Source organism: Callithrix jacchus, chromosome 3 (assembly GCF_049354715.1).
Source record: "Callithrix jacchus isolate 240 chromosome 3, calJac240_pri, whole genome shotgun sequence".
NCBI lineage: Eukaryota > Metazoa > Chordata > Mammalia > Primates > Cebidae > Callithrix > Callithrix jacchus.
In genome coordinates this window covers 142,619,026-142,763,204 of record NC_133504.1, presented here as the reverse complement: position 1 = coordinate 142,763,204, position 144,179 = coordinate 142,619,026, and the positions used below count along the sequence as shown (strand labels likewise).

The following is a 144,179-nucleotide window of genomic DNA, read 5'->3' as shown; positions in this document are numbered from 1 at the left end:
CTTGAAAAATGATGATGATGGAGATCTTATCATCCAAACGCCAAATCAGAGTAATTTATAAAATACGTTTCCTATCTGTTTTCATTGGATGAATTTGATTTTCTAGAATTTGTTTCTATTATCAAAACAAGTCATAAATGTCATTTAAATTTTTAAATAAAACAAAACTATAAAGGTAAATCTACCCCTAGCTGCACATCATTTCTTTGGCATCTACTTCACAAGAAGTATATCCATGGTTAACAACGCGTGGTTGTCCTTCTAGGTGTTTCTCTGTGTGCTTGTGTGTGAGTGTGTGTGTGTGGTGATGTTGTTTTAACAAAAATGGCATTCCACATTACATACTGCTGTGTTATTTGGGTGGTTCCCCCCACACACAAACTGGGTGCATTAGAAACATCTTTCTAGGAAGAACTTCTTTTTCAATCTATAAATATTACTTGAAAAATCTTCAAAAGTTACATTTTATTCTATATATTTAAAAGATCATGAGTTTTTTTCTTGTTTTTGTTTTCATTCTTGGCCTTATTAAACAGAATAAAATGATAAGAAACATGAAATTGTCTAGGGCAGTGCTGTCCATTCAGGCTTTGTGCGATGCTGAAGATGCTCTGCACCTGCACTGCCCAATACAGTAGCTGGTAGCCACTTGTGGCTGCTGGATACTTGAAATGTGATCAGTGTGACTGAGCAACTGACTGTTCAGTTTGCTTAATTTTAATTGTTAGATGCGACTTTCAATAGCTGCATGTGATTAGTGACTACTGTATTGGACAGTGTATTTTTCGGACGAATTGATCATCCACTCCCAAAGGAGTTATAAAAGACACTTTGAAGCCAGATTTCCTGTATTTGAACCCTAATTCCTTCTACCTAATTCTATCCAGCTGTGTGACATTGGATAACAATAGAAACACTATTGGGTTGTTAAAAGAATTCAGTGAGTTAATACTTGCAAAGCAATTGAACCAGTGCTTGAACATGCCGTTAGAGCTCAATACGTATTAGGTGTAGAATTCTTTCCTGAGACTAGGAATAGAGGGGAAAGAAAACTTTGGGTCGGGAAGGGGAGGAGGATAGAGAAAGGAAGTAATGAGTGAATAAAAGGGTGCTTTATTCCCACAGTAAAGGTGAGACAGAGTGCTACCAAACCACAGTAATCTCTCAATGTTGCATAGATCTTACCTTGATCACAGTCTTACAAAGATGGGGGAGGCAAAATTATTGCCTGGAAAGTGAATTTCTTCAGCCTTTTATTAATTTCCTCTTTTCAGCTCTTTATTAAATTATGATAGGGTTGTGAGCAGCTCTGCAGGGCGCCTCCCCTGCAGACCTGCTTGAACCCTGCCTGGGGCCAGGCCAGACAAAGCCCTGCTCAGGACAGCCGCTGTCTTCAGCCTCTAAGCCCAGGTGGCTGCACAGGCCTCCCAGAGCCTGTGGCAAACAGCAGGCACAGTGTCTCCAGCCCCTGGGGCAGTCCCTGTCCTGCAGCTGTTTTGAAGGCTAATCCCACCAAAGGGTGAGAAAGAAGAATCTAACTTTGTCACAGAAGCAGGACCCTCCTTCCCAAGGAAAAGTGGAGTCTGTGTAGTTTGACTAAGTTGATGAATTGAAGCAAGTATTTTCCTCTTGGGCTGCTTAAGAGGGTTTAGTGATTCAGACTGCAAGCCCCTCCCGCTACACACACACACCACCCCCATGCCTAGGCTGTCTGGAATGTGTTTCTCCAGTTATTGCCACCTCCTGAGACACTACTTTGAGCAGCAAAATCAATTGACCTATTTGTCGCTCTAACCCCTGCTCACCGAGTGATTCATGAATGATTTTTGAATGAGTCCTTGAAAATCCATTTCTATCATGTACGTTCTCTGAACACTAAGCATCTTTAACATTAGGAACAGGATTTAAAGCAGGGGGGAATCCCTTGTGTTATCAGTCTTGGGTCAGCACGGATTATAAAACGCTCCCTTTTCTTAGGGAAGGGCATCAGTACTAGATTGGCCATTGGGATGCCTGGGTTCAAGCCAAGATTGACCTCCAGGGTGAGCCTCAACTTCCTTTTTTGGTAAATGTAGCAGAGACACAGGTGACCGTCAACATCCCTGAAATTATTTTTTAAGTTTATTTATTATATCTTAAGTTCTGGGGTACATGTGTAGAACGTGCAGGTTTGTTGCATAGGTATACACACGCCATGGTGGTTTGCTGCATCCATCACCCCGTCATCTACACATCCCTGAAAGTTGCACGCATTGTACACTGTCCCGAGCTCTCTGGGTTGAGAAGATCCTCCCCACCTGGCGCCATTTTCCCAGCCTGGAGGCCCTTTTCCAAGACTCGCCGGATATTGTTGCTCTTACTGCAGCTTCTGAAGAAAGGGCCAGTTATTCCAGTGGCACAACGGAAAGGTCCACAACAGTTGTCTTCTGTGGGAGCCAAACCCATCCCTCCAGGCCCTAGCTACAGTTCCGATCACCTCAGTTGCTTTTGAGGGGGGATTTTCATTGACAAACCCCATTCAGAGGCTTTTTGGAAGCCTTCTGTCCTGGTGCAATGAAGCAGGCTGCCTTTTTTTCCACTAAATGTCCCAAAGGGAAATGACATTCACCAAGAATTTGGACAAACTTGTTGAGAAGAAACAGTGTGAAAATTGCACAGATCCTTGTTACTTAAAGCATTTGAGAAGAAAACTGCAGGAAGTGGTAGATTCGGGACATAAAGGACATCATTTGCCTGCCTTATTATCTCATTTTTCAGTGGAGCTGACAGGACAGCTGCCTGTTATTACAGGGCACACCAGGAAATGTTTAGCTGCCAAACAGAAAAGAACGAGTGAGGGATTAGCAGCCCTGTTCATGCCACACAAATAGAATTCTTGCACCTGGTAGTCACGCAGTTAGATTTATCATTTCATAGGGTATGTGACTTAAATCCCATTTACAAAGAAACAAAAACAACCCCAAAAGGCACCTTAATGATATTGTAATTATGAGAAGTATTAGTAACCATTTTGCAGTTTTTAGTCTAGATTAAATTAATTGGTGGTAGTTTTCATTTAATCACACTAATCTTTTATTTGGTTTCTATAATGTCGCAAATTTACTATTCTATGTTGCAAATCTAAAGTGTTCTTAAAAATGACAGATCGATAACTGTTTAATCCTCCACAAGGCTGCTATCATTAATGATGTTGTGTAACAATAGAGATCTCTTTGCAAGGTGGCAGATCACCTACAGAAGTGATATATCGAAAAAGGAAATAATTTCCATCTCAGCTTCATTTCTAATAGTAGGGGGTAGAGGGGAGAGTCTCGGGGAGCGGACTCTTTGAGCTGCTATCAGCGATCAGAGAGGCTGCAGGGAGGATGACAGGGCTCCTAAATGGCTTTCTTGTTCCCACCCAGAGTGAATTCACTTCCCCCATGCCAAGCTCCAGTAAGGAACCTAACATGAGAAAAAGTAAGTGTAAGATCCTGTGAAAAACCACCCCTTACTATCACTGATCATGTATTTTATCAAATGAGTCTTTGAATTAATTTTTTAAAAAATTTAAAAAAACCTCTTCATGGAGCCTTGTTGCTTAAAGCATTAGGGTAGAAACTTGAGATTGTTAACTCTTCATTTTTCCTGTAGCATCTGTTATGGACTGATTGCGTGTGGCCCCTAAGATCGTAGGTTGGAACCTTAACTCCCAATGCTATGGTATTAGGAGATGGGGTAGGGTCTTTGGGAGGTGATTAGGTTATGAAAGTAGAGCCCTCATGAATGGGATTAGTGCTCTTATAAGAAGAAACACAGAGGCTTCTCTCTCTCTCTTTTCCTTTCTCTCTCACTCTCTTCTCTCCACCAGGTGAGGACACAAAGAGAAACTGCCATCTGCAAACCATGAAGCAGGCCCTCATCAGACACTGGATCTGTCTGTCCCTTGATCTTGGACCTCTGGAGGCTGGGAAGGATCTGGATTCAGATCCTTCCAAGCCTCCAAAACTGTAGAGTGAGAAACAAGTGTTTGCTGTTTCGGCCAGCCAGTCTATGGTAATTTGTCACAGCAGCTCCAACTAAGACCACATCTACTAAGGCCTCTCTGTACCAACCCTAGATATTAAAGAATGAGTCCCAGTCTGACCCGGTAGGGGCTCCTCACAGTTTGACATCACCAGCTCTTCTGGGAGGTGTCAGGAATGTCTTGTTTTTCGAGGGGAGTATTAGTTCTTCAGATGAGCGGAAGTCAAGGATACTCCAGCCAGAAAGAACCACAAAAAAGGGCATGCAAAAGGCTTGAGAGAGGAATTGTAAGTAGTCAGGTGTGACTAGAACTTGGATGGCTATGGATGAATGAAGGGAGGGGATGCTGAGCCAGCACCCAGGGCCAGAAATGCCCTTTTAAGGGATGTGGTCTTTGCCCCGCCATGTGATGGAGCGTCATGAGCAGCAGAGTAACATAGCTTGGTGATGATTGTGAAATTTACTCTAACAGCACAGTGCAGGGGAAGATGAATTTGAAAGAAAAGATGCTGAAGATGGGCTGATATAGGAGACTCTTAGGATAGTCCAAGTAAGAGATGTTCAGGTGGGATAGCAGTCAGAGTGGAGAAGAAAAAAATAGCTCCCAGAGAGCTTTGAGACATAGCTTCAACGAGACACCAATGGGACATAGGAAAGAGGGACTGGATTTTCTCCTTGGACAAATGGGTTCAGAACAGTGCCGCTAATACAGATGGGGAACTCAGTAGAAATCTAGATTCCAGAATGAGGGTAAAATGGATCTGCTGCATTTGAGCATGCCAAGTATGAGGAACTCTGGCCTATGTAGGTGGAGATGTCTGGTAGCTGAGGAGAAAGTATGAGCATTCAGGCATCAGAGACCTGGTACCTAAAGGGAGTTCAGGAAGCACGGGTTTGATAGTCCTTGTTAGAGCTCTCTTGTACTTATCTGAATAGAGACAGTGGTTGAGTCCATCAGATTCAGCAAATTCACTCGAGGACTGAGTGTGCACTGAGACTAAACACAGGCTGACTACGAGGGTTAGAGACACCACTCTAAACTTGTGCATGAAAAGAGTCAGCAAAGGGCCACTCACAGTGGCTCATGCCTGTAATCCCAGCACTTTGGGAGGCCGAGCTGGATGGATCACGGGGTTAGGAGTTCGAGACCAGCCTGGCCAATATGGTGAAACCCCGTCTCTTCTAAAAAATACGAAAACTAGTTGGGTGTGGTGGCACGCACCTATAATCCCACCTACTTGGGAGGCTGAGGAAGGAGAATCGCTCAAACATGGGAGGCGGAGGTTGCAGTGAGCTATTATGCCACTGCACTCCAGCCTGGGTGACAGAGAAATTCTCTCAAAAAAATAGAATATAAAAAGAGGAGCGAAGGACAGCAAGTGAGAGACCAGAAGCCCGAGATAATCAAGTTTTCATGAAAAAGAATGTGAGCAGCCACGTCACCTGCCAATCAGGCCATGTCCATGGGATTTGGCAATGAGGAGGTTATCGATCATCCTGGCGAGTCGTTCTCTCTCTTGAGAGTCATGAGGTGGGAGGTGGGGTGCTTGGTAGGGTAGAGTGAGGGCACTGAGTACAAGAGCAGAATTGCATTGGGATGAGGAGAGAATAGAGGGTAAGAGCATGGAGGCCGCAAACAGAGACTTGCTTTTGAAGACTGTGATAGAAAGAAACGAATATCCACAAGGAGATACAAGATTATGGGAGGATTTTTTTTAAGATGGAGAAAACCTGGACATGTGTATGAGCTACTGGGAGAGAACCAAGAGAGAGAGAGAGGTCAGGGATGGAGGAAAAGACAAATCAGAGTGCAGGTGTGGCTGCTGGCCTGTATTCCTGCCGTAAACCCTCTGTGTGGGGAAGAAGTGGCCGGGCTGGGAAGAGAGTGGCCAAAGCTCTGCGTGACTACTTCAGGCTGGCTGTACACTTTGCACATGTGGATGCTCTTCTCCCCATCACAAGGGCTCCCCTTCGTTCTCCCACCCCTATTGCCTCCAAACCTGATTCTGCACCCTCCAAGGCCCCTTAAGTGCCCTTTTCTCTGAAGACCTTCTAATTCCTCAGCTGTGAGTGATATGTCCCTTATCAGAACCTGGGCACTTCCTCTGTTTTTTCCCTCATAGGCCAAAATGCTCTATCTCGTATTATTATGTGAAATCAGGGCATAACCCCATTATTAGATGTTTAGCTCTTTGAGGAAAGGAACATGGTCCTAAATAATTTCATGCCTCCCATATCCACCCACATAACCCAGAACAGTGTGTTACACATGCTAAATATTCAATAACGTTCTCTAAAAGGACAAATGCATGACCTGAAGCTAATTTTAATTTCCTGCTGGCTGCAATCACTTCTGGAACACTTCTTGCCATCATCAATTTCTATTTTCTAAAAATATAAATGATTTTCATTTTAGCTTGGATGAAATGTGTTGGAAAGATAAATCTACTGTAATCAGTCAGCTATAAAAATATTTAAATTATTTCTGCCACCCAAGGTAAGTTATATAATATCATGGAGTACGTTTTCTTGATCAGTAAAGTAGAACTAATAATACTACCTACTGTATGAGGTTGTTTCCATCATTAAATGAAATAATATATATACAGTGCTTAGCACAGGCCTGGCGTATAGTAAATGCTTAATGAATAACAGACATTAATAATAATAGTTACTAGTCAGCTAGATAATCTCTGAGACCTATTCCAATTAAGTTCATAATTTTCTCTCCATTAGTGCAGACAATTAAGAATAGACTTTAGTCTCTCCTTCTGCCGCCCAAGAGGCTGAAAGAAAACAAGGCCAAGGGGAAGAAGGTGGCTCTGGCCCCTGCTGTTATGAAGAAGCAGGAGGCCAAGAAAGTGGTGAATCCCCTCCCTGTTTGAGAAAAGCCCTAAGAATTTTGGCATTGGACAGGACATCCAGCCCAAAAGAAACCTCACCCGCTTTGCGAAATGGCCCTGCTATGTCAGGTTGCAGCGGCAGAGAGCCATTGTCTATTAGCGGCTAAAAGTGCCTCCTGTAATTGACCATTTCACCCAGGCCCTGGACTGCCAAACAGCTACTCAGCTACTTAAGCTGGCCCACAAGTACAGACCAGAGACAAAGCAAGAGAAAAGTCAGAGGCTGTTGGCCCGGGCCAGGAAGAAAGCTGCTGACAAAGGGGACCTCCCCACTAAGAGACCACCTGTCCTTCGAGCAGGAGTTAACACCGTCACCACCTTGGTGGAGAACAAGAAAGCTGAGCTGGTGGTGATTGCACACAACTTGGATCTCATCAAGCTGGGTGTCTTCCTGCCTGCCCTGTGTCATAAAAGGGTAGTCCGTTACTGTATTATCAAGGGGAGGGCAAGACTGGGACATCTAGTCCACAGGAAGACCTGCACCACTGTCGCCTTCACACAGGTTAACTCGGAAGACAAAGGCACTTTGGCTAAGCTGGTGGAAGCTATCAGGACCAATCACAATGACAGATACGATGAGATCTGCCATCAATGGGGAGGCAATGTCCTGGGTCCCAAGTCTGTGGCTCACATTGCCTAGCTCAAAAAGGCAAAGGGTAAAGAACTTGCCACAAAACTGGGTTAAATGTACACTGTTGAGTTTTCTGTACATAAAAATAACTTAAACAATACAAATTTTCCTTCAAAAAAAAAATAGACTTTATATATAAAATATACACATATTGGCTAGGCATGGTGGCTCACATCTGTAATCCCAGCACTTTGGGAGACCAAGGCGGGCAGATCACCTGAGTTTGGGAGTTCAAGACCAGCGTGACAAGCATGGAGAAACCCCATCTCTACTAAAAATACAAAATTAGCCAGTAATGCTGGCACATGCTTCTTGGGAGGCTGAAGCAGGAGAATCGCTTAAACCCAGGAGGCAGAAGTTGCGGTGAACCGAGATAATGCCATTGCACTTCAGCCTGTGCAACAAGAGCGAAACTCCATCTCAAAAAAAAATATGTGTGTGTGTGTGTGTGTGTGCACGCGTGCACATATTTAATAGTACACCATAGTCATGACAGTAGGCTTAATTCTACATTTAAATTTTTTGTTTTTTTGAGATAGGGTCTTGCTTTGTCACCCAGAGCTGGAGTGCAACAATCACAGCTCACTGCATCCTGGAACTCCTGGGCTCAAATAATTCTTCCACCTCAGCCTCTCAGGTAGCTCGGACCACAGACACATGCCACCATGCCCGGTTAATTCTTGCATTTTTTGTAGAGATGGGTTTTCTTCATGTTGCCCAAGCTGGTCTCTAACTCCCGGGCTCAGGTAATCCTCCCACCTTAGCCTCCCAAAGTGCTGGGACAACAGGCAGGAGCCACTGCATCCAGTCCCTACATTTAAAATTTAAAGTAGGAGAAAAAAAAAAAAACCTCAGAACTTGAAACAAACTGAGAACATAGCACTTCATGTTCCTCTCTGTAAACATTTCTAATGTGATCAGTGGCTATGACAGCTCATTCATTTCTTCATTCCACAAATATGTTTTGAGCACTTAGGACGTGCAGGTTTCTCTGGAAGAAGCCACAGGGGAATACAAGGATGAATACAACCCAGGCTTTGCTCTGAGGCAGTCTGAGGTGGGAGGAAGATAAATCAGTACACACAAAACCCAGCATTACGAGATATGACAAGGTACTGAAGAAGACAAGCTGCAGGAAGGAAAGCCTTCAGGAAGAAGGGGAGGGGCTAAGAACATTACCTTGCACCAAACACATCAATTTAGAAACAAAAGCCTTAAGACCTGGCCTTTTGGAAGAAACGTGCTCTTTGTATGAGCCTCCTTCTCTCCTTATCTCAAATTCTTCACAAAGGCGAGGAAAGGGGCCGACTTGTCAACATTAAGCACCCAGTGGGGCATCAGTAGACCAGTTGCACAGGGATTTCTATTATTAAATCAGCTGGATTATACTGCCCTTGGGGGCAAAGCAAATTCTATAGGAAAGGTTGGTGAATCTTTTTTTTTTCTCTCTTTTTAAGACCTCAGAAGAGCTAACAGAATCAAAATCCTCTGTCTGAAGAGAGGTCATTTTTGGCAGTCTATGGAAGCCCAAGTCTTCCTTCAATTCAGGTGTCTGGCTGGCTCCCCATCATCGGAAAAGCAGCCTCATGCTGCACAGAAAATATACGCCTCGAAAACTGAGCATTGTTTTAAAAATAGAATTTCCAAGCCATTTGCAATTTGTAAAATAGACTTGAGCTCTTTTGGGGAGGGGAAAGTGAGCAAATTGTTGAGACTCTAATTGATACATGGATCGGCAGACGTCAGCCTGTTGGTTTATCAGGTGGCTTGTCGCTTCTGCTTGTGACAGGTTTCTGGGAGGGAAGCAGGTGGTGGCAGTGACTGGGGGGCCACTTGTGGAGTCTATTGGCCGGTTATTTACAGATCATACGTGGGAGTATTTCATGAATAACCTGAAGATTATTTCTTTGAAAGTTTTAATGCAAGAGGTTGTCCCACACTTTAAAAAATGTTCTTTGTTTTAAAATGTCTCTAAACTTACTAGATACTGATAACAATTTTAATTGTTTATTTCAATATCAATATTTGGTGTCCTTAATGGAAACTTTAGAGCATAATGAAGACTATTTGCAGATATATTTGGTTTTTAATTAATATAAAATTAAAGAAACAAATTTTAATTCTAAAATCTAGTTTTCTTAAACCTTAAAGTTCAACATAGAAATCTTATTACTCCATTTATAAATTGAGTAAAGTTTATAAGCATCAATTTCAAGGAAATTAAAGCTCTGTCAACTAAAGCTGGAGGAACTAACTTTCCCAACCACTGTCATTTACATATTGAGTTAATTAAATTCCGTTAAAAATTTCAAACTGCATTTACATACTTCATATACTGGATTCTTTCAGCACTTCAAATGCTTCTACCAAGCAAAATGTTCTCAAATACATGACTCTAGCAAAATGAAACCATAGTAATGGTTTAGAGCTTTAACCAAAAGGTGTTTAAAGGCGTCCTTATGCCTTTCAACTAAAAACTACAAATTAGACTCCTTAAATTGGGATGATAATTCCCTAAAAGGTCAAATCCTCCTTACAAATATTTGAAATACCAAACAAACATACATTATCCTCAAGATCATAAAAATCTCCTCCTGACTTTACATAAATGCTAACCCTATAGGTCTGATTTCCTTTCTACCGCTCTACTTTAAACCTTAACAAAATTAAAAGACTGATTAAGAAAATAGCTACACCACCCCAACAAAAGGAGGTCACTGCTTTAGTGAAACAAGCATCCATATTGCCCAGAGGTTTAGCTGAGGTATAAGATTTTATATTCTCCATGGAGATGGCCTGCAACATAGTGAGCTCTTTTTATAGTTGCCACAGCAACAATGACTCCAAGTCCATGCCCTTTAGACATCACTGGTTTTTCCTGGTTTCAAGATACAACCTCACCTGGTCTATCTACAACCCACACCCTGCACCAGTTTGCTTACCACTTTATTCACAAGAATAAAGAATTTAAATGCTTGATTTCATTCTGAATGTTTTTCTTTTTATTCCATTCTGACTCATAAATATGTAAATGAGATCCTATACAATTCTGCATATCTCTCATTATTGCTCAAAATGATGGCCTCAAACCGAGCTGGTCCCCTTCACGTGACCCACCCTGTCTCACAACATGAGAGAAGGTTGACACATGTTCTCTTCCTTTTCCCATGAGGTCCAGCTCGTGTGTAAGTCTCTTAGGTTGTTCCAAAAGGGACTGACCCAAGTTCCGACACAGTAGTTCCGGTGAGGTGTGGAGAGGAGCTCTCCTTATGAGACTGCCTCTCAAACTCTAAGGTACATTTGTACCACTGAGATTTCATTCAAGCACAGGTTCTGATGCAGTAGGCCTGGCCTGGGGCCCAAGACTCTTCCTCCCTGTGGTGACCCCAATCTGTTGGTCTTCAGACCACACACTGAATAGCAAGACTGCATAGTTGATGGTATGTGAGCTGCAGGATCAACCTGGCGCCTCGTTTCTATAAATCATGCACAGCGGCCATCTTGTTTCCCTTTACTAAAGTCCTTCCGTATCTTTTGTCAATCATTGGTCCTCAGCTCACATTTTTAATAAAAAAAATATACATTGGTATAAAATACACATAACATGAAATTAACCATTTTATTTATTTATCTTATAATTTCAACTTTTAGATACAGGGGGTGTAAGTCCAGGTTTGTTAAATGGGTATATTGCATGATGCTGTGTCTGGGGTACAGATCCCATCACCCTGGTACTAAGCATAGTACCTAAGAGGTACCTGATAGGTACACTCCCCTCCTTCTCTTCCCTCCAGTGGTCCACAGGGTCTATTGTTCCCAGCTTTATGTCCATGAGTATCCAATGTTTAGCTCCCACATATAAGTGAGAACAGGAGGTATTTGGTTTTCTGTTCCTGCATTAATTTATCTGAGATTATGGCCTCCAGCTGCATCCATGTTCCTGCAGAGGACATGATTTTTTCTTTCTAATGGCTGCATAGTATTCTGTGGTGTATATGTACCACATTTTCTTTATCTAGTCCACTGCTGATGGGCACTTAGGTTGATTCCGTGTCTTTACTACTGTGAATAGAGCTGTAATGGACATACAAGTACATGTGTCTTTTTGGTAGAATGATTTGTTTTCTTTGGAGCACATTTCCAGCAATGGGATTGCTGGGTTGAATGGTAGCTCTGTTTTAAGTTCTTTGTGAAATCTTCAAACTGCTTTCCACAGTGGCTGAATTAATTAACATTCTTACCAACAATATGTAAGTGTTCCCTTTTCTTCACAGCCTCACCAGCATCTGTTACTATTTGACTTTTTAATAATAGCTATTCTCTGTAGTGAGCCCAGATTGTGACATGCACTCCAGCCTGTATGAGAAAGACCCTGAGTCAGAAATAATAATAATAATAATAATGGCCATTCTGACTGCTGTGAGATAGTATCTTATTGTGATTTTTATTTCTCAGCTCATTTTTTCACATGCATTCTCTCTCTCTCTCTCTCTCTCTCTCTCACACACACACACACACACACACACAACAGGTCCTTTTCCTAACCCTTTCAAACCTGCTAGTGAGACTCTAATGGTTTAGTCACTTGAAAAGTACTCTCTATGCAGATTTGAATAGAAGGCTATAGAGAAAGAACATTGGAATAATGATATGGGGGTTTGGCTGTGTCCCCACCCAAATCTCATCTTAAATGGTAGTTCCCATAATCCCCACATATCGTGGAAAGGACCCAGTGTGAGGTAATTAAATTATGGGGGCAGTTATCTCCAGGCTGCTCTCATGATAGTGAGTTCTCATGAGATCTGATGGCTTTATAAGGGGATTTTCCCCACCTTCCCTCAGCACTTCTCCTTCCTGCGGTCATGTGAAGAAGGATGGGTTTGCTTCCCCTTCCATCAAAATTGTAAGCTTCCTAAGGCCTCTCCACCCCTGCGGAATTGTGAGTCAATTAAATTTATTTTCCTTATAAATTATCAGTCTCTGGTATGTCTTTACCAGCAATGTGAGAACAGACTAATACATACACTAAACACAAACTTCAGCTATGTATTAATAATAATGACCACTTATTATGTGCTGATTACAGGTTTGTCACAAGAAATATTTATCTCATATAATCCGATGAAAATGGTATCATTGTCACATTTTAAAGGAAGAGGAAATTGAGGTTCAAACCGGTTAAGTAAAGTAAGTTGTTTCAGGTCAAAGCATTAGTACATGACAGAGTGTGGCAGATATCCACACTTCTTTGAAGCTTATCCCACCAGGCTGGCCTTGTGAGTAGCTTTAACTGATAGAATGTAGCAGAAATTATTTCCAAATTGACCTCAGAAAGTCTTGCAGCTTCTACTCTTGCCTTTTGAACCCTTCTATCTCATGAACAAAATGAGGCTCACCTCCTTGAGGATGAGAGACTTCACAGAGAGAGAGAGGCCCAGTTATCCCACTGTTCCAGCCAAACCAGACATATGAGGCCAGTGAAGCTATGTGGGGCCAACCATCCTTCAGCCTATTTCAAGAGAACTGTGGACATATGAGGGAGCCCAGATGAGCATCCGAGGGCAAGCCCTGCCTAAATTGCCTATGCATCATGGCAAATAAATATTGTTTTGACCCACTACGTTATGGGATGGTTTATTATAGAACAATAGACAACTGAGCTAAGATCTGAGTTCTAAGAAAGCCTGGCTCTAAAACTCTTCTGAGCCCAAAGCCATGATCCATCATACCCTAACCTGTGGCCCATAACTGACTTACGTCCTGCTTGCTCCTCTCTGAGTTTTAGCTCTAGATCTGGTATGATCCGTATGTTACTTCTGATTTTTCTGTGCCTCCAACCCCATCACCACTCTTGGGTTGACTGTCTTACCTTTATTATCTTTGGGCTCCAGTCCTTCTTCAAGATTGCCCTATCTGTCCTTTTTTGAGCTGTCTGCCTGGTAATCTGTTTGTGAGGGATCATGTTCTGGTCCTGTTTGGGCTCTCTAGAAGACTGTTTATTAAATTTTACTGTGTTTACACATCTAAGGATTTTGTTAAAATGCACATTCTGGTTTAGGTGGTCTGGGGTAGGACCTGAGATTCTTCATTTCAAATAGGCTCCTAGGTGATACTGACATTACTTACCAAAGGACCACACTTTGAGTAGCAAGTCTTTAGGCTACTCCGCAAAGCAACGACGACTTCACTGCTCCTTCATTCACATAAGTAACAGTCATAGCTGATGGGGGTCGTGACTGGACTCTTCAGTCGGAGAGGTAATCTCAGCTGTGCATTTATCAGTGACCTTCACTCTTGCATACTTGCCAGTTTAACTCAGGGAACAATGTAAAATGGAGGAAAATATAAAAGATAAAGATTCCATTTTCAAAGCATTCATTCGATAATACAACAAATATTTACCAAACATCAATGTCAAACCACTATGTGGTGGTATTTGGGTAGGAAACCTCAGGACACCCTCTTCTGAGGGCCTGGATCTTTTAAGAAAATACCATTTTATAATGAAACGTCCTTTCTCTAGTCACCTCACAGTCCACCGAACTAATTAGCTGAACTCTATGAGCTTTAAATATAATGTTGACTGAAGCAATTTGTTTGTAATGCAGCAGTTTGAGTTTGGGAACCAGTGTGACATTTGAAATGTAACAGTATGTTTAGTGTTTAGCTATCTGTACATAGGTGAATGATCTATCTTGAAAAGTATATGCCTGGGCAGTCTAAGCCTGTTCTTAAGAATCAGGGATACACATAGGTAGCCCTGTAAATAGGCTAAATAGGTGACTTACTTAATTTGAATCTCTACGTTCTTTGCTTAGAGAATCCACCCCTGAAAGAGAAAGTCCTGGAGCTCTCTAGATAAATACCACCATATACTGTTTGGCATAGGTATCTTGTGAATATTTGTTGTATTATCAAATGAATGCCTCAGAATCTTTATCTTTTATCTTTTTTCTCCTTTTACCTGCTAAGTCCTTCTAAGACAAGTGCTGTCTCAGCCCTGATTAGATGAACGACTCAGTTTCCCTAGGGACCAATCAGATACAAGAACCACTCCACCTTCTTCTACATCAACACACATGCCTGTACCTGGAATGGTGAGAAACTGCCATTCTTAACTTCTCTCTCCTGCCAGTAATCTCCCTTTTTTCTTTTCTTCTAGACCTCATATGGAGAGGGATGAGAGCTTGCTTTGTTTTACCCAGTCCTGGGTTTGCAGTGCAAAGACCTACCTCTGGACTGATACACTTCATCTTTAATTAGTCTAACCCAGATAGGCTCCAGAGAAGCAATGTGGTATGAGACAGACAGGGTCCCTCCCCTCGGGATGGTCCTGTGAGAGACGGAGACAAGCTGTCAGGCACTACAGGCATGGCTACTACAATGGGGGAACAACAGTGTTACTCTGAACATTTAGGAAGGCCCCCACTCTTGTTTTGGGAATGGGATTGGGGTGTGGACAGGAAAGGCTTCCCTAAGAAGTTATCACTTAAGGTGGATATTAAAGAATAAATAACAGTTAGCTGGGCAAAAAGGAAAGAAAGGGTGGTAAGAGATCATCCTGAAAGAGAAAGCCATTGTGTAAAATAATTTGAAGAACAAGTCATTCATCCAAGTGGCAATGGTAATTTGAGGTGTGCAAAACATCCTATTTTTTAGTATTTTGGGTTTTGCTCCACACTTGACAATTGTGCCTACTTATAGAAAGTTAATTCCATAGTGGAAAGCTTCCCTGAGGCGTATGTAATAATTGGACAAAGCTTGGCTGACATTTACCTTTGCTGCATCTACAAAGAAAGAATTTGCTGAGATAACTAATAGAGCAACCAAAAGCAGATGCACCTAATCTACTTCAAGGACATTATTTTCCCCCCAGCATTTTGTAAGCACACTATATGCAAATGATATTGTGCATACAATTAAAAATCAACCTCATCTAGTCATCAAAACAAGTTGCGGCTTAACATCTACCAGGAAACAGCCACTATAAAAATACATTTGAATTTAATTACACAAAGCAGCTTTTTAAAAGTACTTTCCTTGTAACTTTGTATTAAGTTATATTAAGTTAACCTGACCTTCTTCTAATTTATCTGACCTTTAAGGTTTCACCAAATTTGATAGATGCTGAATTGCCTGTGACTGACTTATGTCTTTTGTTAGCTTTGAATATGAAAAAGTTTCTAAATTCTTCTGGGGGTCCAAAGTGGCTCCGGCCGGATGTCGTGGCGCTTGCGAAGGTGAGGTCATGAGTTCAAGGCTAACCTGAGCAACCTTACAAGCTCACAATGATTGGCAAAATAATAATAATAATAATACTCTCGTTTCTCTTCAAATCGTATAAATCTTTCGCCTTTTATCAAATTCCTCTGTTAGTATTGAGTTAAACAGGACTACAATAATCAATCAAAATAAGCTCATTTATTAATACAAGTTGAGTATCCCTTTTCCCAAATACATAGGATAAGAAGAGTTTTTTGGATATGGGATTTTTAGAGATTTTGGAATCTTTGCATATACACAAGGAGATATGGGACCCAAGACTAAACACAAAATGCACTTATGCTTTGTATATACCTCATTCCCGCAGCCTGGAGGTCATTTAATACACTATTTGAGTAATTTTGCACATGAAACAAAGTTGCGTACACTGAATCTTCAGAAGGCAAAGGTGTCATTATCGCAGCCACTCGTGGACAATCTGTGGTTGATTGACATCATCCTCATTCCTGATTCTGAATTTATGTGCTACAAATTAACAATCATTTTCACTAATTCACACATTAAGCACTTAAGTAAAAAATATAACATCCCATGAATACAATTACAAGATAATATGTTCAGGGTAACTCAGCAGCACGGTAGCATCACTAGAACACCTCCATCAGCTGCTAAACAACAGTAGCAACAAACAACAGCAGGCTTTCAGCCTCCAGCTGTGATGCTGTGTTTGGATGAAAAGGTTACTATCCACTGTATTTTTTACTTTAGGTGAGAAGAAACATCAGAAGCAGTTGAAGGACCAGGAACTGGGTCTTCTAGGGACTAGGAGGCATTCTGCTGGATGGCTTTTTAAAAGTGTTTCCTCTAGACTCTTCTGCCTCATTAACAATGGTGGTTGTCTCAGAAGTCTCTTTGATTTCATAAACTGTCATGATTTCTCATTCTTTTATGAATTCACCCTGCTCTAGTCCTTCAATAAGCCCATCACACATTTTTGCTGCACGGTCTATAGGCACTTTTTCTGTAGTGTTAACAACATCAAATTTATGACTATTATGACAATTACCTTGATTCAGAACCATTTTGGTTATTCCACCATCAGGCGGTGAATGAACAACTGGAGGCTCATTATTGACGTTAAAAACTTCTTCAGGCTGGGCATGGTGGTTCACACCTGTCTTCCCAGCACTTTGGGAGGCCGAGGAGGGTGGATAGCTTGAGCCTAGGACTTCGAGACCAGCCTAGGCAATATGGAGAAACTCCATCGCTACCAAAAATACAAAAATTACCTGAGTGTAGGGGTGTGCATCTGTAGTCCCGGATACTTGGGAGGCTCAGGTGGGAGAATCGCTTGAGCCCAGGAGTTTGCTGCTGCAGTGAGCCATGATCATGCCACTGTACTCCAGCCTGGGCAACATAATGAGACCATCTCAAAAACAAAACAAAAACAAAACAGAACTTCTTCAATAGGCCAGATGTGGTGGCTCACACCTGTAATCCCAGCACTTTGGGAAGCCGAGGCGAGAGGATCACTTGAGGTCAGGAGTTTGAGATCAGCCTGGCCAACATGGTGAAACCCCATCTCTACTGAATATACCAAAAAAAATTAGCTGGGCCTAGTGGTACGCACCTATAGTCCTAGCTACTTGGGAGGCTGAGGCATGAGAATGGCTTGAGCTGCGGATGCGTAGGTTGCAGTGAGCCAAAATCAGCAGGGGAAACTCAGCAAGACTCTGTCTCAAAACCCCCCAAAAAAGGCTGGGCGTGGTGGCTCATGCCTGTAATCCCAGCACTTTGGGAGGCAGAGCCAGGCAGATCACAAGGTCAGGAGTTCGAGACCAGCCTGGCCAATATGGTGAAATCTATCTCTACTAAAAATACAAAAATTAGCCAGGTGTGGTGGCAGGTACCTGTAGTCCCAGCTACTCAGGAGACTGAGGCAGGAGAATCACTTGAACCTGGGAGGAGGAGGAGGTTGTAGTGATCTGAGATCACGCCACTGCACTCCAGCCTGGGTGACAGAGTGAGACTCCATCTCAAAAATCAAAAACAAAAGCAAAAAAAAAACTCTAAAAAACAAAAAACTTCTTTAATGTAAGAAGAAAGTAAAAAACTTCCAGTTTACTGATGGACTACAAAGGTATATTTTTTGCATATGTAAGAAAGCCAGACATCATTTTTTTCTCACTCGACATACAGAGTTGTTCAAACTTGCCACCTTGCTCATGATCATCACTGAACACAGGTGCAGGCCAGAAGTTGTGCCAGACATGCCCAACTTCATATTTAGTTATTGTGTTCCAAGCACTGGCAATAGCATATATAGTATCCTTAAGGCTAAACTCCTTTTGAAAACTCTCCATACCCACACCTCTGTTCACTGTTGCTAGCGTGCTGTTCAAAAAGTGTATTGATCTAAGGATAGCATGGTCATATGGCTAACTTAATAAAGTTATCTTTGTGAGAAAGTATATAATATAAACATTATTTTTGCTGAGGATCTCAGGTGAAGGATGAGCAGCACAGTTGTCAAGGAATAACATGATCTTTCAGTGGATATCCAGTTCAGCTTTTCTGCAGTGCGCATGAACCACTGGTACTAAATATTTGAGAAACTGCCAGAAAAAATATCCCTGGTGATCCATGCCTTTCTGTTATCCTAATAATGGACTAGCAAGAAATTCACTGCTTGTAAACAGCAAGTATGCATGTTTTGCCTATCATAGCAAGTTTACACTCTGCGGTGCTGCTGCATTAGCATATCCCAGCACAGTTATTCTGTCCTTGGTATCCTGAATTCCTATAGGAGCTGTCTCATCAGCTGTAGTCATAGTCTTTTTGGGGTAACAATGCAAAAACAGAAATGTTTCATCAGCATTATAGACTTGTTCTGGGATAAGACTCATCAGCAATGACCTTGTCAAACTGATATACTTTTATTTATTTTATTTTATTTTTCAAGAGTCAGGCTCTCACTCTATCACTTAGGCAGGCGTGCAGTGCAGTGGCGTGATCATAACTCACTGTAGCCTCAAATTCCTGGGCTCAAGTGGTCCTCCAGCCTTAGCTTCTGGAGTATATAGGACTACAGGCATGAACCACCACCCAGCTAATTTTAAAACTTTTTTTGTAGCAATAGGGTCTTCCTATTTTGCCCAGGCTGGTCTTAAACTCTTGGGCTCAAGCAATCTTCCCGCCTCAGCATTCCAAAAAGCTGGGATTACAGGCATGTGCCACTGCACCCAGCTGATTCTGACAAATTCATCAATGAATTGCTCAGTTGCTTTATGATCAGTAAAAGCTTTATCACCACAAATCTTTAAAAATGTTATGCTGTGTCTATTCCTAAATTTCTGCAACCAGCCGATTGACTAATCATAGTTCTCTTCCACTTTCAATTCACTGTGACCGGTCTTTGCTTGTTTCATGATCTGCATACTGTGAAGGGGAATGTGTTTGTTCACTGCAACACTGACAAGCCCACTCTTTCAATACATGATGGAAGTCTTCATTTTAGCTTTATGCAGTGTTTTTCTATCTTTAATTACTATTCATCACTTTCAGCATAGAACCTCAACAGTCCTGTTTCTTCATATCATATAGGGTGGTCATGCCTTACCATACTGCAGTAAGATGTTTCACACTTATACCACTGTCCAGTTTGTCCAATAGCTTGACTCTCTGTGCTACAGATAAATATAAATGCTTCCTCTTTTTCTTATCAGTGTTACCCAATAGGTATATCTGTAGGTCTTTTTGATATTTTCAACAATATATTTATAGAGAATAAGCAAAAAATATAGTAAATCTTGACCCTGCGTGGGGCATCATGGGGAACCTACTGTTGGCATGTCTGGCATGCATACATGCCATGTTATCACCTTTTGTGGATGTGCTTGCATGAAAAAATTTGGGCATGCTTAGAAAAGATACATCACAGTTAAAAGGGCCTGGGAGCGTGTGTCTTTGCTCAGGGACACTGAATGGTGGGCTATGCACCTGTATTTTGACTTCGACTCATCACATGAGGTCAGATGTGAAGTTTCCCACTTGTGGTGTCATGTCAGCACTCAGAAAAGCTTCAGATTTTCGAGCATTTTGGATTTGGGGTTTTCATATTAAGGATGCTCAACTATATAAAATATAGGCTCAGCCTCTTTATTTTATTTTCTTATGGAGAATTGAGTCCAGTGAAGGGTATCAAGGAATCATAAAATGTTGAGCAGGAAAGTAGTTCAGAAATTTCCAAACTCAAATTCCTCTAGAGAGATGAAATATTTCCCCTAGGTTCATGATACTTATGAAAATGTTTCATAAGGTGAAAACACCTTCTCTTGTTTGCGTTCTGAAATCTCAAAGTCAAAATCTTAAAATCCAAAGTTTTGTTTTTTAAAAACTTAGTGCCTAAACTTATACAGCAAAACATGTCCTACACAGACATGAGGCTATATATCCTACTTAACATGAATATTCACACATTTTCCTGAAGACATGCTGATGTGCTTGATTATGGAAAACCTTACAAGATCTCCGTGGAGGTGTATATACACCATGAAGCCTTTCTACAGTCTGAAGAATTCTGGATTAAAAAACAAATCTGGTCTCAAGGGTTCTGGATAAAAAGTTTTATGAATCCCAACAATAGTCATTAATTATTGAGCATTTGCTTTGCACCACATACGGTCCTAAAATGTTAGATGCATTTTCCTGACTTTGATTTGACACATTCCACTCTCACCTCACCTGCTGTCTTTCCAGCTCACGAATTCTGTTACCTCAGTTCCAACCATGGGTCTCTCCACCACTGGTCCTTCTCTCACTTTTCACTTGAGGTCCTATCTTCTCTCTGCATTTACCTGACTTAAACTCTTTGGTCAATTATTATGTTGTAAATACTCAAATCCTTTGCCCTTCTCTGGCTTTGTCTTATTTGCTTAGCAAAACCACAACCCTGGTGAAACCCACCTCTTTCCCTGTACTGGAATGGTTGAACTCTGGTGAAATCTTAACCGTGCTGACTGATCTCCTTTTGAGTTCATAATCATTAACCCTTAACTGGCCCTTAATGCTGTCTGGCATTCACAGCAGATTCCCTTCACCCATTTGCTCTCCTGTTCTCCTGGAGAACAAGTTCACACTTCCTTCTTCCCCTCAAGAATACTCCTTTCCCCACTTACTCTTAGGTGATTACTATGCTACCTACTTCTCTAAGAAATGTGAGAGAAACAGAAGAAAATTTCCAAAGACTCCCACACCACATACCCTCCTACCAGCCACTGCAGCCACACCCTCCACCTTCCTGCCTTGTCCATATGGAAACTCCCCATGAGTCCCAGCAGCCAACCCCTCTCACCTACTCAAGCTCATCCATCTACGCAACTTTTTCTCTTCTTTCCTGCTTCCTTAATTTTTACCCAATCATTCACAGAGTTGGATCATCAGCACACAAACCTGCCTTTATTTCTCTCATAGCCACCCACCCACACCAGCAAATTGCTAAAGGATTAGTCAGGTGGGCTCCCCCGTTTCACACCAAGCTCTGACAATAGCCTCAAGGTCCAATACAACCTGATCTGCAGTTATTTCACTTTTGCCTCTCCAACCACTCTGGCTCCTTTGATCTTGGCTGTCAAACATGCCTGGCATATACTCCTGTCCTCTGGCCTTTGTTCTGGCTGTTCCCTTTGCCTTGAGCCTGCTGTCTCTTGATACCCACATGGCTTACTCCCTCATCAGCTTCACATCTTTGCTCATGTTATCTTCTCAACGGAGGCTACCTTGTTTCCTCTACATAAAATTTCAACCCACTTCCAACCTCCCATATCCCCCAGCCCTGCCTTTGGAACTCTTACCCTATACTGCTATTTTCTTAGCACACAGAACTTCTAACATATTAATAATTTTCTTATGATTATAGTGTTTTGTTTGCTTCCCATCCCCCTCCCCTCATTAGACTGTACACGTCACAAAGACAAGCATCTGTATTCTGTTCACTGACATATCCCAAACACCTAGAACAATCCCTGACACATAGTAGGCGTTCAGTCCATGCTGAATGAATGGCAGTTTAAATTTCACAAAAATCTCATGTGTTAGGTTTTATATTATCTTTATTTTACATATGAAGAAACTGGCTAAGTTTTAAAAATAGGCCCATGGTCAAGTCACAAGAAAGGGAGACAGCCAGGAGCCCAGTCTTCCTGATCCCACAGTGTACTTGCTAAATGGTCAGGCCATGTGGTCTCCCTACACTGTGCCTGCCTCAAGTTTTGGAATAAACATGTTGAACTGCATCTCCCATCAATAAGCCATCATCAAATGCCACAGCATTTTATTGTACCCTTTTGGGGTAGCAGCTTGGTAGTTTTGATCTAACATCAAATGCTACTTAATTTACTTCCTTACCCAAGAAGACAACAGGCCCAAAAGCTCATCTATTCCCAGCCAAAGAGGTTGATTTCAGTCAAGCATCCATTTTGTTTTTGAGACAGAGTCTCACTCTGTCACCCAGGCTGGACTGCAGTGGCACAATCTCAGCTCATTGCAATCTCTGCCTCAGCCTCCCGAGTAGCTGGGATTACAGAAGTGTGCCATTATGCCTGGCTAATTTTTGTATTTTTAGTAGAGACAGGTTTTCACAATGTTGGCCAGGCTTGTCTCAAACTCTTGACCTCAAGTGATCCGCCTGCCTCACCTCCCAAAGTGCTGGCCAGGCTGGTCTCGAACTCCTGACCTCAAGTGATCTGCCTTGAGGTCACCTGGCTTCCCAAAGTACACACAGGAGCCACTGCGCATGGCTGTTTATCATTCATTTATTGAGCACCAAAATGCTCAGGGTATCCTATAAACAGTTAATTTGGATGCAGTCAGTAAGCCAAATTTCTCCGCTTGAAACCACCATGAAGGAAAAAATGCCCACGTCATTTTTGGAACTAAATCCACAGATGAAAAATTATCTTTTCTTGAGCTGCATCAGTACTAATGCCACTCTCCCTGGCTCAGGAAGAGCCTCTGGTCCCAGCCCCCTGTGCTAGGGCCTCATTCCAGTGGAAGTAAATGAGAGTTACATGGCTGATAGCTTGCTAGTTCTGAATAGCTTTGCACTGGAATTTGGAAGGAATGTGGATAGTGCTCAATGTGAAGCTCAGTTTGGCTTCAGGGACCATTTTAATTAAATTAACTATCTCTAAAAGAAACACTTAGAGCTGTTTAAGCCTAAACAATAGGTGCTTGTTCTCATTTCTAATAGGAGTCACATTGTTCAGAGTTCTCTTGGTAAGCTGAGGACAATGCACCACTAGCTATTTAAGGAAGGCCTTCCCCTTCTTGCCCCATGCCTTCTCGCTCACACACAGAAGAGAGGCTTTCAGAGAAGCAGGATGGAGGGTCTGGCATACGCATGTACCAAACCTACAAATGCACTCTACTGCTTCCTTAACTTTCATTTTTTTTCCTCTTTTTGTTGTTGTTTTGTTTTACAGTCAGAGGTCTTTTATTTTAGTTTTTAATACCTGTAGTGCCATGAATTCACAGGGAAGAGGTTCCGGCAGCTCAGGCACCTTCCCATTGGCTCACAAAGTGGGCTTCTCTGGGTGGAGCAGGCTGGTGCTTCAGTGGAACCCAGGTACCTTTCTCTCTGGCTTCTTTCTTTTTCTGATCATTTTCCTTCATGTGTTTTAGGAAGCCATCTCGGTTCTTAGAGTGCTTACTGTGCTCAATGTGCGCATGAATTCTCTCGGCAAGAATCTTGTCCTCAACTTGTTTACAGCAATGCCAACAGCATACTGGGGAACACTGCAGACTCTTCCAGCTTTGCCATGGTAACACTTGTGGGGCATTCCGTTTTGAACAATATCCATTCCGTTGACGTCTGCAGTATCAGCTTTCTTACAGAATCGCATATACATGGCCAAAGGAACAACTCCACGTCTTCTAAAAGGCCTGGAGAACATGTATGGGGAGCCTCTCCCTTGGCCTTTGTGTTCGTCATTTTGGCAAATTACTGGAAGACGGCGGTTCCAGCCGAAAGGAAGGACTGCTTCCTTAACTCTTCGAACTCATCTGTGTCTTGCATTTCTGTTGTGGATTCTTAGTCACATGGCCTTGCTCTGTATGGTCTGCCTTTCCAGGAAAAGGGTCGCATCCTAAGTCGCTCTTGTTCCCATGAAGAAATAGGCAGTGTCGCTTTTACTTTGCATTCTCCTTTCCTCCACCATTACCTCCTAGTGTGTCATTGTTTTCAGAAACTCTAGACTGATTTTTAAAAATAATATTGTATATTCCACCTCACTGAAAGAAGATACAATCTGGCTTCTTCATTCTTTTTTTTTTGAGACAGAGTTTCGTTCTTTCGCCGAGGCTGGAGTGACGTGGTGTGATCTCAGCTCAATGCAACCTCCGCCTTGCAGGTTTAAGTGATTCTCCTGCCTCAGCCTCCTGAGTAGCTGGGATTATAGGCACCTGCCACCATGCCTGGCTAATTTTTGTATTTTCAGTTGAGATGGGGTTTTGCCACATTGGCCAGGCTGGTCTCAAACTCTTGACTTCAGGTGATCCACCCACCTCAGCCTCCCGAAGTGCTAGGATTACAGGCATGAGCCATCGCACCTGGCCTTTTTACTCTTCATTCCATTCTATCTGTTCTTTTTACCACTGCAGTGCAAAGAAATAAAATGATATCTCCTGTTCATCTTCTGCTTCTCACAATTGGCCATGTCCCCACTACCTTGTCATAACTAAGAAAAGGAGTGCAGGAGGATTCTCTTCACCCGTAACATTCACTTTTCAGAGCTGTGTGTTATTTTTAAGGGTGTATCATGGCTTTGTGGGAAAGCCTGTGTGTGTGTGTGTGTGTGTGTGTGTGTGTGTGTGTGTGAGATTCCAGTCAAAGGTAAGAGTGTTTAAAGCTTTTCTGTGCTGTGCTAAGCCCTTCTCCCTGAGTCTTCTCCCTTAAATAGAATGTGATTCATCTAACTCCAGACACTCCTTAGCAGAGCTGTAAATGGCCACGGCCAAGGACACGGTGTTGGTCTCTGTTCTTTGGTGTCTCTCTCAGTGAGTGAGCAGTGGACAAGGCACACAGCAGAGAGCTCTAAAGGCAGTCAATACTGCAGATTGACTGACAATGGTAGTATTAAGTGCCTTAGTGGTTGGGTTTACTGAAATGAGTGCAAAATAAGGACCAGAGCTGGTCGAATTAGCTTTACATAATAATACTATGCAATTGGTATTAGAAGAGATGGCTAAAGCCCAGGCCACAGGCTAAGCAGGTCCCTTCCAGCCTTGACTATAGTTTTGTTTTGTTTTGTTTTGAGACACGTTCACTGTCACCCAGGCTGGAGTGCAGTGGTGTGATCCTCGCTCACTGCAGCCTTGACTTCCTAGGGTCAAGCAATCCTCCCACCTTAGCATCCCAAATAGCTGGGACTACAAGCATGCTACCATGGCTAATTTTTGTATTTTCTGTAGAGACAGGGTTTTGCCATGTTTTTCAGGCTGGTCTTGAACCCCCGAGCTCAAGTGATTTGCCTGCCTCAGCCTTCCAAAGTGCTGGGATTATAGGCGTGAGCCACCGTGCCGGACTTCACCTTTGACTATGTATAATTATTTAGCAAGTAGGACTTGGTCTGCAGCATAGTGGTAATTCCACTATTCTTCAACTGAAGTGAGGGGTAACAATGACACTCAGAATTATTTTTGATTTACTTTTGGTATATTCTAATTCATTACAATGAGCAAATAACTGAAAAAAGAAGAAAAACATGTTAATCTTCCATCATTATTTAAAAGAAACAGTTTTGTTGTAACTAAATTTCATGACTTACTAATTTATTCTGAGACAAGGTCTCACTTTGTCACTGAGGCTGGAGGACAGTGGTGTAATCACAGCTCAATGCAACCTCAAACTCTAGGGCTCAAGCAATCCTCTCACTTAAGCCGAAGTAACTAGAACCACAGGTATAAACCACCATGCCAGGATAATTTTTAAATTATATTTTGTAGAGACAGGGTCTCCCTATATTGCTCAGGCTGGCCTCAAACTCCTGGCCTCAACTGATTCTCCCACCTCAGCCTCCCAAAGTGCTGGAATTATACCTAACCTCGTGACTAATTGTTAATGCCTGTTTTGTTTTTTTTTCTTTCTTTAGAATGATCCAACCCATTTGACAAAAACATTGTTTTGAATGCATAGTCAAATTCCAAATCATATCAACATCATTTGTTTACAGATAACAATCAAGTGGGTAGGCCAAATGGAAATGACAAATTTTTAAAGTTTTTCTAATATGACCTGGTACCATGTATTTTGTATCCTAACAATATTGACCTCTACAGGTACGGAAGCACAGACCTAGTATAAATTAATGGCAAAAGTCAGTGCGTTAACAGATTAGGTTGCGGCAACCCTTATCATGAACTGCTGAACTTTAGCCCAGGAGCTACCTGTTTCCTAAGATCATCTCAGTGTACAGAAGTGTTTCCATATTTGAAAACAAATTTTGCAAACGGGAAAAAAGTGAGGTAAATGAGGGTGTTAATCATAGCCTTCTTTCCACGTTCCAATGCTTAGTAAATTTATTTGGCACACACACATTCTTACATTAGGAAATACATTTGAGTTAAGTGAGTCTAAGTTTCATTGTTTCACTCACTCAAAAAAAAAAATCTATATACAATTTGGAGAAAGAAAAAGATGATTCTGTAGTTGGAAAAAAAGGCAAGTATTATACTCTTAGGGCTACCTCTTAACTCCGCTTTGGACAAACACAATAAAGAATAGAAATGTTTATGCTTTTCTTCCCTATGCTTTCCTCATAGGACAGTCTGTGTGTGGTCTAAAATCATGACCTATCAGAGATTTACATATTTTTAAAGTAGACTGGAGCCACAGTCTCATCTCTCTTCATTATGATACTGCTTTACTTAAATAAATAAATACTTGTTTATTTAAATCAAGGGTCAAACCAAATGCTCAAGTACGTGAGAGGAGTTTTTTTTTTTAATAACACGATAATGTCTCTGTCTTTTGTTTTGGCCTGTATTGATAATTTAATGGTGAACTTCCTCCCTGATGTTTATTTAAAGACATTATTATCCTTCTTTTCAGTCTAAGGGATTTAGGGGCTATTATTTTTTAGCTGTGGCTGGTATATGTGCAAGGAGTGACAAAGCTGCTCAAAGCAAGGAATAAGGCAGTGAAACCATGGACACACAGAGCCATGGGAGAAACAAGGCCCACGTTCCTCAGGTCAAAGTTGTGGGGTTAAAACCATTTTATATTAAAACAAGTATGATTTAAAATGTACTTATTGAACAAACGTTTATGGTGCACTTATCATGTGTTAGGCAATATTCCTGATTCTGGAAATACAGTGGTGAAAGCTAAGGTGGCCAGACAGGGCCCCCAATTTCATGGAGCTGATATTCTAATAGAAGACACACCAAATGACAAAAATATGAGTAAGAAATTCAGATAGTGAAAAGTATAATGAAGAAAATACATGAAGTGACAGTGACAGGGTAGAGGAGCTCATTCTAATTCAGATTGGCAGTTTGGGAAAAGTTTCACTGAAGGAACATTTGCACTGAGACCTGAAGTCCTAAGAGGAGAGGGTCATTCTAGGCAGAGACAGCAATGCCTAAACAGCCCCACAGGAAAACTAACTTTGCCTTTTTGAGTAACCAAAAAAGACAGTGCAGTCAGGCTGGAGTGGGTGGGACACTGATGCTAAGCAATGATGTCAGGCCGGGCGCGGTGGCTCACGCCTGTAATCCCAGCACTTTGGGAGGCAGAGGCGGGTGGATCAACATGGTGAAACCCCGTCTCTACTAAAAATACAAAAATTAGCTGGGCGTGGTGGCACATGCCTGTAATCCCAGCTACTCAGGAGGCTGAGGCAGGAGAATTGCTTGCACCCAGGAGGCAGAGGTTGCAGTGAGCCGAAACTACACCACTGCACTCCAGCCTGGCACCTGGCGACAGAGCAAGACTCTGTCTCAAAAAAAAAAAAAAAAAAAAATGATGTCAAAGGTAGGCAATGGCCAGACTGCGTAGAATACTGGGAGAACAGCTAAAGAGGCCACTGGAATTCAGGTAAGAACTGATAGAACACAATGGAAACCTAGACAAAGTAAAAGCAATGGATATGAAGGAAAAATTAATGTACTTGCAGGTGTATTTTCGAGGCAGATTATGGGCTTATGGGAAATGGAAGAGAAATGACAATTCCTGGGTTTTTGTCTGAATGAACTATCTAAGTGAAAGGAGAAGGGTCATATACTGAGATGAGGAAAAAAAAGAACCGTTTTCACAGGGAGAAAGTCAAGAGTATTGTTTTAGCCATTTTATGTGTGAAACACCTATTTCTTATTCAAGTCGAGAAGGGTCAAGTGGGCGTTTAGGTATCTTAATTTATAGCTCAGTGGAAAGGTCAGAAGTGGCCACATAAATTTGCACATAAGATGGTATCTAAACCACGCAATTAGATGACATCAGTAGAAAAAAAGTTTTAGGCCGGAGCCTGGAGCAACCAACACTTGAGGCTTAAGAGGAAGACCTAGAGCCAATGGATAGAGCAAGAAGCAAGAAACTGGGAGAGCATGCTGTCAGAGAAGCCAAGAAAAAAGCAGTGCATGAAGAAGACTTAACAGCCAGCTGCATAAATGGGACAGGAGCTGAGAGATGACTGATTTGGCAAAGTGGAGATGTTTGTAGTCTTGACAAGAGCAGTTTCAGGGAATGGTGGGATGCAAAACCTAGTTAGAGTCTGTAGAGGTAAGCTGGAAATGTGAAGAAGTTTTTGAGCAGATTTCTGTGAAGGTGTGAGAAAAGTGGCAGAAGATGTGAGGTCAAGGGAGGGCGTCGTTTTGTTTACAGATGGGAGGCAGAAGAGACTGTTTGTATGCTGACAGCATGGTCCAGTCAGAGGTTGGTGTTGGAAAGTTGAAGATGGAAGTTATGACACCGTAATTTTGGAGAGTAAGAGAACAAACATGTTTGTGAAGCACAGTAAGATCTTCGGGTAGTACCTATTTGAAATTTGTGGTAATGGATTTAAAATGAAATTAGTCAGCATTGGTTTTAGATTTTTCTCCAACCCCATTCAGCTGTTAGGTGCAAACGCAGAGTAAAGAGATGGAGCAGCGCTTAAAACAAGTTAGGACTCGCAGGTAGGAGACTATGATAGAGAGTAGATGAAGGAGTTGATATGATTACAAAAAAGCAATTGCTAACAATAGGCTATGATAAATTAAGTTCCCAAGACATGTGTTTATTAAATGTTTGATGAATGACACAGACCTGGAATCAAACCTTACCACTTCCTAGAAGGGCAAGTTGCTGAACTTCACTGAAGTCAATGCTTCCTTGATAGATTTTCTGAAAGGATTTAATTATAACTTTTGTATAGTGCCTAAAATAGGACCTGGCATTGAACAGTCACTCAATACATGTTAGTTTTCAACTCCACCTCCCAAATATAATTTCTCTTTCTCATTCAGTTACTCAACAATCATTTCTTCAAAACAGTCTGTGTCAAGCACATACTAGGTGCTAAGATAAAATAGCAAGGTTGATAACCTGATTTCATAGCATAGTAGGGGAAACAGACGTTTTACAAATAACTAAACTTAATAAATATTTATGTTCAGTTCAGTTGTGATAAACACTATGAAGATAGACCCGCATATTTATATAAAAAGGAGATGTTGAATAGATTTTTAAAACTTTTAAACTTTTGTGAAAATGTTCAAAAACAACCTATTGTTAGAAGTTTAACATTCTGATTTATCTATTTTGAATAGGAAAATACAAACTCAAAGTAAACATCTAAAACATAAGGTAAATCTATCCATATAGAAAAGGAATAAAAGGTATTGGCCAATAAAGTTGAAACGGTACTGTCCTATTAATCTCAAAAATGGACCAAACTGGCCATTATGTTAGGGTCAGAATGCATGCGAGAGTAGGGCTCAATTCCTATAGAATTGTTCCCTAGGACATATTGCTTAAGCTTTTACTTTATGCCAGGCATTGAGCTAAGTGATAGAAAGAGAAAAGCAGCCCCCGGCATCTAGGAGTTGGCTTGTTATTATCAGCTAGGCCTTGGTGTTCTCCTGTTGAACATAAACAATCTCACAGAAGACCATCAGTCAAGGTTACTCTGTGACCGTAATGAAATAGAAAAGACCTCTTCATATCTTGTGTAAGTAAGTATAGACAAAAACGAAGTCGTAGTGCAAGGCACAAAATACTGAACATCCCCTTCTAGAATCTGAGGGACTGCTGCTTCTTTACAAATTACAGCTTTAACTTAGCTTCATGTCTCCCACCTCCTAAATGAGATCTCTTCAGACCAATCACAAAATTATCCCACTTCCTGAGAGAATCCAAACGCAGTAAAAACTCTAGCTTGAATCCTTCCCAAATCACTCAACACAAGCCCAAATCCTAAAAGAAGGCCTTTCCAGCACTCAGGATTCCCTACAATGTATTCTCTAGTTTCAACAAACAAGAAATCCAACTTTGTTCAACTCCTTGTGTGTTTCTAGTGATCTCTGGGTTGGGTGGCATTGCCAGTGGAATATGTGCATTACATTGTGTAATCCTCACAACTATTCATTGAAACAGGTACTATTAACAAATTCATTTTACAAATAAGGAAATGGAGGCACTGAGCTGTTAAGCAACATTTCCAAAGTCACACAACTGGAGAGTGGCGGATCCAGAATTAGATTCCCAGTCTGACTCCAATGAGATTCCCTGATAATGTCCCAGAGAATTACTTAGAATTGTTAGTAGGCTAGTCGTTCAATTTAACAAAGGGCAAAACAGTCTTTCTTCATCTCTATTCCTTCCATTTTACCTAATCTTTGTTCTCACTACTAAACAATGAGTTCTTTAATTAAGAAATTTTGACTTGCTAGCTTTACATCGGAACTCACTAATTTTGGCTTATTTCAGGATCAGAATACACTTCATCAATGACAGATTTGATCAGGTCCACTCACCTTCTCAAAATCTTTCAATAACCTCAGGCTAGAGTCAAAAAAAAATTCAGCATGATACACTTGTCCCTTCTCCCTTTTCTGACCTTATCTCCTAATGCTTCTGCACAATTCATTAAACAGGTATTTTGTACCAGACTATCTCTCGTATTTTTCAATCAAACAGAAACCCCCAGTACTTTTTTAACATAGCTTTTGCATGTGTTAATCTTCAACCGATGCAACAGATGACTTTTCCACCCCAAATTTATTGCTCCTTTGCAGCTCCATCCTATCACTTACTTTCCTTGATTATTAGCACTTATCATACCATGTTACATGCTTATTCCTCCAGCCTCAACTCTTCAGAAACCAAAAGGCACTATTCCCTTTGCTATCCTTTGCACTTGGCATTGTGCCTGAGAATGGGCCAAGCTTAGACCTTAAACTATTTCTTCACCAAATTCAAATGTCTACAATTCCATTACTAATTGGTATGGTTTGGGTCTGTTTCCCCCGAAAATCTCATGTTGAACTGTAATCCGCAATGTTACAAGAGGGGCCTTGTGGGAGGTAATTGGATCATGGGGGCAGATTTTTCCCTTGCTATTCTCTTAATAGTAAGTTCTCACAAGATCTGGTTGTTTATAAAAATGTGTAGTACCTCCCCCTTCATTCTCTCTTCCTTCTGCTTTAGCCATGTAGGAAGTGCCTGCTTCCCCTTCACCTTCTGCCATGATTATAAGTTTTCCTGAGGCCTCCCCAAAAGCCAAGCAGAAGCCATCACGGTTCCTGTACAGCCTGTGGAACTGTGAATCAATTAAACGTCTTTTCTTTACAAATTACCCAGTCTCAGGTACTTCTGTATAGCAGTGCAAGATCACAGTAACACATAACACATTTCTAGCTCTGTTACCACACTAAAAAAAAAATTAAGTTTAATAAACTGTGCATCAGTCCTAATAGTGGGCAACTGGTTTTCAGATTATTTTCCAAAAATCAATTGTGGATCAGAAGATAACCTAACTGAATTGTTTTTTGTGTGTATGCTTCTCAACCAGAAATGTAAGTTCAATAGGTCTTTAGGTTACAGCAGTGTCAACTCTTGAAGTAAACTATGATATATATTTTTTTGAGAGTCTTCATCTGCTTTACCAGGCCAGTGGTTACACATCATTAGGTGACACAGTGTAATAATGAATCTCCTTGATAACTAGTAATAACAAATGCTAATACCAAAATGCCAATACCAAAAATAAAACACCTCACAGTAGAATGATTACTATGGAGAGATCAGAAACTAGCTACTATTCTCTTTTGTATATTCTCAACTTGAAATCCAGGCAAAAACAATAAAAATGTTCTTTAAAGCTAAAAATGTAGTTGCTGGGGGTAACAGAAATAAAGTCATACAGCTAGTGTGAAATAATTGAGACAATTTATCTATTTAAATATAATGGGCTATCCTATGAAGAAAAATATATCAAAAGAGTGGCTTTTAAGCATAGATTTAAAAAACTGGTTCGGATTCTTTTCAGTTTCAGGAAAAAGGGTTAGCTAATCATGTATTTTAAAACGTTTAAAACTGGGGACAAACAAATCACACTTAAAGTGGCATTAAAATGTAAGTTTTTGAAAAAGATTGTCTTTGAAAGGCAACTTATGTGAGTAAATAAATTTGCTGTAATAATATATTCTATCTTGTTTATATTTGGCATTCTCTTATTTCTACAGAATTTTAAAAAATTAACAACTACATCAAATAGTTTCAAGAAATTCAACACCTTAAACCACTTGAAGAAAGCAGAACCATTTTGTCTAACAAACAAAAAGAAAACCCAAATTCTGAAATCTAAATGTTATTCCAAGACAAGACTATTATTGATTTCCTCTATCTCACCAACACTTTTTAACTATTTAAAAACAAAAATTGTTTTTGTTGTATTCCGTTGTAAGCTGTTATGATTTTATCCATCACCCTGAAACACTCCAAATAAAAAAAAATTTTGGTGGGGGGGAGTGGGTCTGTCACCCAGGCTGTACAGTGGCATGATCACAGGTGTGCACCATCATTTCCAGCTTATTAAAATTTTATTTTTATTTGTAGAAATGGGGTCTCCCTATGTTGCCCAGGCTGTTCTCATAATCCTGGGCCCAAGGGATCCTCTCACCTCAGTCTCCCAAGTAGCTGGGACTATAGACACACACCACCACTCCTGGCTAAGTTTTAAAAGTTTTTTTAGAGATTAGGTCTCACTGTGTTGCCTACGCTGGTCTTGTGGGCGCAAACCTTCTGTCTTAGCCTCTTAAAGTGCAGAGATTACAGGTATGAATCACTGCACCCACTTCTTTAAACAAATTTTAACATATTATTAAATTATCGGTAAATAGGTCTTACGATGTCAGCTCCTTTACTTCATCTTCCTGTTCAATTAATTAAAACCATTCTCTAATTGATTTTGAATGATTTAATAAATGTCATTTTGATCCTGATACAAATTCATTCCCAAAATGCAATTTTGATGAGTATACTAAAATTTTAACATAAACTTACTAAAAAAGTAGTTCAATAGGGGAAACAAAGGAAAGAACCAAAGCATTGTTCATGTCTACCCATTCATGTTTGAAAACGGAGCATTCAAAAATGACGGCATATTTGAAGCATAATTATAGGGACACCACAGTGGTAGAAGAAGACAGTGTAAGAAAGACAACTGCCAGAGTTCAGTACTCCTGGAACATCAAAAGGCTATATTCGTCACTGATGGATGTTTCTTTGAGAACTCCCAAACTATGTAAGTTTCTGAAACTGCTCCAGGCATTCAATAAAACAAAAAGTATACTTCTAAAAGTCTTTAAAACTTTGCCATTTTTAAAGTATAGGTTTTATCAAAAATACATTTAAAGTTAAGTTTTTTTAAGTTGCTAAACTTTTTAACTGCACAAGGCATTCAGTCAGCAAAAACAATTTTAGATACTGTAATTTTCTGCCATCTAATAGTTAACATGCTTCAAATTTATATAATACACAGTTTTGCTCACAGAAAATATGTTCCTCAATCATGGTCTAAAGCCATGTTATTTTTACTGATGACAATAACTAAAAGTAGGGCCTTTCCTGTCATTTCTCATGCAACTGCTTGTTATTTACCCTTAACTGACAGCCTGCTGGACAGCCAGGTCCCTCGGCATAGAGTGCTTGATTCCAACATTTCAATTCATTACACTAGTCAGCTACTATTTTCCTCATCACACTGTCAAACTTTTTGTAATTTCGCAGGACTTCCCAAAATATAACTTGTTTCAAAGAATGGCAAACTAAAGTTGAATAATTCTGTCTTAATTTCTATTAATGTTAATCATCAAATATTACATTTTTATATTGCCAACTCATTTTCAAGTAGGTTAATTTCTATCCGTGTAGCTGCAGAACTAGAAAGGCACATCTCTGGAAAGCTGGTTTACTACACAGCTGAGCAATGATGCTTGAAGTACCTTTTACTATCCCAAAGCATTTATTACATAAGAAAACATTATGTAGAGTTTATGTCCATAGGTCTATAGAGAATGTAAAGTAGGTTTTACTAAAATTAATGTCACTACACATCACAGCCTACATTTTAAAATAAAAAGAGAAATTAATAATACAAAAACCAACAAAGGGTACACTTAGCACCACATTATTCACTTGTTTGCTTAGAAAACGCAATGAGAAACACACACACACACACACACACACACACACACACCCCATATTTGGAGACCTGCCTTTGTAATTTAAAATGTTAATGAAATGTAAATTTTTCAGTACAAAATTCATGAATGTTCATCCCTAGGCTACATTGTGTTCAACCTTGTAGGAGTCCTTTTTTAAATTTTATTAGTCCCAGAAGTCCCTCATTGTCCCTTTCCCTTCCATCTCACCCGTACCAAAGAAAATACATTTGACAACCACAATTGGAACGGTGGCAGTAAAACATAAAATAATTTTAATTTAGAAAACAACCCACCCCTTGCACTTTTTGTAATGAAATTAAGTTTTTAGGTTCCAAGCTATTCATCTTGAAGAGAATGTGTTTAATCTGATGTGAAGTTGGCTACCCAGCAGTCTAGTCAGGCTGTAGAATGTTTAACTTGGGGTCTGGTAGGCTGCCAGCCATTCTAAATGTTTTCACACGGACAAGCAATAAATAATTAAATGTCTAAGTCACAGTTCTCAGATTGGGCAGTAGATAGAACTAAAACTTAACCACTTACAGAGACAGATGAATGATTTTTGAGTGGCTGGAATCCAACAATTTACCTTTCAGTGCTCCAGGCACAGGCGATGCTCTTTCAGTTACAGAGAACCAGTTGTAATCATGCTTTCTTACGAGGATTCTAAATGATCACTTTTAGGATTTTTAAAAATCACTAACAATCTGCAATCTAAGATAAGTGATACATTTTCTAAGCCTTATTGCCATTATAAAATTAGGTTAGAGAGGAAAGGGAAGGTATCTTTTTTTTTTTTTTTTCTTAATTTTTAAAATAAGAATACAGACAGGTTCTTGCTATGTTGCCCAGGCTGGTCTTGAACTCCTGGGCTCAAGCAATCCTCCCACCTCAGTCTCCCAAAGTGCTAGGATTATAGGGTGTAAGTCACCATGCCCAGCTGGAATATGTCTTATAATTGAGAAAAATATTCAAAATGTACATGGTTTCTTTCCATTCCTCCCAATTCTAATGTGAAGAGGGTAGAGCCAAGTGTACTTTAAAAATCAAACTACTGGGCTGGGCACAATGACTCATGTCTGTAATTCCAGCAGTTTGGGAGGCCGAGGCGGGTGGATCACCTGAGGTCAGGAGTTCGAGCCCAGCCTTGCCAACATGGTGAAACTTCATCTCTACCAAAAATATAAAAATTAGCCAGGCATGGTGGTGGGCACCTGTAATCCCAGCTGCTCGGGAAGCTGAGGCAGAATTGCTTGAACCTGGGAGGTTGAGGTTGCAGTGAGCTAAGATCACACCACTGCACTCCAGTCTGGGTGACAGAGTGAGACTCCGTCTCAAAAAAAAAAGCCAAACTACTTTTTAGTTTAAGTCCATGTTAAAATTCTAATTTACTCATCAAAATTACAGCTTTGGAATAAATTTGTATCAAGATCAAAATGACATTCATTAAATCATTCAAAATCAACTGGAGAATGGTTTTAATTGCAGCGGAAGATGAAGTAAAGTTGACCCTGCTAAAACCCAATGCTAACAGAATTTGGGGAGGGGGGAATGCCCCTCCCTTCCCCCTTCCCCCACTCTTTCTTCAGAGCTTTCTTGAAACATCCTGTCAACAGTTTTGATAGATTTAAATCATGTAGTGCATTTGTTTATAGATGAACTAGTTCATCTTTGCTCTAAAATGTATATAGAAGAAACACTGGTCAGATGATCATGGCAGAAATTACCACCCAGGAGATATGTCACAAACAGAAGACTATATAAAGCTGGCTTTGCAGAGCTAATAAATCTAGAATACCTCTGGTAAAATTTATATATCTCCAGGGAATAATTTAGTGAGAGTTTTTGCAACATTTTTGATGAGCAAAGTAATAACATACTGCTAACATTTTATGTACACAAACGAGTTTACCTACCTGTCAGGCTTTCTCAGCTTAAGAGTTTTAAAGTTTAAAGTCAGTTTTCAATATATTAATTCCAACTTGAAAAAATACAAAGCTCTCAATATTTAGTATAGAAATGTGTCTTTTTTTCTGTCTTTTACTTATAACTAATTCATAGCTGTTCTTCTCATTCTTAGAATTCTTAACTTCAGGATTATACAGTGGAACAATAGTATCATTAATATAGAAACCATTGACAAATACAGTCAAAATTACCAGGCTGGAAACAGAAATTCATCCTTATTTTTTCAAACTTTTGTTTTTAAGCTGAAGTTAATTTTAAAAGCTTTAAAAATATTACGGGGAGAAAAAAAACCCTCATAAATACAAGTAAATCAAGATATAGGACCAAAAAAGGTTACGATGTTTGGCCTGGAAATTGAGATTTTATTCATTAAAACAAAGTAATTGACAAGTACTTTTTGAGGAAAAAAATCTATTGAAGAAGAAATTATAAATACAAGAATTAAAAATTTCCTTTTCAGAGTTTTTTTCCTGTTCCATAGAAAGAGCAGGGCTAACCCCTAGGCAGAGTGGCCCATTCTCACCCTTTTTCAGATGTTTTTGTAGATTTCATATTTTCCAGTGATTGTGGAAAGTCTCTGCAATTTATTATTTGCAGAGACTATCAGATCATACAACATTAGACTCATAGACATCTATTTTGCTGAAATAACAAATTATGTCAATAGAAAGTCATTTTTCATCTCCAAATAATGCAATAAAAACCTGAGATTCTTTCCTAATGATTTTTAATTTCCTAACCTCTATAGAAATTTTTCTTCATGATTTTTATATTTTTAGCATTTCTAATTTAAAATATCTAAAACTCCTGAAGTTATATGCATGAAGCATTTGTGCTTTGATAAATAAAAAAAAAGTTAACATCATGATGAACAATGTGTGCCACTAAAGCGTATGACTGTGCTACCACAGTATTCTTTAGCACCTTTGCTCAGAAGTGGTTCTGAGCAAACCACTTCACTGATTAGACACATCTAGTTGGTCTCTTTCCACTTACAGAAGGAACACCTGAGTTCTGTTTTTTTTTTTTTTTTTTTTTTTTTTTTTTTTTTAGTAGGGAGATAATTTTTGGAGTCTAAAAGATGATACAAAGTAAGAAGCATATAATTAAAACCAATTTAATCTAGTTAATATCTTCCTTACCTAGGGATACATTCCAACATTTGAAATACACTAGTCCTCAGAACCAAAAGAACTGTTCCATCCATAGGCAGGTCATAAGGCATGGGAGGTGTGGCCTCAGTCATGCTCTAGGAAGGACTCAAAAAAGAGATATAGAAGTGATTTTGCCTCCTCACAAAATTTTCACTTTTTAAACAGCCCTATATTAATCAATGAGGTAATCGTTGGTGTGCCAACCCAGGCTCCAAAAGTGGGTGGTCTCTGCACAGGGAGGTGCTCACTCACTCTACCTCTGGCCACAGCCAGTTCCTGCAGCTGGACCAAGGGCAGCCCACAGACTGCACTCGGCACATTTCTTCATTTCTCACTTGAGTGCCCTTCTTTAGTTCCCTTTCAACTGCCCACTTTATATCGGCTTCATTACACCACCGCTCCATTTGTAATGTAAATTGGGAAACTCGGGGAAGTTTTTCTTTTGGCCTTGTCTACGGAAGAATACCGAGAGGTATTCAAAACGTATTAACACAAATCAATGGCAGCAATAAAAGCAAAATCTCCTTAGCAACATAATCTTGATTGCAAAAGGAGAACTGAGAGCATTTAGCAGAACAGTGGCCCACATGGAATACGCATTTGTCTGGAAGAATCCAGCACAAAGCCTAAAAGAGAGATTTTGAAAAAATCCAAAATTAACTCACAGGGAACAGTTACTCTTTTTTTCAAAAGTACACAATTGGCTACATTAAATCTATCGTGCGCTTTTGGCTCAGCAACATTGTATCACACCGCTTTGCAAACTGAAATTACAACACCCTGCATGCTTCACATGAGTTACAGGGTGTTTTTTGTTTGTTTTGTTTTTTGGATTTTTTTTCCCTTGGTTGATTTCTTTAGTAGAGCAAACAAAAAAGTCTCAAGAAATATTCATCTCATACACAATGCAAAGAAAATTGAATGGCTATCTAACAATATCTAAGACTGTAGGTACAAAAGGTTGGGCTATCTTTAGGCTTTCTGTGATGGATTCTAAGATAGTAACTAGTGCAAGCAGTAATGGCATTTTTGCATAGATCTCCATTTGCAAAAAAAGAAACAATTCACTTCTGAGAATGCTTACATTTTTCTGGTCAGGATGAATAAAGTGAATAAAAGAATAAAAATTCAGAAAATGTTATCAATTTTTAAAAAACCATAATATGATGATTCCAGGAAACAAAAACAATTCACAAACAAAATTTCCCTTTAGTTTTTAAATGTTTCATGTAGAATCAACTGTCATTTTATATTTTAACTAAAACAATCCAGGTGATGGAGTTATCTTTACTGTCTATTGCAAAGATATGTCTTAGTGTACTGAGTCACCGTTACTTCATCTTTGATTCTGTGTGTATGTCTGTGTGTGTATTTCCATATGTGGAACTATATTAGTAAAGGTTTATACTGGAATCTGGGTCAATTGAGTAAAATAAAAAATTTGTGTTACAAAGAATCACTTGATACAATGCCACAGATAAGCTATCTTAAATAGTGCTAAACGGGTATTTACAGAAGTGGCAATTGGAATTATTTCCACCTCCTACTGAAGCTTAAAAACTGAAACAGGATAACTGAGAATCTATTTACAAGCTGCATTAATTTTAAACTTAAGGGATAACTAAAAGACCATTGTCAGGAAAAAAGGTAATATTATATAAGCTGCATTTTCCTCCTATTCTTTTTTGCAACTATGATGTAAGTTCATAAACATATAAAACTTTCTTTAAATTTATTGTACACAGTTTCTAAACTCATATTCATAATGACGTCAATTAAATTAATTTTCCCCCACATTGTACAGGTCATATCTACAGAAAGAGAAGCAGAAGCAGGTGTGTGAGTGTAATCATTTACTCATATGGTCATTTTAATAGACATTGTAAGTTTGGCCAATTTCCTTTAAAGTGAGTTGATCTAAGTTCCAGATTCCCTTTTCCAATTCCACCTACGCTGGCTTAAGATCTTATTTAATATATTAAATTCTTTAAAGACAAAATGCTGTGAATTAGCCCATATTTTAGTTTTGAATATGGAATTATATGTTGAAATGACATGCTGTGGCAGAGTCGCTTAAAAGCAACACAACTTAACTAGCTAAAGCAAGCCAAAAGTTAAAAAAAAAAAAAAATTCCTAGCTCAAATTAGTCTCCATTTGTTTACTAGAAAAGAATAAGCAACACAATCAACGAAGACTTAATTTTACAAGACTAAATATACTACAACCAACACAGGACCAAAAATTAAACCACCTTAAATATAACCCATTATATATTTCTTCAAAATTATGAAAGCCAACAAATTTTTATCTAACAAAATAATCTCATTTTAAGAAAACCAGGTTGGGTATGGTGGCTCACACCTGTAATCCCAGCACTTTGGGAGGTTGAGGCAGGTGTGTCACCTGATGTAAAGAGTTCGAGACCAGCCTGGCCAACATGACAAAACGCCATTATTAAAATACAAAATTATACAACATGAAAAAATGTCTCTATTAAAAATACAAAAATTAGCTGGGTGTGGTGGCTCATGCCTAATCGCAGACACTTGGGAGGCCAGGGCAAGAGAATCACTTGAACCCAGGAGGCAGAGGCTACAGTGAACCGAAATCATGCCACTGAACTCCAGCCTGGGCAACACAGTGAAACTCTGTCTCAAAAAAAAAAAAAAAAAAAAAAAAAACAAGAAAGAAATGAAAAGGAAAAGAAACACAGACCATGTTGTATATTTAGCAGTGGCATTAATATCTTAATAATGAAAGCAAAAACATAATACATATCTTTGACATTCAACTTTATATTTTACCAGTTAGTTTCATTTTCTAATGTTACTAGACTTACCTGAATGCTGTATAATTATCTAAAAGCATATTTTTAGGGACCCTGCTCTTAGTTCTGCATAACTGCTCACCCATCAGAAATTTCTGATTACCTTATATGAAAACTATTTCACGTTCATTTAAGGATACAGGAACAAATTCCTGGAATCCTTTACTGAGGTTTTTTTTTTTTTAATGTTCACATTTACATTATAAAAAGACAAATCTAAGTGTATTTGTTTCAAGGTAGCCTCCCATTATCAAAGGACATGATGATAAAGAAAAATTCTATCTAGAATATTTTTTCTTTAAAAATAATTTCCATTGTAATATATAAAAAAGTATAAAGCTGTGTGCAATTCCCGACCACCTCATAACCTTCAGCCTTGTAAACCAAAGAGTAGGATAATAATGCAGTTACTTCTCTCAGCCAGTAGATTTCAGCATCTTGCCTTCCAGTCATGTTTACCTTGCTTCTCTGCTACAACTGCTGTTTCACAAGACTTAACTCTTCTGAGAGGGCATAACAGCAACAAATATAAAAAGAAAGAAAGAATTTAAAAGGGCTTTGATACTTGGGTTAAAACAAGCTCCTGTTTATAAAAACTTGGTGGCAATGTAATGAGACTGCTGTAACTACCTAATTAAATAAGCTGCTCCTAAAGGAAGAGCAGTTCTTTAATTTGGAGCAAAAGGTTTCTTGAAGGAATACTCTTTCCTTCTAGAACATTTAAAATCTATATGGAATTTAAATATATATAGAAAAAGAACTGGAACCAGTTATACTAAATTAAGAACCAGTAAAAGCCATAATGGGATAGAAACTGTGCAGTCTGAGGGTACATTATGTCTCAATAAAGTAGAGTAGACAAAACAGTGAACCATCACTTAGGTCTCTTGAAGGCTGCTTGACACTGTTTCTTTAAATTAAAAACAACGCAATATATAGCGTACTTGCCAAAATTAAGAATGTCTGGTATGATCAGTTCATCAAAATACTTTCTAAGATAAAGAGCTAGGAAAGCAATATACTGGTTTTCATAAAGAGAAAAAAGCAATCAACTCAATATCAAAGCACCATGTTTATGAAATAGAAGGATTATTTAAAAAAGCATGATTTTGTTTAAGTATCTCAAACATAACTATATTTTTAAATATCTTATTAGAAAGAAACTTTTTTTCAAGTACTTTTAAATATCTTATTAGAAAGAAACTTTTTTCAAGTATTTAATGTTTCCCTGATTTTTAAATACGCAAAGTATTATAAGTACATATATGGAATACCCAATCTCTTTCATTTTAAGTGCAAAACCTCACAATAATTCAAGTTTGTGCTGACTTTGTAAATAAGTCAAAAAACCTATTCAATCATTACTAAACATCTATTTACTTTTATACAGGACTTAATAACAGGAACATCAACTATTAAAAAACATTGTTTCACAAGATAACACCATGAGGTAGTCACAGTATCTTCCTGCTCCGGAAATGAAAATGAAAGCAAAAAGGCCAAGTAGTTGGATGATCTTATAGCATATCAGAAATGAATTCAAAATCAGGATCAGCATCCTGAATTTCTGTTTTCAGTATTACCTATTAAGATTATAAATTACCTCTGTTGGTTCAATCTGCCATTGGGGTGGGGAAGATAATGCTCCATATTACAGAAGCAAATAGAATTATGATTAATATCAACAATACTTAGGCTTCTCTTAATTATTATCTAAAGATCTCTGTAAAAGTGCAGAATAAGATAACTCAAGATTTAAAGACATTCTTCAAATCTCAACTTAATAAATGTTTTTAAAAACAACATAAAGTTGGCTATGATATCAAGGAAAAATTAAGAGTTATTTTATTTAAGGAAGGGTTAAATATTTAAACACGAACAGCTGTGGGATAATTTATAGTTTGGTTTAGAATTAGCCTATTCTTTCCTCCTAAAACTAATTATTAATCACCTTCTTTCAAACAAAGAGGTTTGAGAAGCAATCCTATGTCCAACCATCCTATTGCTTCCTCCCTAGAAAGAGTAGACCATTAGGGTCTTTTCAGAAAGAAACATCAATTGCACCACTGCATCAATTAAGAAATCTCTTTTTTTTTTGAGACGGAGTTTCCCTCTTGTTACCCAGGCTGGAGTGCAATGGCATGATTTTGGCTCACCGCAACCTCCGCCTCCTGGGTTCAGGCAATTCTCCTGCCTCAGCCTCCTGAGTAGCTGGGATTACAGGCATGCGCCACCATGCCCAGCTAATTTTTTGCATCTTTAGTAGAGACGGGGTTTCACCATGTTGACCAGGATGGTCTCGATATCCTGACCTTGTTATCCACCCGCCTCGGGCTCCCAAAGTGCTGGGATTACAGGCTTGAACCACCGCACCCAGCCAGAAATCTCTTTTTAAAATGCAAGTACCACCTTAGCAGAACTGAGGGTGTCAGCCATTCATCACTTAATACAACTTACTTTAATTGGTCTTCTAAACACCTACCTAAGAATGCAAAAGAATTACTGTTCTTTGGGACGCCGAGGCAGAGAGATTGCCTGAGCTCAGGAGTTCAAGACCAGCCTGGGCAACACAGTAAAACCCTGTCTCCACTAAAACACAAAAAAATAGCCAGGCATGGTGGCAGGCACCTGTAACCTCAGCTACTCAGGAGGCTGAGGCAGGAGAATGGCTTAAACCCAGGAGGTGGAAGTTACACTGAGCCCAGATGGCACCACTGCACTCCAGTCTGGACGACACAGCAAGACTCTCTTGAAACAACAAAAAAAGAATTACTATTCTTACTGGGAGCTCTGAGGAAGAAAGACAGAAATGCAATTCTGAACTACGTTCAGGCCTAGGTGAAGACTCTGGACATCAAGAGGACAGCAAAAAGATCCATGGTGTGTGCAGGACTAGATGCTAGAGTTCAGTCCAAGGCAGTTTTAACACACTGTACTTTTGATTTAGTACGATTGATCAACAGCAAGTCAAAGCAAATATATACAGTGAAACATCAAGCATGCAGTTAAAGGTTATAATTGTGAAGCTAAATACCACAAAAGTTGAAATAGTCTATGTACACAGTGTTACACAAAACTAGTAGTCTGAACTCATACAACTGTATGTATTACTATTTAATGTTTTTTTACATCTAAAGATAGAGACAGAATATTGTCAAAGATTTTTACGGTTGGCCTGCATCTATTAATCTAAAAAAACAACCAGAAGCTCTCTAACACTGAAAAAATAACACTGAAGACACAACGTTGGGGAAAGCTGGATTCTTCCTGACTTAAACTTATTCAATTACAAAACTAGTTTTACTAATAAGAAGAAAATCATTGTTTACTAGTATTCAAGGCTTTGTTGAATTTATTTTGTTAATTTTAGGGCAAAATTACATGTTTATATTTTAAATAAATGAAACCTAGTCATTAAAGAGTCTTAATAAAGCATCTGATGATCATTTTAGATAGGTAAGGTGATCTTAATGTAACTGAGGGCCAGTATCTACCTTAGAAGCTAAGTGTGTCACATCAGTGTTACTATAGTCATTAGGCTTTGGAGTATCATTTTTAACCCAGATGGCCAGAGTTAAATATTAAAATATAACAGGGTTGGCAACATACATTTTTTGAGAAAAGAATGTTTCTATACAGAAATGGTGACTGATTGTAAAATACCAGTAATGTATTTTTAAAAGACCATAAGTTATTTACTTAGACTATGTAAAATCCATATACTAAATTTTCTGCCAATAATATTTTTTCCTAGCCAGTTTAGCTCTATGGTTTTTGTCCCACAAACTTTAAGTCAGAAGCAGGAGCTGAAGAACAATCATCACTTTAAATATTTCCTTAGATAGATGTTTACTTAACATGGGCATCTCTAATACCAAGTAACATGGGCACTTAAATTCATGATTCAAGAAAGGATAGAGTTATACTATAAGCTACTAATTAAAATCCAACCATGAAAATCTATCTGCCCAAAGTATAACTGGCTTATGATAACACCACATATTAAGTATTCACAGTTCTTTTCTATACATTGTAAGTGCAAGTTTCTAGGGAATCTTTAAGCAAATGGCATGTCTCTGAATAAAATCAGAAAAGCTTTTAAAAATTCTATACTTAATATCATCAATTATGAAAATTATCTTACAGTTAAAATATTCCTAAGGGAATATAGAAATTTTAAAATTATAATTCACAGTAGACTAGTAATAGGAGAATAAATTAGGTAAATAGGCAAGTTCGTCTTACAAAGCTGGTCAATATGGTGCTCTATGGATTTACATAACTTTATACAGGGAACACTGTGTTGCATAGTGTACACAGTCATTACTTTTTTGTGCTCTTTCTGAATCCTGAGGCAGATTTAGCATTGTATGAAGATACAATATTTTCACACTAAAACCACAGAGGATTATTGGAGTTTCTAGATGGCATTATTTTTAATTGCACTACTTTAAGGTGGTAGAACACACCCTAGACACAAGTTAAATAAAATAAGAAGTATTTGAATTCTTTGCACTTTGAGCTCTTCACAGGAGAACTGTTCTACAAATTCAAGTTTCTGTTATTTGGGTGGCAAGGAAAACAAATAATTCTCAAACAAAAAAATAATATTAAATCCTAGTTTTTAAGATAGCTCCTAATATCCAATACAGGATATAGGACATGAGATACTGCCATTTAACTATCCAAATTTATATAGGATTACAGTACTTTGAAGAAGTACAAAGAAATACTTTTAAAAATACAGATATATAAATTAATGAAACTGTTATTGAAAATATTTAATACAAGGGAAAAAAGTATTATATAGTGGTACCAATTCTCAATACAAATTATTAAACATAGTTTATATAATTCCAAAAGTTATTGACATTATTGCTCGATACCACAGTTGTATGGAACAAGTTCTTGACACACATTAAAACTTGTATAATTTCAGGTTTATCAAAAAAAATTTATACATAGGTCATTCACAAATCTAGAAGGTTAAAAATGCAAGATATGCACAATGAAAAGGAGAAAAAAATATATGTGTGTATATGTATATTTAAAAGAAACAAGCTAATCTGATTTAACTTCTATGTCAAACTCTCAATCAAAACAAGTATACATAACTGTACTGAAAGTGAACTGGTGGATAAAAACAGTATTAAATGTAACCTCCATTTCTTATTAACAATCTGTTCTAAATATCAATGGGAAATTAAACACCAGCTTATTTTTAGTTCTAGAACTGCTTTCTTTCAAAAACTTTTCAGAAACATATATCCATTCTATAATTGTGATAGGTTAGAAGAAATATTTTCCTTAGAAATTTTGTAAAGGAATACTTCCACTCTTTTGTATATAAGATTTGACAAACAATAAAAATAACCCAAGTAAGGCCATTATCATCTTGATCAAAAATATACACAGATTGTGATGCTACTATATTTTGTGATCCTGAGTTTTGATAACCACTAGATACATGCATACCATTCACTGATTTGTCTAGTCTAGCAAAAATTTAATCCTGTCTTACTACCTTTGAAGACAGAAATACTTTTAAAACTTTTTAATAGGTCTTCATAATGTTACAGATTATCTGCCATAAACAGAGCATTAGGAATTGTATGAGAAAGGGTATGTTAGGTTCCAAAAGAGTAGTAAAGAAAACTTACTATTTTTAAATAATGACTTATCAAATTTTAAAAGAGAGAAAAAATAATACAAAAAGTATGCTTGCTAGAATAGATGAGTTGAGCCTTAAAAAGGTGTTTTTCTCTGTTAAGGAATTTATAAATAAAGGACTATGTGTACCTTGGTGATAAAATAAAAAAGGCTGGCCACTTTTTATGCTAAGTTCAAATGTATTTTTTTTGATAATACAAAAAAGTAATCCTTGAAAATCAGAATACATAACAGAAAAGAGCACAATAACTTAAGTATTAAACATCTGTATGAAATAACTGTTGCAAAGATTGACAAAAATGCACACTTAGAACATGCGGTTATTTAAAAAAAAAAAAAAAACACCACACGATTCTGTAGAACCAATGTTATGTCACCACCAGGAGAGCACCAAGCAAGGCACCATTGGAAAGACAACATACTTGGAAAGTCTCTATAAATAAAGTAAATGCTAATCTGGTCGAAAAATCGGTGTCTTTGGTAAAAATTCTATGAGGATGACCTGTAAAAGGAGAAAAAAAAGTTTTTAAAAGATTTAAACAAATTTTTTTCATTAAATTTTGGTCATATTCTATCACTTACAATTTTTTTCCAAATCCATTCACATTTTAAAACTGCAACTTTGGATTACTAAAACAGATCTTTATCTGATAATACAGAGTTCCATCACTGATAATTTTTATTTCTGACTTTTACCAATTACACAAAATACCTTGGCTCTATGAAAAGGAAGACAAATAAGCAAGTAAAATCACCAAAGTCTGAGAAGGGTGATATAAATAGTGGCCCTGGCACACTGGAGAAGCGAACATGCATACATGCATGCTCCCTTGCACTCATGAGAAAAGGGGCTAGCATTTATTTAGAACTAACTGTATACCAGGTGTTCCATACTATATTGGGTCTCTTTAAACCCAACAACTTTTCTATGAGGCAAGTATTATCATCCCCATTTTACAGATGAGGAAAACTGATGATCCAGACAAGCTGTAACATGACTGTGGAGTCAGTGTTTGTATGAAAGCCTTACTCTTTCTACTGCCCTATGTGATTGCAGCTGACCCAACATTTTTCTTCAGGCTTCCTCCTTTTTAATCAACCCAATTACATGAGTCTTCTCTAAGTTCTAGAGTTGCTCTCATTTTACGCTACCAGAATATGCAGTATCTTTAAATAAAATGTCCTTTATCTCTTAATTTTTTTAAAGTCCATTTCTTCTTAGGTTAGCAAAATTAAAGACTAAAATCTGTTCCAAAAGACCTTTTAATAAGAAACTAAAGGAAAACCAATAAAAACAAAACATGGTAACACAGGATTACACAAGGTGACCAGAGCTAATTTTTCCAAATTTGAATTGTCTTAAATTACAATCAATTCATTCTTTGCCCCAATTTTGTATGGAATAGATGGTGATTTAAAAATTACTTGATTTTAAAAGTTTCTAAGTCTAGTAAACTCATCATTCTTTTTCAGAAACTGTGTCTTGATATGACCTCTAGATTTCATTACTTCTACAAATTAGCTGTCTGGGTCAGAAATCTTTTTTCACTCTTCAGTTCTCCTGGCTTTTGATCTGCCTCAATAAAGAAGGTACACTTCTTTACCTACGTCAAAAATATTGCTGTCCTATTCTAGCTATCCTGCACTAAGCCTTAGCTGTCACATTTGCCACTCTGCTGACCTGTGATTTGCCTACAAAATATTCACTAGGCAAATACTTTCTCCCAATTAGCTTCTTCATTTGAGCTAGATTTCCCTGTTTCTCAGATTTCTTATCTATAAAATAAAGGCATCGGACTAGATGACAAGATTATTTGCAGCTCTAAAATTTGACAATGTTAAAACTACTTAAGAGTCAAAATTAAGTAAATTCTTTTGTATTTCAAATATGTCCTCAATCAAGTGGTCTTTATAATTTTAGTCCCCAGACATGGGCATCCCCACACTTTACAGTATACACTATTAATATATAACATAAAATAAAGGCTATCTTTGCCTACATTTGAATTATTATTAGTTTTAAAATAATATATCCTACAAATATTTCCTTCAGAAGCCACACAGAGACTGGCCACTTGTTTCATTTCTCCTAAATCATCCGTCTTCACCATACGTGAACAAAGAAAAGTTAGCACCAAGGTGGTGGTTTTCTTTTTTTTTTTTTTGGTATCTCCAATGTTCAAATTATAATCAAGGATAATTATTTTCTTTTAACAAAATGAAATTTCTGTAGGTTACAGAAAAGTTGAGGGAAAAGAGGAACACATGGTTAAAAAGGCCCAAATTCATTAAAGTAAAATGATTTCATTTGCTAGTTTAACTTTTAAAATTCATTTTTATGAATTTTTTAAGCTATGTTATTCTTACTTTCAACTATCACAAATATATATACTCTGAGAAAATCTAGTGAAACACACATTTTTTCCCCAGGATGTTTTTTTTTAAATGGGGATATTGCTATGTTACTCAGATTGTCTTTGTACTCCTGAGCACAAGTGATCCTGCTGCCTCAGCCTCCCCAGTAGCTGGGACTACTGGCATGCCCACTACACCCAGCTTTTTCCTAGCAATTTAAATATTTATTTTATCTTTACTACTCTTCTGGATATCTCCTAAGATGATGTGAAAGTAATATAATGGCTTTAGTAGAAGTGATTAATTATCTAAAAATTCAAGGAAACTATTTTACAAAGTATATAGTTCAGAATATTTTGGAAGGTTACTAATTTTATGACTAAATTATAGTCACATGGCTCGATCTGGAAATCATAGCATTGGGATAACTTTTATGTTTTCCTTTCCAAAGTAAATCTAGAAAGGCATGAAAAAATTAATACCTCAGTTTTAAGCTTAGTGTTTGTGTTTATATATGCAGTAAATATTTTTTTCACTAAATCCTTTAAATTTCTGAACTATCCATTTCTCTTCCCAGAATATATACATAAACCCTCTATTTAAGGTGAAAAATACAAGACTAGTATTCTCAACTCAAAATGAGTTACTCAAATGTGTTATGATTATAAAGAAGTATCAAGTATCTTTCTCATCATCATAAATTAACATGTTTGATATAGTAAAGACAAATCTACATTATTTGGTTCATTGAATAAAGCTAGTCTAAGACATTTTATAAATATTATTTATGTTCAAGGCTAGAAATGGGATTTGACTGTGTGATAATGAAAGAACAGGAAAATGCTAACAGAGAAAAATGATTTTATCATAATTTACAACTATTTAAACACAGTTTTAATCAATATTTTACACACACACACACACACATATAATGGCTATACTGTTTTAAAGAATAGACAAATTTCTCAGAAATGTTGTAACAGGTACTTCACAAAGGCTCTGAGTTTTATTTTCAACAATTAACTTTTCCTTAGATCTTTTTCTTTTAAAGTAACAACCTGGCCATATTTAAAATAAAACACCCAGGCTCAAAAGAGAATTAAAATTCTTAATTTTCTAAAGTATTCTGAAAATTTCAAAAGGAGAAAAACTGTTGAAGTAAATCATGGAGTCAGTAAATTAAATCCCATGCTGAATAACTTCTAAAATTCATTGTATGCCTAATTAGATATTTTTTAACAAGTAAACACAAGATGATCAACATCTCATCTCCTGCTTATTTTTAAGATAATTTTTACAAAGCAATATTCTAATAACACTTCTTTAAAGGCCACTGAGGTACGGGCAGTTAAAATCTATAAAGGCTAAAGGTTTCTTAAGCTCCAATGGCTTGGCTGAAAGGTTTTCTTCCATACTGGGAAACTTGATTAGCATTATATAAAAAAGCCATATCTGACTTGCTGCGTAACCAAAGTTGTGGTTATTCTTCATACAGCATCTAAAATTTCACACTCCATCAACACATGTTCAGGCTATTTTATCTTGGCAATTAATTTATTATTTTTCAGAACACAGTGAAGCCTTGTTTTCAAGTCATTCATAACTTTATAAATCAGTCTTGCACATGAAACCATGCATCTGTGAACCGTAGAAAATCCTTGCACTCAAGAGATTAAGCTCCTGACACCTTTGCTGATTAATAATCATGGAAAGAATAAGATCAGAAGCAAAATAAATGATCATTTAATAGAGAAACTCACAAAACAGCCCTTTAACTTACATATTCCATCATGTTATTCGTTTCACATTTCCTTTTGCTCAGTCTCCAATGCAAGCACAGCTAGACAAGTAGGAGAGTAAAAGAAGAAAAATGAGCTCTATTTTATTGCAGCACACAGACTAACCCATTTGTCCACCTTTCATATTTTTAGTTCAACAAAAGCATCTGTTTCCATACTGTGCAATTCAGACCCCAACAGTACGAAGCTGCTCCCTGTGGTACTCACCTTGTGGTATAACCTATTGTTTTCCCATTCTAATAACTTCTCAATCGATCTTCGTGTCTGGAAGACAAATGAGAAAAAAGTTTACTCTTGACTGGTTTTAGAAAACTGTTTTGCAGCTGCTTTTTTTTCTGGGAAAAGGGAAGAGGTATAAGACGGTGACTGAGTATAGTGTGGTGTGCATCACTGTCAATGTTCTAAGCACTAAATGGTAACCTAAACATGAAGAGTATTCTTTCTTAAAAAAGGTATGGCTTTATTTTTATCATATGAATCTTCTTCACTAGCCTCTGATTTAAAACTATCAAGGTTTAAAAAGCTAATATCATCTGCCAAATCAATTTGAATCCTCACTTGTTTAAAAAATATGTTTCTAATACTTAAATGTATTAGAAATGTAGAACAAAAGTTCCTTAATACATATTTTAAAACAAAAGTAAATATTAGTTAACAAAATGCAAAGGGCCTTTCAGTAAGTTCCAAAACAAAAAAATTGGAGTTTAATATTTAAAAATCAATGAGTAAAAAAATCAAACTAACTTTCACATCATACTTAAAATAATGTCCATATTTAAAAGCTGGCTTACTGATTATTTTACAGATAGAAGGACCAAAATTTTCTTTAAACCAACATAAAAGTGTCATCTGATAGTAAAATCAAACTCTTAATTTAATATTCCTGTTTCAGGAATCAACTGAGAATTTACTTCACTTGACTGCTGCAAGATATGCTATCCTGCAAGAAATGTTTCTGGCTTGGGAGTATGAATAAAAGAGGGTAATTCATGGTGCCAGGTGTTAGGATGAGACTGACACAGCTGCACGTGCAAAAATGACAGTGTAGCCACCAGGATCAAATGCAACTTGGTTCAGCTGCACCTTTCTTGCAAGGGAAAGAAAAAAACATCTTACCACTATTAATGTAGTATAATTATAAGTAAGTACTAGTGATCAAATATGAAAATTTACGTGTTAAGCAAGGACTAGCTAGGTGAAAAACTGTTAGGATGAAGCTGGGTTTGAACAGTTTAATGTTACAAAATAAAATTTTACTATTTATTTAAAGTATCCACTGTAATCTACTTACGTTACCTTTTAGCATATTAAACATGCTAAAGACACACCAAAGTCACATAAGGTGCCAATTATAATTCATAACTACCAATGAATTACTGCTACTGCCTTACATTTTCCAAGCTTATGTCATAAAAATCAGAAAATCAACTACTTCTCTAGGTAATAATATGCCAATGACTAATTTATTACATTACTTTCTTTGAAGAGTCTTTTTGGCAAGAATTTTAAAGGAAAAAAAATGTGCCCTTGTTAACAATGATCAGCAGACCTCACTTGTTTCTTTGTAAAGATAGCCTTTTAGAGGCAGCTCTCCTTTTAAATGAAAATAGGGCAGCAGTTATGGTCACACTTTTTGTTAATTTAGTTGCCAGTCAGCCCCAAATCAAAAGAAAATAAGGCTGCAGAGTGTAATTAACATTCAGTTCGGTCGTTTTGTCCCTTGTCTAGCCCCCAAGCTTTGTTAAAATTGCCATCTGAATGCTGAAGGCTGTAGGGAAATCGATTTGATTCTAATCGCACCATGAAAAGAACATGATCTAACTGCTTTCAGCCCTCCGTAAATCTGTACTAGGTCTTTAGCACAATGCAACTTCCAATTTAAAAAGCACTGAATGTCTCGTCAATGACTTTGTGAAGAAAAAAGAACAAGGAGCAGACATAAAAATTCCAATAGTTGTTTAAGCATTAAAGTTCATTTGCATCACAGCAAACCTGAAAAGGGCTGACCTCTCAAACCGCCTCTCAGGTCTATGAAGTTGTAGCCTTGACAAGCTCACATTGACAGAGCTCATTGACTCTGAAAGGCTACTCTATCAATGGTGAAAAATGGCAATAGGTTCTACTCTGAGCAGGCATCTGCCTGCCCACCCGCTGCTAAACCAATGGCAAAACCGATTCAAAACCTGAATCTACCTTGTAATCTTTCTTTCTAGGGCCTTTTAATAATAGATTAAGATTACTATACAATTTGAGGTTTTACTTTTACTGATGATTTTGGGGGTGGGTGGATGATGAAAGAACTAGAGTGGAACAAGATTTCCAAGTCCATTGTTTTATATTAATGTATAAAATAGTACTCAAAAGCTTAACACTACATTCTGCAAATATTTATTACTTAAAGAAGAAAATGTAGTTACCATCAGCATTTCATCAGAAATTTAAACCCATACTATAAGAATAAATCTCATTATGATATATAGACACACACATATGCATACAATTTTAAAACTTAAAAATATTTACTTTAACTTAAATGAACTAAAAGCTTTTGAATAAAAGATAATTACAAAGTATAAATCTTAACTTACAAAATATTTATGTAGGAATTCTGAATTTCTTCTTTGCCTATAATTAGGAGTTTAATGATAGGGTTTGGTATAATAATTGTATCTTACAATATTTAAGAATTCTAAAACAAACAAGCTCTGGTATGCCACATTCTGAATAAGCATATAAATATAAAATATTTCTACACATTTCACAGTCTGAAGTAAAAGCTGTGAATTAGCACCATCTAATCTTGCTATAAGACTTCTTTCCTGCTTGACAGGTGAAAAAAAAAAGCACTTGCACGTGCAGCTTAATTAATCATTGCACTTGACATCTCAATGATTTACAGTGAGGAGCAGGTGAGAACATACAAAACCAGAAAGGAACCCTTGATTTGAGTGGAACATTTCTAGCACACTAAGGTGACAAGTATATAGATTCTAGCAGTCATTAAAAAAAAAAAAAGAAAAGAAACTGTGCCACAAATTATTTGTTAGTAACAACAAAAGCTCAAATTAAATGGAAAAAAAAAAAAAGATTTAACTACTGGGAATGTTTAATACTCTGCAATTATTTTTAGTTAAGAAAATCAAAATATATTTTCAAGATTAAATACAATACCAATTTGGCAGATACTAAAAAAAAAAAAAAATGACACTTCAGCATTTCAAAAAGCTACTTAAAAGCTTTAAACCTGAAAAGAAAGCACAGTATAACTGTAGTCATCTAAAGAAAAGTTTATGTCCACAAGGCTGTCAAGTAGCTATTTCTAATGAAATGTAAGATTCAAGACTGCCAAACTTTATAGTTGCTAACTGGACAAGCAAACCTAATCATATAACAACCTGTCCTTGGTTTTTAAATGTTTTATTTCAATTCCAAATTCAAAACAAGCTGAAGCAAATTAATATACATCAGAAAAAAATAATATGTATGGGATCTGTCAGCATGAAACATAGTACCAAAAAACACCATCTTTCAGTATTTCAGGCTATTTTCTAAAAAAAAAAAAACTCATCTTTAATTTTCTTAAGAGAATTTAGTGCTTGTGAAAAGCACCAGATTGATAGTCATGGGAACTAAAAATCTATTTAGCTGAAAGAACAGGGGAAAGGGCAGTGCAGGCTTTAGTGCAAGCTTCCCTACAGTGGGCCTTAATCCTTTTCACTGCTCACACCCTGGGGGTGAGGGGACAGGTTAGCGGTTCTTTACCAATGGAATCCTCAGTCCTTCTGCAAAAGATGATCAACATAAAACTAATTTTATATTTTATCATGTATTCTTATCAATAATTAAATGGACCAAGACCACCAACTCATACCACGGAAGCAAAACAACTTTTTTGTGCAAGTGGTATCATATTACTGACCTGGTCTTGAAGTAGACAGCTCCAAACCTCTGAATCCTACCCATCTCCCTCCATTCACTTTAAATGACCCTTTTTCTTAAAAAAAACAAAAACAAAAACAAAAACAAAAAAAACCTACACATTTCTTCATTTTCATACCTTAGTGGTTATATTTTTCTCATCAAAGTAAAAAATTAACAAGAGATTCAAAAAATATCATTTCGATTACTAAATAGATATTAAACAGATTTAAGTTGAGCAACCAGTAGTAGTAACAGAGTAGAAATTTTGGCTTTTATTTACATTGCCTTTGGTCCTTTTTAGATTGTGAAAATAAGAAAAAACATGAAAACTGAAACAGAACTAAAAGGGCCTCAGTAATTCACAAAATGGCTAATGAGGTAATGATTAATCAACAATATTAGATAAGACATACTCATACAAGACATATCTTCCAAAGACGCATCTAAAGAAAGCTTACAGTAGCAAAACACATATACACCTAGACAAACTCAATTACTGCAATAGAAAGCTAAGATTTCCTGAAAATTCAAGTTTGAATTATTAGGTACTTTTCTAATTTTTCCTAAATACTGTAACTTTCTTAGGAATAAATTATTAATATTATTCCCTGTAAACAAATTAAGTGCCATTAGACATAAATAAGTCTTTCAGGACAGCAAAGAACCATTTAGAAAATCTTTAAGGTATTAATCTCCTACTTTGCCACCATTATTACTTAAGAGTTGCCTAATTCCCAATGACTCATTTATTGACAATCAATTGTTTGAAAATGTAGTTTTACAAAGAAGTGGTTTTCTAGACATTACTAATAAAACCAATGGAAATCTCACGAATTTTAGAGTATTATTTTAGAGTATTAAGAGCCAAAGAAAAAACTGTTTAGTGTAGAAACTGTAATAAAGTTTCTTACTATTTCCCAATGAAATAGTGTTGTCAGTTTTTAGAACAAAAAGACACTATGATATGCTAAGAAAATGTATAACTAGAATATCTCACTAATAACTATTTATAAAAGTTCATCTATTTAAACCTACAATTAAAATGTATTTGAACTGGATTTATTCATACCATCACAAAATGGGAAAGCAAAATTTCAAATGTTCAATTTCCTATTTAAAACAAATTTTAACTTTAAACTCTTTAATCTATAATACATTAACTAACCTCTGACTAGAATAATGCTTTGAATGTATTCATAATCTTGTTTTTATAAGTATTTTTCAAATAAGAATGCTATTTATCTTTAGACATCTGTGTAAACTGAATTTAAATAAAACAATGTTTTTGGTTATGTTTTTAGGAAGAAACCATATGTAATTTAAAATGAATTATTTTAACATAAGAAAACTTAAGAGGAAATTATATTATTCACTTCTGTTCATCTGGATTAATATGAAATTTTATATTCCAGTGATGTGCAGAATATTAAATAACCATCTCACAGTATTATGAAAAATCTAGATTCACCAAAAAGATAAAGTAGAATATGATTTCTCAAAAGGATTTTTAAACAAATTCCCTTCCTCCACATTAAAGCTCCTTTTAAAATTTTTACATAAACATTAACTTTTAAATAATCTACACATATTAAAACACCCACTAAAGTATCATGAACTATTTGTTAAAAGTAATATTTTTAGATGGAAATATGCTAAAAAGATACTAACATTTTTATGAATCAAAACTATCCTCTTAGTACTGGGCAGTGACTTAATCTTAAATAGAATTTCATTAAGTTTATGATCTAGGCTAGTGAGAGATTATGAATTTGTTTAGGTTACACTGGCTATCAATTATGAAAGATGGGGATTCTCTCTCTCTCCAGAAAAAAAGAAACATGTAAAAAACATGCACAATATAAAGCGTGCTATCTAATAACTTTGAATAACATTTTAGAAAATACTGGTAACATTTTTAAAAACTAAAATTGAGTTTTGAGGTCCCCTGTCTGACCCACCTTCTGCATGACCCATTTCCACTGGGCAGTCTTTCTACTGGGTCTCAAAGGGTATTTCTGGTTTCAATAATCTAGTAAAATGAAAACGTGCTTGGGTTGGGGCAGGAAGGGTCTCCTTGAACTTGGGCAGCAAATATGTCACCACTATTGCTAAAAAAGAAAATTATTCAAAAAATATAAAAATAATTAAATAGAGTGTCAACTGACCACAGAATATTAGAAAAACCGTTCATAAGACAAAGGAATTTCATTAAGCTAATAAAATAAAAAGTACGGCTATCAGGAATTTTAAGAAATATATGTAATTACAAAAGAAGAATCAGTGCTTAGGACTAACAGGTAGCAAAAGGGTAAAGGCCAGGTGTAGTAGCTCAGGCCTGTGATCCCAGCACTTTGGGATGCCAAGAAGGGCAGATCACTTGAGCCTAGGAGTTCAAGACCATCCTGGGCAACATGGCGAAAACCCATCTCTACAAAAAATACAAAAATCAGCCAGGCATGATGGTGCGCACCTGTGGTCCTAGCTACTTGGGAAGCTGAGGAGGGAGGATCACTTGAGCCTGGGAGGTCAAGGTTGCAGTGAGCATGTCACTGCATTCCACCCTGGGCAACAGAGTAAGACCCTGTCTCAAAAAAAAAAAAAAAAAAAAATTGTTTTAAAAAGAAAAGAAAGGGGTAAAAGAAAATCATCTGCTGACAGATGATAACAAACAACTGGAGAAACAATTACGTCTAATTTTTTTTTTTACATATGAAAACTAAAGCTTACAGAGGTGAAGAAACACAAATCTATACTAGGAAATGGTGGAGGTAGGATTTGAAACCAGGATTAAACGGCCTTCAACTTCCTGTTATTTTCATCATGCTACAGAACTATTATAATATTATCACAAAAAAAGAATTGTTATAGGCCAGGGACCTTGGCTCACATCTGTAATCCCAGCACTTTGGGAAGTCAAAGTGGGCTGATCACTTGAGGTCAGGAGTTTGAGAACAGACTGGCCAATATGGTGAAACTCTGCTAAAAATACAAAAATTAGCCAGGCGTGGTGGTATGTGCCTGTAGCCCCAGGTACTTGGGAGAGTGAGGTGGGAAAATTACTTGAACCCAGGAGGCAGAGGTTGCAGTGAGCTGAGATTGTGTCAATGCACTCCAGCCTAGGTGACAGAGTGAGAAGACTCTGTCTCAAAAAAAAAAAAAAAAAGAAAAGATAGGAAAATGATTTTTCTCAAGAACTTTTTTAGAGATATGTTATGGATATTTCACAAATAATATCCTGAGACAAATAAGGGAATGGCCCTAATATACATCTAAACAAAACTGGAAAATAGAGATAATAATTCTTTATACACCTCCTCCTCTGCCTTTCACCTTTTTTTTGGTGTACATTTCCTAGTACACCAAATTCTGACAGTTTTTGTCTTTCAAGTATCATTTTAATCTGTTTCCTTCTCTTTCTTGGGTACTTTTAAGCCTTTCTCTTCTTGACTAATATAGTCACTTCACTGAATCTACCCGTCTCCCCTTCACTTTAAAATCTTAATGGTTTCATTTCAATTATATTTTACATATATTTGTCCTTAATTTCAAGACCATTTGTGTCTTTGTAAAAATAAACTTTTGTAAATCAGAATTTTTTTTACAGATACTATCCTGAGACAAACAACCTATCTAAGATATGCAAGTTACGTAAGCCACTAACGAGGCTATCGGCTTTGAATAATGAACTTACTCTAAAACTATGATTAATGTGCTCAAGAAAAGAAAATAGAAAGGTGGATGAAAAAATAAAGAATTTCAAAAGAGAAGTGGAATCTATAAAAACAGCAAATGGACACCCTAGAATTGAAAAAATACAGTAGCTGACATTAAAAACTCATGTCACAGAAGAGAGGTGCAAACCTTTCTATAAACCACTACACCAATACTATGTTCTAAATAGAGACAAATGAATGTCAGCCAGCTGTTGACAAAACACATTTTAAGGATGCTAGCACATCTTTCAAGTCCCAGTGCTACCTCTGCATTTTTAAGGCTCAAAATTTACACTTTTATGAGTATCTTCTTTTATGACAAAAACTTAGTAACACGGTTTAATTTCAATTAAAAACAAATTGCCACTGGTGTTCATAATAATGGCAATAATTTATATAAGAACCCGTTTTTTAAGTTTCAAGGCCAAAGCATTCTTTAAAATGGAACAATAGTAAATGTATTCCTCCAGTTATGAGAAATCTTTTATGTAAGATCCCTTTTGTAAAGGGACTGAAATAAGATTTCAGAAAGGTCAAACCTATTTTATTATTCTGTATCTTATAATAGGGAAGGAGAGTGAGGTAGGGGCAAGAAACCCCAGATTAAATGCCTAGGGCTAGATACAGAAAACCCAATTCTTTCATTCAGAGTTCCCATCCTACCTTTGCTGCATTAACTCATTACATGTCATTCTCAATCTCTCTAAAAGTAAACGCACAAGTTTCAAGAAAAGATATAATACTAGAGGAAAAATAACTTAAGCAGAAGTCATAAAAACTTATTTGCTAGGGAGTGGGAACCTAATAAATAACTTTTCAAAGACAGGATGTTGATTTTCATATGTTTTTATAAAAGCTAAACAGAAACAAAAGCAATATATCAACTCTTGGTTGTCCAACTGTAACTCTGTATAAAATCTGCTTAAAAAGTATACTTTTCTCCTATACCCACTTTACTTGCTTTACAGCTTTTTTCCTTTACTCTTTGTGTCTTCAAGGAATACAAATTTATTTAAATATTAGGAAAAAATACTTGTAAATATAAATCTGCCGAAAAACTAAAGTACTGCAAAAGTTGATATAACAATGCATGGATATTGTTACCATTTATCAATCAAGTACACAAATTAGGTAAATCATAACCTAATTCAGCCCAGAGGCCTGAATTTCCTAACTCATGAAATCTTTTAAATTTTTTCCAAAGCTCTAAAAATCGATCTCCCTGCTGCTAGATATAATGTCAAATTTCAATAATAAGAAATTGCTTGATTTTTGTATCTCTTTAGAATAGTGGGAAAAGCATGAGATTTTGAGCTGTAAGATTTGAATTCCAGTTTGGCTTAACTTTACAAACTGGGAGACCTCAAACAGGTTACTTGACTTCTGAGCCTCAGTTTTCTCATCCTTAAAATAATCTGAATATCTGCTTTTGTAATTTTGTAAGAATACAGTAGAAGTCAATTGATTAACTCAATCCCTGGCAAATAGTAAGTAAGCACTCAATAACTTTCTGATGTTACCATGATATTTTCCACATAAGGTGTTATAAAGATTAAATTAAAAGAGAATGTATGTAATATGACTTACTAATTGCTGGTATACAATAATTATCTTTCTCTTTATTTGTTCCTTGCAGTCCATTACTTTGCTGCATATCAACACGTATTTTACATTTTATAGCAAAATCTTTCAAGTTAAACAACAGGAATTTAGCACATAGAGTAACTGGCATCATAAACTAAGTGTTTCTATCTTAAATTACATTTAAGTAGATGTAAAAGTCTAACATCCAATATGATGTAAAAGTTTTTATTGAATGTAAGAATAAGATGTTTATGATTTAAATACAAACCATAACTCATTTGCTTCTCTAAATTTACTTGACAAAAATTTCTCCAAGTTGTACTTTATATTGCTAAGTCTATCACTCCACATTAGAACAGTATAAACATCCCCTACACAAGATAATGTTCCTGAAAAACCTCTGTAATAAAAGCATATCAGAGTCAAGAAAAAGAGGGTAATGAAGATTAAGACCATTACTGACCATACGAATATTTGTTCTATTTACCAAAATGAAGCAAACTGGATAGCATTCTAGAAAAAAATAGCATTGGTTTTCTATATCTTCAATCAATAATAATAGCAGTTACAAGACTACATTTCATTCATCTTTCCTTATTCACTAGAAATTCTTTGGGATTCCCACTTCACTGGAATTTCAATACAGTTTCAAATTTGTTCTGCCTTGTTTTAATATCTGTAATATGTTGTACGTTATAGGTTTTTTTTATCTGATTCTTCATCTAAATGTTCAGTTCCTTTCTCATTTTATGACTCAGAGTTACTAATTATAAATGGTCAATCCCAAACAGAGAGTAAATCAGTTCTGAAAGTTTTGGATAACTTTTAATACCATCAGTCTAACTGAATAAGGATATTTTATATTCCTCCCATATACTAATATTCTTATTTTTCTACTTATGATCCCCCAGGTTCACTTTCCATTGAATTTCTTTAAGTCTTACAAGGTTGCACTCTAACTTAAAAAGAAAAGTTTACTATTCACCTCTCCCATTTAGATTCTCAACCCTACTATATCCCCTAACCAGAGTAAGTCAGGCTTTTTAGATAACTAGAAGTTGAGAGTAAAGAAATTCAGAAGAAATGTAAGTAAACTAGAACTTCAACTAAAAGAAATATAGTGAGCTGGATTACCATTTATTTGTATGCATACAAAATACTTTAAATGAGAGAAATAGAGGCATCTGAGCCAGTTTCAAAAACTAAATAGCAATTATCTTTAAAAAAAAATTCAGAGAAGAAAAAAACTAAGAAACCTATATTAATATTACAATGATGGCCAGATGTAGTGTTTCATGCTTGTAATCCCAGCACTTTGGGAGGCCAAGGCGGGTGGATCACGAGGTCAAGAGATGGAGACCATCCTGGTCAACATGGTGAAATCCCGTCTCTACTAAAAATACAAAAAATTAGCTGGGCATGGTGGCGCATGCCTGTAATTCCAGCTACTCAGGAGGCTGAGGCAGGAGAATTGCTTGAACCTGGGAGGCGGAGGTTGCGGTGAGCCGAGATCGTGCCATTGCACTCCAGCCTGGGTAACAAGAACGAAACTCCGTCTCAAAAAAAAAAAGACTATGTTGGGCTGTTCTTGCATTGCTATAACGAAATATCTGAGAATGGGTAATTTATAATGAAGAGGTTTAATCGTCTCAGGGTTCTGCAGGCTATACAAGAAGTATGGCTCTGGCATCTACTCAACTTCTGGGATGGGCTCAGGGAGCTTATAATCATGGTGGAAGATGACAGGGAGCAGGCATCTCATATGGCACGGCAGGAGCAAGGGGGTTGGGGGAGGTGTCATACACTTTTAAACAACCAGATCTTGAGAGAACTCAGCACCAAGCCATGGAGGATCTGCCCCCATGATCCAGTCACCTTCCACCAGGCCCGCCCTCTAACACTGGGGATTACATTTCAGCATGAGATTTAGAGGCAACACACACCCAAACTCTATAAAACACTAAACTAAATGTTGACAAGAATGTAGCAAAAGAGAATCTATCCTACAGTACTGTGAGATCATAAAATAATAGTGCCTCCATTTTTGGCAGTTTCTCAGTTCCTTAAATGCATTTCCATGGATTATCCCACCACCACAAAAAAAAAAAAGAAAAAAGAAAAAAAGAAAGCTAAACATATACATGACGTATGACCAAGGCATTCCACCCAGGAATTTTTACTCATGAGAAAAAAAAGTGCATGTCCATAAAAACAATTGAACAAGAATATTCACAGCAGCCTTATGTATATAAAGATATTGTTGGAGAATGAAAAGACAGGTACTGACTGCAAAATGTCCCATCAACAGGTAAAGAGATAAACAAATGTGGCATTGCCACACAAATAACATTATTCAGCAATAAAAGGGAATGAACTATGGATTCATCAGCATGGTCGAATCTCAAAATCATATTAAAAGAAGACAAAAAAGGGGTAGCCGGGCATGGAGGCTCACACCTGTAATCCCAGCACTTTGGGAGGCTGAGGTGGGTGGCCTGCTTGAGCTCAGGAGTTTGAGAGACGAATCCCTGTCCCCATCAAAAATGCAAATATTAGCCAGGCATGGTGATGCACACCTGTGGCCCCAACTACTTGGGAGGCTGATATGGGAGGTTGAGTGGAGACTACAAAGTCTGGGAAGGCTGTAGTGAGCCATGATCATGCCATGGTTACAGAATAAGACCCCATCTCAAAAATAAATAAAAAATATAACAAGAAGACAAAAAGGAATGCATATTGTATAATTCCATTTAGATAAAACTCTAGAAAATGCAAACTAATCTTAGAAATCAGATTAGCACTTGCACAGGGAAGTTTTTGGGAATGATGAACACGTTCACTATCTTGATGCATGCATGTGTATACATGTGACAAAACTCATTAAGTAATACACTTTAAATATGTGCAGTTTACTGTATGTCACTTACACTTCAATAACGCTAGTAAAATATAAAATACTGTATTCAAGGCTGTAAAATAAAACAACACATTTAAAAGAACTGAAATCACACAAAGTATGTGCTTTAAGAGTGCTAGAACTAGAAATCAGTAATAGAAAAGTTTCCTGATAATCTATGAGTCGGAGAGAAAATTACAAACACTTTGAACCAAATGAAAATAAAAATAGTATATAAAAATGTGTAGGATATGGTCAAAACAGTGCTTTAGAGGGAAAGAGTGTTAAATGCTTATATAAGAAAAAAGAAAAGCGAAATCAATGACTTCTACCTTAAGAAACTAAAAAACAAGAGTAAATTATATCCAAAGTAAGGAGAAGAAATAATAAAAACAAAAAAATCAATGGAAGTGAAAAACAGAAAAACAACTGAGAAAATCAAGAATAAAGCAAGGAGTTCGCTCTTATCACTCCTCTTCAACATTTTATTAGAAGTCCTACACAGTGAAAAAAGAGAAGGAAAAGAAAAAATATAAAGATTGGAAATAAAACTGTCATTATTTTCTGGCTACATAGTTATCTCTATAGAAAATCCCCAGGAATCTACAAAAAAGTTCCTGGAATTTAATAAGTGAGTTTGGCAAAGTTGTAGGACACAATGTTAATATACAGAAATCAATTGTATTGTATGTACTAACAATGAATTTAAGCACTAAACCCAAAGAAATACTTATGTATAAAGCTAACAAAACATGAGCATAATTTATATGCTACACAAAAAGCTACAAAGCTCTAACAAGAAAAAAGTCAAAGAACTAAATACAGGCAGAGTTACATCATGTTCATGGTTTGGAAGACTTAATATTGTTAAGATGTCAATTCTCCCCAAATTCTTCTGTAAATTGAATGTAATTCCAATCAAATAGCAGTGTTTCCTGTAGACATCTTACAAGCTAATTCTAAAATTTATACAGAAAGGTAAAGAAATTAGAATAGCCAAAACAATCTTGAAAAATAAAAAAAAAATTTGAAAGGCTCACTCTACCTGATTTCAAGACTTAATATAAAGCTACAGTAGGCTGGGCGCAGTGGCTCACATCTGTAATTTCCAGCACTCTGGGAGGCCGAGATGGGAGAACTGCTTGAGCCCAGGTGTTCGAGACCTACCTGGGCAATATAGCAAGCCCATGTATCCTTTTTAATTAAAAAAGAAAAAAAAAGCTACAATAAACTAGACATTGTGATATTTAATCAAGAGAGGCATACAGATCAATAGAACAGAATAGAGTGTGGAAAGAACCTACACAGATATTGTTGACTGATTTTTGACCATGTACCACAGCAATTCAAGGGAAAAGGATATGGTCTTTTCAAAAAATGGTACTGGAAAAGCCTAGAAAGTCATACGCAAAAAAAAAAAATGTTTGACCCATACCTCACACCCACATAAAAACCTGAGTCAAAATGAGCCATACACCTAAAAGTAAAATAAAGAGATCATAGGAGAAAATTTTCATGACCTTAGTTTAAGCAAATTCTTAGATACTGCACTAAAAGCACAATCTATTTTTTTTTAAAGTAATGAATTTGTCAAAAGCAAACCTTCTGTTCTGCCCAAGACACTGCTAGAGAACAAAAAGACTGAAAATACATATTTGTACATATCTGGCAAGGGACTTATATTCAGAATTATACGAAGAACTCTCAGAACTCAACAAGAAATAACCGTTTTTAAATGGGCAAAATATTTCAATGAACACTAACAAAGATGTACAAATGGCAAATAAGCACATGAAAAGGTGCTCAATATCATTACTCATGAGGGTAATACAAGTTAAAACCACAATGAGATGCTACTATGTATCTATTAGAATGACTATAATTTCTAAAACTAACCATACCAAGTCCTGCAAGGATGCTAAGCAATTGGACCTCTCATGCATTGCTGGCTGGAATGCAAAATGGTTCACCAACTTTGGAAAACAGTTTGGAAATCTTTTATAAAATTAAACATACACTTACAATATAACCCAGCAATCCCCTTCCTAAAAAATAAAAACTTGTATTCACACAAAAACATGCATGTGAATGTTTACGGCAAGCTTTATTCAAAAACTGGAAACAACTCAATGTCTTCAACTGATGAATGTATAAACAAACTGTGATATGTCCATACAAAGGAATACTACTCAACAATAAAAAAGAATAAACTATTAATAAATAAAACAAAATAGATGAATCTCAAATGCACTAAGCTACATGAAAGAAGCCAGACACAAAAAGTTATATATACTATTTGATTCCATTTATATAATATTCTAGAAAAGACAAAATTGTAGGGATAGACAACAGGTTGTCTAGGTTTAAGAGCTGATAAAGGTCCAATTACAGAGGGACAGCACAAGTTTTTTACAGAAAACTGTAATGAATCTTGATTGTGGTGGTGGAGTTACATAGCTCTACACATTTATCAAAAATCACAGAACTGTACACAAAAATTTTACTATATATTAAAAAATAATTTTTAAAAATAGGCAAAGGTAGTTAAAAAGAAAAAAAAGGCAATTTAGAAGGTCTACAAAACAATGAAAAAAAATAGAACAGGATGGGCACAGTGGCTCACGCCTGTAATCCCAGCACTTTGGGAGGCTGAGGCGGTCAGATCACTGGAGGTCAGGAGCTCAAGATCAGCTTGGCCTAACATGGTGAAACCCCATCTCTACAAAAAATATAAAAATTAGCTGGGTGCAGTGGCTCACACCTGTAATCCCAGCAATTTGGGAGGCTAAGGTGGGAGGATCACTTGAGGTCAGGAGTTCAAGACCAGTATGGCCAACATGGTGAAACCCCACCTCTACTAAAAATACAAAAATTTGCCAGGAGTAGCAGGCACCTGAAATCCCAGCTACTTGGAAGGCTGAGGCAGGAGAACTGCTTGAACCCAGGAGGCAGAGGTTGGGGTGAGCCAAGACCACACCATTGCATTCCAGTCTGGGAGACAAGAGTGATATTTCATCTCAAAAAAAAAAAAAAAATTAGCCTGGTGTGGTGGGAATTGCTTGAACCTGGGAGGAAGAAGTTGCAGTGAGTGGAGATGGCACCATTGCACTCCAGCCCGGACAACAAGAATAAAACTCCATCTCAATAATAATAATAATAGGACAAAATAAAAACAAGGTCTTGGGAATAATATCAGGTCATAAAAAGAAGGCACGAGGTTGGACATGGATTTTTTTTTTTGAGAAGGAGTCTTGCTCTGTCGCCAGGCTAGAGTGCAGTGGCACAATCTCAGCTCACTGCAATCTCTGACCCCTTGGTCAAGCAATTCTTCTACCTCAGCCTCCCGAGTAGCTGGGATTACAGGCAAGTACCACCACACCCAGCTAATTTTTGTATTTTTAGTAGAGATGGGGTTTCACCATGTTGGCCAGAATGGTCTCGATCTCCTGACCTCATGAGGAGATGGATCTTAAAGGCAAGACAAAACAGCACTAACTGAAATGTATTACATTTCCTTAGGTTATGAATGTATGCAATTAACTGTAATAGACTAAACAGGACCTGTACCTTCATCGCTTATAGAAATCACAGATTCTTCCTATCATATCATTATTACCATGGATCTGCTTCTATCTTATTTTGTAGGCATTAATAAACATATTTATAAATCATATTGATGTTTTCTAGTATTTTGATAACTATTTTACATAACTGGTTTCTTTTGTAATCCCATGTATTTTACTTTATATATTTAGAATATATTAAATATTTTTAAATACATATAAAGCAGCTAAGACAGTATTCATAGGCTTCCCTAAACCATCAAAAGGATCTATGGCAAATAAAAAGTTAAAAATCCCTGCTCTAAATTATTTTGCCCCCATCTTACAAAGCACCTCTTTCTCCAGGACCTGTAATATACTTCATACATGCATGAAGTGTCACTCTTACCATGGTTATATAATAGTTTATACCCAAGACACAGATACATACAGCTTTTTTAAAAAGCAAGTCATGTTTGTTTATGCTTCCTGGATAGTAGTCCATATAAAATTAAATATAGCAAATAAATATTCCACCTAGTCATATAAAATACAAAGAAGAGACCTTAGACTGAACACTAAAATGCTAAATGAAATGTACTTTCTGAAACCACAGATGAAACTAGCTTAAAAAAGTCAACCTTACATCTCACATAAGAAGGAATTTAATGAAGGCATTTCAAAAAGGATCTCAAGTTGATAAGAATGTAAAGTTTAACTCATTTAAAAGTTTTTTAAAAAGGATATCAAAACAAAACCAAGCACAAACAAAAAAGCCAGATCTCAAAGGTATATACAATATTAAAACTCTTATGATTCTTTGGGTTAAATGATAGCAATTACCAACCAAGTGACATATAGCAGGCACTGAAACAATGGAAATGCCCACACAGTGGAAGGGAACAAAGGGATCCAAACTATAACAGTAACAAAATCAACAGTGGACTCAGAGACCACCAGAAGTGAAAAAATGTTCTGTGGTGTAAAGGTAATCTGGTGAAAACTATGAAAAAAAAAAAAAAAAAAGAACCATTTTTAGAAAAAAGCAAATATTAGAAATATTAAAGTAAATATTACAAAAGTCATTGTACTACAAAGGCATTAATTCCTTCCTATCAATAGAATGTACCAGTTTTAAAAATTTTAGTAGGAATATATCTTTTATTTTATAACAGAAATCAAGAGACAAAGAGAATTTGCTCATCCTTCCTACCATTATTGGTTGTCAAAATCCAGCCACATAAAACCATTCATTTATTTTCAACTTAACAAACTATCATTTCTGGCTGAGTGCAGTGGCTCACGCCTATAATCCTAGCACTGAGAGGCCAAGGAGGGCAGATTGAGCCCAGAAGTTTGAGACCAGCCTGGGCAAGAGAGTGAAACCCTGTCACTGTTTATTTAAAAATATATATATATTTTTAATTTAAAAATATCATTTTTATAAATATAAACATAATTTTTAAAAATTTTAACAAAAATATGCATTCAATCTATAATAATCTGTCATATCTCTACCAATATCTTCAACATTTTTTTGTTTATCTGTTTTTGAGACAGAGTTTTACTCTTGTTGCCCAGGCTGGAGTGCAATGGTGCAATCTCAGATCACTGCAACCTCCACCTTCCAGGTTCAAGTGATTGTCCTACCTCAGCCTCTTGAGTAACGGATTACAGGTGCCGGCCACCACGTCAGGCTAATTTTTTTTATATTTTAGTAGAGACGAGGTTTTACCATGTTGGCCAGGCTGGTCTCGAACTCCTGACCTCAAGTGATCCGCCTGCCATGGCCTCCCAAAGTGCTGCGATTGCAGGCATGAGCCACTGTGCCCGGCCAGAATTTGTTATTATAAGCAGTCACAATGATGAGTCTTTAAAGTTATTTTTTTCTGATTACAGAATCACTTTGTGCTCATTACAGAAAACTTGTAAAATGTTAAAAGAAGAAAAGAATGTCCCATAATCTTACCAACTAGAAAGAACCATTGTAACCATTTTATTTCTTCTATGGGTACTATCTTACTATTAGTAAGAATACTATTAATTAATATTTATTCACCACTTCCTTTGAGCTATTCAGTTAAGAGCTTTCCAAACATTTTCATTTTACCTTTACAACAATCCTATTCAAGTAGTAGGTGAACATTTTACTGTTGTGTCAAGTAGGGTTTAAAGAGGTTAGGAAACATGCCTAAGGTCACACAGATAAGTGGTAGAGCTGAAGCCAGCATCCCTGATCACTATACTACACCACCATCGATATACAGACAGAGATACTGCCATATTCTACTCTTTGCTCCTAAAATTATAAATATAATTTTTAGATGGCTATTTAATAACAGCACTTGGATATATAACTTTACTGAATCACTCCTCTCCTGGATCAGATTATTTTCATATTGTATTCAGGATAGTGTGATTCATTCAATATAAAAATAAATGCAAGACTTCCTTGTCTACTTCTAAATTTAAGTTAAAATATGTATTTCAACTTACTCTTTTACTGAGGCAAATAACTGGCCACATACTGCAACCTAATGTGCAGCAGCAACAAAGGCAGCCACAAAGTAGCCAACGTACATTAACAGGAAGGTTCTTCTTAAGACAACTGTTAACTCTGTTGATGCTGGCTTTAAATTCTTCAGGAGCTACCTAAAGAAAAATTTTAAGAAATAATAACAATAAAATATTAATGTCAAAAAACATGACTGATTAGCATACATTTTTCTATTTTTTTCAGAAAAAAACTCTCATTTCGAGGCATACAAACAGTACATAAATGAGACACTCACTTTTCCAGTTAACGAAGAAGGGAATTCTGATTCAAATTTGTTGCTCAGTCCAAATCTATTTTAAAGAATAAAAAGAATATGTTATTATATGTCATTGTTGCCAAAAATGTAGACCATTTAATTTGAAGGTCAAGTCAATAGAAAGCATTTTAACATACAGAGGAAGTTTGAGACATAAAATGAAAGTTGGAGATAAAATAACTGTAATAAGCAATTTATGAAATGTTAACAAGCAATTATTTTAGCAGTTAAATGGAAACTTTTACATAATAAGAGGCTGAATGTTAATTAGCCAGGAGTATGTAAACAAAAGTATAAATGTTTCATTTAATTGAGCTATCACCTTTATATCTTAAAAAGTAACTTCAAAGCATATTATTTTAATGGATGGGATAGCAATTTTTTTCCAGCTTTTAATGTTATTGGTGGAAACAAATAATGGCTGTGAATTTTAGCAGGTGTTCTAAACAAGCAATAAGATGAGGAAAAAGAAAAATGCAGGAAAAAGAGTGGGGAAGGGGAAGAATAAGGAAAAAGGGAGAGAAAAATCAAAAAGAGAACCGTTTTAGGTTCCGTTCAATACCTATTTGTCAGTGCATTAGATGGTATAAAAGAAAAGGTAGACATGTACTATACCTAAATCTATTCCTATTACCTAAAAGACCTTTTCTTGATTACTGGTTAAAATATTCCATGGCTTTAAAACTGATAAAAGATTTAAACTATGTTCAAAGAATGGTAAATATAACAAGAAGATAAAATACATAATAAAAACAACCTATTTTGCTTTTATCTATTAGAAGTCTACCAGTACTTGGAGAAAAGAGAATTCATTCAAATCACAACTATTGAGCATGGTCCATGAAGCACCTCGGTAGGCTTTTGTGGCTTTTACAGCTTCCTTTGTTTCCTTAAGAAATCAATCACATACGAGACCGATTTTACTTTTATATAATCTGAGATAATTTTGAAAGTTCATGTAATACACACAGTAAAGTTTTGAATGATGGACTCCAACTTTACACCTACATCTAAATGGAATCTTGAAACAGGCTTGTTTTACTCATATCCCACATACTTCCATTTCACTACCTCTACATTCCTCTAGTCTATAGCCATAACTCAGTGTAAACCACTCCCATCTATTATCCTGCTTTCTCATCATCATCAAATTCAGATTTATCTTTCCTGACAGACCTTTCCATTCCAAACTCCTTTAACACTTTCCTTTGAAATCCTCAATCTGTTGATCTTGCAGCTATCAGGATACCTCCTTATCTTAAAAAAAAAAAACAACCCTTAAATACATACAGTCATGTGCCATATAACAAGGTTTCAATCAGAACATACTTGAAAGTGGTACCATAAGACTATAATACTGTATTTTTACTGTACCTTTTCTATGTTTAGATACACAAAAACTTACCCTGTCTTACAATTGCCTACAGCACACAGTACAGTAACATACTGCACAGGTTTATAGCCTAAGGGCTATGGGCTATAACTATATAGCCTAGATGTTTAGTAGGCTACACCATTTAAGTTTGTATACACACACTCTGTGATGTTTGCACAGTGATGAAATTGCCTAACGACCCATTTATCAGAATAGCCCCCACAGTTAAGCACCATATACTTGTATATATTGTCACTTTAACCACAAACCCTGTTGAAATGCCACTTATTTTTAAGAAATCCTCAACTATAGTTCACTCCTGACCTTATCTACTCTAAAGAACTTTACCTTCTTCACCTCTATGTAATTCAGCAATCTACTCACTGTGATATATTCTGGATACTGTTATCACTTGGGACTGCATTACCTCTGAAATTCTGAACTGTAAAATTCTCCTTTTACTATTGCCGTCAATCATTTCATTTCTCCCATCCTTACTAAATTTGTTTTTTGGCTTCTGGTTGTAATTTACTGCTTCCCACCCCTCCATAGCTCCCTATGACTCCCTTTCCTTTCTTATTTGCCACAACTACGTAGTCAATCATTTTGACCATACTCCAACAAACACCTTTAATCATGTCTACAGTGTCCCTTGAGAACCCAGGTTCAATTGAATTGTTTACTTTCTTCACACTGCCTGGAGCTACTGGAGAAAAATCACATTTATAAATGCATCATCATAATAAATATATATATATATATACACACACATAACATATATATCTTATTTCTTAACTACTGTATTAAAAAAATCATATCTTAGTTGCAACTAATGAACCAAAATAAGATTATGTTACCACCTGTATAAAATTAAAGCTTCTTGGAGGGTAAGGTTTGGGTCATTCATTCATTTATTTTTGATCTCCTAAAATTACCCAGGATGTATGTCTTCTTTTGTAAAGTGTCTGTTCATATCCTTTGCCCACTTTTGAATGGGCTTGTTTTTTTCTTGTAAATCTGTTTTAGTTCTTTGTAAATTCTGGATATCAGCCCTTTGTCAGATGCATTTATAAATGCATCATAATAATAAATAAATAAATACACACACACACACACACACAACATATATATCTTATTTCTAACCTCAGTGAGTATTATAGCAATCTTTAGTCATCCACAATAAGTTCCCTTTTCCATGCTCCATAGTTGTTGCCCCTGTCTTTAGTTGTTCGACTTTATCCTCACATTTTTTGCAGATAACCACAGTCATCAACTCCCAGAGAAAAAAAATATCATTGAATACAAATTGCTTTACCTTCCCTTCCTTTTATTTTTGGATTTACTTATACATCTTCAGTATTTTTACCATCTCTCAATGGAGAAAAACTTTCCCAAACTAACCATTTACTTCTGGTTGCATCCCCTCCAGTCTCCTCTGCAATCCATTGTATTTCTACCTGCTTCAGGCTCCTTAAACATAGCCTACAGGCTGGGTATGGTGGCTCATGCCTGTAATCCAAGCACTTTGGTGGCCAAGGCAGGCGGATCACCTGAGGTCAGGAGTTCAAGACCAGGCTGACCAACATGGTGAAACCTCGTCTTAAAAAATAAAAAAAATAATATCATTTTAAATTAAGACATGTTTTGAACTCATAATGAATTTTGCCTTATAAATGCAGAAATGTAAGAATCTGCTGCTTCAACTTGTTTCGCTCCCAACCAAAAATATATGTTCAGTATTTCTTTTCTTCTGAGTCACAGTGATATTTTTAACAGTAAAATTTTTTAAACGGAAATATCTTACAATTAAATTAATTATAATACAACAATGTGAAAAGATACTACACAGGTCAAAACCATGTATACTAGAGAAAGTAGCCTGTTACTCTGCATGCCTAACTAGGAAGTCCCTATACTCTGGCTAATTAGATCACAAGTGGGCATCTGCTTTAAGAACAGCTAATCCCTGGGCTGGTTAGCAGCACATGGAATGGCAAGGCCCAACAGTCCTGCCTAACTTAGATAACATTAATTTAATCAGCTCTCTCTTGAGGTATCTGAACATAAGACAAATAGATGGTAACATGAAGAGCTGACAGACAGTGAGAGGGCTTAAACTGAAGTCAACATGTAGTAAAGCCATCGATAATTGGAAGTCAAAATAAACTGAAGCCAATAGTAAGCAGAAACTGAGATCAGCAAACAAGTAATGATGGGCCAGATCAGGGAAGGTCTTGTAGAATATTAAAAGGACTCTGAAGGAGATGGGGAATCTTTGAAGGGCCTGATACAGAGAAGAGACTTGATCTGACTTACGTTTTAAAAGATCACTATGGCATATGTATCAAGATGACTGTAAAAAGAGATGCAAAGGGAAGAAAAAATACATACACTTTTAGTAATGTAGATGGATTCTTGCTATGTTGCCCAGGGTAGTCTCAAACTCCTGGGCTCAAGTGATCTTTCCACCTCAACCTCCCATGTAGGTGGGATTATAGGCACATGCCACTATGCCTGGCTTAAGAAAAATATATTCAGTGTAAGGCAGAAAGGAGACTGGCAACTCACTCCAGCCATGGAGTGGCACAATAGGGCTAGACTTTGAAGACAGAGCCAAGATGTCAAGACAGAATGGATGCAGTGAAAGACAGAGGAAAATCAAGAACATATCAAAAAGATTTTCATCTAAACAAACAGAGTCCTTGATCTTCCACCAACTAGTAATGGAAGGGTACAGCTGAAACTAATTTGAGGGGTAGATTATGAATTTAGTTTTGGATATTTTGGATTCTGAGACATTCAATCTGTACAAATCTATAGGTACAGAGAATTTTTATCTTCCTACAGATATGACAAGACCTATGAGCATATGAACTAGAAATTTCAAACTAAACACATAGGTTATGCAGATGAGCACTTATTTCCTAAATTCAGCCTGGTGGTGCATGCCTGTAATCCCAGCTACTCAGAAGGCTGAGGCAGGAGAATTGCTTGAACCCAGGAAGGGGAGGTTGCAGTGAGCTGAGATCATGCCATTGCACTTTAGCCTGGGCAACATAGAGCGAAACTCCATCTCAAATAAAAAAAAAAAAGAAGAAGAAGAAATTATTATTCAGGGACATTGTGAGAACATTTCAGCTCCTGTGGATGCAACTGAGTTTTAAATGTAAGATTTAAAAAACACAATTTTTTCTCAAATCTAATGAATCATGTAATGAGGGCTATCACATACCATACACCTTAAAGCTAAAGGATAAAACTTTTACCAGGGTTCCCACTTCAAAATCTATGATCTGGTGGGAAAGACTCTCTCTGCTTCTGGCACATGCTATTCTCTTGGCATACTAGCTGCCCCAGCAGCAGAACAGAAAGTGCAGGAATGCCATCAAAATCATTCCCAGTGAACAGTAAAGGCAGCCAGTTATTTAACCTCAGCCTACACAAAGCTAAAATTAAAAAAGAAACCATACACGCACAACTGAGGAATCAGATAGCAAAAGTGGCCATTGCTATGTATTTCCATATCTCAGAGGAAAAGTGGTGAAATTTGATGGTTTATACCCAGAATTGTAATAACTCCTTTAATCTAGAGATCAACACCTTAGCTGGGGCCACTATCGTGTCTTATGGAGGCTGCTTTAATAACCTTCTAAATTTCATCCTAATCCCTTTACAATCCTTCCTGGCCCCTACTGAACTCTCCAACCTCATTTCAAGACACTATCCCCTTTGTTCACTATATTCTAGCCTTAATACAGAGGTATCCTTTCAGTTCCTCAGGCAAGTCAAGCTTGTTTTGGCTTGGAGTCTTGGAACCTGCTGTTCTCCAGATCCAGGGGCTCTTGACAAGACTCTCATCCTTCCTAAATGTTAGCTTCCTCAGAGAGGTTCTCCCTAACCACATTATTTTCAATCACAGGACCTCATCCATTTTCTTCACTGCAATTTTATCAGATAAAGTTTGTCTATTAGCTGTAAACTCCATGAGGGCAGAAACTGTGTGTGTATCATTTTGGGTTTAATTATATACCCAGAGCCTTGTGCAATATCTGGCAGAAAAATAGGCATTTAACAAATAGTCATTAAATTACTTACCAGGAAACCTCAATAAGGACAGCTGATAATCAAAGATTAAACAAAAAATACTCTGAGAAAACAAAATAAATATTGTAAAACCCAAATAGTAAAACCCAAGCATCTACATTCATCAATCAGAATAAAATTCTCTTACTTTATATATAGTTCTAATAAGGTTGGTTGTTTTATTTCCAAGTACAGCTGATCAATTACAAAGAGAGAAGAATGTAAACCAAAAGCAATAGCCCATACATGGAATTTAAAAGAAAGTGTCATTTAAAGAAGGTTCTCAAACTCCAACATTTCTCAAGGCCACTAAGACATCACTGTGTATCAACCTGATAGCCGCTTTTGATTAAATGATTCCTCTAGTCAATTAGATAATCCTGATCTATGCTCAGAATCTTGTTTTAAAGCAGAAAAGCATACATCACGTTTTAGACTGATTTCCCACAAAATGGTAAAGATTAACCAAAAAACATGCATACAGAGTTAAACATCAAAATATGTGATAAGTAATAATTTGTTGAATGCCCATTATGGATCTAGGTCATTAGATAAATTCTGACTCTCACAAAATCCACTCTAAGGTGGATATTATCCTTCTTTTGCAGATGAAAAAACTGAAGTTCGGAAAGGTTAATTTGCTTATGGTTACAGTTAGGAAGTGACTGAGAATTGAAACCAATTTGCCTGACATTGAAGACCACTCTTTTTCCACCCATTACTTTCCAAATATGTCTGACAGAATCACATTAACACTCTTAACAAAAATAAAAATCCCTAGACTCTTCCCTTCCAGACTCAAGATTCTGGTTGGGTCAAAAGTTACACACACATACACACACACACACACACACACACTATCTACACAGAAGACACTAGAAGGATACTCAAGAGCATCTGCCGCTACATGTTATATTTAAAAAAATTTTTATTAAGAATAAAATCTCAAATAGCTTTATAGCAGATTAGAAACTTAAGCCAGAAATAGCTATTACAGAGATTTGGAAGATTTCTTTCTAAATATACAGCTGGTCTAATATCCTGAGCCTCTGACCTGTTAAAAGTATAAACTCCAGCTGGAATTCAAGAGTAGATCTCAAATTAATACTATTATTCTTTATTATTTAAATTATTTAGAATAGTATTTGACTATTTAGCATCATCATAATTACATATAATTTACTTTTCACCATTTAATCCCTCTTTTCCACTTAACCAGTCACATAAAATTTTAAGTACCAATTTCATATCCTTTGGTAGGCAAAAAATCCAACACTGAACTCTTTGGACCAAAATTTCATATAAATTCTCAAATTCGAATACAGTAAAAACTTTGAAACCTCAGTTAATTATCAGATTTCCAATTTCTTCAAGAAAATCTATGCATTAAGAAGTTTTAGTAGTTGGTCCAATTAGAATGCATTGCATTTTTTCTTCATATTACCAAAGATATGTCCAAATCTATAATCAAATTGATTTTCTCTCAAACCATATGGTATAAGAAAAATCTTGCCTCTTCTCCAATAAAACACTAATTGGCTAATGACGCCGCTGCAGGGGGGTGGGTGGGGGGCGGAGGCCCTGGGGGCCCTGGGATGGGGAACTGCAGTGGCTTCCGCGGAGGTTTCAGCAGTGGCATCCGGGCCGGGGTCACCACCGTGGATGGGCCGGGACGAGGCTGTGGAGCTCATGGAGGCAAGGCCGAGGATAAGGATTGGATGCCTGTCACTAAGTTAGGCCGCTTGGTCAAGGACATGAAGATCAAGTCTCTGGAGGAGACCTATCTCTTCCCTCTGCCCATCAAGGAATCTGAGATCACTGAATTTTTCCTAGGGGCCTCTCTTAAGGATGAGGTTTTGAAGATTATGCCGGTACAGAAGCAGACCTGTGCTGGCCAGCCCACCAGGTTCAAGGCGTTTGTTGCTATTGGGGACTACAATGGCCATGTTGGACTGGGTGTTAAGTGTTCCAAGGAGGTGGACACTGCCATCCGTGGGGCCATCATCTTGGCCAAGCTCTCCACTGTGCCGTGCGCTGAGGCTACTGGGGAACAAGATCGGCAAGCCCCACACCGTCCCTTGCAAAGTGACAGGCCTCTGTGGCTCTGTGCTGGTATGCCTCATCCCCACACCCAGGGGCACTAGCATCGTCTCAGTACCTGTGCCCAAGAAGCTGCTCATGATGGCTGGTATCAATGACTGCCACACCTCAGCCAGGGGCTGCACTGCCACCCTGGGCAACTTCGCCAAGGTCACCTTTGATGCTATCTCTAAGACTTACAGCTACCTGACACCCAGTCTCTGGAAGGAGACTGTATTACCAAGTCTCCCTATCAGGAATTCATTGACCACCTCGTCAAGACCCACACCAGAATCTCCATGCAGAGGACTCAGCTGTGGCTACAGCATAGGGTTTTTATACAAGAAAAATACAGTGAATTAACCCTGCAAAAAAAAAAAAAAAAGAAAAGAAAAAAAAAATCTCTTAGGAGGACACGCATGATGGCTCATATTACAATCCCAACATTTGTGGAGGCTGAGGCAGGAGGATCACTTGAAGCCAGGAGTTCAAAACCAGCCTGAGCAACAGTGAAGTCCCATCTCTATAAAAAACAAACAAACAAACAAAAATTATCCAGGCATAGCAATTTACCTGTAGTTCTAACTACTTGGGAGACTGAAAAAGGAGGATCACTAGAGGCAGGAGGTCAAGGCCACTGCCAACCAGCTTGGGTGATAAGGCAAGACTCTGTCTCTAAAAAAAGAAAACAAAAATCTCTGAAGAAAAACACACACACACATAAAAAAAAAAAAAAAAAAAAAAAAAAAAAAACTACCTTAATTTGATAATTTCCTCACAATTACCAAATTTCATTTTTAAAAACAGAGGAGCCATTTATTATAGACGATTATTTGCCTTTGTTAGGAGGTGCAGAAAGAGAAGTAAACAGTGATTCCTTTGGCAATTCTGACAAAATCCAAAGATGTATACAATTACTTCATTCACTTATAAAATATCATAGGAACTATAATATTCTAGACACTGTATTAAGTAGTAGAGAAAGATCAATAAACACAAACTCTGCCCTCAGAACTTTATAGCCTGTGAAGATACATCAATAAGATCTTCAAAAATTCCAAAACAGAAAGCTTAATCTTTAGAAATAGAATATGTCTTAAATATTATGCTGGATGGGAGAAAGATGTAGGAATTATGAAGTTTAACAAAATTGTTTTATTGAAATGTTTCTGCAATTTCTGGCAAATCATGTTCAGGTCTCTTATTGCTAATCACAGCATCTAGTAGCAGTCCTAAAATACTGACACATTTCAAGACAATTTTTTTATTAACTCTACCATTTGATATGTCTATAAACACTAAGGTATTCTTGTGATGTCTCTTATTCAAAAATCATACTGTATCCCAAACGTTTTCAAGTCAGATTTCTAAATTTTAAATTTTCCATAACATACCTGGAATGAAACAAGCAAAGAGTGGTTTCCAACAGCCATTGACAAAAAAATGGTATTGAAGGATAAGGAATTATTTGTGGAGATGCTAAGATTATACCTCAGAAGGGAGTACACGAAGACACGGTAAAACTTAGTGAACTTACAAGAGAATAACATTAGAAACAAATCTCAGCAAAATAACTTGGCTCTATGACAGGGCTTGAATTAAAAATCAAAGTTTATACATTCTCTAGCAAAGCCTCAAGTTTGATTCTGATATAGAAAGGGTAGGAAAAGGAGATGGGAGTAAATAATGTCTGCTATAATGACAGATTACCTAGGAAATATTGGCCTAAAACTACTTTTAAATTCTACCTTTTAGACTGACACATCCTTTAAAGTTATCATTGTGAAAAATGAAAGACTTCAATAATGATCAATATATTTTGAAGCATAAAGAACTCTATTATTTTAAAATATTAACCAATCTGGTCAAAACTACCTAATAGTTACTTTTTTCCTCATCATTTATATATTTGAGAAGTCATCACAAAAACAAGAAGGAAATCTACTTTTAATTGAATCGTGAGTATCAGCCTTTTAGGTTACATGTACCTAAATATTATGCAATTATAGGAATTTATCATTTATCTTCCTTCCTTCCAATACAATTTTCCTCAAAATATGCTTCTGCACAAGATTTCTCCATATTGCTACACAGAAATCTAACAATGAAGGGAAATAGTATACTTAAACACAAGAATGTCAAAAAAGAATACCAATCACAAGAGAAGTATAAAAAATAAGACTGATTTGGAGTCAAGATGAAAACATTTGTATTTTAAAAAAAGAAAATATTAGTATTAAAAGCCACTTTAAAGCAGACTTTAGGCAAATTAGACATTTTTCATCCTATGTCACAAAAATCTGATTATGCTTAAAGACTAACCTAGAGAATGGAAGGTAACTTACTCTTTCACATCACCACAATGACATGCCAATCATGTCATGTGAGAATACAATAGTTTCTAAAGTAAACAGTAATACTGTAATATATTAAAGTAGAAAAAAAAAGTAGAAATAGTCAACTGTAAAGACCTACTCAAAAGGTACATCTGTGAAAAACATGGATTGATCTATATCCTTCCAGATTGATCTAGATTACAGATGATTCCGTTTATATGGTCAGTTACTTTCAAACTGGTAAGGGAAGACTGCTCTGATCAGCACCTTAGTTAAAAAAAAAAAAGAAAGGTGGGGTGGGGAAGGGGGTGATAGGGGCAGTGATAAATTTAGCCAGTCTTACTACAACTGTTCTAATAGCTCTTCCCATTTATATTTAAAGCAAGAAAAACTGAATGTGCTCAACAGTTACAGTAACACATATGCACCAATTCTAAAAAACTTTATAGGTGCTAACTGGACTACCCACTGGCATAGTGTGCTACTGTACCTAGGAATTACGTACGACAGAGCCATGTTAAAAAAAAAAAAAAAAGTTGTGTATCATTACCTATCTATAGAACCACAAAACAGGCTTAAGTTTTCAAGGCAGAAAGATCCTCATTGCCATCAAAATACTTCAAACACAGTAATTTAAGCACATACACATTGCTTAGAAATAGAAAAGTAAAACTAAAGTCAATCACTGTTATGTTTGACAATGGCAGTTCTAATTTCTTAGTACTGTTTTATACCTGTTTCTCAAAGTGGAAAACTGTACCTGAGGAGGATAATAATAAAAGCTAGTATCTAGTGAACATAGTACCACACACTGCAATAAATTTTTTTCATGTACTACTATCTCATTTAATCCTTAATAATCTTAAAAGGTATGGACTCTAACTATCCCCGTCTCAACTAAAGGCCATAAATAAATAATTTACCCAGGAAGTGGCTGAGATAGATTTTAACCCATGACCTAGAACCAAGATAAATGGGAGGAGAAGGAAGTTGTTGAGAAGATCAGAGATTTAACTCCCAAGGTAGAAAGGCATACTGTTTACTGACAGCAGATAATCCCTCCCTATAACCTGGAATAGTTTTCAACTTTGGCTACACATTAGACTTACCTGTGAGATTCTATTATTTATTTACTTATTATTTTAATTATCCATGTCTAGGACCCTCATTTAGTGCTTGGCCTTCAACAGGCCTGGGGTGGAGCAAAGGCAAGGGTCTTTTTTAAAGCCACTCAGGATTCTAAGGAACAGCTAAATTTGAAAACCACTAATAATTCTTTTCTATCCTATCAGCCTCTCCAAGTAGCCAACTACAGTCAAGTTTACTGATTACCTATTTGGTTCTGAGTACTTTGCCCACTATTACATTTTCCACTTACCCAACAAAGTGCTTTTCTTCTCCTTAACAGAGGAAACAATACAACTACAGTACCGCCTTTTTAAACGACAAAATTCTGCTAGCTTTTCTTTGACATGAGGAATGTAGTGGGAAGGAAAGATGGCATGACAAAGTTTGGAAATAATTTCTTTAAGCATCTACATACTCCTTAGGCTTAAAACAATGCAAAAACATCCTAAAAGTCAAAATAAAAGCAAATGGTAGGTTATGAGTTCTGTGATATATGTTAAAAGTTTAATATTCATGATATTTGGTTATATTTCTCAAGCTGGTAATGATAGAACACTTAGAAAGAGTCATGGTGGTGATAAATTCCACTGTCCTGTCATGGTGCTATGACAGCAATTATGCAGTGCCCTGTTAAGTCACCTGAATATAAACTAACAGGTGCCAAAGAAATCAAAGCATTACATAAGTATACCCAAACGACAATATGACTGGTCATATCATGTAAGAAATGCAATTATTTTGCTGACAAACTTATATGAGAAGTCTTACTGTTTCCCTAAGTTATTCACAGCACATCCCACTCACTGTTCGCCAAAATATAAAGAAGACTGTTCCAGACATTCTGCAACTTGCTGGCCCTTTTGTTTTACTGAAAAGGGGAAGAAGTACAGAGATATCTGACAAGTATGGAAGTTTGATCTATGACTTGAACAAGAGATCTAAAATGAGAGAGTATCAATATATCAGGTGGTACAAAACTGTGGACTTCACAGAGAAACATTACAAAACTTCCTACTTCCGGACAGCTCATTATTTGGTTCAAGTCTTCACATTCCTTTATTTGTCACGGCCTTTCCGAAAGCTCTCCTTCCTTATGGTTTAATACTAGACTTTTAATGTTACTAGTGGGACTTACAGGGACTCTTAACACATTAAGAAGCTCCAAGTTCATGCCCCAAGGAGGAACTTTGGGACTACAATTTTCCCTCAGTAACCTGAGCAGAGTGTATGTCCCTCACGTAGATTTTTTTTTTAATTTGTCGAAAACATACTTCTTTCTGCATATCTTAAATTTGTATTCAACTATATATTTTTATCACGTACAATTACAAGAACTTGCGTTAGTTCTGCGGAAATTAACTCTGTGGAAGAAGAACTGGAAGACCTGTGAGTATGTGTGAAATAGACACGACAGGAGCCTCGTTGCCAATTGTCACTGGGGTCTCACACGGCCCAGATCTGGCCTGTGAGCCATGTCACCGGGTGCAAAGGCACAGAGAACCACAGGAAAACTGGGCGAGAAAACAAGGAGGCTCCCTGTCAATACCCGTACTTCCACCCTGAAGCTAGCTGAAGGGTGGCCTGCAGGGCAGACCCTAATGAAAACCCATGCCTACTGGGATCATCACATCGCCGGGCCTGTACGGCCTGCTAAAGGGGTGTGTGGAGGAGAAAGGACAGCGTCCGTCCCCACTTCGGAGACCCAAACAAATGAAAATAAGGCAAGTTCTTACTTCCTGGTCGCCTACTCTTTCCGAAGGCCACCGACACCAGACGGACACCGACGAAAGGGGACTCCCATGGAGTAACGGGGCCCACCCCAGCCCCGCACCTCCCGCCCTCGCCCTTCTCCGGGCCTTACACGGTGACGTGACCGGAGCCGCGGACCACCACCGGGTCCGGCGAGTACTTGAGCAGCTGCTCCTCCAGGGCCCGCTCCTCGTCCTCCTCTTCCTCATAGATCTCGTCGAAATCCGCCATCCTGAGCCTCCGAGCGCCCTTGCCCAAAGGGGCCTGACTCCCGGGGTTGGCGCCGGGGTACGGGCGGGCGAGGCGGCGGAGGCTGAGGGGAGTCGCCGCTGCCGCCGGCTCCGAGGCCGCGGAGTTCCCTTTCTGATGTCTTGGCTCCGGCTACAGAGGAGACGGCGTCTGGACCATCGCCGCTACCGCCGCCGCCATTACTATCAGCAATAACAACAACACAATGTCAACATCCGCCCAGGGGCCGACACATCCACCAGCACAGCCGCCGCTGCCGCCGCCGCCGCAGCAGCAGCAACTCAGGCAACCACAGCAACAGCCAGAGCCACCCGCAGCGGGAGCAGCCGGCTACGGCATCGCGAGACTTCCCGGGCGTGCGGACGGGCGGGCGCGTGCGTGGGCGCGTGGGCGAGTGGGCGCTCGGGCGGGCGGGCGCGCGCGCGCACATGAAGCCTCGCGCGCTCCCAGGCCTCCGTCTTTCCTCCGCTACCACCCGCCGACGGTGCATGGGGCGCGCGCTCCCGCCAGCGCGGCCCCGCTCGCCGGCTCCGGAGTCGCGGACCCGGGGGGCGGCGGCTCTACTGACTAGAGGCTGCAACCCCACGACTCAGACAACGCAGCTCAGAGTGTCCACTGGGACATGCAGTTCCCCAAAGTCATCTCTAACCCAAACAAACAATTGAAAAGAAAAGCCCTGGCTGGAATCGACACATTTTTGTGCGTGTCATTGCCAGTTTATCTGATAATCGCATCTCGCTTTTCCTCAGGTTTTCAGTCTATGATGAGTACCAGAGTCTCTTTTTTCCCAGTTGGAGGAGCGCAGCAGAGACATTGCGAACATTTGTGTCCACTGTAGGATTTTCCAAGACGCCTCCAATTTCAAACATCTTGTCCCTTAATCCCCTTAAGTATAATCCAATATATGAGTCCAGTGATGCTGGTATTTTTTTGCCTTACAAGAAATCTCACCATAGTCATGCTATGAAAAAGCTGATAAACTACCTGGATTCCATATTAGAAGATGCAGTAACCTGTTTCTTTCCTTAAAACCTTAGGGAATTCCTTTTCTTACCAGCTCCTCCCACAGAAAAGACCTTGGAAGAAAGGGAGAAAGAAAAGGAAGCAGGAAGGAGAAAGGATAGGACGAGAAGAAGGAAAGAAGAAAGGGGGAGAGAAAAAAGGAAGGAGGGGAGGCTGGAAGGAAAAGGTTTAATGGAGTCTACTTATCTGCCTAGTAAGGGCTGAAGGGTCACTTTGGGTACTTGGTTTCATTAAGCATACAAACAGTCCAGGAGCAGGAGTGGATTTCTGAGAAGAGAGTCCTGGACAGTGAGGATACACCATGGGAGAAGAAAGGATAATTCTACTGAGCCCAGCACTGGTCACACTATTCTCCAAGTGAGGCAGTGTTTATGTCACAGTAATTGGCTTTATAGATGGGTCAATGCTAACATGGAGAAAGTCCAAAGGAGGTCAATGAAGACAGTGAGAAATGCCAACCTCCTATCGGTAACTGAAGGAAATGAGTGTGGTTAACCAAGAAAAGATGAAGGAAAAATACAGTAAGTGTATCAGACTTATTGTATCCCTCCCCAGAGGATAACTGTTCATTCAACAAACATCTACTGCTCCAGCTATGTGGCAGACACTGCGCGCATGTGTGAATGAGGCTTAGGCCCTGCCTTCCGGTAGCTTATCTATTGTTAAGGCAAGCAATTGTCATCTCTGCCAGAGGCTCCTGGAAGAGAACACGGAGCGTTAGGAGGACACACACTAACACTGGTGGTTAACAATGCGGGTTCTGGAACCTGACTGCCTGGCTTTGAATCTCAGCTCTGCCACTTACTGTGTAACTCTGGACAAGTCACTTAACCTCACTGTTCAGCACCTGCCCCACTGGGATGCTCAGCGGGTTCAAGGGCTGAAGATCTAGTACAGGGCCCGGTACACAATAAATACACAGGGTGATAATAGGTGACACTTAAGGCTCCCTAGCTTATCAACCCTATGAGGATCACCACAGCACTGTGTCATATTTTACTGCTTATAAAGCACATGCATAATATATCATTTAATATCCCCCTCAGAACCTGTGAGGTAAGCAAAGAGGGTGAATTTATTTCTTAGTTTCAGAGATGCTATGTGGCTTTCTCAAGGCCATGTGATGATTTAAGATTTAATGATGGTTGGGCCTGGTGGCTCACACCTATAATTCCAGCACTTTGGGAGGCCGAGGCAGGCAGATCACCTGAGGTTGGGAGTTCAAGACCAGCCTGACCAACATGGAGAAACCCTGTCTCTACTAAGGAATACAAAATTAGCCGGGCATGATAGAGCATGCCTGTAATCCCAGCTACTCAGGAAGCTGAGGCAGGAGAATCACTTGAACCTGAAAGGTAGCGGTTGTGGCGAGCCAAGATGGCTCCGTTGCACTCCAGCCTGGACAACGAGAGCGAAACTCCATCTCAAAAAATAGTAATAATAGTAATGATCTAATTGAGTGCACTGGGTGGGGCAAGGTTTCCTGAATGTCCTTTTGTTTTTTTTTATTTTTATTTTTGAGACAGTCTCACTCTTTCACCCAGGCTGGTATGCAGTGGCACCATCATAGCTCACTGCAGCCTCAGCTCAAGCGATCCTCCTGCCTCAGCCTCTGAATTCTTTTCCTGGCAGGAGCCAGGAGACTAGTGGCTTCACTCAGTTAAAGGAACAGCTGCAAACAGGAAGATAAGAAGGAAATAAGGGCAGCATGTCCCAGCATAGCCCACACCTGGCTTTGGCTGAGAATTCACCTTTATGTAGAAACAGTGGCCAAGATAAGGAGCTAGTGCCCCAAAGTATCTAAATCATCACATAGCTGACAACTTGCCAAGGACAGAGGAAGCCACAGCTCCTTAAAACCCCAGCACATTCCACAGTTCCTGCTTCAGAAAAGGAGCTTAATAAATGCTATCTGAATTGAGCTATATTGTTACTAGTGCTCTTTCCAGAACACCAGAATGAGTTAATCAGGCTTCAGAGGACTGTGAGAACCTCACCCTTATCTTAACACTGGCTCAATGTGGGAGAAATGTTCTTATTCCAAGATCTATTCAACAGAGAAATCTTTGTAACTCCCACTGCCTGGGAATATAGTGGAGGAGAGAGAGAATTGCGTGTGTGTGTGTGTGTGTGTGTGTGTGTGTGTATGTGTTTTCTTCTTTTTCCTGCTCTGAAAAACCTGGCAGAGCCAGCAAAAGGGTGTGGGACCTAGGAACAAGGCCAATGGGGTGAGCGATCATGAGTCAAACATTTTCCTGATGAGAGTTGACATCATAATTCCAACCCCCCACCTCCACTCCGCCAACCTTCCAGGATCCAGTTTCCAGTGAAACTCCTTCCCCCAATTTCTTCATGGGAATGGGTGCTTTTCCAGGACCCTCTCCCTCTGTGTCCAGGTGCTCCCCTGCTCCCTGCAAACTGCCCATCTCTCCATAGCCTCCTCCTCTTCATTGAAGTTTCTATTCTTTTTTTTTTTTTTTTTTTTGAGAGAGCCCGGGTTCAAGCAATTCTCCTGCCTCAGCCTCCTAAGTAGCTGGGATTACAGGCACCTGCCACCATACCCAGCTAATTTTTTTGTATTTTTAGTAAAGGCGGGGTTTCACCATGTTGGCCAGGCTGGTCTCAGACTTTACATTCTTGCCTCACACATTTTCGTATTAACTTCAGACTGAATGGCTCAAAACCAAACTGGATAATGTCTCCAGGCCTCCCGAGGCAGCAAGACTTGTTTTTAAGGCAAATATTCCTTAGTTAACTCCTTAGATTTGAAAACTCCCAGTTCTGTTTCTACCTAGCAGAGCGGCCGTTGACAGCCTCACCTTTCTAAGCTTCCTTTTCTCCATCCTCAAATGAAAACTATGTCATGGGGTTCTGGAGGATCAAATGAGATCGTGCATATACTTTGGACTGAATTGTGTCCCCACCCCCAAATTCATATGTTGAAGCTCTAACCTTCAATGTAACGGTATTTCAACGTAATGGAGATGGAGCCCTTGGGAGGTAATTAGGTTGAGATGAGGTCAAGAGGCTGGGGCCCTTGTGATGGAATTTGTGCCCTTATAAGACAAATGCTAGATAGTTTGGGATCTCTCTGTGCCATGGGGACATGGCAAGAAGACAGTCATCAGCAAAGCCAGGAAGAGGACTCTCATTAGGAACCATCTATACAAGGAAGAAGGCCCTCACCAGACACCAAATATGCCAGCCCTTTGATCTTGGACTTCCCAGTTTCCAAAACCGTGAGAAATAAATGTTTGTTTATAAGTCACATAGTTTATGATATTTCATCATAGCAGCCCAACGGGACTAAGACACAGTCTATGTTATTTTGTGCGGCAGCCCGTTTGTGACTGTGCTTTTCCCTATTCTCTCACTTAACAATAACCAACACAGAAGACTTCTGTGACCAGATGTCTGTGTTGGTGGTGGGATGAGAGGGGTTCTCCACAAACAAGCAAGTGATCACTTCTGCAGTGGGCACCAGCTGTATGTCCTAATTCAATTCCAACACTATCTACCTGGAGATAGCATCAGATCCCACAGGTTAACGGCTCAGTCCGCAAGACTGCACCCTCCACTTCAAACACCAGTCACAAGTCCAGATCTCCAGAACTTCTGACTGACCAGCTATAAATTGGGGTTCCCACGACGCCTTGCTCAGGTTCAATTAATTTGCTAGAGTGGCCCATGTAACTCAGGGAAACGGGTTTACCAGTTTATTAAGAAGGGTATTTGATTTCATTTCATTTCACTTATTTATTTACTTTTTGAGACAGAGGTACAATCACCACTCACTGCAGCCTCAACCTCCCTGGGCTCAAGCAATGCTCCCACCTCAGATTCCCGAGTAGCTGGGAATGCAGGCATGCACCACCAAACCCAGCTGATTTTTTTATTTCTTGTAGAAATGGAGTTTTACCATGTTGCACAGGCTGGTCTCTAACTCGGCTCAAGCAATCTGCCACCCTGGCCTCCCAAAGTGCTGGGATTATAAGCATGAGCCACCACACCCAGCCAAAGAAGGATACTTTAAAGGTTACAAATAAACAGCCAGATGAAGAGACACAGAGAGGGAGCTCTGGAAGGGTTCTGGGTGTAGATGCTTCTGTCCCCATAGAGTCGGGGTGCTCTGCTTTCCTGGCACATGGATGAGTTCTTGTCACCTCCCTGTAATCCTCCAGGTGTTCAGCTATCTGGCAGCTCTCAGAACCCTGTTCCTTTGGGGTTTTATGGAGGTTTCATTACATAGGCATGATTAAACCCCTGGCCATTGACTTAACCTTCAGCCCCTTCTGGTAACCAGCTTTCATCCTGAAGCTACCTAGGAGCTGCCAGCCTACAGTCAACTCATTAGCATATAGAAAGACATTGCTTTGGAGTTTCTAAGCATTTTAGGTGTTTTATGCCAGAAACAGGGTCAAAAACCAAATATGTATTTCACAATATCACACAGTCCAAGCTGACTGAGAAAGCATATAAACCCTCATTTGTTCATTCTTTGATTCATTCAACAAAGTTGCATTGAATGATTCTCATGTGTCACACACTGTGCCAGGAACTAGGGATTTAGCAGTAAACCAAGCATAACCCCTGCCTTCGTGAGCATAATGTTCACTGGGGAGGACTGACAGATAATTATAAAAATAAATAACTCTTAGTATTGTGATCAGTTCTATGGAGAAGCACAGGGACATATGGAAGTAGTTAACTCACTACAAGAAATCAGGATTTATTCTCTGGAAAAATGACATGTAAGTTGATGAGCTAAGCAAAGGTATGGAGGTAGAGAAGTAGAGAGAAGAGAGGAAAAAGCTCCAGAGATTGAGAATAGCATGTTTAAAGACTTTGAAGTAGAAAAGAGCACAGCTCAAAAGAGGTACAAAACAAAGCCAGTGTGGCTGGATTATAGTCAGGAAGGCAGAGCCAGACTGCAGATGGGTTCAGAGAGGCTGGTGGAAACTTGATGGCCTTTGTAAGAAATCTTAAATGCATGCCAAAAGTAAAGGAGCCGAGGTTGTGAAGCCAGGCAGTGACACTATCAGATGTGCATTTTTATTTTTTTATTTAGTTGTTTTTTGTATTTCTGAAATGGAGTTTCATCCAGGCTGGAGTGCAATGGCGCGATCTCAGCTCACTGCATCCTCTGCCTCCTGGATTCGAGCTATTCTCCTGCCTCAGCCTCCTGAGTACCTGCGATTACAGGCATGCACCACAACGCCCAGCTAATTTTTTAATTTTTTGGGGGGACGGAGTCTCGCTCTGTCACCCTGCTGGAGTGCAGTGGCACAATTTTGGCTCATTGCAACCTCCGCCTCCCAGGTCCAAGCGATTTTCCTGCCTCAGCCTCCCAAGTAGCTGGGACTACAGGTGCATGCTACCATGCCCAGCTAATATTTGTATTTTTAGTAGAGACGGGGTTTCACCATGTTGGCCAGGATGGTCTCGATCTCTTGACCTTGTGATCCACCTGCCTCAACCTCCCAAAGTGCTGGCGTTACAGGCGTAGGCCACCGCAGCTCGCCTTAATTTTTGTATTTTTATTAAAGATGGGGTTTTACCATGTTGGCCAGGCTGGTCTTGAACTCCAGACCTTAGGTGATCTGCCAGCCTTGGCCTTCCAAAGTGCTGGGATTACAGCCATAAGCCACCATGCCCAGCCAGATGTGCATTTTTAAAACTGCAAGTGGGAGACCAGTAAGTAGTCCAGCCTAGCTGCATGTATCACTTCCCAGCTCCTTCTTCTGCAAATGGCACACATTCTGTAACGCCACCCTCAAGATCTTCAGTAAATCAGATTCCCTCCATTCTCAGTACATGTGATTAGCTGACCATATCCTCATTTCCAAGAGTGGGCATGTGACCTAAAATTCGCAGGTTGTGCTCCAATCTTAGAGTTTTTGGTGCTCACAGTATAAGTAATAGAAAATAGCACTACTGCTCCAATGCTCTAGGATTAATGTATGTGCAATAAAACTGTGCAAAAGGCCTTTAGGAAGCAACAGAGATCCTCTTCAGCTTCTATACAACTGTGGCCACTAAGGGAGAGGGAAGGAAGATGATCTAAACTAGGCTGGGAGCTTCCTGAGGACAGAACCAATGATGCTTGGAGAAAAAGCTAAATATGTGTATATATATATATATATATAAATTGAGCATCCCTAATCTGAAAATCCAAAACTTGAAATGCTCCAATGAGCTTTTCCTTGGAGTTTCATGTTAGTGCTAAAAAGTTTCAAGTTTTGAAGCATTTTTGGTTTTGGATGTCTAGATTAGGCATATACAACCTGTATAGCACATACAGTATTCCAAGCACTGTTCTAAGCACTTTGTACAAATAAACCCACTTAGCCTTATAAGCATCCCTATAACATAGGTACCATTTTTCACCCCTGTTTTAGACAATGTAAAACTGAAGTACAGGGAGGTTAGGTAACTTGGCCAAGCCCACCCAACTAGGAAGTGAAAGAATGAGGATTTGAACTCAAATAGTCTGTTTCCTCACCACTATGATATACCGGTCTTAAAACCACTAGAGAAATATGTGGGTTTCTTACATCGGTCTTCCTAACACTTACAGCAGTGCACAGTGCCTGCCATACAATTAGTGTTTAAAAAATATTAAATGGGCTGGGCGCGGTGGCTCACGCCTGTAATCCCAGCACTTTGGGAGGCCAAGGAGGGTGGATCATGAGGTCAAGAGATGGAAACCATCCTGTCAACATGGTGAAACCCCGTCTCTACTAAAAATACAAAAAATTAGCTGGGCGTGGTGGCGCGCGCCTGTAGTCCCAGCGACTCGGGAGGCTGAGGCAGGAGAATTGCTTGAACCCAGGAGGCGGAGGTTGCGGTGAGCCGAGATCACGTCATTGCACTCCAGCCTGGGTAACGAGCGAAACTCCGTCTCAAAAAAAAAAAAAAATTAAATGGATGGCTATGTGTATAAAATCATATTTTCAAGATCATTTCACACTGTGTATACATATTTGGTTCAAAGTTGGTTCCTAAAATATTTTTATAATAAATCCATGAAATCCATGTGGTTTCTCTTAGAGCCCCCCAGGATATCTAAATATGAATAATAATAATAATAATACCTATAAAGTATCTAACTTAGGCCAGGCACAGTGGCTCACTTCTGTGAGGCCAAGCCTGGCAGACCATGAGGTCAGGAGATCAAGACCGTCCTGGCCAACATGGTGAAACCCTGTCTCTACTAAAAATACAAAACTTAGCTGGGTGTGGTGGCGCACACCTGTAGTCCCAGCTACTCAGGAGGCTGAGGCAGGAGAAACGCTTGAACCAGGGAGGTGGAAGTTGCAGTGAGCTGAGATCCCTCCGCTGCACTACAGCCTGGCAACAGAGCGAGACTTTGTCTCAAAAAAATAAGAAGTATCTAATTTAAACCAACACCATAAATATAAAATACAAGTTGTACTCAGCTCTCTTCTCTACTGCCTTTTAAATTCCAAAGATCTGGAGATTACTACTAGAATCATAGGCTCATAAAACCAGAATGAACCCAGAAGTCATCTGGCCCACATTGCCCTCAAAACCATCTACCAGTCTGCATCACCTGGTACTTCCTTCTTTACCTGAACAACTCCAATAGTGCTGTTAAATATCTGTAGCATATTGAGCATATACAAATATACTGTATTATGTTCTTCCACATAAATGACTAGATGATTTATGCCCATTTACTTCAACCATATTTCCTCCCAGAAAGGAGTTTCAAATCTCTGCCTCTTTACAGAGGCAGTCTCTGACTCCCATCAGCCTTGGTTTGATCAACAGCATTGTTAATATTTGGGGCTCTGACTAGATAGTGTGACTTAACTAGTGTGATAGACAGCAAGAGGCTCATCCTCTGGTGTGCAAGCCATTCTGTAGTCCCCTCCAACACTGAAGAGAGGTACCCTGTGTGACCAATAAGATTTATGAAAGTGAGGCCAGGTGCGGTGGCTCACACCTGTAATCCCAGCACTTTGGGAGGCCGAGGTGGATGGATCACAAGGTCAAGAGATCGAGACCATCCTGGTCAACATGGTGAAACCCCGTCTCTACTAATACAAAAAATTAGCTGGGCATGGTGGCGCGTGCCTGTAATCCCAGCTATTCAGGAGGCTGAGGTAGGAGAATTGCCTGAACCCAGGAGGCGGAGGTTGCGGTGAGCCGAGATTGTGCCATTGCACTCCAGCCTGGGTAACAAGAGCGAAACTCCGGCTCAAAAAAAAAAAAAAAAAAAAAGATTTATGAAAGTGATAGTATGTGACTTCCAAAGCTAAATTATAAAAGACATGACAGATTTCATCTTAATCACTTAAATCACTCATTCTGGAAGAAGCCACTCACTATGTCATGAGGACACTGAAACAGGCCTATGGAGAGACTCACATGAACAGGAATTGAGGCCTTCTGCCACTCATGGGAGTGAGCCATCCTAAATTTGGATCCTCCAGCCCCAGCCAAACAGTCCCAACTAACATCTTGACTACAACCTCACAAGAGACCTTGTGCCAGACCACCCAGCCATTCACCAATTCCTAACCTCCAGAAACTGTCAGAAATGACAGATGTTGCCAGGCATGATGGCTTATGCCTATAATCCCAGCACTTTGGGAGGCTGAGGTGGGCGGATCACAAGGTCAGGAGTTCAAGACCAGCCTGGCTAACATGGTAAAACCCTGTCTCTACTAACATATAAAAATCAGCCAGGCATAGTGATGCATGCCTGAAATTCCAGCTAGTTGGGAGGCTGTGGTATGAGAATTACTTGAACCCGGGAGGTGGAGGTGGCAGTCAGCCAAGATCATACCATTACAAACCAGCCTGCCTGGGTGACAGAATAAGACTCTGTCTCAAAAAAAAAAAAAAGAAAAGAAAAGAAATGACAAATGTTTATTGTTGTTTTAAGCCACCAAGTTTTGGGGCAATTGGTTATGTAGCAATAGATGACTAATACAGCAAAGCTAGAAGAAAGAGGGACTAAGCCCTTTCTTCCTGACCCTGGATGTCATAAGAAACAATAGAAAGACAAAGAAAAATAAATCAAATTATTAATTTTTAAAGTTGTAGGTTTTTTTTCTCTTCTGTGTCAGTGAGTAAAAGTTTCTTAATGAATATGTTTGATTAAGTTGTCTTATGTCTCTGTTAAGTGCCATATTTAACTTACATACACACTTAAAACACAGCTCTTAAGATACTGGTTTTCATTTTTAAGATCTAAGAGGCACAAGCAATTTTTTTTGCCCCTGAATGGGTGCTGAGAAAATCTACTCTCTACCCTTTGGAACTCTCACTTGGGGCCAATGGCCTTCTTACACACCAGTGTTAAGATTTTCTGTGATACTTTGCACATGGTATGGAGAAAAGTTGGATTTAATAGTTATAATCATGTTGGCCTTCTCACTTAATTGAGATTAGTAAGTACCCAGCTTCATCTGGGAACTCAAAAGTGAAGTTGTTTCTATGTTCTCCCACTGCCACCTCCGCCTGCAACACACACACACAGTCCTTACTATAGTGTTTTTTTCCTATATTTAATTTTTTCTTACCATATTTACATGATTTTCCTTCTGAATATATCTACTTTTTGCATTCATACTTTTCAAATTTCTTTCTTTTCTACTTTATTGGCTAGTATGTTTCAATCTCTTCTTAAGCTGAGTTACTCTTACATACAACTAAAACATTTTTTAAAATTCTCAGCCGGGTGCGGTGGCTCAAGCCTATAATCCCAGCACTTTGGTAGGCCGAGGCAGGTGGATCAGGAGGTCAAGAGATCGAGACCATCCTGGTCAACATGGTGAAACCCCGTCTCTACTAAAAATACAAAAAAATTAGCTGGGCATAGTGGCGCGTGCCTGTAATTCCAGCTACTCAGGAGGCTGTGGCAGGAGAATTGCCTGAACTCAGGAGGCGGAGGTTGTGGTGACCCGAGATCGCGCCATTGCACTCCAGCCTGGGTAACAAGAGCGAAACTCCGTCTCAAAAAAAAAAAATTTCAGCTAGGCACAGTGGCTCACGCCTATAATCCCAACACTCTGTGAGGCCAAGGCAAGATAATTGTTTGAGCCCAGGAGTTCAGGACCAGCCTGGGCAACAAGGTGAGAACCTGTCTCTACAAAAATATTTAAAAGTATCCAGGTATGGTGGCATGCGCCTGTAGTCCCAGCTACTTGGGAGGCTGAGGTGAGAGAATCACTTGAGCCAGGGAGATCAAAGCTGCAGTGAGCTGTGATTGTGCCATCCGCACTCCACCTGGGCAACAGAGCGAGACCAGTCTCCAAAAATATATAAAAATAAAATAAAATAATTCTCTCAAGTCAGTTAACTTTAAGGCATCAATATCCAGGGTATTACATTGCTCTCAGTAACAATAAGCACATAAAGAGATACCTGAACTCAAGCTTTGAGGATTATCTGTTAACTCTGCACTTGATATATTTGAAGATATCTATGTGTCCTATGAAGCTGTAATGGAATTTGAGGTAATCTGAAGGTCCAGAAAACTAAATACACATTAGCTACTGGAAGAATAACTTAGAGTTGGAGAAACAAAATAGTTTTAAGTGAACACCTTCAGAAATCTTGCTATTATCTTTTTCTATAGTTAATCACACCATTTGGAGGATATTTGGATATGAACATGTAAGGAAATGCAATACCTTTATTCAGAAAAATAAGGGGAAAAATCAGGCAAAGAGAAAAGTAGAAATAACATTTATTTAAATTTTGATTTAATTTAATGTTTGAGGTTGAGTCTTACCCTTTTGTCCAGGCTGCAGTGCAGTGGCTTGACCTCAGCTTACTGCAACCTCTGCCTCCTGGGTTCAAGCAATTCTCGTGCCTCAGCCTCACAAGTAGCTGGGATTACAGGCACATGCCACCATGTCTGGCTAATTTTTATATTTTTAGTAGAGATAGGGTTTCACCATTTTGACCAGCCTGGTCTTGAACTCCTGACTTCAAGTGATCTGCCCACCTTGGCCTCCCAAAGTGCTGAGATTACAAGTGTGAGCCACCATTCTGGCCATATTTATATGAGTGTTTATATAGTACTCAACATTTTACAAAACATGTTCATTTGCGATGTCACATCTGACCCTCACCATACCCCAGTGTTGTAAATAGAGAGATATTCATCCCATTCTATAAACTTCAGAGAAAACTTAAGTTAAATGACTTACTCAGGCTGAGCATGGTGGCTCACACCTGTAATCCCAGCACTTTGGGAGGCTGAGGCAGGATTGCTTGAGCTCAGGAATTCAAGAACAGCTTGCACAACATAGCAAGACCTCGCCTCTACTAAAAATACAAACAAATTAGCTAGGTGTGGCAGGGCATACCTGTAGTCCCAGTGCTTTGGGGGACTGAGGCAGGAGAATTGCTTGAGCCAGGGAAGTTAAGGCTGCAGTGATCCATGGTCATGCCACTGTACTCCAGCCTGGGCAATGGAGTGAAAATGTGCCTTAAATAAATAAATAATAAAAATGACTTATTCAAGCTCAAATAGCTCCTAAAAAGCTGAAATACAACTAAGATCTAAGACATCTGCTGTAGGTAAAAGTTTCCACTACAAGGGAGAAAAGATAAATAAGAAAGAAAAAATATAAACAGTGAGAAAATTAAGCTAACCAATTTTACTCAATATAATGAGCAATTGTTGAGTGGTTATTTTAAAAGTCTATATGCCTCCCCAAACATTTTACAATTCCATGGTGATATTTAAGAAACTGCGCATTTCTCCATCAGCCAAGAAGGACACTGGTGCTGAGTACAATAACTACTATGGCTTCCAGTGTTTTGAAGAAATTTCAGATGCATAGCCTTCTGGCCAGGTGTCTGTGATCTCATATTGTCAAAGCATTTGTTGTAATGCGAGGGTTGCAGCTCTCTAAAAGCTCACATGGCAGAACCAAGAAAGAAGGAGTATGCAGATTTCTACAGAAAATATGATTCCATGAAAGATGTTGAGGAGATGAAGAGGGCTGGTATCTTTCAGAGTGCAAAGTGATTTTGGAATGTAAAGAATGTTTTGGGGTTGAGTTCCAGGTTTGTCACTGACCTATTTTCCAGAACTACGAAACATGAATATGTGGGCTAAAGAATCATTTGTACTGATAAACAAACAATTAAAATTTAAAAAAAGAAACAGGAAACTGAGTTAACGCTTGTTATCCTTGTTATCATCTGTGTAATGTGGTTAATTATAGTACTCATTCATAAAGTTGTTGGGAGGACTAAATGAGATAATATATGATAAGTACTCAATGTTAGTTGTTATTGGTGACGTTGTTAATCAGGATGGATAAAACTACAGAGAGTATAAGGTATGTGTTTTTGTGCTGTTATAATCAGCCAACTATAAATTCTCTTCCTTCAATTCTTTTTCTAGAGAATGAAGACAATATTTCTTTCTAGTTGCCTACTTCACAGAAAAAAAATCACCAAAATGTTCTGAGCACTGTCAAAGCCTTGTAGAAATACAAGAAGATCCCGCGACCATTTTTCTCTTCCAGTCTTTTTCCTTGCAATTCTGAGCAAAGCCATACTGCAGGGCAGTGGACAGGGTATATAAATGGTCATTCATTCAGACCCACATGGCTGTCGGGGAATTTAAGAGTTCAATGGCTGAACTGGAAAGAACAGCCAGCTTGATTTTATTGTTTACTGAGATTCAAATGAACAGCTCATACTATCCCTGAGAGGTTCATTGAGATGGCAAGGCACATCTCATCTAAGGAACAGACAGATTATTTTGCTGAGGGTGAGGATAGTCACTAGCCTGTAAGAGGTTTCTCCACAGGATGCTTCCTCAAAATGTACTTGCAAGGTTGTTGAGGCTACTGCTCACCTTAGGCATAATCCCACTTTGGCCTGAAGATCCCACTCTGCCAGTGGCTCTGCTAGGTCTCTATCACTTCAATTTCTATAGCAGCCCTCCTGCCAGCCGGCTGCCAACTATGAGGACCTGTTGTTAGTGGCACATCACATAAACAGGTGAACATTCTTATTAGTATCTCAGAGCAGCTGTTACTCACAGTTAGAGCATGGATATTGACTAAATCAGGGACCATTCAAACCCACCTATACCCTGTGACATCTGCATATGGTTCTATTCTGCCCTGCCTGATTTGAGATACTTTAGGATTAATGTAACTTGGCAAAGAAATCCTAAGTTTCTGGGTCATAATGAAAATGAAACAGAAACAACCTTATTAATAAAGCTTAAATTATATTTGCCTGTATTGAGCCTGCCTTTCATTTTCCTGTCACTCAACTTTAAGAAATCTCTTATGATTTATTTATTGTTGTTTTGACATGGAGTCTGGCTCTGTCCCCCAGGCTGGAGTATAAAGACACTCTCTCAGCTCACTGCACCCTCCACTGCCCAGGTTCCAGTGATTCTCCTGCCTCAACATTCTGAGTAGCTGAGATAACAGGTGTGTACCACCACACAGGCTAATTTTGTATTTTTAGTAGAGACGGGGTTTGGCCATGTTGGCCAGGCTGATCTCAAACCCCTAACCTCAAGTGATCTGCCTGCCTTGGCCTCCCAAAGTGCTGGGATTACGGATGTGAGCCACCGTGCTCGTCCTCTTTTATGATTTATTAACTATTATCTTTATGTTTTCCTATATGACATTAAATTATACAGTCTTTGAAATTTTACTGTATACTTTCTTTTCCAAGTTAGTGTTAAAACTTCCCCTTCCAGAGCCGAGTGTGGTGGCTCATGCCTGTAATCCCAGCAATTTGGGAGGCCAAGGCGGGCAGATCACTTAAGGTCAGGAGTTTGAGAATAGCCTGACCAACATGGTGAACCCCTGTCTCTACTAAAAATATAAAAATTAGCTGGGAGTAGTGGTCGGGACCTGTAATCTCAGCTACTCAGGGGGCTGAGGCAGAAGAATTGCTTGAACCTGGGAGGCAGAGGTTGCAGTGAGCTGAGATTGTGCCACTTAACTCCAGCTTGGGTGACAGAGCAAGATGCCTGTCTCAAACAAACAAACAAATAAGAAAACGTTCTCTTCCAGAAAACTGACTTTTACCCTTACTCTTTTTCCCCATTTTCTCCTATATTCTCTTTCTCCTGAAATACATTATTTCTCTCCTGTCACTATAATCATAGTGACTTTTTTCTTTTTCTTATTTCCTTTGCTAATATCTCAAAGGTGTTTTAATTGCTCACTGAAAACTGTGTTAAATTTAAACCAAAAGACATTTTAAAGATTAATGTTTAAGAAAATTTCTTCATACTTCAATTGCATAACAGTTGATATAAAAATATTTCCTAAAAATGGGAAAAATCTTGGTCAAAATGATGTATATTTTATCCTCTCTGGGACATTGTTTAACAATTATCAACTGTCAAAATCAGCATTTCCCAATGGAATTTATTTTGAGAAAACTCTAACATGCTTCTAGAAAAAGCAAGGGGAGAAAGTAATAAGGTTTTTGTTTGTATCAATTATGCTTTAAGTTGTCATTAATGAAACTCACTTTAAACTGTCTCAATTAATAAAAAGCACTTATTTATTTATTTTTGAGACACAGTCTCACTCTGTCACCCAGGTTGGAGTGTAGTGGGGTGATCTTGGCTCACTATAACCTCCACCCCCAGGGTTCAAGCTTCTCCTGGCTCAGCCTCCCAAGTAGCTGTGACTGTAGGCATGTGCCACTACACCCAGCTAATTTTTGTATTTTTAGAAGAGATTGGGTTTCACTATGTTGGCCAGGCTGGTCTCGAACTCCTGACCTCGGCATCTGCCCGCCTTGGCCTCCCAAAGTGCTGGGATTACAGGCATGAGCCACCATGCCCAGTCAATAAAAAGCATTTATTAGCTTTACTGATGATTGTCCACTAAAAAAATATGTGTTGAGTTAAACAACTATTTTTTAATGAAGAGTCTTTTATCTGAACATATAAGGGAAGACGTGATATAATCAGGCCTCCAGCTCCATTTCTTTGCAGTTCTCTGGACTCTATATCTGTGTGTCAGGTTCTTCACTCTTCTCTGCAAAATGACTGCAGAACATCCATTCCTGACATTTATACGTTACACTCTCCAGAGCATAAGAGAGGATTACATTTCAAGTGTTCTTGAAATATCCCCCAAAGAGTTCTAAGATTTGCCTTTATTGGATCTTTTCAAGTTATATGTCCTTTACCAAATCAATAAATCATTGTGGAAGGTATAACGTGTAATGGTTGACTAAGCCTACATCACATGTTCTTCTTTGGAGCCAGAAGTGATGTCAATTTCCCCAAAATTACAAAACTGAAATAAAACATGAACACAATGGAAACAACTAACTGATGTCAATTATAAATAATTTGGAGAAATATTGGCCTATACCACCTCTTAATTCAAGCACAGTCTTGAAAATGGAGAAGACTTCAAACCTGGAGAATAAGCATTGAGGAGACACCAGCCTAGTGACATTTATTATCACTAAATCTTAACGTAAGGAACCATTAAATCATAAGTCCATTAGGAGAAAACTTAATCTGTTTTGTTCACCACTTTTCCCTAGTGCCTTGAGGTTTTAGACACACAGTAAGCACTCAATAAATATGTGTTGAGTTAAAGAACTATTTTTTAATGAAGAGTCTTTTATCTGAACATTAGCAACTTTGTTCTCAAAGGGAGGGAGGATCCATAAAATACTAAGGAGGCCCCTTCTGAAAATAAAACATGGGCAAAAGGGAAAGCAGCATTCAGTACATAGCACTGTACAAGGAGGAATGGAAAGACGTCAGGAAAATACTAGAAACTGTTTCTGTCCTTTAAAAAATAAATACGAAAACATGGTATACTGTCAAGATTATAAGCCACAGTCTCAAAGACATGGGTTGAGACACATATACAGTCAACTAATCTTTTACAAGGCCACCAAGAATATACAATGGAGAAATAATAATGTCTTCAGTAAATGATGTTGGAAAAACTGGATATCCGCATGCAAAATAATAACATTGATGCTTATCTTACATTATACACAAAAAGTAACTAGAAATGGCTTAGTCTTAAGCTAGACTGGGCGTGGTGGCTCATGCCTCTAATCCCAGAACTTTGGGAGGCTGAGGTAGGAGGATCACTTGAGGTCAGAGGTTCTAGACCAGTCTGACCAACATCGTGAAATCCCACCTCTACTAAAAATACAAAAAATTAGTCAAGCATGGTGGCGCACGCCTGTAGTCATAGCTACTTTGAAGGCTGAGGCAGGAAAATCGCTTGAACCCAGGAGGTGGAGGTTACAGTGGGCCGAGATATTGTCACTGCATTCCCAGGGTGGGTGACAGAGGGAGACGGCCTCCAAAAAAAAAAAAAAACCTACAAAAAAGACTTAAGCTAATGTCTGAAACCATGAAATTCCTAGGACAAAACATAGGGGAAAATTTCCTTGACATAGGTGTTGGCAATAATTTTTTTTTATGTGATACCAAAAACACAGGCAATAAAAGTAAAGATAAAGAAGTAGGCCGGGCGCGGTGGCTCACGCCTATAATCCCAGCACTTTGGGAGGCCGAGGCGGGTGGATCACGAGGTCAAGAGATCGAGACCATCCTGGTCAACAAGGTGAAACCCCCTCTCTACTAAAAATACAAAAATTAGCTGGGCATGGTGGCGTGTGCCTGTAATCCCAGCTACATGGGAGGCTGAGGCAGGAGAATTGCCTGAACCCAGGAGGCGGAGGTTGCAGTGAGCCGAGATCGTGCCATTGCACTCCAGCCTGGATAACAAAAGTGAAACTCCATCTCAGAAAAAAAAAAAAAAGAGAAGTAGTGCACTGCATCAATCAAAAAGCTCTGCACAGCAAAGGAAACAAACAACAGATGAAGAAAAACCCCATAAAACAGAAGAAAATATTTAGAAACCACAAATCAGCTAAGAGGCTAATATCTAATACAGAAAAAGAACTCATACAACTCAATGGTGAAAAGATAATAAAACTAATTTAAAGATAATCAAAGGACCAGAATAGACTTTTTTTTTCAAAGAAGTCATACCTAAAAAGCAGGTATATAAAAACATTACTAATCATCAGGGAAATGCAAATTAAAACCATAATGAAATATCACTTCACACCTGTTAGAATGGCTATTATTAATATTTTCAGATCTGAGAAGTCTCAGGAAAAAAAATTTTTTAAATAAAATAAAGAATGGCTACTATCCAAAAGGAAAAAGATGAGTGTCAGCAAGGGTGTATAGAAAAGGAAAACCTTATACATTTTTGGTAGAAATGTAAATTGATATAGCAATTATGAAAAATAGTATGGCAGTTCCTCCAAAAATTAAAAATAGAACTCCTATACAATCCAGCAATCCCGCTTCTGGGTATACAGCCAAACGGAATGAAATCAGTATCTCAAAGAGATATCGGCATTCTCATGTTTACTGCAGCGCTATTCACATTAGCCAAGTTTTGAAATCAACTTAAGTATGCATCCACAGTTAATGGATGAAGAAAATTACATATATATATTCAGCCATAGAAAGAAGAAAATTCTACCATTTGTGACAATGAAGACATCATGCTAAGTGAAATAAGCCAGACAAAGAAAAACAAATGCTATACAATCTCACATATATGTGGAATCTAAAAAGTTGAACTCACAGAGGCAGAAAGTAGAATAGTGGTTGCCAGGAGCTGAGGCATGGGTTCAAGGTGCAGGGTAAGGAGAAGAGATGAGAAGATTGTTGGTCAAGGGTACAAACTTTCTGTTATAAGATTAAAGAGTACTGGGGTCTCAGTCAGATGCAGTGGTTCATGCCTATAATCCCAGCACTTTGGGAGGCTGAGGCTGGTGGATCACCTGCACTCAGGAGTTTGTGACCAACCTGGGCAACACGGTGAAATCCCATCTCTACTAAAATACAAAAAACTAGCTAGGCATGGTGGCACACACCTGTAGACCCAGCTACTTGGGAAGCTGAGGTACGAGATCACTTGAACCCAGGAGGCAGAGATGCAGTAGGCCAAGATTTTGCTACTGCACTCCTGTTTGGGCTACAGAATGAGACTCTATCCCCCCCACAAAAAAAAAGAGTACTGGGGTCTCTAATGTACAGCATGGTAACAATAGGTAATACTGCGTTTTGAGGCCGGGTGCGGCGGCTCTCGCCTATAATCCCAGCACTTTGGGAGGCCAAGGCGGGTGGATTACCTGAGGTCAGGAGTTCAAGACCAGTCTGACCAACATGGTGAAATCCCATCTCTTAAAAAAAACAAAACAAAAAAAACCCCTGCATTTTATACTTGAAATTTCCCATAAGAGTCGATCTTAAGTATTCTCTCCACTTAACTGTGTCAGATAATGGATGTGTTAATTAGCTTGATTGTGGTAATCATTTCACTATAAATATAAATATATATATAAAAGATCTATATATATAAAAGATCACACATATATCTAAAATACAATTTTTATTTGTCAATTAAATTAAATATATACAAATTTTTTTTGTTAAATACCTCAAAAAGCTGGAGAAAAAAAGACTTAGGTTTGAATCCAGGTTCCACTGCCTACAAATTAAGATCTTGGGCACATTACCCCTTTATTTGTTTCTTTCATTTTTTCAGAATAGGGTCTCACTATGTTACCCAGGCTGGCCTTGAACTCCTGAGTTCAAGGGATCCTCCTGCGCTAGCCTCCCGAGTAGCTAGGACTACAGGCACACACCACTGTACCTGGCTTCAAATTACCTCTTTGAGCCTTCATTTCCTAGTCTATAAGATGGGAATGATATCCTTCTTACTCTTTATTGTGACAGTTAAATGTAATAACATAACAAAATGCTTAGTAGAGTGTCTGGCATGGCAGACACTTGATGAATGATACTTATTATCATTATTATTCTCATCATCTAAGAAACTTCAATTTGACATAGTCAAATATTCTATTCTTATCTACCTCTCTAGGTGAGGGCTATTCTGTAAGACACTGCTATGGGAAGATTGGGAATCTGCCCTAGGCATGTATAAGTAAGTACTTTATACCCAAATAAGTACAAATTATACCTCTGGTATAATTTCTATGAGGAGATAAAACTTTAGTTGCCATATAGTAAATGACTGGGGAATTTGGGATGATTTGAGGTGTTTGTTTTGGGTTTGTTGTTGCTGTTGTTTTAGAGACGAGGTCTCACTATGTTGCTCAAGATGATCTTGAACTCCTGCTCTTAAGTGAGCCTCCTGCCTTGCCCTCCCAAAGTGTCCTGGTCCCATGGTGATAAGCTGGGACCAGGTCCTAAACATCTGGCTGCTCCCAAAGTGCTGGGATTATAGGTGTGAGCCATGGTACCCGGCCTAGGTTTTGACCAACAGGAACCAAATGTTTTGTGAAAAATCTAAAGTTTTGAATAGCAATTTAAAAATGAAAAATGGATGACTGAGGAAGGGTAGAAGTAGAGAAAGGTGTCAGTGGGAAGCCTCACATATGGTAAGATAACAACTATGTATGCCATGGACCACAAACAGGCTAGCCTGGTTGAAGCAAAAAGATTGATCCAGAATGTAATGGGATGAGGGCATTAGATAGGTAAGGAAGTGACTGACGGAAAATCAAGAGTGATAGCTGATGATGAATGGTGATACTGAAAATGATTTTGTGCATCGATATGCCATTTCGTCCTCTTTTTTCCATCTGCGTGGATCTCAAAGATGAGCAATCTTCTCTCTGGAGGTGGATAAGACAGAACATTTTGCAAGCCCTTTAACTACAGCAGGAAACACAAACATCCTGTGACCTGTCACTCAGGATTCTGACCCAGACTGGGAATCTGAGAGATGCTCATGGTAATAAGCCGGGACCAGACCCTAAACATCTGGCTGCTCCACTCCATGGATCCTTGGCATGTTAAATGTCAACAGATCTTGTGGATATAAAGTTGACTCAGTCAGAAAACATCTACGGTCTACATGGAAAAGAAAGTCTTTTGGAAAGAAAAGACGGCAGGTTGTCTGAACCTGACATCAGGATTTCCCTACTCCACTCTATTTCTATTAGATGGGATGGATGAGGAAAGAGTACTCAGCCACCTTTTCAAGGCATGTGGTGGTCAGGGCTATTTGTAACTCTAATCTTATATTCATACCAATCCTTTCTAAATCCAGTCCCATATTTACACCAAGCTGTCTTACAACCTTAATTTGGTTTCCAGGTGTATCTCAGTTCCACTGTCAAGTGGTAAGTACAGGATTATTCCTAGATAGACTCACCAAAGGTTATACAATTCCTTAGAGGAAGGAAGTGAGACTGTAGAAGAAACTTGGCCTCCAACAGATGTATCACATGGTATGTGCAAACTAAGTTCTACACTGAAACAATGACTTTTCTGACCACCATCCTAACCATGACCTCAACCCTGGGTAATTGCATCTTACCATATTGCTTCAGATATTACACATACTTTAAATGCTACAGAGTGATGCCATTTTTATTTCCAATCTCAATTTCTTTCTTTCTTTCTTTTTGAGACTGAGTCTTGCTCTGTCACACATGCTGGAGTGCAATGGCACAATCTCGGCTCACTGCAACCTCTACTTCCCAGGTTCAAGTGAGTCTCCTGCCTCAGCCAACCAAGTAGCTGAGATTACAGGCATGTGCCATCATGCCCGGCTAATTTTGTATTTTTAGTAGAGATAGTGTTTTACTGCTGGTCAGTCTGGTCTTGAACTCCTGACCTCAGGTGATTCACCCACCTTTGCCTCCCAAAGTGCTGGGATTACAGGCATGAGCCACTGCACCCAGCTCCAATCTCAGTTTCTGTTAAAATCAGATCCATATTTCCAACTGGTACTCTATATCAAAAATTTCCCCTTGACTATTCTGACAGCACTTAAAACTCAAAATGTGTATAACCAAATACTTTATCTTCTTTCTGTTTCACTCACTCTATCTACAGTCTCATCTGAAACAACAAAAAATTGTTTATCTTTCCATCTGTAACCACTATATTTGTTAACACAATCATCTTCCATACAGACACCTAAGCTAGAAACCCAAGTCCCCACTGACCCATTTGTCTTTCTGTACCCCTGTCCTATCTAATCAGCAACAAAGGCCCACTGGTGCTACCTTCCAAATTACTCTTGAATTTCTCCTCTCCTCTCCATTCCCACCACCATTGATTAATGTTACACTCATCATTTGAAGTCTGGACTTTGGTACTGGACCCTAACTGTCTCTGATTTCTCTCTCTTCCAATCCTATCGTCTACAATGATTACAATATGATTTCCTGCTTAACATCCTTCAAAGACCCTTCATCCACTATAGAGGTCTTCATACTTCACCTGCCACTCACACCCTTTGCTTTCTGCCACTAAGCAGCCCTTTCTGTTTCTCTCTCCTGTGTGCAGCTATTCCACCTAAACCAACTGAATGCACATCCATCCTCTGGGCCTGTGCTCACTCATGAAACTTTGGCCTAGAAGTCTCTTCTCCTGGTGTTGTTATTTTTGCTCTGAGCATCTCCTAGAAATAGTTTAAGGCTCAGTCTGTGAGTCCATGATGTCAGCAGAAAGAAAGGACAGTCTCTCCTCCATGGTTCCACAGATTGTTGCATACCACTATCACACACTTATTTAAATTTATTGATGGCTGTGGTTAGGTGAGCCACCGTGCCTGGCCCGAGGTCTAGTCATCTTTGTATCCCCAGCATCTAACATATGGAGGCACTCAGGAAACAATGGTGAATTAAACTGAATTGAATTTAGTAGTAACTGTCTCATATTTCCAGAAGTTCCTCTAACAATATGATGCAGGCCTTATTTTTTAAAGTAACCATTATTTTGATAAGTTTTATCTTTTGTCGACAGCTAAATATACTAAGAGTCCTGTCTGGGTCAGGGTCATTCTTTGACCTATTTAAATGGCATTGTGATTATATTAGGCCCACACTGAAACCCAAGTAACTTGTTTGATCTCAAAAAAAAAAAAAAAAAAGAAAGCACAGGTAAAGAGCCTTCCCAAGAACAGCAATGGCATAGTTAACTTTGGCTGCCAATGCTTCTTCTACATTCATAATTATTATTATTGATGCTTTAGAGCATGCAGAATAGGGAAATAGTGCTTAACTGAGACATAGTAAATTCTAACAGGCTGGGTGCAGTGGCTCACACCTGTAATCCCAGCACTTTGGGAGGCTGAGGCAGGCAGATTACTCGAGGCCAGGAGTTTGAGACCAGCCTGGCCAACATGGTGAAGCCCCGTCTCTACTGAAAGTATAAAAAATTATCCAGGCATGGTGGTGTATACCTGCAATCTCAGCTATACAGGAGGCTGATGCATAAGAATCACTGGAAAACAGAGGGTGATGGTTGCACTGAGACAAGATTGCACCACTACACTCCAGCCTGGGTGACAGAGCAAGGCTGTATCTCAAAAAAATAAAATAAAATAAAATAAAAATAAAAATAAAACAGGTAGCAAAGAGACAAAATCTGTAAACAACTAAACACTGAATTAATATTTTGTAAATAAAGTGTTGTACTCCTTTTCTTATCTCACAATGTTTAAAGGCTATATTTTCCCCACTCATAGAAAACTAACAGTTTATGTCATTCAAATGATAATAAAGCAATAACTCTTATTTATTTTATTACATATGAACATCCTTAAGAAACAAGTATTATCTTTAAAAAACTGTTCAGAATTGGTAATTTTATATCTACTTCTATCTTTTGAATTATATCCCCTTCTTTACCACTTTTGTAGGTTAATATGATAAAGTCTTGCATTAACAACAGCTGTTAATTATAATTATTGAGATACCAATAATCTTGAAGGTGAATGCCAACTATTACAAAGTATCTGCAGAAGACAATCGTGCTGTGTATGCATAGAGAATTAGGAACACTGTCTTGCTCAATCAATTTGCGGTCAATGAGATCATCAGCTAAATCTGATAGACTCACAGAGAATCCAAACAGAGTAATACAATGACTAAGACAGAAGTTGGTTTGCCCAGAGCAGTCAGATGAGGAAGGGCATCCAGCCAAGTTCAGAGATTCAGGGCAGACTCCAAATGAGCTCTAGCTAACAACAAGACAGTATCTCTTGTTTTCAATCCTGTGTAAATTACGAAAACAGGAGGATGTGGCCATTATGGTGTGTTTCCCCAAAACCACTCATGTAGCTGTGATGTGAGCAGCTACAGAATTTTACAGGCTGACAGTGGTGGGAGAATCTTAGCCGTAATCTCAGGGCCACAGGATTTAGAAATGTCCACAGCAAATCCAGTAATTTACTAGTTTTCCTCATCAAGCCAGGAGGTCTAGAAAGAGAACTTGTCTCCCACCAAAAAAAAAAAAAAAAAAAAAAAGACACTTTGATTGCAAATCTAGGTCCAGGATCTGATTTTGGCAAGTCCTTTAATCTCCCAATATCTTATTGTGGAAGTAACAGTTTAAAAAAAAAAAAAGTCCTATCCAGCTTAAATAATTTTGCTGATCCAATGACATAACTGGTTCGGGTCTTTATAAATTGTAAAGTCGTATTTAGAGGTAAAATAGAATGGTGGGGAAGCATCCACCTAGAATACTGATATTCTTCTTAGAATTCCTCATCAATTATTGAGCATTTACTATGCCTCATCTGCTTTATATGCTTAGGAAACCATGAAAATACGACAGATGAGATCTCATTCATCTTGGAGCTTCCACTAGGACTTTGATATGTAACCAGTTTGCAAAATGCTGGTCATACACAAGTTTTGGCCTTTGCCCTCAAGCAGAGGGGCATGGAGAAAATTATGAGACAAATAATGGTAGTAATAAGACAATGCATTGAAATCAGTGCAAATCCATTTCATCTCCATCCCATCCTTACCCTTTCACTGCACCATTGAGTTTGGGATTGGGTTTAGGAGGTCCTGGATGTGAATTCACCCTCTCTTTAAATAATAATGACCCTCTTCTCACAGAGTGGTTGTTCTCCGTGACCCCAGTAGACATAAATATCCTCCAGGAGCTTCCATTCTAGGAGGGAGCTTGAGACAATAAACATAAACACAGGCTATTATGTAGTATACAGCTGGAAAGTGATGACCACCATGGGAGAAAAAAAGTAGAGCATGGAAAAGGGATTCAGAGAACACGGCAGGGGATTTAGTATTTTAAAAAGAGTGAAAAAGTGGCTGCTGGGAAGAGCCAGATTCTCATTTCAGGTCACCATTCAGAAAAGCTAAGTTTGCTGTATAGTAAGGCTCAGGAGATCTGATCCTGATTGTAGAAATTTTGTCATTCAAATCATAATAAAGAAATAACTCATTTATTCGGTTACATATGAACATCCTTAAGGCATAAGTATTTAAAAACCTGTTCAGAATCGGTAATTTTATATTTATGTCTATCTTCTAAATTATATCACCTTTTTATAATTTTTGTAGGTTACTATGATAAATTCCTACCTTAACAACTGCTGTTGATTATAATTATTGAGATACCAATGATCTCATAGGCAGATGCCAATTATTACGAAGTATCTGTGGTTACAGAATCTTGGATTGTATCTCCCACTTCATCCTTCTAGACCCCATCTAGAAGATCTATAAGATCTTGGAAAGAAGGAATATGGTTGGTTGGAATAAAAACGGGGTTGCATGAGTTCCAGAAAGCAGGCTTCTCAAACTCAGGACAACAATCTGCAGAAGAGAACTGCAAAAATCCAATCAGAAGCAACATGCCGAGAAGATGAGATGGGGAAAGAAGACAGCTAGTTCACAGCAGAAAAATCTTGACCCACCCTCCCAGGAAGATGGGGTGGGGGGTCGCTCTGCAGAGAACTCCACTGCAGGATCTATGAGGAATACCAGAAAGAACAAACAGAAGACTCCTGGGAACAGATATGGGGGCAATATCAGCAAAGCACCTCAGATCCCAAGGAAGAAAAGAGCCTGGGCAGATCTCACTGTTGAAAGTGAGGACACATTTATGAACAGAAAGGAATTTAAAGTGAAGATTCCTGAAGAATCAAAAACCATGGCTTGTTGGGGACTGGGACTTAGTTACCAAGCAGAAGCAGCTGTTTTAACTCCCTGCTAAGCAAAATGTAGATGCAATTCTGAAAGAGGATGCAAATTGCAAAAAAAAAAAAAATTGCAGGGAAACATCGATAATAAGGCATATGCAGTTAATGATGTTGTGGCAGGAATAAAAGAATTATTTCGATGTGATGTTAGGCACTCAGCTGCTCTACAAATTCAAGAGGCCCCAGTATGTGGAAATCCTCTTGGCTCACTCTGATGCTCCAATGTCCCAGGTTTACAGAGCACCACACCTACTGAGGTTATTGGTAAGAAAAGGAGAATGTCGATAAGAAAAGCCTTGCGTTATTATGGGGCTATTTGCATGATTTCCTAAAATATCTAGCAAAGAATTCTGAATGTCTCTTTACTGTGGGTGATTAAAAGTAGCTTCTGCTGAGTACCACCATAAAGCCCTGTGCTGGTGTGCCTCACTCACTGTTATTTGCCTGAGATTTGGAAACACTTTTTGTTTTTAGTCTTTTTCTTATAAAACTGATGTTTAACATCGTTAATGTATAACAGGGCTTTTGTTTCAGTTTGTTTTCTGTTCTGTTTTAAATAGAAAATAAAAGGAGTGTAAGCTTCTTATCTCATTTCAAAGTTGCCAGTGTGTGCAGTAATTAGAACAAAGAAGAAACATTCGGTAGAACATTTTATTGCCTAGTTGACAACATTGCTTAAATGCTGGTGGTTCCACCCCTTTGACACTACAGCTTGGCCGACATGGTGAAACCCTGTCTCTACTAAAAAAAAAAAAAAAAGAAAAAAAGAAAATCAGCCGGATGTGGTGGTGCCCGCCTGCAATCCCAGCTACTCAGGAGGCTGAGGCAGAAGAATTGCTTTCACACCAGCTTGGACAACAGGGTGAAACTCCAGCTCAAAAAAAAAAAAAAAAAAAAAAAAAAAAAAATTACCTTTAGGCTATGTATACTATACAAGGGATATATGAAACACAAATGAATTTTGTGTTTAGACTTGGGTCTCCTTCAAGATATCTTATTATATACATCCAAATGTTCTAAAACCATAAAAAATCCAAAATCTTGGGACAAATCTGGTCCCAAGCATTTCTGGTAAAGGATACTCAACCTGTATAAATTACACACAACTTAATTAATTATATATATATTGTTTTCTTTTTATTTGAGATGAAGTTTTGCTCTGTGGTCCAGGCTGAAGAGCAGTGGTGCAGTCTCAGCTCACTGCAACCTCCACCTCTCGGGTTCAAAAATTCTCCTGCCTCAGCCTCCCGAGTAGCTGGAGCTACAGGCATGTACCACCATGCTGGCTAATTTTTGTAGTTTTAGTAGAGACGGTGTTTCACTATGCTGGCCAGGCTGGTCTCGAACTCCTAACTCAAGTGATCTGCCTGCGTTGGCCTCCCAAAGTGCTAGGATTATTGGCATGAGCCACCACAACTGGCCTAATTTAATTTAAATCCAGAAATAATCCCTTAAACTTTGTAGCTCACAAACACAGCCTCCCTCCTTCCCCACAAGATTCCATCAGACTCAGGGAACATCATCACACATCAACATCATCATGGTTTGTATACCGAATGCCAAGTATGTGCGAGGCATTGTGCCAAGAGATGTCATGACTTAACTCACTTAATGCTCACAACCATCCTGTAAAAAGAGAGCCATTATTATTTCCATCGTCAGAGAGAGGGTGGATTCACATCCGGGACCTCTTAAACCCAATCCCAAACTCAGTGGTGCAGTGAAAGGGTGAGGTTGGGTTGGAGATGAAATGGATTTGCACTGATTTCAGTGCTTCTTCTTATTACTATCATTGCCTGTCTCATAATCTCCATGCCCCTCTGCTTGAGGACAGAGGCACCACAACTTGTGTATGATTGGCATTTTGTAAGTTGGTTACACTTGAATAAAAGGTCCTGTGAAAGCTCCAAAATGAATGAGATCTAAGCTATCTTGTTCTAATGGTTCCCCAAGCCCAAGTAGAACTTGGCATACGTTAAGCACACCATCGATGCTCCCTGAGTACATGAACATGAAGATGATCAACAGATGAGTCAGGTGACAGGGAGGACCTCGAGGCAATACTCCCAGAGCCCAACCTACTTGGCGTGTCCAGGCTTCTCTACATGGGGAGACAGTGCACTCCCCAGACACTCCCGCCCCCTCCTTTCTGGCTAGCTGAGAGACGCCAATTTCCAGCCCCAGTCCATGCCAGGCTCCAGACCGGCAGAGCCGGTCTGCTCGGACAGTCACGGCACTGCGCCTGCCGCGCATCCCACCGAGAGAAAGGCGAGCCTAGCTGGGAGGCGGGGCACTAGGGGCCAGGCACACGCAGACACATTCATGCTCGCTTGTTCTACACAGGTTCTCACACTCTCATTCCCACCCCACTCACCCTGTGCACACCCCCAGTTTCTCGTATTCCTCACATTCACACACTTACATATTCGCACACACCCTTGCCCCCAAACACCTACACTCTTCACTCATACGCTCACAAGGATCGAAGACCACACATTGGGCACAGTGTACACTGCTCGGGTGATGGGCGCACCAAAATCTTGGAAATCACCACTAAGGAACTTACTTATGCATGCAACCAAACACTACCTGTTCCCCAAAAAACTATTGAAATAATTTTTTAAAAAAGAAAGGCAATCTCATTCCCTATCCTCAGTCTAATTCACTTTTCACCTCTTCGAAGACATGCCACACTCCCACGCACTTTAATCTCACTCTTGACAGCACACTCATGCTCGCGCTCATGCACACTCAACCCCACCTCACCTTCGCTCTTCACACGCGCTTGAGCGCGGACACACTTAAGGCCTCCCCCAACCCCCAACTACACTCACGCATGCGCACAGGCTCACATGCGTACTCGGCCGCCTAACTCGCGCTCGCGCAGGCGCACCCGTTGCGAAGAGGATGCGGTGCCTGGTGTGGGCGCGGGTGTTTGGTGTTTGGTGGCCTTGCAAATTGGGCTCGTTTTGAGGCTGTGGGGTCAATTCGATCCCTTAGATTTCTTGGTTTCCCAGTGAGAAATAAGTTAGCCAGGAAGAGGGAGAAGCGGATACCCAGGGAGACCGAGGCTAGAGGAAGGGAGCTGGTTGTGGTTCTAAAGCCGTGAGAACAAGAGCGCCGGGCAGGAGCTGTCGCGCGGAGAGCGCCTGGCGCAGCCCCAGGCTCTGTTTGTTTACCCTCATCCCCGGAGCGGCCTTTCGAGCCTCTCATTTCTTCTGCCTCCCTTGACCTTGCCCAGGTGTGAGGCGGGAACGAGTGAGGACAGACTTAGACCGTCCCTGGCCGCACAGCACCGGGTTCCCGGCTCTGTCCCTATGGCCCGGGGACACAGCGCAGGAGGCTGTGGCTCCGCTGAAAAGGGACTTGGCGTTTAGAAACTATGGTTGGAATTCTCCCTCTGCCACCTGCTATGTGGCCTTGACCAGGTTACAGGGTTTCAGAACCTCCGTTTCCCTATCTGAAATAAGGAATCATTTATTCAACAAGTATTAATCGCTGTCCTAATATATATTACCTCTGGGCCGGACGTTTGGCACACACTGGTGAATACACAAAATAGACCCAGTTTCTGCCCAGGAGCAGTTTGCAGTCAACAGGAGTATGGATTGATTATGATGAGGGCTTTTGAATTAAATAATAAAATATTGCTTTCATCCACTCCAAATGTTTTTCAGCGCTTACTGTGTTCTGGACACAGGTGAATAAAAATAATCATGTTCCCCATCCTCATTCTAATTTCGGTCCGTGCCCTTTCTGTCATATGGGCCACGTTGAACTGGCACTCAGAACCTTTTATATATAGGAAAACCACACTAACCAACAAATGGACAGCCAACAAGGAAGTAATAAATGCAGCAACAGGGTTGCTGTGAGAAAGAAAAAAAAGCATCGAAGTCTTAACCCACTGCCAGGCATGTAGTAGGTGCTCAACAAACGCTGCGTGTTATTAGGTGGTTAGTATTGCTTAGTGCCTAAGAGGCTCTGCCATCCCTAGCTGTGTGACCTTGGTTCAGTCTTTCAACTTCAATGTTTCAAATAGGGTTCTCCACAAACATAATTCGGAGAAAACAATGACGTTTTATCTGGGAGGGCTTTTGTGCGGATTAAACGAGGCTCTTGCGTCCTATGCAAAGCAGGTCGCTGTGCAGCAAAGCTGGGAGGTTTCTATGACCAAAGGAACATTTTGAAATTTAGGGCGCAGTCCTAAATGCTCCCAAGGGGCGGACAGGTCTCCAGAGCCTTTGACGGGGGCGGGGAGTGGCGAGGTTCCCATAGGAGGCGGGGTTAATGTAGCTGCTGAACGAACGTAAGCCCAGAAACCAGGGCTAGAAAAACACCACACTTGGAGCCTTCAGGGTGCGAGTGCCAGGCTGTGGAGGAGCCTTAGAGGGTGACACTCGGCCTGGAAAAGGCGCGTGGGGACGGAGAGATGAGGCACAGCGGCTTCCTGATTCCTCGTTGCCAAGCCCAGGTGGCAGAGTCACCTAATTCACAAGCTTCAAGGGCCCATGGAGCTGCAGGTCCCAGACAATAAAAAAACGAGAGACTCCACGAGCCTTACCAGGCGCCAGGCCCCGTGTTAGACAGTCCTTAATCTTCACAAAGACTTGAAGACGGCGGCATTTTCTCTCTTTCACAGATGCAGAAACTGAAATTCTTTCTTTACTTTCCTTGGGCCTCCTTTCAGCGTTTGTAATTAACCAAGAGAAACTTTCCGAGGCTCCCGTGCGAGCCCTTCGGTGGCCCGGAACTCATTCCCCACACCTCTGTCCAAGGCCAACCAGGCCAACACCCGCCGGTCTTGCAGGTTTGCGGTTTTATCATCACTCAGAGCCCCTTGGACTTTTCTTTCATATTCCCACGACCTTTTGTAACTCACCAGCTCTGAGTTGATTTTTTGATTCGCTTAACGCACTGGAAACTCCCCGGGGACTGGTCTTGGGCTACTGAATTCCCTGGCGCGCAGCCTGGGGTATAGTAAGCGCTCAGTACACACTTTCCAACTATCAAATGAGCAGATAAAGCTCAAAGAAGTTGAGTTGTTCTCTTCAGATTCCAAGATAGGAGGGCGAAACGGGCAGGATTTATCGGTTATTTCTCAACTGCATTAGAGCCGCATGTAGAATTCTGGGTGTCTTGCGTCCCCCCCTCCACCTCCACCCCGTCGTGTTCCAGCCTCACAACATCAAATCAAAATCTCTTAGGTCATCAGTATTTTTATAAAGCTCTCCAGGTGATTTTTGTAGATCATCAAGGTCGAAAACCAGAAGGGCTGGACTGCTAAAAATTATAAAGGATGGCTCTTACTTTAGTGACTTTTTAAAAAAAGTCTTTGCTTCCATAACTAAGCAGCTATTTTGGCTCCAAGCTTTCAGAAAATTTAGGCCAAGGGAAGTGGGGAATTGGTATGCATGTGAAAAATTCAGCCCTCCCCTTACACACTCCCTGCCTTCCCTGCCTGCCCGCCAATACAAAAACCATCATCTCTGAATAGGGTAGTAAAAAATAGTAAGTGCCAGGGGAACTGGAGAGGGAGGGAGGGAGGTGAAGCATTTGCTTCAATTATCCGGATAATTGTTCCCCACCTCAGGCCATTGTTACTGAAATGAAACAATATTCTATTGGATACTTCTTGGTCTTTTCAGGCATGCTCCCTGCAGCGCCTAGCACACGCTGGGCACAGAGTAGGCGCTCAATAAATTTTATTCTGATGACAGAGGAGAGCTCTGAGGGTGGGAGAGGGATGCCTTGTTCCGCTTGAGGATTTGGGGGTGGGCGAATATTAATTAAAGTGAAGTGGGGAGCAGAGGGGCTGTGTAGCAGGCATTCAGTGCCGTGAAAACTCTCTTCCGACTGGGCTGTTCCTGAAATTCTAAGCCAAACCCCTCACTTATTTCTCAGAAGACCCCCCCAACCCACCCTCCCTCCCTGCTTCTTCTCAGAGGGCCGAATTGAACTCTTGCAACTGTGGTTAGCACAAAGGAGAATTCAGGTTTCTCAAAAGCCCATCCGTTCTGAATAAACACCAGGGAGAAGCAAGATTATTTTTGGTGGTGCATGAGCACAGGGCCCACAGCCTGCCCTCCCTCTAGAAAGGCCTTGCCTGGTCTTGCATTAAAACTAACAATATTGGGGCAGCTGAAGGAATAGCCAGGCTCCTGAGCCCCCCATCACTCAACCAGTGCAAGAATGTGGGGACTAACTCCCAACTGCCCTCTTTCATCTTGACCCACAGCTTTTCAAGAGGAGCTTGAGTTCTCTATGAGTGTGTATTTGCTAATTGCCGCCGGGGCTTTAATGAGATTCTTTTAACCCCCCCCCCCAAGCTCGTTTGCACGTTATAGCCTTATCTGGGGACACACGTTTTCCACCCTGGCTAGACATCCTGTGAACAATCGCCTCTCCAGAGCCTGAAAGGAGAGCGAGCGCCCCATTTCTGCTGAATACACATCTCAGTTCATCCAAGGCGGGCGGGCTTTTGATAGCCACAATGCAAGTTACGCCCAAAGAGTGTCCCTTTGGTCAGATCGACAACGCTTGGCTTCACGTTTGCAAGTTAAACGGGCAGAAACCGGGCTGAAACTCCCACGCCAGACGCCGGGGACATTTCCCTCCGCCCTGCTCAGAGCAAAACTGGGGTATGGGTCTGGGCGGGGGGAGGAAAGAAAGGAGGGGTAGTAGTGAGGTGAGGGTGGGGGAAAAGAGAGTCCTGATTCTCAACAGCCATCTAGAAGAAGAAAGCGCGGGGGGGGGGGGGGGGGGGCGGGGATTTTCTCTGGCATTTCTTATTTTTATTTTTTCCATTTTGCTTTGTTGGCAGCTTTACCCAAACAAAAAACAAAATAAAATGAGAGCATTTTCTCCTTGTGTTCACCTAGGTAGCTGCTTTCCTCCAGCCCCTGAAAATGTGACTCCTTCATAAAATCAAAATTTATGATTATTCAAATGTTGGGGACTGTGAAAAGACAGGAAGAAAGAGAGAAAATTAATATTGCAGCTGTTCTTCTGATTAATGAGAGATAATTGCTCATGAAAAGTCACCCCTGTGGCATTTTGTTGTCTCCTGGATCTTTGTTCTTTTCCACTATTATTGAGGACTTTCTTGAAGACTAAGCGGTTCTTTTCAATTTTTGGGTATTCAGAAAGGGTTGCCTGGTTACAGAGAATGGGGAAATCTCGGGCTATATCGGGTAAGATGTGCCACAGACAGCAATATCACAATGCCACTCGGAGAAAAGGATGGATACAAGTTAACGATGCACTTTCAATAAAACATTCATAGACTTGTTCACGCTTTGATAATGACCTCATTAAAGGGAGCTGGGGGCAAGTAAGTCCTGTCTCCTGTTTGTGTTCCGCTAACAAAACCCAGCTTTGAGATCATTCATCGCTTTGGAAACTAATATGAAATCAATGTAAGAGGAGCAAATAAATCCGAGGCGGCCCCGCCAACTCCAGGGCTGTCCCGCCCTGCCTGCAGCCTCCATTTGGAGCTGGAGAACCATGTGGGCAAATGCTGAAACTCAGAGAAAAAAGGACTGGGGATGAAAGGGAGGGGGGACTTTGGAGGACACAGAGTGAGGGGCAAGTGGGAGTTAACAGCCTGAAAAAAAAATGGCTAAGCACAGGAACGCTTCTGAACTCTGGAGCCTGTTGAATAAGCTATGCTAAGTCCCCGCCCTTTACTTTCCCTGACTTTGCCCATGAAAGGAAACAGGAAGAAAGAGAAGTGAGACAGGAATGCGGAGTTCAGGTCAGGTGCCAATGCAGAGCTGGGAAGAAGTACTGGAGACCTTTTGAAAGCTAGAACTAAGAATTCAAATCTCAAGGTTGGGCTGAAAGGAAACTGTTCACCCATGCTCAAGTTGGAGAATCCAGAGACCAGAAGGCCATGCCTGTGCTCTTCTTTCTAAAACCACTTTGATTTTTTTTTTTTTTTTCTAAGTTGAGGGTAAGGGTGGAGTATTCTGGCAAGGAGAAAGTAGAAAGAACAATTTTGTTACCATCACATAGGTGACACTGTCTTGCACTCAAGGAAGACAAAACCATCCTCAAGCATCCTGAGCAAGAGGGAGAGAATAAAAAGATTTCCCCCTTCCCTTAAAAGAATAATTTTCTCCTTGAATTATGAAAGTAATGGCTTAGGTAACAGCCTGTACTCTGTACCCAACTGCTTAATAACGAATAAATCCTTCCACGTGGCTCCCCGAGTCGTGGCAATTAGAGCTCATTATAGGCTCATAAGAGCTCTCATTTTGGGGATTACTTAATGGACGATGAAATTTTATCGGACAGAATCACTGAGAAATAAAATTGTGTGGCTGCTCAGGCACTGTGGGCACACGCCAACCGTCTGTCTGCTCCTTCTCGGGAAAAGAAAGCTGAAGTTAGGGTCCCTGCTGGCGCAGGGCATTGCAATCTGAGGAACAGTAGGGCTGGGCAGGGCCAGGGGCAGTGCTGCCCAGGGCCATGGAGGGTAGGCTTTCTTTGAGGAGGGGATAGACAGGTAGGGCCAGATGGGTGCTGGACTCAGAAAAGGAGGAGGGAGAGAAACTGGCAGAGACCAAGAGATTCAAAGAGAACTAGAGAAATGAGTCAGAGTGGATGGCAAGAAATGGGATTCCAATATACTTGCTCTTGGTGGGCCCAAGCAATTAACTAAGTACCCTAAGGGGCAAGGTCTGCAGACATGGTCTGGCTTTCAGCCTCAGCCTGGTCTGAAACCACTGCTCCCCTTGCAACCCTTAGGAAACCCCATGAGCCCCTCACATTTCTCAAAATTCCTTGGCACTGAAAACTGAAAGTTTCCACAGACAGACGCAAATTGATTAAGATGCACAAGCCTCTTGCATAGTTAAGATTCTCTAAAGTAAAATGGTCTGCACATGGGTGTGATTTCTAGCATATTAGCATAGGAGCTTTTCCTTTAAACACACCCCAAACCTCTGAGAACATTGTGACTGTCAGCCCAAAACAGACGATGGATAATCTGGTACCTAACCCAGAGGAGGAAAAGAGAGAAAGTTATTATTCCTAGAGTATATATATATTCTTAAAGAGCATATATATGTACTTTATACATATATATGTGTGTGTGTGTGTGTGTGTGTGTGTGTGGTGTGTATGCGTGTATATTTGCTAAGTGAATGGGGGAAATCGAGTAATCTACTCAGACAGTTGAGGACTGTAAAAAAATACACTGTTATCAGCAGGGTATTGCCATTCTCCATCAGTGAAGAAGGCTCCAAGCCTTCTTCCTGGGGCTGAAATGATTTCAGGGATTGCCTAGATCCTCCAGTCATGAACAAGGGTGGGCTGGGGTGAGCCCGAGCGTCTGCAAACCTTGTGGTACAAAAGTAGTTACAGCTGAGCTGCCCCATGTTAAGCCCTGAGACTCCTTAATTGTTGTCACAAGATGTTGGATTAGCACATTTCTGGAATAGCTGTCTGTTTACACTCCAGAGACCCACCGTCCACTAACCGCTTTCTAATTGAATTCTAATCACATTCAAATAGCTCAATAACCAGCCTCAGCTGCAATTCATAAAACTTTAATTGCCATCCATAAATCCTGGGCTCCCCAGAGTGGGGCATCCCTACAACCCAATTACACTTCTCTAGCAGGGAAGAGAGACCATCACAGAGCTGGAGAGGGGAAGACAGAGGATGGAATGACAGAGCCATGCCTCTAGCTAGTGCTTTCTTGGATTTGGGCACCATGTTCGCTCAGGTGGAGGGAGTCCTGTCTCTAAGTTTATCAGCACCATCATGAACTCAGGATTGAAGTTAGTTGTTTTGGGAAGAGGATCGGACTTGTAGCTATTGCCCACACTCATGGCCCCAGCCCACTTTTCTGCAGGGGGAAAGAAAGAGAGAAAATGGTCACCTCTGCTGCCCAGGCTTCTCCAAAGATCAATAGCTCCAATAGCTTGGCAGCCACCCTCCTAGGTAGCAAGACTTCCATGGACCACATCATCCAGAGAGATTTCCTTTACCAAGCCACTTCTCCCAATCAGTGGCAAGATTCCCTGAGTAGCTGAATCCTCTTCATCCTTTTTTAGGTTCTTAGGGTGCCGAGAAAAGAGTGCTTCCTGGTTAGCCTTGCCAAGCTGACCAAGATTGGTAAAAATGAGAGGAGCAGGAAATCCTCAGACCCAGAGCAAAGGTCTATTCAATCCCTGCTCAGTCTCCCTCCGAGAGGGCTGGTGTGTGAGGTCCTCTCTCCAAAATCTTCAGGATGGAGCTTCTAGGGTTGCCCTGGAATGCCATGGTGTTAACTACTTGGAGAAAGAAAACGGTGACTCTTCAACATCTCTCTCTCTCTCTCTCTCTCTCTCTCTCTCTCTCTCTCGCTCTCTCTCTCTCTCTCTCTCAGGAAGTGAGAGCTGCCGATTAGAGATTAGAAAGGGAAACTAGGAAGGGTCGTTGGTCTGAGTGGCCCCAGGAGGGCCCCAAGTACAAAGACACTTTAGACCTTGTCGAGCATCAGCGTGAAAAGCTTGAGGGCTTCTAAGCTGAGAGGCCTCACTGTTATGCGCTGGACCCTCCTGAACTAACCACCTGAATGACTTCGGCCAAGTCCAAAAGCTGTGGACAGGGGTAGGTGTAACCGTGGCCAGAGCTGTGCTCAGGGACTGGACCGCTGCCAGTCCGCCGCCAGCGCAATCCTGCTCCAAACCGCAGGCCTCACACTTCACTTCGCCACAGCCACCCCTAGCACAGAGGAGTTGGGAGCACTCAGCATTGCTATTAAAAAGGCCTCCAAGTCCCCACCTGGTGCGCTCTGCGGCGGGCGTGGGGAAGAGTTGGGCTGGGGCCCAGGGTAGCGAGAGGGGGTGGGATGGAGGATGCAGCGCTGTGATTTCTTGGTAAAGCGTGGAGAAAGAGGGGGAGGAGGCCGGCCTCCCCGGGAAATTAACAAAACCTACACTTTGCAAAGTCTCCCCCATCCCCCTCCCCCGCGTTCTTCCCCGCGGCGCGCCCGCCCCTCCTCGCGGCTTCTGTTGTGACTCGGGCAGCCTATCCCGAGGGTGGGGAGCTGCGGAGGAGCCAGAGCCGAGCGGTACTCCGCAATATCACGTGCCGGGGTGGGGGCTATAAAATACCCAAGCCGGGGCGCCGGGCGGGGGACGTGAGGACCAGCCCTCTCCCGGGACCCCTTTGTTCCCAGCCCAGACGCCGACACCTCTGCGCCCCCACGAGCTTGACCGCCAGTGTCTGCGCGGCTCCTGGGGTAGAGCTCAGAACACTAAGGGGAGGGGTCGCCGCGGCCGGTCGGGCCTTCCAGCCACCCACCCCCCTCGACATGTCGCGCTCCTTCTATGTCGACTCGCTCATCATCAAGGACTCCTCACGGCCCGCACCCTCGCTGCCTGAACCGCACCCTGGGCCGGATTTCTTCATTCCGCTTGGCATGCCGTCCCCATTGGTGATGTCCGTGTCCGGTCCCGGCTGCCCATCCCGCAAGAGCGGCGCGTTCTGCGTGTGCCCCCTCTGCGTCACTTCGCACCTGCACTCCTCTCGGGGATCTGTGGGCGCCGCCAGCGGGAGCGCGGGGGCCGGGGTTACCGGGGCCGGAGGCAGTGGGGTGGTGGCTGGGGGCGCAGGGGCCCTGCCTCTGCTCAAGAGCCAGTTCTCTTCCGCTCCTGGGGACGCGCAGTTTTGCCCGCGGGTTAACCACGCGCACCATCACCACCACCCGCCGCAGCACCACCATCACCACCACCAGCCCCAGCAGCCTGGATCGGCCGCGGCGGCGGCGGCAGCAGCGGCGGCGGCGGCGGCCGCCGCGGCCTTGGGGCACCCGCAACACCACGCACCTGTCTGCGCCGCCACCACCTACAACGTGGCAGACCCGCGGAGATTCCACTGCCTCACCATGGGTAGGGCGGGGTCTTTGGGCCCCTGCACTCCGCGCCTTTAGCGCTCCTGGAGCAAACTTTCCACCTCAGGTGGAGGAAGTGGGAGACCCGGCGGGATAGAGTGGAGAGGGAGGAGGGGCTTTTAGTGTAACTGTTGAGTCCGCCACAGAAGTTCCACGGAGGTGGAAGTTAGTTTACCAGCTTCTCTACGCAGCCTGGTGCGTTTCACTCCTAGTACCAGGTGCTCGAGTGTCGCCTTATTAATATTGGGACCTTAGGGACCTCGAACGTCACCGCGGAGAAACAAGAGGCTGCCTGAGGGTTGGGGTGGGTGTGTTTGAACCCGTGTGGCATCCCCGCGTCTGCGCTGGCTAAAGCGTTTTGACGTTTTTGGCTAACCCTGCATGCTTCTCCGCTAGACTGAAAGACGATCAGATAGTGCAAATCCCCATCCCTCTTTAATCCTCTGACTTCGCGTCCTGCGCATCAAAGACCTTTATTTGCTTTGCAGGTCTCTTTTCTCCCGCGCTAAGCAACGACGTGGCTGGAAATGGGAAAGGGATACAGGTGTTCGGTTGGGCTTTCCGGGATGGGTCCCTAAGACGCATCCTAGTTAGCACGTGGGGTGGGAGCCTTACTTCTCTGCCCTCTCTTCGCTTGTCCGCAGGAGGCTCTGACGCCAGCCAGGTACCAAATGGCAAGAGGATGAGGACAGCGTTCACTAGCACACAGCTCCTGGAGCTGGAGCGAGAATTCTCTTCCAACATGTACCTGTCTCGACTCCGGAGGATCGAAATCGCCACTTACCTGAACCTGTCGGAGAAGCAGGTGAAAATCTGGTTTCAGAACCGCCGAGTGAAGCATAAGAAGGAGGGGAAGGGCACGCAGAGGAACAGTCACGCGGGCTGCAAGTGCGTCGGGAGCCAGGTGCACTACTCGCGCTCCGAGGATGAGGACTCCCTGTCGCCGGCCTCGGCCAACGATGACAAGGAGATTTCTCCCTTATGAGGGGGAGGGGGGCGCCTCCCTCACATCCCCCCCTCCTGGAAGACCCGGCAACACCAAGGCGTGGGGGCACCAGGGGCCAAAATCCTTGTTCGTCGCAGTGGTCCCATCTGGAGAAGAAACTAACCTGAAGTTCTGGAATGGACATGCCGGGCCTGACCTTTCCCATCTCCTTCTTGACCTGTTTATTTGGGGCTCCAACTCGAAGTTATAGATTGTTTTTAAAAAATGTAAATAACCTAGAATTCAACTTACTCTCATCTTGTAACAGAGGAAAAACAGGGTTGGTTTAAGTTTAACAGTGTATGGGGTTTTTGAAAGCGCATGTCATTTCCCCATCCCTACTGTCTTTCAGAACCTGATAAGAACACGGGGGTTTATTGGTTATTTTCTGTTGTTGTTTTCAAACAAAAACACCGAAGTTGCAAATAATGTAGAAAATTAGACCCTGTAGGTCTTGCTTTCTGAAATTTCGCCTGGGGAGAATTTAAAATCTAAGTCGCTGGCAGTCCCTTTGGATGTGAATAGTTTTATATAAAATTTATATTTATATTTATTTAAATAAATGAAACAAAACCAGGATTTGAAATTGGTGGTATTTGCTCTCCCTATCTCCTCCTGTCCCCTCCTCCAATGTCCAGAGAAAGGCAGGCATGGGGAAAAAGCTGTCTGAGGACTTAAGGAAAGTGTTGAGTAAGAGCTTGGTAATGGGAGTCTCTTGACTAGGGGAGTTTGTGGCTCTATAGGTTTTCTATGTAACAGAAACTTTTGCCAAGGAGACACCTTTAGTCATTATTGCATCTACCTGGTAGTGCCTCTCCATCCTCAAAATAGGTCACCTCCTCACAGTTGATAGGACAAATCACTCCATTTAGAATGATACACAGGTAAACCTTTCTATAGCCAGGGAGGGTGAAAATCCCCCATCTAGTATTTCTTTTCTTCCTTCTACTTCTTCATCTCTCTCAATAGGAAAACTTGAATTATGTGAAGGAATTTGTAGAGTCAGAATAGTTTTAGGAAGAGCAACAATCTATCAAACGGGCCAGAAGCAGAGGAAGCTTAAAAATAATGCTGCAAGCAGAATGAGCTAGTTTCCCTCAATGTTGAGAAAACAAAAAGGGTAGGAAATATTCTGTTCAAAGATTTATAAGCTCGCTTTTTCAAAGCAGCCCAGAGATGCCTTTAGACCTTTGAGTTTCAGGGTTTCTTTTCCTGGTCTCCCTAAGTTCAGTTAATTTGTCTCCCTTCTAGTCCCCTCCCCCAGCCACCCTTCCCATAGTCTAGTGGAATCACTTCCTTTAAACCTGGTCCCCAGGAGACTTATTTCTAGCTCTTTCCTCAGCAGGACAACCTGGCTCTCTCCGCAGTGCACCCTAGGCTTATTATCCTAGGGAAAGAAGTGAAGAAGCTGGAAACAGGAAAAGGAAGAGGTCTCATACCCTGCAAGCTTAGCCCCACTAATCCTCAACTAGTGTGATTCTGATTAGGTTCTATAAAGATGCCACCAATAGGTTCAAGCCACAGGAAGTGATGACGACACACATACACAAGGGCTGTAGGTCTGATTTACTTGAGGCTGGTGGTATTGAACCTTACAAGGTGTGGTTGGGGGTCTAAAACCAGCCACGGTTTTCCTGGAGTGTCTTTCTCTAACACACACACTCTCAGTAGGCTCAGAAGGAAAATCCCTCTACACACACACACACACACACACACACGGCTCTGAAGGAAAATCTCTCTTCGACACACACACACACACACACACACACACACACACGCACACACACGCAAGGCTCCCGCAAGGAGCAAAGGGAGAAGGGCCCTCACTGTGTCAGGCTGAAAAGGGAGCTGCTGGCGATTTGTGCAATGTGCTGAGCTGGGTCCCGCGCCGAGGTCCCAGACAGCCAGCTCACTACTGCCCAGCCTGAGATGATCAGGCCTCTGGATCTCTTTCCTCCCGTCTCTCACATGCAGAGCCCCGGGCTCTTCGCCCTGCCCGCCACTAAAGGGAGGAGGCGCAGGCCGGCTGCCTTTCCAGACCTCTAAGCGCGCTAGAAGAGAGGTGGGAGGAAGGGAGTTTTTAGGCGCAAAGAACGGGAGTTTAAGAGGACTAATTTCACCGCGGGAAATAAGAAGCACAAAGAGCGCCTGCTGCAGCTCTTTATGCTCATACCCAAAGTGAAGCTTCCTCTGGGCTGTGGGGAGATCCCTCTGTCCCCATCCACACCCAGCCCGGCCCCTCTGGGGTTGCGCGCTCGGGTTTAGACCTCCGTAAGTCCTGACTAGCCCCCATCCCAGGCTGTAAGCCTCGTCTGGCTTCCGGATCCCAGGCCCTGCGCCGGGAACGCGGAGCCACGCACTTGGAACACCTGGTACCGCTCGGTGCGCCCAGCTCTGCCATGCCGCAGAGAGCCGCGGCGCCCTGCTTAGATGGTTTGGATCTGCTTGGATGCCCCAGCCCCTCTTGCTCCGATCTTTGGGGAAATTCCCTAGGGAAAGGAGAATAAACAAAATATTCCTCTCCAGAGGCAAAAAAAAAAAAAAATAGGTACAGATACCTATTTAGATATTGGGACACTCTCCATAGAAGAAAAGTTTCCCCAGGGTTCCCAGGGAAGTCTTCCTTCTAGGACATCCGATGCAGAGTGGACTTTTTGGGTCACTTTCGGAATAGAATATGAAGTCTCCTGCTATGCTAGAATAAGTTTTATATGTTCCCCAAATCCCCGCCCCTCAAAAAAAATCAGTCCATGTTTCTGAAGTTTTTAAATCAGAATAATGCTTTGGTATTCTGGAATCGGCCAACAGTTTCACTTTAGTTTAGGAACATTTAAGCTAATCCTTAGATACTCACATTCCTAGTTAAATAATCTCGATATCAAACACTGATTTAAGAGGAAAGTTTAAGATGTAGGGGGTCACCCTTGACAATTTCTCTACCTGGGAAGCACTGGATATCAGTTTCCAATATGCCCCACTTGAAAAACAAAAAAGAAACTCTGTTCCCCCAGAGCATGACCTCTTAGAGAGGTCATGGAAATAAAGAAAGAATGGAAAGAAAGAGAATGAAAATGATAATTAAAAAGCAGGAGCTTGCTCCACCAAGAGAAAATCCGTGGGTAGCACTAGCTTGAGTGTGGCTGAGTCCATCTTTTTGAGAACAAATCTCATGTTGGCTTTAAACAGGAAAAGAGCTGGGGGTGGAAGGCAGGGTGGAGAGCAGGAAGGATGACCTGTCACCCATGTGCCCTGGTCCAGCCCAGACATTCGGAGCATAGTGGAGGAACAGAGACTTTTCCCCTTCACTCTCCCATTCAGCCACCAACAAAGGTCGAAGGCCAAGGGCCTGATGCTGATGGCAAACTAGGCCAAAAGCAAAAGGGACCCAGTAGCTCATTCTTAGGGTGTCAGAGGGCCCATGGGATGGAGACACTGATGCCGATAGGTCTCTATTCCTCTGTGGTCCTTATTCTGAAGTGGTCATCATAGCTCAGTCTCTTTCCATCTCCCCTAAAGAATATCCAATAATTTTAGGAGAGACAAAACACTTGAGGATGTGAAGTCTTTGATTTCTGACCTCCCCTTCCTGTCCTCATTGCCTCTCCCTACATCTCCCACCAATTCGTCCAGTTATATCTGATCAGGATTAGAAATGCAGTTTGCCTGGCCCGCTCTAACTGTTGTCAGACAATTGCCAGAAAGGTGGTGGTTCTAAAATCCGACACAGAGGGCAACTGGGTCTCTGTATGTGCATGTGTGTAGTACGTGCATGCATGAGGCATGTGTGTGTGGGAGACAGAAACAGAGAGGGTCCATTGGTGGTGGTGATGTTGGTGGAAAAGAGTGATTTTTACCAGGTTTTCTTTTTCCTTTTGCTTCCCACTTGTACCTTTCCTGCCTGCAAGTTCCACTTGCTTTTAATGGCACTCCTTTTATTTATTTATTTATTTATTTTTATTTTAATGACACTCCTTGAGAGATTTCTTTGAGAGAGATGGGGAGGTGCTCAGTGTTGGGTTATGGGAAAGAAAAGCATGCTGAACTTGGAGAGGAGACACGGAGAAGAGCTTCGGGGCAGAATCTCAAGCCCAGCCTTATGTGTGTGAGAGAGGGGAGAAAGACACTCCAATAGAACCTATTTGCTAGAGGAAATTGGGTTTAAAGGAGCAATCACTCCTTTCAAAGGAGCTCCTCCCATCTTCTCTGAACACAGCCCAAAGCTGTCCTAGACGATGAATGCAGCTCAGTGCATCAAAGCAATTGTTCCTATTTTCATTATTCACAGAGAATCTTTGAATTACCTGTTAAGGTGACAGACCTTTTAAAAGGGAACATTTTTTCCATGCAATTAAATGGTGCATTTACTAGGCTTCTATTAACATAATTTAATATAAATCTATTTTATAAATCTTTAGGCTCACATTACTGAAAATTGAGCTTCTCTTGAAAATATGCCCACATCTCTTCCCTAAATCACATAGAATAGAATGCAAAAACTTGCTATTCTAAGCAGCTAGAAATATTAAAAGTAATAGAATCCTTTGTATTGTCTTCTGTTAATGGTGGGGGTATGAAGAAAAGGGGCAACTTGTCTCATAGAAGATGAGGAATTCCACAAGGACCCAAGGCTTCTACACCCAACATCCTGGCACTTGGAGTGGGCAACACAGGCTGAAACTAGGGAGGGGCCAAAGAGAAACAGAAACTTAAAGACATCTCTTAGGATCAGAGTTGAATCAGAACTCAGATTAAAAAAAAAAAAAAAACTAAAACTAAAAACTAAAAAAAAAAAACAGCAAAACTCCAACTTGCAAATAAATTTGGATTCCAGTTTCTTCTGTTTGGGGAAAGCAAATCTGAAGCCTGTGAGACCTCTACTGCTACTCCATGTGGTAATAGATACCCTTGTCTGTTGCCATAGGCAGACTACTTATTCTCAAGTGTACCCTCCAAAATCCTGGGGATCCTATTGTCTCTGAAAATAGTGTTTTGTGCTCTCTTAATACACTGATGTCAATGCCGCTCTTCAGCAGTGGGTGCTGCTTTTCTTCAAGCTGAACCCTATGTTTTCCTGAACGCTTGCTGTATCTTTGTTGAGCCTTCTAAATCCCAAACCCAGGAAGGCCCCAGGGGCTCCCCTGAGTGAATCCTAACAGATCGGAAGTGTATGCTGTGTGCTTAGGAAAGTAACTAGTTTCAGATTAATGAAGCAGTGACAATTTCAATCTGCTTAAAGACGGAGGTTGGCACTGCCCAGGCCTGAGCGTGGGGAGCTCGCCAGGCTGGGCTTTATATTGTCCCCTTTTCTGAAGAGCAGACAAAGATGGATAGAGAGACATTGAAAAGCAAGGGGAGTATTTCAAACAGTCTCATAAAGCAGGCTGTCACTTTAAGACAAGAACCATAGTGCTTTGATGACTTTGTATTAGCTGCACCATTTCAAACAAGAGACTTAAGTCTCTAGCGAGAGGGAGGAAAGGGGAGAGAGGAGAGAGAACGAGAGAGAGTGAGAGAGAGAGAGAGAGAGAGAGAGAGAGAGAGAGAGAGAGAGAATGAATGTAGTAATATTTAGCCTGTGAGCACTGTAGCGAAAGTAATTCTAGGCAACTACTTGGTTTCTGAAGTTCAAGGAGAAACCACCCACAGCAGGTGCAGAGAAAAAAAGGCAGGTGGGAGTTGCTCCCAATGGGAAAGAGCTCCCTGCCTGTGAGTGGCAGCGGGCTCCAAGGAGCTGAAGCCAGCTTGGTCTCAGTTGGCTGGGATGGGCTCGAGCAGGGTGGGAAGCTCTGCTGGCCCCAGACCTTGAAGGATTATAATGGAAATTTTTGCTAGTGTGAAAAAGAAAAAATAGGTAGGAGAAGGAGTGCATACTTTTGCGTACCTCCTTCACAAACCCTAATTTAGATTGTTTGAGATCAAGCAGCACCCAGCCACCTTCCTCTTTCCTTCTTCATTAATTAATAAGAATGATTAATTATTAAGATTTTGAATGTCAAGGCTTCAAAATGCCTTCAGCTAGGGGCTGATGAGTTGCTTAAGCCATATATATAGTTTAACTTGGGTAAGGCAGTCAAGACATAGAGGTGTGTTTGCTGTCAGTCTGTCTTTATTCGGGGAAGTGGGGGCTTAGCATCTGCTTCTCTAGCGGTCTCTTTCTGCCTGCATTTCTCAGTCTTGTCTCCGTCTCCTTCTGCCTGGATATCAGCCCCCTCCACCACCCACTCTTTGTTCTCCCGGCCGGTTTCCCCATCCAGTCTCCCCTAGCCCTGGATCAATCCTCCTAACCCCAGGACCCCAGCTCTCCGGAAAAAGAGGAGGATGCTAAAGCTGCCATTCCCACTTGGGTCCCTATTTCGGGCACAGGTGTCCCACTGCATCATCGGTGTCAGGAAGTCAGTGGGTGGGCAGTAATGAAGTTTCACCCGCTGGATCGATAGTTATTGACAGCTTCGTTTTGGTTTTTTTTCCTGCCTGTCAAAAATTTATTTCTCTTTCTTTTCTTCTCTTTTTTTCTTTTTCTTTCTTGGATACGGGAAGCAGGACCACGAGACCGCGAAAGCTTTGAAGGCCGGCGAAAGGGCTCCCCAGTCGGTGGCGCTGGAGGGAGAAGCGTTTAGCCACTGTTTCACTAGGCACTATTTGAACCTTGCAACATGTGGTAATTTCTGGGGCAAGCTGAAAAGGGGGGATTATGTAGGAGGGACACAAGGAAATTAGCCAACGGTTAATTTAACTCGTTTTCTGCTAGACTTTTCGATACATCCTAATTGACTGAGGGGCAGGTGAAGCTCCCGCCCCATGCAGGCTCATTCACGGTGGGAATAAATGGCTCTTTCTCAACTCACCCTGCTCACAATATATCATCAGGGAAAAGACATGCAATGAATACGTTGATTTTTTTTATTAATGGAATTACACCCTGCCATGCAGGTGTGAGGGTAAAAACCTATACTGCAATGAAATAAGATTAACATTGAAATTAGAATTTTATTAGCTTTATATGTCACACAGACCTGGATTTAAACTGTCAAAACAAGCAACAAGAAAAGATATTCTGAACGCAGCCCTGTCAATCAACCAGGAGAAACGAACAGCGTGGTTCTTCGGTGGCTCCTTTGGACCTTACGTGGGAAGCAAGTGGGTGGAGGACCTCGCGTGGGCAAAGGCTTGGTCTCTGGACCTGGCAGGTAATAGATGAAAAACACCACCCGGGTTAGGGAGGCACGACCTAAAAAAGGCTCCAGCACAGGCTAGAGGGGCCTGGATGGCCCGAGGCCGCGGAGATATCAAACGCATGGGCCGGGCACTCGCGGCCTGCAGGCCAGATTTCGCGTCCTCCAGATCAGCTGCCTAGGGCTGGCCGTGACCCGAGGGTATTGGAGAGAAAAGTCCAAACGCTGGGCGAGAGGCGGGGTAGGGCGTCCTTTGGAAACCGCGCTGGGTTTTGTTACTCCGGGGCCCCCGGAGCTTCGGCGCAGCTACCTGGGTCTGGCAGGCGCAGAGGTGCCCTATGCAAATGGTTCACTATTAGGCGAGAAAGAAATACTTCAAATGGCCCTTTGTAACCTTCTATAGAAAATCGAGGTACTCTGCATGACAAAGCACAATTAAGCTTTCTATTCAGGAGTTCTGCAGCTGGTAGCCCATTGGGAAAGCGGGAGGAAACGCGAATATATTAATAGTGTGGCGAAAGTTTTTTGTGTGCGTGTCGTTTTCTAGGTCGGAGGCGGGGACGGGTGGTGGGTGGACGCAGAGGGGAGGAAGGCTCCACCTTGGATCCTTGCCACCTGAACGACGTCGCCTCTGCCCACGTGGAAAGCCTCGCTTGTCTGGCAGCCGGGTTATGAATGGTCGCCGCAACCCCTACGCTCCCAGCAGGGCCAGGAGGACCCCGTGGGCACCAGCGTCCGGGCGGGGCGGGACGTGTGCCCAGGCCTCGCCTCCTGGCCCTCTGTGAGCTGGGACGCCCTCGATCACTGGCGCAGGAAGGAGGCTCCCCAGCCCTTGCGCTTCGCCCGGGCGCCAAGGCAGGGATAGCTGGTGGTGGGCACCGGAGAGCACAAGGTGACGCTGCGTGGGAAAGAGACGTGGTACGGGCAGAGCCAGATTATCCGGTCAGCTCCAATTTTCTGCACGCTCCACTCACCCCACAGTTGAGGTTTGCTTCCTAATTGTTCATTTGTAGGTCTGGAGGGAAAAATACGTTTTTGCCTCTGAATAAATAAAGGGCCCTTAAAACCAACTCTACTGATTATTCTGCGTTTTCCCTCTGGATCTATTTCACCCTCTTCTGCTCTGCTGGATGCCCTCAGACACTGAGCTTTGTGGACAGCATCAGTTCCTCCACTGGCAGGTGCTTGCCTCTGGCTTCCTTTTGCATTTGGTGAGTAAGTGGCACGCAAATAACCGAACAACCTGAGGATAGAGAAGTGCAGATACATTGTTTATGGGAATGCTGTATTGTTCCAGTTCTGGCAGTTGCTGCTTCTCTGTAGAAATTACTTTCCTCTCTGAGAGCCTATTTTCCTAGGCCCCAGCTCTTCATCAGGCTCCCCCTGTGCCTTCAGCCATGAGGTGGAAATGCCTTCTAGTTTCTGCTAGTCCCCTGGGTGCATCAAAATTATTAGTTCCCTTAGCCCTACACACATCTCTGCAAATAGTCACTTTGTTGAAAAATGTAAAGCCTAGCTCACATTGGTTACCTGGCTCCTGATCAGCCATGTTATGTTTAAGTCAATCCCCTCTGTAAAAGCCAAGTCAACTGTCACCCTACTTTTGCTGGAACAACTCCTGTGAGAGGAACTCCACCCTGTGGCCCATTTCATTTTCAGACAGCTTTGATCATTAGAAACTTTCTTGTGTTGGATTAGATTCTTCATTCAGTATTTTTTATCCATTGGGTCCTACCTAGTTCTTTGTCCCTGGAATTTCTAAGTGTCTGTCTTCTCCCTATTCCCAACTATGAGGTAGTTGATGACAGCAACTGCATCTTTCATCTCTATATCCTCAGCATTCATCACAACGCCTAGCACACAGTAGATTCCCAGTAAATGCTAGCTGGGTCAGTGCATCATCTCACATCCACAAGTCTCTATCCGTTGCATTGGTCATGGAGGACTTAGAAACAGCGATGATGAAATACAGCTTAAAGATGGGATATAGCTATAGGTCTGTGTATACATGTGATAAATACATGTAAATAGTTCTATAGGCTAAATATCATGTACATAAGATAAATGTATTGCGAAGGTTCTGGAGTTAATCTGCATGCTTTACCATTTACTAGCAGTGTGACCTTGGACAATTTACTTCATCTCTCTGATTTCCACTTTCCTCATTTATAAAATAAAGATAATTAATAGTTGAGAATTAAATAAGGATGTTGATTATTAAATAAGGAAATAGATGTGAAGATATATAGTTATTTAGATAAAGTAGCCAGGGAAGGTCTGATAGAAAAAGTAACTTTGGAATAGAGACCTAAAGGGAGTGTGGGGACCTGACCACATGGCTTGCTGAGGCTAGAGAATTCCAGACAGAGGTAGCAGCAAGTGCAAAGGCCTAGGTGGGAACATGCCTGAAATAGCTGGGGAACGATAAGGAGGGTGAGTGGCTAGCATAGAGTGAGTGTGTGGGGGTGGGGAGGAGGAGGTCAGAGTGAGCATGGAGTGAGTTCTGTAGGTCATTGAAAGGACTTTGGCATTTGAGTTAACCAGGAAGCCTTTTGAGCAGAAGATGGATATGCTCTAACTTACGACTAATCAGGATGAATTCAGCTATTGTGTTGAAAGTAGACTTTCAGTAGGCAAGGGCAGAGAAGCAGGGAAGTTAAGATGCTGTCAGATTTAGCCAGGTAAGAGATGATGATGGCTTGGAACACGGTGGGGATAATGGGAGTGATGACGGGAGTGATGAGAAAGGCTGAATTCTTGTATCTGTTTTAATAGAGAAGTGGCCAGGATTGGCTGATAAACTGAATCTAAGGAGTAAGAGAAAGAAAAGGGTCAAGGATGACACCCAGGTCTTTATCCCTAGTATTTGTGAGAAAAAAAAGTTGTCATTAAGAAGAATATAGGAGAAACAAATTTTAAGATATGTTGTTTGGTATCATAATTAGATATTGAAGTGAGGATATCACGCAGGCAAATGAAAAAACAAATCTCCAGTGAGATCCAGACTAGAGCAATAAATCAAGGAGTCATGAACACGATGATGATATTAAAGTCCTGGGACTAGGGAGAGTAAAATGTGGAAGAAGCCCAAGGACTAAGCACTAAAGAGCTCTAACATTTACAAGGCATGAAAAGAAATCATGTGAATGAGAAAGAACAGAGGAGAGGAGAAATAATTAGGTGAGCCCCATGATTGCCCTAGCTTTCTGCCTAGAGAGAATTTCCAGAACACAGCACAGGGACAGTAGCTCAAACAAAAGTCAGCAATTTCCTTGAGTTGAGGAGACAGAATTAAGAATTAGGGCAGAACAAGGTGGCTAGAATTCACAGAACACAGTATTTTTGCAGGAGCAAACTGCTCAGGAAGAAAGCTCTAGCTTTTTGCCACTTTCAGTCATTAAAGAAGTTGAAAAGACGATGTGTGGGTCCACTGGTATGAAATTCCAGATTCCCTTGGGTCTTCTAGTGGGAACTGTGGTGAAGAGGATCAAGAGATAGATGAACAGACTTCCCACTGCTGGTGTAGATCATATGATAATGGCCACAGTCAAAAAAGTCAAACCAGAGCTCAGAATGAAGGTACATCCAGCAGTGGTCATTCAACAAAGAAAGTCATACCAGAAAAAAGATGGCATGTTTCCTTATTTTGAAGAAAATGAACAGGTCACAGTAAATAATAAAGATAAGATAAAAGTTTCTGCCATTGGAGGACTGGTTGCAAAGGAATGTGCAGACTTGAGATTCAATGCTGGTAGCATTGCATGATTCTCCAGTATATTTGTAAAAAACTTAAAAACCTGTTAAAAAGCATTTGCTCCCATACAAACCTCTAGAGATCTGAAGGGTGTTCCCTTTAGGCTTTCAGCTGAGTATTGGTTAGTACTTGCGTATGAAGAACCTGCCTGGAGACCAGAGGAAGAATACTGGAAAGAAGCAGGCTGAACAATCCATAGAGGTCATACTGGAAAGAAGCAGGCTGAACAATCCATAGAGGTCATGTTGACCTGAGAATAGTTTGTGTTCCCACTGAGCAGAAAGAAAGATCTCCTGACATGCAGGGGTCATTTTATTCAAATATAATACTCAGAAGAGTACGATCTCAGTAGTAGATAAAAATTAGCCTCCCAAATTAAAGGCTACTCAGGTCTCACCTAACAAAGCTTAAAGACAAGCATCAAAAAAAAAAAAATGTTCAAGTAACCTAAGTTCAAAAATATTTAAAAGAATAAAAACAAAGACAAAATCCTTTAATCCAAGAGAGTATAATTCACAGTAAAAATGTACCAGGTATTCAATTTGAAAATATTAGGCATGAAAAAAATAGCAAAACACAACACAATGAGAAGAAAAATCAACCAATAGAAGTAGACCCAGAAATGATATGTTTGGTAGAATTGGCAGACAAGCACGTTAAAAACAACCACTATATTTGAAAATTGCCCTAATATATTCAGAAAGGTGGAGAAAAACATGAATATGATAAGAGAAGATCTGGAAGTTATATGAAAAAGACTCAAATAAAAATTATGGGGTCGAGTGCAGTGGCTTGTGCCTATAATCTTAGCACTTTAGGAGGCTGAGGCAGGTGGATCACTTGAGGTTAGGAGTTTGAGACTAGCCTGGTCAATATGTCTCTACTAAAAATACAAAAATTAGCCGGGCCTGGTGGTGCATGCCTTTAATACCAGCTACTCAACTCAGGAGGCTGAGGCAGGAGAATTGCTTGAACCAGGGAGGTAGAGGTTGCAGTGAGTCAAGATCATGCTGTTGCACTCCAGCTTGGGTGACAGAGCAAGACTTCATTTTAAACAAATTATGGAATTGATAAATACAGTTTGAGGTGAAGATCATACCAGATCTAATCACAACAGTGATATACTGCAAATAACGATTAATGACATAAAAGGCACAGGCACAGAAATTATTCAAAACACAATATAGTGTGATAAAAGAAAAGTGAAAAGAGGCTTGGCGCGGTGACTCATGCTTGTAACCCTAGCACTTTGAGAGGCTGAGGCAGGCAGATTGCTTGAGCCCAGTTGTTTAAGACCAGCCAGGGCAATATAATAAGATCACGTGTCTAAAAAAATTAGCCAGGTGTGGTGGCATGCACCTATAGTCCCAGCTACAGGAGGCTGAGGATTACCTGAACCCTGTGAGGTTGAGGCTGCAGTCAGCCATAATTGGGCCACTGTACTCCAGCCTGGGTGACAGAGCAAGACTCCATTTCAAAGAAAACAAATGGAAAAGAACTGAGCATCAGTGAGCTGTGCCATAACATCAAGTGGGGTATACATGTTACTGGAGTCCCAGAAGGAGAAGAAAGAAAAATAGACAGCAAAAAAAAAAAATATTTAGAGAAATAATGGCCTGGCTGGGCTTGGTGGCTCATGTCTGTAGTTCCAGCACTTTGGGAGACCAAGTCAGATGGATCACTTGAGGTCAGGAATTCAAGACAGACCAGCCTGGCCAATACGACACAATGTCTATAGTTGTAAGTAATTTAATTATGATGTGCCTTGGTAAAGTATTCTTCATGTTTCTTCTGTTTGGGGTCTGTTGAGCTTTTTGGATTTGTGGGCTGATCAAATTTGGAAAAATTTTGGTAGTGATTTCTCCTTTTCTTTTTTGAGACAGTCACACTCTGTTGCCCAGGTTTGAGGGCAGTGGCACAATCTCAGCTCCCTGCAACTTCTGCCTCCCAGGTTCAAGCCATTCACTTACCTCTCCACCTCCCAAGTGGTTGGGATTACAGGCGTGCGTAACCATGCCCTGCTAATTTTTATATTTTTAGTAGAGACGGGGTTTCACTATGTTGCCCAGGCTGATTTTGAACTCCTGGATTCAGCTGGTCCTCCCACCTCATCCTCCTAAAGTACTAGGATTACAGGTATGAGCCACTGCCTCTGTCCCACCAGATTCTTTTTAGTCATGATAGTTAAGTTCTGTAAAGATGTTGAAAATAATGAATTAGTGAACACTGAATATTGCTTGCAGGGGAAACACAGAGTTAGATTCTGTAAGCCTCTAGTCACAGCACTTTTGTCCAACAATCAATACGTAATCTTGTTTTATGTGTGTCTCTATTTAAAGACAGCTTATGTAATATATGTCACTGATTTATTAACATGGAGCTCACAGCCAACAGCACTGTAACTAAAGCCAGAACAAGGCTCATCTAACACACACATAAGGCACATCCATGTCTTCTTGTACTAGGAACACCAGATATAACTTTATCATTGCACCTGGGAGCCATTTCTTATTTTGAAAGATATATATATATGGCATAAAATTTACTATTTTAATTATTTGTCAGTGTACAGTTCAGTGGCATTAAGTATTTTTATATTATTCTGCAACTACCACCACCACCATTACCCATCTCCAGAACTTTTTCATCTTCTCAAACCAAACCTCCGTACCCATTAAACAATAACTCCCTGTCCTCTGTCCCTTCTGCCCTGACTATCACCTTCTGCTTTTTGTCTTTATGAATTTGAGTCCTCTAGGTATCTTATTGTTCTGTGAAAGGGCTGTATATGCAAAGAGGCCCCCAAATACTAAAGAAGCTGAGAAATCAAAGAAGGAGGCAGATAAATCCAGTTTGTTGGTATGAGATGATTTACCAGGGGAACTTATGAATTGAAGCATGGTTTTGGGGACTGCAAGACAAGTAGATCTGAGTACCAAAACCTCCCAGACTCTCGGGGAAGCTGATGTCTTGGGGAAAAGTATAAATATATGTGCTTTGGAAGCAATATATAGGTGCTACAGGAATCCCAGCCTATGATGTTTCTAACAGCATTAAGGATTATTTTGGAGGAAACTCACAGTGACTAGGTATCCTACCCAGAAAGTTACATGACAGCTAGATATTATGGAGACATTTTGGACTTAGGATTAGTCAGAAGTCACACTTGTCCCCACACTTATATATGTGGAATCATACAATATTTGTCCTTTTGTGACAAGATTGAATAATATTCCCTCATATGTATATACCGTGTTTTGTTTACTCATTTATTCATTGATGGATGCTGGGGTAGCTTCCATCTTCTGGCTATTATGAATAATGCTATAATCACAGTGTGAACACTGGTGTACAAATATCTCTTTAAGACCTTGATTTTAGTTCTTTTTTTTTTTTTTTTTTTTTTTTTTGAGATGGAGTTTTACTCTTGGTGTCCAGGCTGGAATGCAATGGCACAATCTCTGCTCACCGCAACCTCCACCTCCTGAGTTCAAGCCATTCTCCTGCTGCAGGCTCCCAAGTTGCCTAATTTTGTATTTTTCTTAGAGATGGGGTTTCTCCATGTTGGTCAGGCCGGTCTTGACCTCCCGATCTCAGGTGATCCGCCAGCCTCGACCTCCCAAAGTACTGGGATTACAGGTGTGAGCCTTTGCACCTAGCTGATTTTAGTTCTTTTGGTATACACCTAGAAGTGGAATTGCTAGATCTTACGTAACACTATGTCTAATTTTTTGAGAAATTTCCATCCCGTTTTTCACAGCAGCTGCACCATTTCACATTTTTCCTCAGTACTGCACAAGGGTTCCTGTTTCTCTGCATTTTCATCAGCACAACACTTTTGTTGTCATTTTTAAAAATAATAAATGATAGCCATTCTAATGGGTGTATGTGAAGTGGTATTTTATTGTGTTTTGTTATTAATTTCCATAATGCTTACTGATGTTAATCTCTCTCTCTCTCTTTTTTTTTTTTTTAGACAGGATCTTGCTCTGTTGCCCAGGCTGGAGTGCGGTGGCATGATCTTGGCTCACTGCAATCTCCACCTCCTGGGTTCAAGCCATTCTCCTACTTCGTCCTCCCAGGTAGCTGGGACCACAGGTGTGTGCTGCCATGCCCTGATACTTTTTTTTTTTTTTCCGATTTCTAGTAGAGACAGCATTTCACCACGTTGGCCAGGCTGGTCTTGAACTTTGGTCTCATGTGATCTTTCCACCTCAGACTCCTAAAGTGCTTGGATTATAGGAGAGCCACTGCACCTGACCTCATGTTGACCATTTTTTATTGGCCATTTGTGTTATTTTGAAAACCATTTATTTGAATCTTTTGTTCATTTTAAAATCAGGTTGCTTGTTTTTTTGGTTGTTGCATTTTTAAAGTTCTCTATGTATCTTGAATATCAATCTCTTATCAGATATATGATTTACAAATACTTCCTCACATTTTATGCATTCCCTTTCACCCTGTTGATAGTGCCCTATGATGCACACAAGTTTTTGATTTTGAAGAAGTCCATCTTGTCAATTTTTTCTTTTGTTGCCTATGCTTTTGATGTCATACCCAACAAATCATTGTCAAACAACAAATTTATGTTGTTATCATAAAGTTTCTTCCCTACTTTTTATGTTTTTGAGGCAAGGTCTTACTCTGTCACCCAGGCTTGAGTGCAGTGTTGTGATCGCAGTTCACTGCAGTCTCTACCTCCCAGACTCAATCGATTCTCCCACCTTAGCCTCCTGAGCAGCAGGGACTACACGTGTTCACCACCACGCCTGGCTAATTTTTGTATTTTTATAGAGACAGGAGTTTCCCCATGTTGCCCAGGCTGGTCTCAAACTCCTTGGCTCAAGCAATCCATTCTTCTTGGCCTCCTGAAGTGCTGGGATTACAGGCATGATCCACCACCCCTAGTTTTATGTTTTCTTTCAAGAGAGTTTATAGTTTATAGTTGGGTCTTTGATCCATCTTCAATTTATTTGTTTTTAAAATAATTTTTAAATTTTTATTGTGGTTAAAAAAAAAACCAACACAAAATACATCATCTTAAGGCACTGGGGGTGATGACTTCAATGTGTGAATCTGAGGGGACACACACAATTTAACCTGTAATAGCAGAATCTGAGGAAAAAACAGGTTTTTATCCTTAGGCTGCGTTGATTTCAGCAAACCCAAGTGATATTTAAGCAAATATTCTTTAATTATCTGATGATAAGCCCGAACCCAGGTGGTGTTTTTCATCTGCTACCTGCAGGTCCAGAGACCAAGCCTTTGCCCACGCAAGGTCCTACACCCGCTTGCTTCCCACATAAGGCCCAAAATACAAAATAAATAAACAACTCTGCCTGTTTCCTCTCACAGCATGTTTTATGATCTGTGTAACTGTATCGGCCCCTCCCAACTTCTACTTACTTCTCCCCCAAAGGCACAGCATCTGGAAGGGCCACTGAGCCAGGAATTTCTGTGTATCTAGTTATACATACACACTAAAATAGGGTTTTAAAAAGTGCAGTTAAAAAAATAAATCACAAAAGTTACCGTATTAACCACTTTTTATTTTTTTTGAGATGGAGTCTGGCTCTGCGGCCCAGACTGGAGTGCAGTGGTGCTATCCTGGATCACTGCAATCTCTGCCTCCCAGGTTTAGGTGATTCTCCTGCCTCAGCCTCCCAAGTAGCTGGGATTACAGGCGCACACCACCTTGCTCAGCTAATTTTTGTATTTTTAGTAGAGATGGGGTTTCACCATGTTGGCAAGGTTCGTCTCGAACTCCTGACCTTAGGGGATCTGCCCACTTCGGCCTCCCAAAATGCTAAAATTACAGGAATGAGCCACCACGCCCAGCCCATTATTAACTATTTTTAAGTATACAGTTCAGTAGTGTTAAACATATTTATGTTGTTATAAAACAGATCACCAGTACTTTTTCATCTTGCAGAACTCAAATTCTATATCCATTAAACAACATCTCCCCATTTTCCCTTTCCCTAATCCCCTGGTAACTGCCATTCTACTTTCTATATCAATGAATTTAACTATTTTGGATACATTACATAGGAAGAATCATACAGAGTTTGTTCTTTTGTAACTGGGTTGTTTCATTTAGCATAAGTTTCTCAAAGATAATCTATGTTGCTGCATGTGACAGGATTTCTTTCCTTAAGGCTGCATAGTATTTCATTGTGCATATATATTATATTTTGTTTATTGATTCATCTGTTGATGAACATTTAGGTTGCTCCCAACCCCTCACTATTGTTAATAGTGCTGCTAGATACAGTGTTGGCAAATCTGTCTTAAAACACTGATTTGAGTTCTTTTGGAGATATACTCAGAAGTGAGATTGCTGGACCATATGGTAGTTCTGTTTTAACTTTTTGAAGAGCTGCCATACTGTTTTCCACAGTGGTTGTATCATTTTACAGTCATACCAACAGTGTACAGGGTCCAGGCTTCTCCATATTCCTGCCAATACTTGTTATTTTCTGGGGGTTTGCTTGCTTGTTGTTTTTTGATATTCTAAGAGGTGTAAAGTAACATCTCATTGTGGTTTTGATTTGCTTTTCTCTGATGATTAGTCCTGTTGAGCATCTTTTCATATGCTTGATGGTCACTTGTACATTATCATTGAAGAAATGTCTATTCAAGCAGATCCTTTACCTGTTTTTTTCATTTTTATTTTAGGGTCAGGGGTACATGTACAGCTTTGTGATAAAGGTAAACTGTGTGTCACAGGAGTTTGGTGTACAGATTATTTTGTCACCCATGTAATCAGCATAGTACCCCATAGGTAGTTTTTTCATCCTCAGCCTCCTCCCACTCTTCACCCTCAAGTATTCCCTGGTGTCTGTTGTTCCCCTCTTTGTGTCCATGTGCACTCAATCCACCTGCCTCGGCCTCCCAAAGTTCTCACTTACAGGCAAGAACATGCAGTGTTTGGTTTTCTAGTTCTGTATTTGCCTAGGATAGTGACCTCCAGCTCTATCCATGTTGCTGCAAAGAATATGATCTCATTCATTTTTATAGCCACATAGTATTCTGTGACTTTACCCACTTTTAAAATGGAGTATTTGATGTTTTTGTTGTTGATTTGTAGTTCTTTACATATTCTGGAGCCATTATCAGATATAGGATTTGGAAATATTTTCTCCCATTCCACAGGTTCTTTTTTCACTCTGTGGACTGTGTCCTTTGATGAACAAAATTTTTTGAGTTTGATGTAGTTCCATTTGTCTTTTTTTTCTTGTGCTTTTTGTGTCTTATCCAAAGGAAGAAATCATTATCTAACATTTATCATTATCCAGTGACATCCACTAAATCATTGCCAAATTCAACATCATGAAGCTTTTCTTCCATTTTTTTTTTTTTTGAAACGGAGTTTTGTTCTTGTTGCCCAGGCTAGAGTGCAGTGGCACAATCTCGGCTCACTGCAACCTCCACCTTCTGGGTTCAAGCAATTCTCCTGCCTCAGCTTCCTGAGTAGCTGAGATTACAGGCATGCGCCACCATGCCTGGCTAATTTTTGTATTTTTAGTAGAGACAGGGTTTCACCATGTTGGCCAGGCAGGTCTCAAACTCCTGACCTCAGGTGATCCACCTGCCTCAGCCTCCCAAAGTACTAGGATTAGAAGCGTGAGCCACCACGCCCAGTCTGACATCCAGTTTTTTTGACACAGTATGTTAAGGAGTCTGTCCTTTCCCTATTGAGTGCTCTTGGTAGCCTTGTTGAAAAATCATTTGACCATATATGAGAGGGTTTATTTCTGGGTTCTGTATATTCTTCCACCAGTCTCTAAATCTGTCTTTATGCCAGTACCAGTCTGAGTACCATACCTTTGCAGAAAGTGTTTAAGTCAGAAAATATGAGACTTCTAACTTCTTTTCCAAGATTGTTTTGACTATGTGGAGGTTCCTTGAGATTCTATGTGGATTTTAGGATGGACTTTTCTATTTCTGCAAAAAAATGTTATTGGGATTTTGATAGGAATTGCATCTGCGGATCACTTTGAGTAGTACTGACATCTTAACAATATTAAATCTTCCATGAAAACCAGATGTCTTTCCATTTGCTTATTTCTTTCAACAACATTTCATAGTTTTCAGTATACAAGTCTTTTGGGGGCCACTTTAAACAGTGAAATCATCCACATGGAAAGCACAACATGTAAACAATGTGACACTAACTAGACCAAAAATAGGACATTTATTTACAGTAGAGAGCTGAAACAAAGAAGACAGGCATTGCCTTACTTCATCTGATTGGATTGTGCACCTCAAGGGACTCAAAGTGTTTGCTACTCTGAGCATGTTCACAAATAACTACAAAAGTACTACATAGATTTTGGAGTTACAAACAAATTTTGGCAAGTAGGTGACTTTACACATATAGAATCTGTAAATAATGAGAATCAAGTGTACACAGAAGTAAAGTAAAAGGCAACAATAGCATAGAAACTGGGAGAGAAAAATGGGCTTACAATGTTGTAGGGCTCTTATACAATAGGTCAAGTTCTTATATAAAAAATGTTTGGCCAGGTGCAGTGGCTCTCACACCTGTAATCCAAGCACTTTGTGAGGCAGAGGCGGGCGGATCATGAGATCAAGAGATCGAGACTATCCTGGCCAACATGGCGAAACCCTGTCTCTACTAAAAATACAAAAAGTAGCTGGGTGTGGTGGTGTGCACCTGCAGTCCTAGCTACTTAGCAGGCTGAGGCAGGAGAATCACTTGAACCCAAGAGACAGAGGTTGCAGTGAGCCAAGATTGTACTGCTGCACTCCAGCCTGGGCGACAGAGCAAGACTCCATCTTAGAAAAAAAAATGTTCTAAGCCAGGCACAGTGGCTCACGCCTATAATTCCATCACTTTGGGAGGCTGAGGTGGGTGGATCACCTGAGATCAGGAGTTTGAGACCAGCCTGGCTACCATGGTGAAAACCTGTCTCTATTAAAAATACAAAAATTACCTGGACATGGTAGCACATTCCTGTAATCTCAGCTACTTGGGAGACTGAGGCAGGAGAATTGCCTGAAACTGGGAGGCAGAGGTTTCAGTGAGCTGAGATTACACCACTGCCCTCCAGTCTAGGCAACAGAGCAAGACTCTGTCTCAATTAAAAAAATAAATTAAAAAAAAAGTAATCTAATATTATCTGAAAAGAGACTGTGATAAGTTAAGAAGGAACACTGTAGACATTGCCAGCTGTAGTTGTGTATGCCTATAGTCTCAGCTACTTGAGAGACTGAGGTGGGAAATTGCTTGAGCCCAGGAATTCTAGGTTGCAGTGAGCTGTGATTGCAGCGCTGCACTCCAATCTGGGTGATGGAAGTCAGATCATGTCTGAAGGCAGGAGGGAAGGAAGGAAGGGAGGGGGGAAGGAAGAAAGGAAGGGAGGGAGGAAAGAGAGAGAGAAAGAACAAGTGAAGAATGTACACTGTACACCCCAAAACAACAATCTAACCCAGACAGAAGAGAACAAATAAAAAAAGATACAACCAACTAGCTAATAAAGACTATAAAATATTTAAAAGTAGTGCTAGTGAGATATAAAGAATTAAAGGAACTAAAAAGTCCACTAATGAAATTGTAATGATTGAACTTAGAAATAGACCAAATGTGAAGTGTTGGTGTACACTTTGAGCATATTAGGAGAAAGGCAAACTGGAATCTATTCTAGGGAAATAGCCAGGACATGCAGTCTTGTTGCTTTTACCCCCCATGTCTCTCCAAAGATGATGATGGGCCCATCTTCTCTTTTTTTGATCCTAGTGACAAAGTTTATATTATTGAGGAGTAACTGTCCTAAGATATGGCAATTTTTAGTCAAGGAAACAATTCTTCCAAGTGTGATTAGTTTGTGGTAACTAGCTGGTGTTACTATGCTGAAATGATCTGAGCTGTTTCAATCTATGCAGGGCTACTGAGCAATGCAAACACATCTTTATGATTGTAAGTAAACTTTAAAAAATTACTCCTGGATATATGTCCAGAGTCAATGTGAATAGCCTTACTAAAGAGATGAGGATTGTGATAGTATATGTAAAAAGCTCAATTTATCAAAGAATCAAAAAACATCTTTAAAGATGTGTATGTGTATATATATATACACATACATATGTGTTTATATATGTTTGTGTGTGTGTATGTGTTTATATGTGTGTGTGTGTGTGTGTGTGTGTATTCTTTGGAGACAGGGTCTCACTCTGTCCCCCAGGCTGGAGTGCAGTGGCATGAACACAGCTCACTGCAGCCTCAAGCTCCTGGGCTCAAGCGATTCTTCTACCTCAGTCTTCTGAGTAGCCGGGACCACAGGCACATGCCACCATGCCTGGCTAATTGTTTTGTTTTGTTTTTTGTATTTTTTTTGTAGGGACGAGATTTTACCATGTTGCCCACGCTGGTCTTGAACTCCTGAGCCCAAGTGATCCACTTGCCTCAGCCTCCCAAAGTGCTGAGACTACAGGTGTGAGATACCACACTTGGCCAAGAAACCATATTTTTTAAAACATCTGGAAAAATAGTCACCTATATGTTGAGATGAAGCTTACCAAAATAAAGTTTTATTTATTTATTTATTGTTTTTGAGATGAGGTCTCACTTTGTCACCCAGGCTGGGGTACAGTGGCATTATCACAACTCACAGCAGCCTCAACCTCCCAGGTTTAAGCAATTCTTCCACCTCAGCCTTCTAAGTAGCTGGGAGTACAGGCATGCACTACTATGCCCAGTTAACATTTTATTTTTTGTATTTTTAGAGACAAGTTCTCACTAAGTTGCCCAGGCTGGTCTTGCACGCCTAGGTTCAAGCGATCCTCCTAGCTCCCCGAGTGCTGGGATTACAGGTGTGAGCCGCCATGCCCAGCCCCAACAATTGTATATAAGAGTTACAGTTGATCTGAAATTTCACCAACTCTGTAGACTCAGTCTTCTTAACTTTTGGCAATCTAGTGGGTGTAAAATACAGTTCCTTATGGTCTTACTTTCCTAATTATTAATGAGTTTGGGGAATTTTCATATGTCTTTTCACCATTCATATTTTCTCTTTTGTGAAATGCCTGCTCATGCTTCCTGTCCAGAGCTGTATTGCATCATGAGTGTTTTACTGATTACTAATTTTTTGGACTTTGGATATTCTGGATACTAACCCTATAATGATTATAAGTATAGCAAATAGCTTCTTTATTTCTCTATCGTGCCTTTTAAAGAACAAAAGTTGTTATTTATTTTTTCTTTTTTTGAGACAGAGTCCCACTCTGTCACCCATGCTGCAGTGCAGTGGCATGATCTCGGCTCACTATAACCTCCACCTCCTGAGTTCAAGTGATTCTTGTTCCTCAGCCTCCTGAGTAGCTGGGATTACAGGCGTGCACCACCATGCCCAGCTAGTTTTTGTATTTTTTAGTAGAGATGGGGTTTTGCCATGTTGGCCAGGCTGGTCTTGAACTCCTGGCCCAAGTGATCCATCCACCTTGGCCTCTCAAAGTTCTGGGATTGCAGGCATGAGCCACCATGACTGGCTAAAAGTTCTTAATTTTAATGTAACTGAATTTATCTGTGCCTTTCAATCTTGTTTAAGAAATACTTCCCTATCTTAAGATTATAAAAATATTATCCTATAACTTTATCTAACAGAGTTCAAGTTTTATATAAAATACAGAAGAAACTGCTTCTTTTGTATTTGATACATATATGATTTTCTTTTTCTTTTCATAACCTATTGTCCCAACACCGTTTACCAAATAGTTCACCATTTTTGTCATAAATTAAGTGTCTACATAAGCATGGACGTTTTTCTTCAGGCTCTCGATTTTATTCAGATGATTACTTTGTCTATCTGAACTGATACCAAGCTGTCTGAAGTACTATGTCACCTATGATAAGTCTTGCTATCTGACAGGGCATGTCCTCATTTATTTTTTTTTTTTTTAATTCAGGGCTATTTTAATTATTTCGGGGTTTTTTATCTGTTATATAAATTTTAGAATCAGCTTAAGTTACTCAAATATTCCTTTTGGGATTTTTATTTGTTTTATTTTTAATTTTTTTGTGGTTTTCTTTTTAATAATCTTAAGTCTTTTTTTTTTTTTTTGAGACGGAGTTTCACTGCTGTTACCCAGGCTGGAGTGCAATGGCACGATCTCGGCTCACTGCAACCTCCGCCTTCTGGGTTCAGGCAATTCTCCTGCCTCAGCCTCCTGAGTAGCTGGGACTACAGGCGCGCGCCACCATGCCCAGCTAACTTTTGTATTTTTAGTAGAGATGGGGTTTCGCCTCATTGACCAGGATGGTCTCGATCTGTTGACCTTGTGATCCACCCGCCTCTGCCTCCCAAAGTGCTGGGATTATAGGCGTGAACCACCGCGCCCATATCTTAAGTCTTATGATCACACATCATTTTTAAATTTGTGTATATCTCCTCTACTTTAATTCTTTTAAGTTGGCAAAAGCACCATTCCCAATCACAAATACACTACAACAGCAGTTGTACAGTTTTGTTTCTGAATGGCTGTTTAAAGACAATCCTAAATTATAACTTAGTTTGACTTAGATTGTAAAGAATCCAAAACTGAAGTTTAATTGGCTACTATTTTAAAAGCATGTGACCTCATAGATCATCT

The 144,179-nt window shown here is 40.0% G+C and overlaps 2 protein-coding genes and 1 pseudogene across 4 annotated transcripts; 2 read left to right on the top strand and 1 right to left on the bottom strand.

Annotated features, from left to right (window-relative positions):
• Positions 1–43,735: 43,735 nt before the first annotated feature.
• CHIC2 (cysteine rich hydrophobic domain 2) lies at positions 43,736–82,043 on the bottom strand. Of its 2 annotated transcripts, none has more exons than XM_002745837.7 (6): positions 81,567–82,043; positions 68,684–68,738; positions 68,388–68,543; positions 50,443–50,499; positions 50,217–50,276; positions 43,736–46,583 (listed from the first exon to the last, which is right to left on the bottom strand). In XM_002745837.7, the coding sequence occupies exons 1-6, from the start codon at positions 81,683–81,685 to the stop codon at positions 46,533–46,535; spliced, it is 498 nt and encodes a 165-aa protein (XP_002745883.1). In that variant the 5' UTR covers positions 81,686–82,043; the 3' UTR covers positions 43,736–46,532. The 2 variants fall into 2 exon arrangements, with proteins under 2 accessions (XP_002745883.1, XP_008991593.1); XM_008993345.4 differs by having other exon boundaries at positions 68,472–68,543.
• A 25,205-nt stretch (positions 82,044–107,248) lies between these two features.
• Positions 107,249–108,243, top strand: LOC103792052 (mortality factor 4-like protein 2; annotated as a pseudogene).
• A 9,999-nt stretch (positions 108,244–118,242) lies between these two features.
• Positions 118,243–121,222, top strand: GSX2 (GS homeobox 2). 2 transcript variants are annotated; one of them, XR_013533475.1, is made up of 2 exons: positions 118,243–118,371; positions 120,301–120,435. XR_013533475.1 is itself a non-coding variant. In XM_002745834.5 (2 exons), the coding sequence occupies exons 1-2, from the start codon at positions 119,078–119,080 to the stop codon at positions 120,639–120,641; spliced, it is 918 nt and encodes a 305-aa protein (XP_002745880.1). In that variant the 5' UTR covers positions 118,897–119,077; the 3' UTR covers positions 120,642–121,222. The 2 variants fall into 2 exon arrangements, 1 of the variants encoding a protein (XP_002745880.1); XM_002745834.5 differs by lacking the exon at positions 118,243–118,371 and adding an exon at positions 118,897–119,654 and having other exon boundaries at positions 120,301–121,222.
• The last annotated feature ends 22,957 nt before the right edge of the window (positions 121,223–144,179 follow it).

Bases quoted from the DNA above. Each gene is read 5' to 3' on its own strand.
- CHIC2 (XM_002745837.7), bottom strand. From the start codon at position 81,685: ATGGCGGATTTCGACGAGATCTATGAGGAAGAGGAGGACGAGGAGCGG. The intron at 50,500-68,387 runs GTAAGTTGAAAT...TTTGTCTTCCAG, and splicing joins TTATTTGCCTCAGTAAAAGA to ACACGAAGATCGATTGAGAA. The intron at 46,584-50,216 runs GTAAGTTAAAGG...CTCCTTTTACAG, and splicing joins CGAATAACATGATGGAATAT to GTCATCCTCATAGAATTTTT.
- GSX2 (XM_002745834.5), top strand. From the start codon at position 119,078: ATGTCGCGCTCCTTCTATGTCGACTCGCTCATCATCAAGGACTCCTCA. The intron at 119,655-120,300 runs GTAGGGCGGGGT...GCTTGTCCGCAG, and splicing joins ATTCCACTGCCTCACCATGG to GAGGCTCTGACGCCAGCCAG.